The 144,179-nt window shown below is 40.7% G+C and overlaps 1 protein-coding gene and 2 long non-coding RNA genes across 3 annotated transcripts; 1 reads left to right on the forward strand and 2 right to left on the reverse strand.

Annotated features, from left to right (window-relative positions):
- Nucleotides 1–52,760: 52,760 nt before the first annotated feature.
- LOC140731700 (uncharacterized) lies at nucleotides 52,761–69,382 on the reverse strand. The gene is made up of 3 exons (XR_012099900.1): nucleotides 69,306–69,382; nucleotides 65,765–65,976; nucleotides 52,761–52,893 (listed from the first exon to the last, which is right to left on the reverse strand). It is a non-coding gene; the product is annotated as an uncharacterized lncRNA (long non-coding RNA).
- A 5,101-nt stretch (nucleotides 69,383–74,483) lies between these two features.
- On the reverse strand, nucleotides 74,484–82,388 carry LOC140731698 (uncharacterized). The gene is made up of 2 exons (XR_012099899.1): nucleotides 81,839–82,388; nucleotides 74,484–75,406 (listed from the first exon to the last, which is right to left on the reverse strand). It is a non-coding gene; the product is annotated as an uncharacterized lncRNA (long non-coding RNA).
- Nucleotides 82,377–117,501, forward strand: nufip2 (nuclear FMR1 interacting protein 2). Its single transcript, XM_073053381.1, has 4 exons — nucleotides 82,377–82,574; nucleotides 92,512–94,224; nucleotides 108,801–108,833; nucleotides 110,067–117,501. Exons 1-4 carry the CDS (start codon nucleotides 82,427–82,429, stop codon nucleotides 110,117–110,119), a joined length of 1,947 nt encoding a protein of 648 aa, XP_072909482.1. The 5' UTR covers nucleotides 82,377–82,426; the 3' UTR covers nucleotides 110,120–117,501.
- Nucleotides 117,502–144,179: the final 26,678 nt, after the last annotated feature.

Here is a 144,179-nt window from a genome sequence, read left to right on the forward strand (position 1 = left end):
GGCTTTCATTGACTCTATTATGGTTCTTGGATTTACTGAGTATGCCCGCAAGAAAAAGAATCTCAATGTTGTTTATAGTGACTGATATGCGCTTTGATAATAAATTTACTTTGGACTTTTGAACCTTGAAGTCGAAGACCATCTTTCTCATCACAGCACAATTACTTTGAATTCCACCACAGTATTCCCCATTATCATAGATAGTATTTGGAACTAGCTTCAGGAGTTTCTTCATATTGCGTTCGTTAAAATGTGATAAAAATCAGTCAAATATTCTGCTAAGTGCTGCTGCTTATTTTTAATGCTTGCTCACAACAAAAATAGGGTGGCCCGGTAGCATTATAGTTAGTACGACCCTTCACAGCAGCAGCGACCCGGGTTCAATGCTTGCCGCTGTCTGTAAGGAATTTGTGCATTCTCCCACAACAGCTTGGGTTTCCTCCCACAGTCCAACGACGTGTCGGTGGTAGTTTAATTGGTCATTGTAAACTGTCCCGCGATTAGGGTAGGATTAAATCGGGGGTTACTGAGTGGCATGGCTTGAAGGTGTTGTGGAAAGGCCTGTACTACACTGTATCTCAATAAATGATCAAAAATAAATAAAATGGAAAATGGACTAAGCCTTTTTAATCAACTTATTTCTATAAACATCTTGCCATGACGTTACAGTGCAACATCCTGTCATTTTTAAATGCTGTCAATGATTTTTTTTAATGTTCTATGTCTGAACAACTAGTTCATTATTAATGACATGGATCGTGTCTTCTGGAGATAACCTTGTATTCATCTCTGCAAGAACCCAGGGAGCACCTCCTGATATTTGCTGTTTTACTGCAGCTCACAGCAGTAATCGCCAAATGAGCAAATCGTAAGTACATTGTATGAAGACAAAAGGAAAAATGTAACCACTAATTAAAATTTGGAAGTTCTGTTAGTTTGAGGGTTTGGGTGTGCCTTAATTCATCACAATACAAAGCACCCACATGTCCTGCAGCTATCTCACTTGGAATGTGATTTTATTTTTTTTGGTTGCTTCCCATTTGGCTCCAGGGGTGTTCCTTCCGGACTCTGTCAGCGTTGTTGCAAGAGGCAGTGGAAATAGGGACAAGGTTTATGACTGTCTGCAAAAACTGACATTTATCCTTTTAATGGAGGGTGTCTTTCAGCATTCCTCCTATCGGTTACTTCAGAGTATTCCTCTTTTATTGTTTAAACTCGTTCACAAATTGGCAATAACTTGTCAAAGGAAAGTACATATCCAGACTCTCCAGAACGTTAGTGATTTTATCATAACCAATGTTTGCGTTATGAGCAGCAATTTGAATTAGTAATAATGAATGATCTGCTCAAAACTACATATGAAACTACAAGTCTAAAGTGATTGACACCCAGGAACATGCATTGAACATACTATTTGCACCCTTTTATCATGAGTCAGTTGTTATTTTGTGTAATTGGTGCTTGCACAAACAATGGAACTTCTCCAACTGAGTTTTAATTTACTTTTTGATCTTGGAGCAGATTTAATCCCAAATGCCAAACCTCAGTGTTGTGTTAATAATAACAGAGTGATTAAAGAGGAACATACTTTTGCCGAAATAGTGCCATTAAAATCATTCCTCTCACTGACTGTTCTGTTAATCCTAAATTTGTGTGTGTGTGTGTGTGTGTGTGTGTGTGTGTGTGTGTGTGTGTGTGCGTGTGTGTGCGTGTGTGTGTTTGTGTTTCTGTGCGTGCGTGTGCGTGTGTGTGTGTGTGTGTGTGTGTCTGTGCCCTTAAATATTATACTTCTTATGGAATTAAACAAGTCACTGCTTTTATTTAAAATGTATTTATAAATATGTTATTTCTTAGCAAATGCCATAAATCACCATTTTTATTTAAATTACATATAATTTTATCAAACGTATCATGACATACTCTTCACTCACTGTTTCAGCTTGCTTCTTGACTGAATGAACAGGAAGCTATTTTCCATCATTTCACTGGCGGCCCAATTAAAGACTTTATTGTCTGTCTTAGCAGCACTGGCTAGGTTGGGAGGGGCCTTCTGTTTGGTAGGGAATCCCAGGGTATTTGCTTTCTGCCTACAAGGTTCGGTCAGAGGCTCGGTAACAACTGTCTCGGCTACAAGGTAATCGTTGAGCCCCTCTTCAGCTGCAGTGGTTCAGCTTGGAAAATGCACACAGCACATTCAACATTTCTCTATGCGAGCACTGTTAGTTTTCTCTCATAGACTTATTAAACTCAACTATTAGTTCAAAGTTTATTATTGAAGTACATATACTGTAGTGCTATGCACACTGGCATCATCCTGTGGGCACTGGCATGGTTCCATAGGCATTAGAATATCTCTGTGGACTCTAGGATAGTTAAATATGCATTGGAATAGTTATATTATGCCCCCTTATATTAGCCATTTCCAATTTAGGAAATAAATGGTCCATAACCGCTTCTGGTATTTTCTCAGTATGTTTGGGAGTTTCACCTTCACTGAACAGTTAGTCTAGGCAGCGCCTCCGCTGCTGTCTGCCTGTCATTTTCACGTTCTTCCCAAGTTTGTGTGGATGTCCCCCGGGTACTCTGGTTTCCTCTCATATCCCAAGGCATGCATATTGTTTGTTATCTAGCCACTGTAAACTACTGCTAGTGCAAGTGTGGGAGTGAACTGGCTTGTGCACGGGAGAGCGTAGATTACAGGGAACCAGTGCAGGCACAAAGCAGCCAAAATATTCTCCTTACACAAGCAAGAGGGAATCTACAGATGCTGGAAACCCAAGCAACACTCACAGAGTACTGGAGGGACTCAGCAGGCCAGGCAGCATCTATGAAAATGAACAAACAGTCAAAGTTTTGGGCCGAGACCCATCTTCTGAAAAGAATAATGTGATTCTGTGTACAGCTGATCAGTTAAACCAGGGGTCCTCAACCTGGGTTCCATGGGCCCCTCAGTTCATGGCATAAGAAGGAACATAAGAACATAAGAAATAAGAGCAGGAGTAGGCCATTTGGCCCATTGAGCCTACCCCACCATTCAATAAGATCATGGCTGATCTGTCCGTAAACTCAGCTCCATCTACCTGCCTTTTCCCCATAACTCTTAATTCCTTTACTATGTAAAAACCTATCTAACTGTATCTTAAATATATTCAGTGAAGAAGCCTCAACTGCTTCCCTGGGCAGAGAATTCCACAGATTCACCACTCTCTGGGAAAAACAGTTTCTCCTCATTTCCGTCCTAAATCTTCTCCCCTAAATCTTGAGACAATGTCCCCTAGTTTTAGTCTCACCTACCAATGGAAACAACTTTCCTACTTCTATCTTATCTATCCCTTTCAAATTGCTGTATGTTTCTATAAGAACCTCTCTCATTCTTTTGAACTCCAGAGAGTATAGTCCCAGGCGACTCAATCTCTCCTCATAGGTTAACCTCTTCATCCCTGGAATCAACCTGGTGAACCTCCTCTGCACTGCCTCCAAAGCCAGTATATCCTTCCTCAAGTATGGAGACCAGAACTGCACACAGTACTCCAGGTGCGGCCTCACCAGTACCCTGTATAGTTGCAGCATGACCTCCCTGCTCTTGAATTCAATCCCTCTAGCAATGAAAGCCAACATTCTGTTTGCCTTCTTAATAACCTGCTGTACCTGCAAGCCAACTTTTTGCAATTCATGCACAAGCACCCCTAAGTCCCTCTGCAAAACAGCATGCTGCAATCTTTCACCATTTAAAATTCATAATCTGCTCTTCTATTATTCCTTCCAAAGTGAATGATCTCGCATTTACCAACATTGTATTCCATCTGCCAGACCTTGGCCCACTCACTTAGCCTATCTATATCCCTCTGCAGACTCTCCACATCCTCTGTACAATTTGCTTTTCCACTCAGTTTAGTGTCATCAGCAAATTTTGCTATGCTACACTCAGTCCCCTCTTCCAAATCATCAATGTAAATGGTAAACAGCTGCGGGCCCAGCACCAACCCCTGCGGCACCCCACTCACCACAGACTGCCAACTGGAGAAACACCCATTTATACCAACTCTCTGCTTTCTATTGGTTAACCAATCCACTATCCATGCCAATACACTTCCTCCAACTCCATGCATCGGTGTCTTATTTATAAGTCTCTTGTGCTGCACCTTATTGAACGCCTTCTGGAAATCCAAGTATACGACATCCACTGCACTCTTAATGTCCTCAAAGAGTTAAACAGAAATGCTGGGAGCTCCAATCATTTTAGCAACTTTAGTTTGAACTCTTTAAGAAGTTTGTGCTTTTTTTCATGGTTGCAACTAGACAAAAAGGAAACAAAATAAGAACAGATATATTAGCACACACTGCCTTATTACCCCAGTCACGATTCAAGATTGGAGATTATTTATCGTCATTCTTCAGTGCAGGAGTGTAAAGGAGAACAAAATGATTGTTACTCCAGATCCAATGCATCATAAAAAAAACACAATGAGCACAAAGAATACAATAAGAGCACATTAAATATAAGTACATAAAATTAGCTTAAACACATAGACTGATAGTATGTCCATAAAGTGTCAGGAGCGTCTGTACATAAAGAGTCTGACAGGAAATGATAAAGTAGTGGTGACTGGGGATGATCGGGTCGGTTAATGAGTCCCCCTCAGAAATACACCAACACCAATTTTCTAATTTGAAATCATAAGTATGAATAGAGCATAGAAATCTACAGCACATTACAGGCCATTCAGCCCACAACATTGTGCTGACCATGTATCCTACTCTAGAAATTGCCTAGAATTACCCTACTGCATAACCCTCTATTTTTCTAAGCTCCATGTACCTTTCTAAGAGTCTCTTAAAAGACCCTATTGTATCCGCCTCCACCACCACCGCTGGCAGTGCATTCCACACACCCACCACTCTCCGTGTGAAAAACTTACCCCTGACATCTCCTCTTTACCTACTTCCAAGCACCGTAAAACTATGCCCCTTCGTGTTAGCCATTTCAGCTCTGGCTTTATTTTCATGCAGAACAGATTCCCATGAAAAAAAAACTAATGCTCTCTCAAAGAGCTGGATGAATAAACAAGTTAGAGTGGAGCAAGGGGAATAAGGTGGAGGAAGTTAAGAAATATATATTAGTAATCAATAGCAACACACACAGAATGCTGGAGGGACAGCAGGTCAGGCAGCATCTATGGGGAAGAGTAAACATTTGACACTTCGGGACAAGACCCTTCATCAGGACTCTGAGGTGATCGTGGACAGGGCTCTGAAAGTTGCTGAAGGATTTCAAGCCCTTGAAACGTTTAATAGGATCATGTTTCCCTCAGTTCAAAGTTCAAAGTGAATTTCTTATCAAAGTTCATCCAGTATATATCACCATATACAACTCTGAGATTCGTTTTCTTGTTGCCATTCACAGTCTATTGAAAGAAACCCAACAGAACCAATGAAAAACCTCACACAACAGAGACGGACAAACAACTAAAGTGCAAAAAAACAACAAACTGTGGAAATACAAAAAGAAAATAAAGAATAATAATATAATAAACAGGCAATAAATATCAAGAAGATGTGTTGCTGAGTCCTTTAAAAGTGAGTCCATAGGTTGTGGAATCAAGTCAATGTTGGGATGAGTGGAGTTATCCCCTTTGGTTCAAGAGCCTGATGGCTGAGGGTTAATAACTGTTCCTGAACCTAATGGGGTGGGACTTGAGGCTCCTGTACCTCTCTACTGATGGCAGCAGCGAAAAGAGAACATTGCCTGGAAGGTGGGATCTTTGATGATGGACGCTGCTTTACTGTGACAGTGCTCCTTGTAAATGTGCTCCATGGTGGGGTGGTCCTTTGCTTAAGATGGACTGAGCTGTATCCACTATCTTTGCAGTTTTTTCTGATCAAAGGCATTGGTGTTCCCATACCAGGCTACGATGCAACCAGTCGGTATACTCTCCATCACACATCTATAGAAGTTTGTCAACGTTTTAGATGACATGCCGAATCTGTGTAAGCTGAGAAAGAATAGGCACTGCTATGTCTTCTTTGTACTGGCCCTTACATGCTGGACCCAGGACAGATCCTCTGAAATGATCCTCAAGAATTTAAAGTTGTTGACTCTCTCCACCTCTGATCTCCTGATGAGGACTGGTTCATCGACCTCTAACCTCCTGATGAGGACTGGTTCATCGACCTCTGATCTCCTGTTGAGGACTGGTTCGTCAACCTCTGATCTCCTGATGAGGAGTGGTTCATCGACCTCTAATCTCCTGATGAGGACTGGTTCGTCGACCTCTGATCTCCTGATGAGGACTGGTTCATCGACCTCTAATCTCCTGATGAGGACTGGTTCGTTGACCTCTGATTTCCTCCTCTTATGGTCAATAATCAGCTCTTTGGTTTTGCTGACATTTAGTGAGAGGTTACTGTGGTGGCACCACTCAATCAGATTTTCAATATCCTTCTTACTGTATCTGCTGTTTCATCACCACATTTGATTTGGCCCATGACAGTGATGTCGTAAGCAAACGTCAACATGGCATTGGAGCTGTACCTGGCCTCACCGTCATAAGTATAAAGCAAGGAGAGCAGATGCCTTGTGGTTCACCTGTGCTGAAGGTGGATGTGGAGGAGATATTAGTGCCAATCTGAAATAACCGGGATCTGCATGTGAGGAAATCAAGAATCCAGTTGTGCAAGGGGGTTTTCAAGTCTTGCAGCTTATTGATTAGTTTTGAGAGGATAATGGTATTGAGTGGAGAGCTGTAATCGATGAAGAGCATCCTGATGTATGCTTCTTCACTGTCCTGAGGTTCTAGGATTGAGGGAAGAGCCAACGAAATGGTATCTGATGTTGACCTGTTGTGATGGTAGGATAAATGGAGTGGATCCTCAGGCTGGAATTCATGTGCCTCATCACCAACCTCTCAAAACTCTTCATCACAATAGATGCAAGTGCTGTCGAGCAATAGTCACTGAGAAAGATACCACGATCTCCTTGGGCTACAGCCTGCTTGGAGCAAGTGAACACCTTCGACAGCTGAAACAGGAGGGTAAAGATGTCGGTGTACCCACCAGCCAGTCTTCAGTGCTCAGCCATTTACCCTGTTCGGGCTGGATACTCTTTGCAGGTTCACCCTCCTGAAGGATGCACTCACGTCAGACTCAGAGACGGAAATCACAGGGGCATCAGGGCTTTGGGAGTTTGTGAAGGTATCTCTATATTTAGGTGCTCAAAGTGAGCGTAAAAGTCATTAGGCTCATCTGGGAGAGAAACCTTATTGTCACATACAGTATGTGCTTGATTTACCTTTGTAGAAGGTGATAGCATTGAAGTCCTGTCACAGCTGTCGAGCAACCTTTAGCAATTCACAATTGATCTAGAATTACCACTTTATATGTGAGATAACTTTCAGGAGGTCATAGCTGGACCTCTTCTATTTTACTTTGTCACCAAACCTGAATGCCAGTGATCTGTCCCTCAGCAGATTGTAGATCTCTTGGTTTATCTAGGGCTTCTGGTTGGTGAAGACTTTGGATGATTTTATGGAGGCCCGCTCGTCAACGATCATTTTTATAAAGTCCATGACAACCATGGAGAATTTGTTCTGATCCTCTGTTGAGTCCTTGAACACAGCCCACTCCACTGACTCGAAGCAATCCTGTAGCTGCTCCTTTGACTCCCGTGGCCACTTCTAGAGCTTTGTTCTTTAGCCTCTGTCTGTATGCAGGTAGAAAGAGGCCAGTCAGATGATCAAATTTCCCAAAATGTGGTCTGGGGATTCAACAGAAGGCATTCCTAATCATAGAAGAGCAGTGCTCGAGTGTGTCGAGACCCCTGGTGCTGCAGGTGATATGCTGATGATAATTGAGCAGAGAAGTCCCTGGCAATTACTGACAAGGTTCCACACGGAAGGTTAGTTAGGAAGGCTCAATCGTTAGGTATTAATATTAAAGTAGTAAAACAGATTCAACAGTGGCTGGATGGGAGATGCCAGAGAGTAGTGGTGGATAACTGTTTGTCAGATTGGAGGTCGGTGACTAGTGGTGTGCCTTAGGGTTCTGTACTGGGTCCAATGTTGTTTGTCATATACATTAATGATCTGGATGATGGGGTGGTAAATTAGATTAGTAAGTATGCAGATGATACTAAGGTAGGTGGCATTGTGGATAATGAAGTAGGTTTTCAAAGCTTGCAGAGAGATTTAGGCCAGTTAGAAAGTGGGCTGAAAGATGGCAGATGGAGTTTAATGCTGTTAAGTGTGAGGTGCTATATTTTGGTAGGACTAATCAAAACAGGACACACATGGTAAATGGTAGGGCATTGAAGAATGCAGTAGAACAGAGTGATCTTGGAATAATGGTGCATAGTTCCCTGAAGGTGGAATCTCATGTGGATAGGATGGTGAAGAAAGCTTTTGGTATGCTGGCCTTTATAAATCAGAGCATTGAGTATAGGAGTTGGGATGTAATGTTAAAATTGTAACAGGCATTGGTAAGGCCAAATTTGGAGTATTGTGTACAGTTCTGGTCACTGAGTTATAGGAAAGATGTCAACAAAATAGATAGATAGATAGATAGATAGATAGATAGATAGATAGATAGATAGATACTTTATTCATCCCCATGGGGAAATTCAACTTTTTTCCAATGTCCCATACACTTGTTGTAGCAAAACTAATTACATACAATACTTAATACTTAAATAGAGAGAGTACAGAGATTTACTAGAATGTTACCTGGGTTTCAGCACCTAAGTTACAGAGAAAGGTTGAACAAGCTAGGTCTTTATTCTTTGGAGTGTAGAAGGTTGAGGGGAGACTTGATAGAGGTATTTAAAATTATGAGGGGGATAGATAGAGTTGATGTGAATAGGCTTTTTCCATTGAGAGCAGGGGAAATTCAAACAAGAGGATATGAGTTGAGAGTTAAAGGGCAAAAGTTTAGGGGTAACACGAGGGGGAACTTCTTTACTCAGAGAGTGGTAGCTGTGTGGAACGAGCTTCCAGTAGAAGTGGTAGAGGCAGATTCAGTATTGTCATTTAAAGTAAAATTGGATAGGTATATAGACAGGAAAGGAATGGAGGGTTATGTGCTGAGTGCAGGTCAGTGGGACTAGGTGAGAGTAAGCATTCGCACGGACTAGAAGGGCAGAGATGGCCTGTTTCCGTGCTGTAATTGTTATATCATTATATGATTTCAAAGGCGCTGGGGTAGGCCATTTTTTTGTGAATTGCGGCACTCAATGCATTGAATGCTTGCTTAACATTGGCCTTTGACAGTGTGTAAACTGCGGTCAGGATCATAGAGAACTCTGTCAGTAAGTAGAACACATGGCACTTAATCATTAGATGTTCCAGGTCAGGAGAACAAGAGTGTAACAAGACCGCCGGTACGACTACCATGGAGAGTTTATCATGAAGCACAAACCCCCACCTCTTGTCTTCCAAGAGTATTCTGCAGGTCAATCCATCAGGTAGATCGAGAACTCCTCAGACTGGACCACCATATCTATCATGTCTTGAATGAGCCATGTCTCCATGAAACACAGAATGCAGCAATCCTCATTTCCCTCCGATACAACAATCTTGCTCTTATGTCTTCAGTCTTGTTCTCCAGTGACTATACATTTGCTAACAAGATACTGGGTAGAGGAACATTTACACCCCACCATGTTAGTCTGGCTTAGGGTCCACCCTTCGTTCCTCTCTTCTGGCCATGGTGACCTTTCTGATGACCTTTCCTCTGGCCACCTTTGTCCACTTAAGGGTGCCACACCTGCATTCCTGAGAGTTAATTCCACTGAGTCCTTCAGAAGATCGTGAAATCACTAGTTTGTTTTTTTTTTCAGTTCAGAAGTATGTTACTTAAAGGGAAATTATAGGCTGCAAATCGCAGTGATAGAAATTCAGAAATATATTTAGAAGTTTTGTAAGCTGCCCGCAAAACCTCACTGTGTTTCACCACCGCCATCTTGGTCTCCATTTACCTTATATCTCTTGATTTCCTTATTATCCAAAACATTTCCAAGCACGGCCTTGAATATGCTCAGCCCCTGAGCCTCCACAGCCACTTTAAGGAGAAAATTCCAAAGGTTCGCTACACTCTTGGTGAAGAAATCTCATCTCTGTCATCTGTGTCTGGTTCCAGATACCCCACTCAAAGAAATGTTGTCCTTGTATCTCTCTTACCAATCCCTATAAGAATTGGACATAGTTCAGTGTGATAATCTCACATTCTTCTAAACTGAGGAGAGTGCAGTCTACTCTGCTTAATTTCTTTCCTAAGACAGAGAAAGGAGGATACATCCTTTTCTTCCTCTGCCCAATGAGTTCCCCATTCCTAGCTTATAGGATGGTTCGTTCTTAAGCATGCAGGCATTCCTGACTCTGCCTCAACAGTTTAAGTCAAAGAACAATGGCTATATATGAAGCAAAACACAGAAACAGGCCCTTCGGCCCACCTAGTGCATGTCATCCTCTTTCTCTACCATCTACCCACACCCAGATCATAGACCGCTATGCCCCTCTCCAGCATGTATCTATCTAAACATCTCTTAAATCTTGCAACTCAATCCAAGTCCAACTCTTCTACTGGTAGCCTATTCTACATTCGCTCCATCCTCAGAGTGAAGCAGTTCCCCTTCAGATTCCCCTTAAATATTTCATCTTTCACCCTAAACCTATTACATCTATTTTTGCTGAGGGTCTCAGCCCAAAACGTCGCCTGTACACTTTCCCATAGATGCTGTCTGGCCTGCTGAGTTCCTCCAGCATTTTGTCTGTGTTATCTCTATTTCTTGTAGGGTAAAATAAGGGCTGGAAACATATGCGCAGGAGGAACTTGGTGAGTCAGGCAACATCGATGGAGGAAGATGGATCGTCAACGTTTCTCATTGAGATCCTTCACCAGTCCATGTGTTGGACTGGGATTGCTTAGCCTGTTCACATGACATGAATATCCCATTGGAACCTGAGTTTCCACAAAACCACTCACTTGGTAATTGGCTTATTATTATCACATACACATTTGTTTGTATCAAGACTGCTTTGGCCAGTAATGACTGGGTAGGGTAATGTCAGAGCTGTAGGTGGTTAGTGACCATGGTAAAGCAGGCTTCACTTAGAAAAACTAGGCCCGATATTAACACTTCTGCTGATTTATTCATTTTCTGAGATCTGGGCATCACTGGCCACACCAGCATTTATTGCTCATCCCTAATTGCCCATGAGCTACCTCCTTAAACTGTTCCCCCATTGCTGGGGTGGGGGTGGATTCAGGGTTTGGTGTAAGCACTGATGATAGAATCTTGCCATCAGCTTGCCGTGCTGCTTCCCTTGACCTTCTCAGAGCGTCAAGGTTATGGAGAGAAATCAAGAGAATGGGGTGGAGAGGGAAAATAAATCAGACATGATGGAATGGCAGAGCAGACTTGATGGGCTGAATGGCCTAATTCTGCTCCTATGTCTTATGGTCTTATGACATAGATAGAGTGGACATCCAGTGTCTTTTTCCAGGGAGGCAATGGCTATTAGGAGTACACATACTTTTTAAGATGATGGGGAGAACATATAGGATGGATGTCAGAGGAAGGTAAGTGGTGGTGGAGGAGGCAGATACATCGGGGCATTTAAAAGACACTGGATAGGCATGTGGAAAGGAAAGAAGAGGGTTATATAGGAGGGAAGATTTAGATTGATCTTGGAGTAGGTTTAAAAGCCAGCACAGTGTTGTGGGCTGAAGGGCCTCCACTGTGCTGTATTCTTCAATATTCTATGTTCTGTGACAGAGACAGCAGGTGCTAGGTCACCTTCCAAACTCCAGAAACAAAGGACCCTATAACACTCCCCAAAGGCCAAAGAACAGGCAATTGGAGAGTGAAATCAGACATCATCGTTTCATTTTAAAGTTAGGAGAAGCTGGGAATTCTTCCTCCAAAAGGCTAAGATTTTTTGGCCGAGTGGAGTAGCCAAGGCTGAGGTAACTTTCTTCAAAAGTTAAACGAACAGGAGATATATCCAGTAAAAGGAAATGAGATACACATCAGCTGTGCCTGTCTGAATGGTGGAGCAGGGGTTGGGGACATCGGTGACTTATTTCAGCTCCCATGTTCCCTCCAGAATTACCATGATGATATACTGCTGAACTTACAGCCGTCATCTGAGATCTGTGCTGAGCTAAATACTCCTCCCAGTGGCTTGTTTCCAAATGACATTCATGGGTAAACTAGCAGGTGAGATAGTCGTCACCCTTACACCTCTCTGGGATTATAGCTTACGCTGTGGAGACATGTAAAAAAAAACGACATTACAATTGGAATAACATAAAGCTATGAGAGAAAAGCATTTACTTTTGGTGCCTAAAAGAACTCAGATAAATATGACAATAAGTGAATATGGCTTCACCTAGTGTTAGTGTAAATTAACTGAACATACCTCAAAATCTGCCTGAAGAAATTCAACATTACATCTTAAAACTGAGAAGATTTTGCACTCAGTTGATAGAGTCCTATGCAAAAGTCTTAGGCACATATATAGAGTTAGGGTGCCTGAGATTTTTGCACAGGACTGTAGTAATTTTATGTATTGCACTGTACTGCTGCTGCAAAAAAAACAAATTACATGACATACGTGAGTGACGGTAAACCTGATTCTGATATGGATCTCTATTGTGGACTGAGAGTGGGAAGGGGGCAGGGAGAGGGGATGCATGGTTGGGAAAAGGAGAGGGAGGAGGGAGGGAGCGGGAAGCATCAGAGGTTCATTCTGTAACGATCAATAAACCAATTACTTGGAATCAAATTACCTTGCCCGGTATCGCAGGACTGGGTGCGTCTACACCTGTGACAACCCACACCCCCGGCATTCCTCTGCTACCTGTCCCACATCCTTCCCATGGTGCTCCACCCTCACCATTACCCACGCCCTTTGCCCCCACCAGATTTACAGAGTCACTCTCCGCTCTGCGTCGACAAATTCAGCACTATGCAAAAGTCTCCGGCACACTAGCTATACACATGTGCCTAAGGCTTTTGCACAGTGCTTTACACCTGGACTAAATCTGTTCAAGTGGGAGCCGCGCTACGTGAGAACGACCTCGCCACAGTGTGGAAGGCCACACTTTTAGCCCTTAAGTCAAAAGGGTTGCCGGTCTCTCGATGGCAGGAGGTCCTCCCTGAGGCACTCCACTCCAACCGCTCCCTGTTATGTACGTCCACCAATGCCACCCCTCATGAGCGCCTATTTTCTTTTCCCAGGAAGTCTGCCACTGGGACCACCCTACCGGCTTGGCTGACATCCCCAGAGCCAGTGCTGCTCCGGAAACATGCGAGGAGCAATAAATACTCCCCGCTGGTCGAGAGGGTTCACCTACTACATGTGAACCCCCAGTATGCCTACGTGGTCTTACCTGGCGCCCGCAGGAGCAGCAGACCACTACCCTGAACACTCCACGGTAACTATGAACCCTGTACCCGAGGTGACACCGCGCACACCAAGCCCTACACAGACTCCTCACGACACTCCTATACCAGGCGCCTCGCACACGCATGAGGGATCACTGATGCCTAGTGGGCTGACACCTCCAGTTAGGCCGGAACCAGCACAACCACCGTCTCCGGTGCAATCACCACCGGCATCTGTGCAATCACAGCCGGTGCTACGTAGATCGCAGCGACAGATTCGACCACCTGATAGACTTAACCTGTAAATATACTTGTAAGAAACCTCGCCCCATAGGGACTCTCTTTTAAAACAAAGGGGGGGGTGAATGTGGTGAACTACATATACCTGTCTGGATACGCCCCCCCTGCTGACTGCTCCTGTGGCTCCTCCCACAGACCCTGGTATAAAGGTGATTGGAGACACAGCCCCGGCCTCAGTCTCCAGGATGTAGTGTGGTGGTCATTTGCTGCTTGTTCTTTCTTCCAGCCAATAAAAGCCTATATCTCGCCTCACGTCTCCGAGAGTTATTGATGGTACATCAGACCTCTGCTGTGCCGCAGAGAACAAGCAGCAAAAGGAGAGACTGAATAAGCAAAGGATCGAACCACCAATCACAGTCACTGCTTACCCTCATCCACACTGCGCTCAAACATGTGCATCCCTGATTGGCTTCCACAGCCACCTAAGTACCTACCGTTAGACAACCCCTCATACTCGACCCGAGTGATTGCACTACTGTGACTAACTGGGAATGAAATAAGAGACAAAAGGACGGTTATCATGATCGGTAAAGTGATGGGACTTGGTTCTCCCAAAGCAATAGTGTATAGAACGTCATTTCCAGCACTAACTTGGATTGAACTCATAACTTAAAGTTAAGGATGGCTGTGACATTCATGTCATGGTGAGGTTGTTTGAACTTCTTGGTGCAGCATGTGACTTTACTAAAGGTGGCTTTCTTTGCCAAAGCCTGTTATTCCTCTGTAAATCTCTAACCAAAAAAACACTAAAGGAATTTCCAAAGGAACCATATTCAGATTCATTTATTTATCACATGTACATTGAAGCATGCAGTGAAATGCACAGTTTGTGTTAGGCAAGGATGTGTTGGGGACAACCCACAAGTAGCACCACATGTTCTGGCGCCAACATGCATATCCGCTATTCTCGGCAGAACGACACAGAGCGCAACAACAGCAAAGCAGGTCTCTTTCCTCCCTCGCCACACGACAACATACAGCAATAGTCCTCCAACTGCCGGGTGAGGACCCCGAGCATCCATTCTCCAGGCTTCAACCATCGGGCTTCAACTTCCGGACCTCCAATCAACTTTCAGTATCAATCCCCAAACTAGCTAACGATAGGACCCCAAACTCGCAAGACTTGGTGCCTCCTGCTCGCATGGGGATCAGGTTCTAGGATCCATCGACCTGGGACGTGCTTCACTCTGACGTTGGAGGAGATGAATCAACTGCACTGGCGTATCTGTTTATTTATGCTTCACATACAGCTGAGATTAAATGGGGTGGATAGCATGGGTGAATAAAATAGATCAGAATCATGTTCAGGAACTTAGATTTGACCTCTTTTTAAATGATCACATTAAACACATGCACTCAGTGACACTTTATTAAGTACACCTGCTAATTAATGCAAATATCTAATCAGCCAATCACGTGGCAGCAACTCAGTGCATAAAAGCATGCAGGCATGGTCAAGAGGTTCAGCTGTCGTTTAGACTAAACATCAGAATGGGGAAGAAATGTGACTTAAGTCACTTTGACTGTGGAATGATTGTTGGTGCCAGACAGCGTGAAACATAGAAACATGAAAACCTACAGCACAATACAGGCCCTTCGGCCCACAAAGCTGTGCCGAACATGTCCTTACCTTAGAACTACCTAGGCTTACCCATTGCCCTCTATTCTTCTAAGCTCCATGTAGCCATCCAGGAGTCTCTTAAAAGACCCTATTGTATCCGCCTCCACCACCGCGCTGGCAGCCCGTTCCACACACTCACCACTCTCTGTGTAAAAAACTTATCCCTGACATCTCCTCTGTACATGGTTTGAGTATTTCAGAAACTGCTAATCTCCTAGGATTTTCACGCACAGCACTCTCTGGAGCTTACAGAGAATGACGTGAGAAACAAAGTAACATCCAGTGAGGGGCAGTTCTGAGGGCGAAATCACGTTGTTAATGAAAAAGGTCAGAGGAGAATGGCTAGACTGGTTCAAGCTGACAGGAGGGTGACAGTAACTCAGGTAACCACACGTTACAACTGTGATGTGCAGAAGAGCATCTCTGAACACACAACATGTTGAAGCTTGAGGTGGACGTGTTACAGTAGCAGTATACCACAAACATACAGAAATGCCTCCGGTACTTAATAAAGTGGCCACTGAGTACAGATATTATACATTCATACATACATCACAGACATGTAGTCCCTGCCTGCTTGAGTAACTGCCTTCACTCCTGGAGTGAATAGAGTGTTATTTCTATCTCCATTTTCAATAAATGTACCCACTGTCAAGCTGCAGAAAATACTGATGTTTGCCTGCTTGCAGAGAGGAAAATGATTGAACTATAAAAGGTGCAACATGAGAGCACTTTGCAGGGTCATAAGAACATAAGAAATAGGAGCAGGAGTCGGCTATCCGGCCCATGGAGCCTGCCCCGCCATTCAATAAGATCATGGCTGATCTGTCCGTAAACTCAGCTCCATCTACCTGCCTTTTCCCCATAACCCTTAATTCCCCTACTATGGAAAAACCTATCTAACTGTATCTTAAATATATTTAGTGAAGGAGCCTCAACTGCTTCCCTGGGCAGAGAATTCCACAGATTCACCACCCTCTGGGAAAAACAGTTTCTCCTCATGTCCGTCCTAAATCTTCTCCCCTGAATCTTGAGGCAATGTCCTCTAGTTCTAGTCTCACCTACCAATGGAAATGACTTTCCTACTTCTATCTTATCTATCTCTTAAATAAGGATGGACATGCCTCCTGGAAGTGAAGTAGAATCTCTGCCTCAATGAAGGGTCTCAGCCCGAAACGTTGACTGCTTATTCCCCTCCGTAGGTGCTGCCTGACCTGCTAATTTCCTCCAGCATTTTGTGTGTGTAGCTCTGGATTCCAGCATCTCTTCTGTGTATGCTCTGCTAACCCTAACTCGTTCTGTTTGGTGCAAGACATGTAGTTTGTTCAATAACTTCATAGCAAGTATCGGAAAGTAGTTAAGACACTTGCAATATCGCTTACCTACTGGGAAGGGATTAATGCTGTATCTTTGAAATATAGTTTACAAAGATTTTATTCTCAAACTATTTTTAAGAAACAAGAGCAGGTCAGGTCTCAAAGGAAAGGAAATCTATTTTCTTTTAAAATGTAATTTAGCTTTGTATGAATCAGCGGCAGAGAGGCTTTGATGGTGCGAAACACCAAAGAATATTGATTCATATTAATGGCAACTATATTTAATAAGGAGTCATTTTTCTTTCAATTAACAAATATCGAGTGTGATGGCCTCAATTCCATTTTTATGGCTAGATTTGGACTGAATTCTTAGAACAGGCATGGCGGGGACTGACATGAAAATTATAGGAATGTATTTTCCAAACAGTCCTTCAATGGAGCCTTAGTCAGACGGTCATCGATCTGACCTCATTGGCTAAGGCCTAAACGCAAGAACCATACCAGTGAGGTGAAGCAACACCTACAGCCCTTTACCTTTCCATTTATCACCTCTCAGCTTCAAACTTCATCTTCTCACCCCCTCCATCACCCACCACCTTCCCCCTCACCTGGCTTCACCTCTCACCTGCCAACTTGTACAACTTCCTCTCTCCTCACCTTCTTATTCTGGCACTTCCCCCTTCCTTTACAGTCCCAATGAAGGGTCTCAGCCCAAAACGCCGACTGCTTATTCCTTGCCACAGAGGCTGCCTGACCTGCTGAGTTCCTCCAGCGTTTTGTGTGTGTTGCTCTGGATTTCCAGCATCTGCAGAATCTCTTGTGTTTAACTTCTCCACTCGTTCCCAGCTTCACATCATGTCCCTCAGGCGATTTTAGTCCTCGAGGTCGCTCATCGGAAAGCAAAGGCACCGTTATGTGGATGCAGTAGGGACTGAAGGAACGGGGCCAGCATTCATTGGTGGACCCCATGAGGAGTGAGGTTAGAGAGGGCCTCATTGACCAGGTGAGTGATGAGAGAGGAGCAGCGGCAAATGAGTCTTAGAAGACCCAGAGAAGCACTGGTAGGCGATGTTACTATCACCTGACCTGCACCTCAGAAGAAACCAGGCTTCCACGTAACATTCCCTCTAGTATTCATGCTTGGGTTTAAGAAAGAAGGTAACCATGGCTGAGTGCCCATCTGTTAATGGGTAATGGTTAGCCAGCTTCTGTGGAGACTACAGTAATAGTCGCATTAATGTACTCCCGGTATCAGCACCTTCCTGTGTTAAAAGATGCCTTTGGATTGTAACAGTACAGTACTACAATCAAAGTGCTGTGCCCATTTGCAATTTTTATTTAATTTCCTAGGTTCAAAATGTCATATCAGTGAGCCAGAGAGACACTAAAAGCAAACAAATTGTTTACTTAATAGTTTATAACAAGCTTTATTAAATACATAACAACAAAATTTATGAATATGCAGAACCTTTCCTTGTTGACTGCAGTTTTAAATTAAATTTAAAGGATACTGTAAATGAAAATTGATTTCATGCAGAAGTAATTTTGCGCTGGGATGACTGCAGAACTTGTAGGAGGTAGTATGACAGCACAGGAACAGGCCCTACCGCCATATCAGTCAAAGGGGGTGTAGTATGCACGGTGAAGCATTGAGAGTCAGTGTAATAGACAATAGACCCCCTCTGCCGGTCAGTCTGTACCTGGCAGATTACAGATAACTCACACTTGAGATGGTTTGGCGCTCTGAAGCATTTCTGCTTATTAAGTGCTCTGTGCCGCTGTCTTATTCCTTCCAGCCGTTGCCCAGATAGAGGTGACGGTGGATATTGCTTCCCAGTGGAGGCTAGGCCTTTGCAATGGTGGTTGCTGGGTATCATATGAGGGATTGTGTAGAGACACAGAATCAGGCACATAATGATGGTAGTGACGGCTCGAGGGCAAGCTGTTATACGTCGGATCACTGACTGAAACAGAAGGTCTACAGAGATGGGGTTAGGGGTTTGCAGTGGAAAGGGCAAGCAGCTTCAGGTTCCTGGGTGTCAGCATCTCAAAGGATCCATCCTGGGCCCAACATATTGATGGAGTCATGACGAAAACATCTCAGCAGCTATACCTCATTAGGAGATTCGGTACGTCGCCAAAAGTTTTACCAAGTTTCTATGGATGTACAGTAGAAAGCCCTCTGACTGGTTACATCACCAGCTGGTATGAAGGCTCCAATGAACACGATCGAATAGGTCTGCTGAGGGATGTAGACTCAGCCAGTTCCATTGTGGCCACCATCCACCCCAGCTTCAAAAAGGCCAAGCTTCAGGAAGGCAGCATCCATCAATAAGGACCCTCACCATCTGGGACAGACCCTTCCTCATTGCTACCATCAGAGAGGAAGTACGGGAACCTGAGGACGTAAGCTCAACATTGTGAGGCTTTTATTTGCTAACTGTTAACCCTGCTGACCAATGCTCCCTCTGATTTGTAATGACCAGTGTGCACCAAAGTCGTGTGCTGTGCAGCGTTTTGCCCAGTGACAACAACGTGTGCGCACTGAATAATTTCTTCAATAAGAGCAGTATGAATAAGCCAGCTCTAAAATCTGCAGGCTAATCATCACAAACTCCACATTGTCAACATCGTTCACATCAGAAACTGGAAAAGGAAATGTGATTGCGTACGATTGTGAAATATACTTAACATGCTGACGAGATAGACGGTGACAATCTTTGGTGCGCAGTTTAAATTCCTTCGTGCACTAGTGGCATACGTGCACACCTTAGAGACAACATTGCTGCTGACTTTTATTTTGAAATTCAGATGGACCACAACAGGAGGACAGTCATTTTCGTTCTTAGTAGAGATTTTCAGTCAGACTGAAGCACATGTACACAATCCTGGATGATCTTTTTTTTTGTTTGTGCCATCGAAACCATCGCCTGTGAGTATTATTTTAGTTCATAAAGGAGAATGCTATCTGAGCAACATTTTGTGTTAAAATTATGTAAAAGTTTATTTTTGATTATCAGTACAGTGTTTGACCAGCCTTGGAACGTTTACATGATATTAACTTTCTTGCATACTTTAAAGCCATGTTTACTCACATTGTGTATAAGGTTTGGATATTTTACTTGTAAGTCTAATTTCTTATGAATGTGTGACTTTATCATCACAAGTTTAATGCACTAAGTACTTGCGGTATTTTCCTGTTTCTCTCTGTTTTACTCTTAAATAATTGTAGAGGTGAGTGCTGCCCAACAAAGCAACTGGAGCTTGGTCACTAAATCCTGAATTGGCCGAGCCCTACTCCTTCAGTGGCACTGGGGACGTGGCCATAATCGTCATGAGGAAACTTAGGGGAGGGATTGGGCACGTGATGAGAAGAGAGGCCAACTCCATCATCAAGATAGCATTTCATTGGACACCAGAAACCCTGGAGACCAAAGACAACTTGGCACTGTACCGTAGAGGCAGAAATGAGGACCCTGAACCAGACCCGGGGCATAATAGAGAAGATGGCCAAGGACAGGCAGAGATGGAGCTTAGATCATTGCTGCCCTAAGCACCAGCGGCAAAATGGGCAGTAAGTAAGTGTTCAATTGAGTGGAATTTGGCTTCGTGCTGAATTGTGTACTCCCTACTTCCCACACAAGGACAGCAGTATAAGCTTCTTCCCCTCTGCCAAAAGATTTCCCAATATGAACATTACCTCACGATTTTGCTCTCTTTTTGCATTATTTATTTATTTTTTATATTTCTTATTGTGATGTTTTAAATGTATTGCACTGTACTGCTGTTGCTAAACAGCAAACTTCACAACTTATGTCAGTGATAATAAACCTGATTCTAATTCATTTAATTGAAAAGAAATTATCATATATTGGAATTTATTCATACGTCATGGCCCCAAACATGTGGATTAGTTACAGCAATTTGAATGATCTGATTAGCTACTTCTAAGCATTTCTTATCTGATACAGACTGTGGAAACAAGGAGATTGTTACAGGAGCTGCTTTTTATAAACCCCATATATTCCAAATTTAACTCATGAAGCAAATTGTTAAGTGCAGTGATTTTTATGAAAAAGAGGAAACTTTTGAACAAACCTTTTTAAAACAAGATGAATAAGAAATTGATCTTTTATTTTTAAGGTTACTAAAAAATACATTGCAGAGAAAATCAATAGAATTCCTTGCTGTACATTTGCACGGGTGGTATAGGACATTTAACAATTTTGAAAAGGGTTCGGAGTGAGCTGTCTGCCCCTCCTGTAGCTGGGAACGGTGATAGGATGATCACAATCTAACATCGGTAACGTAAAACACGGAATGGGAAGTAATCCAGAATGCAGCAGGTATGAATGAGTACAGGCTGGATTTGTGATTCCCTGCGAGACTAGCCCAGTGTGGTCTACAGTGCTCGTCTCCTTTAGGAAGGCTGAAGTTTCTATATGTGTAATGGCAAGAGGCAGAGAACAATTCCACCCCCCCCCCCCATTAAACATTTCACTTTGTTAACTTACTAGCCTCCCTACCAATTACAGACCAAAAATGTGTGTGCCGTTCATGCAGTTTGTTGAGCTGCCAGAAGAGGGCGCAAAGCTGAAGAATCAAGAAGACAAATATGCATTCATTTTAATTGTGTATGGATATTATGTAACCAAGATTGAGTGCATTTATTGGAATTATTTAGTTTAAGAGCAGATCCCCTGTTTACTGCACTTTAGAGGACAAGTTAATGGCAGGATTCTTAGCAATGTGGAAGAACAGAAGGATTCTGAGGTCCACGTCCAAGTTGGTAGGATGATCAAGAAAGCATATGGCAAGGTAAACTAAATTAAACAGAACTAAACTAAACTAGTTTTGTTTAGTTTACCTTGTTTTTGATTTTTCAATTTGGGTTTTTTTCTTTTTTTTTATTATCTTTTTATTTCTTTATATCATGTTGATATTAAGAGCTTGGGAGGTCAACTATATTGGTGTTACCTATAGCTTATATCAACATGTGTTAATTACCAATAATGTAATCTCACTCCCTTTGTACTATTATAACTGCTATGTATACGTGTTTAAAACTTAATAAAAAGATTGAAAAAGAAGGCATATGGCACATTGGCCTTAGTCAGTCAGGGGGTTGAGTTCAGAGTTGTGAGGTAGTGTTGCAGCTCTAAGAAACTCTGGTTAGACCACACTTGGAATATTGTGTTCCATTCTGGTCACCTCATTAGAGGAAGAATGTGGAAGCTTTAGAGAGGATGCACGGGGAATTTTCCAGGTTGCTGTGTGAATTAGAGAGCATGGGAGATTGAACAGGCTAAGGCTTTTCCCCTTGGAGCAAAAGAGGGTGAGAGGTGACTTGATCAATGTATATACGGTAAAATGAGAAGAAGCATAGATGGAGTGAACAGACAGTGCCTTTTGTCTTAGGGCATTGATAGCTAATATGAGATGATTTACTTTTAAGTTGACTGGGGGATATTATAGAGGGAGGTCAGAGGTAGTTTTTTTTTTGCACAGAGAGAGGGATAAGTACATGGAATGGCCCGCCAGGGGTGGTGGATTAAGGCCATTTCAGACACTGTTAGATAGGCACATGGATGAATGAAAACTGGAGGATTCTGGACGAGAGTTAGATTGGTCATGGAATAGATTGAAAGGTCAGTGCAGCATCATGGACCGACTGTGCCGTACTGTTTAATGTTATGCCTGTACTCATTTCTTAGTTTCAATGTTAATTATCATGGGAATGTTTGAAAGACATACAGAGATCTTTCTTGGGGAAGCAGCTGACTTGCCTTCAAATGAGTTCCACAGAGAAAGACCCCAAAGTAGTTGCTTATTCGTGCTATTACATAAATGTACTTTCACAATAAATTCACTTCGAGCCTTGAACTTTGCTGCTGCACAAAATTGCTGGGATCCCCTTTACCAGTCAGTGACTACACTTTAAAATATTTCACAGTGGGGGAATCTTTTGGAGATTGAATAAGGTTCTATAAGTCCACAAAGAAAAACTTTATAAATATTAGTTTTTTTAGAAGCTGAGATGATGGAAAAGGGAAATGACACATACTTTAAACAAATATTTGCCATCTGACTAAGATCACATTGTTTCCACCTAATCACGTAAAGCTTTTATAAGTGATATATTATCACTTGGTAAATAATGGATTCCAAATTTTACCAGATAACTGACGTCAGCTTAATTGGCGTGTTAGTCCCTGTTTCCACTCCCAGTTCTTTCTTGAATACAGGTGTCACATCTGTACTTGTCCAACATTCTGGAGAGTTTTATGATCTTGGTAACTTTGGAATATTGCATCCAATGCATTCATTATCTCCAGAACCACCTCTCTTACAAACCCAGTCTAATTAGTCCAGGGGAGCCATAAGTCACACTAGTTTGCCAAATACGTTCCCTTTACTATTCATTAAGAATGAAAGATCAACTCTATTCGCCATATACACTTACATATATTAGGAATTTTCTGTGGTGTGTTGGTATGACATGCAACAAGGAATAAAGAATTATATACAAAATAAAGTTAGAAATGGAACAAGATATGCATCAATACATAAATACCAGCATGTATTTACAACGTAAGCAACAGTATAAAAAGTAGTTTGCAGAGTTTACAGTGCAGAGACTAAGGTAATAGATGGGGTGGGGGAGGACTAGAAAGGTTAATCAGATTAATTGCTTTGGGGAAGAAACTTTTAAGATGGCATGAAGTTTCTGTTTTAATAGTTCAAAGTTGAAAAGCCCTCTAAGGCTTTGCAGAACGGATATAATGTGCACAATAAACCTCATGTGGAACAGTTTTCCTGAATATTATGGTAAGCGTGTACATACATTGTACTGATAATTAATGAATTAGTAGCCTTAAATTACTCTAGTTAGGAAAATTTACTTCAGCAGAATAATTCAGCATCATAACAAATAAAAATATTCAGAAAGCATCATTGTCTGAAACATAGAAAACCTACAGCACAATACAGGCCCTTCGGCCCACAATGCTGTGCCGAACATGAACTTACTTTAGAAATTACTAGGGTTACCCATAGCCCTCTATTTTTCTAAGCTTCGTGTACCTATCCAGGAGTCTCTTAAAAGACCCTACCATATCTGCCTCCACCACCGTCACCGGCAGCCCATTCCACACACTCACCACTCTCTGCGTAAAAAACTTACCCCTGACATCTCCTCTGTACCTACTTCCAAGCACCTTAAAACTGTGCCCTCTCTTGCTAGCCATTTCAGCCCTGGGAAAAAGCCTCTGATTATCCACACAATCAATACCTTTTTCCATCTGATGTATGTAACAGATTTCACAGAGGCTCTATTGATTAGACATCATTCTTTTTAATCATTTATTTGATTTATTGATACAGCGCAGAACAGGTCAACCAGCTGCACTGCCCAGCAATCCAGCCATTTAACACTAGCCCAATCACCGGATAATTTGCAATGACCAATTAACCTACAATCCTATGTTTTGGGAATGTGGGAGGAAATCGGAGCAGGCAGAGGAAACCCACGCATTCACAGAGAGAACATACAAACTGCTTATGGACAGCGTCAGAACGGAATCCCAGGCTGAGCTGTAATGGTGTCACGCTAACTGTTACACTACCATGGCGCCTCCAATTTAAGTCAATTATAACTGAACACTGGGAGGGTATCTTACAATGTTTTTCTGTCTATAAAGATGAACGGTTCAGTTTTGGATCTATAGATAAAGGCCTGTGGACCATATTCCCATCATTTCAAGGAGACAGAATTGTTTATAAAACATGGTGGATTACAAGTTATATTATACAGGAGCTTTAATAAAACAAATCATTCAGGAGAGCCAGACTAGGGGTAGGGAGTGAGAGAATAAGAACGCACCTATCAAAACTCTATCCACAACTGCATTTTCTCTCTTCTCGCTGCTGCCATCAGGAAGGAGGTACAAGAGCCTTAGCTTCCACAACACCAGGTTTAGGAAGAGTTATTATCCTCCAACCATCAGGATCCTGAACCAGCGTGGATAACTTCACTCACCTCAACACTGAATTCCACAACGTATGGTCTCACTTTCAAAGACTCTACAAATTATTTTCTCCATATTATTTATCTATCCACCAACCAAACAACCACCCACCCATCCACACAATATGTCTTCTGTGGCTATTTCAGCCTGATCACAAAGTTCAAAGGAAATTTATTATTGATGTCACCAAGGTCCATCCTCATGCAGGCATTCCCAGTACATACATAGAAACACAACGAAAAGCTACACAAAGACGGACAAACAACCAATGCACAAACGAACAGCAAACCGAGCAAATACAAGAAGAAAAACAAAATAATAATATTGATAATAAATAACTCATAAATAATACCGAGAGCATTAGTTGAAGAGGGCTTGAAAGTGAGTCCATAGGTGTGGAAACAGTTCTGCGATGGGGTGAGTGAAGTTATCCATTCTGGTCCAGGAGTTTGAACTAGAATCAGTTGTGCATTGATAACATTTCCTCTTTTTCTGGTTTCTGGCATTGCAATTCTCCTTCACATCTCTTTATGAGTACACATATTTAATGGCTTCACTTGATTGTGTACCATTAACTTACCCTTATCTCTGGAGCATGTATACAACAAGGGCGACTGAACAAAGGAATGTGATTCTCGCTACAGGCAATTTACCATTAACGTGTTTTTACTGGCAGAGGCTTCAAATAAGGAAAAGACCATCCACAAAATATTTGCGTGTTTGGAAAACAGTACAATCAGTAGTGGGGGAAAGGGCAGTGTTTACCTAAGTGTATGTTTGCTACCCTTGCCCACTTGCTATGCCCCAGAGCAGCACACAAAACAACTCAGGTCAAATTTTCAGGGTTATAGTGCACGGTTTTGGGACTGACCTGCTGTTCTGTGTTAAAGGTACATATGGAGGAATGAATCAGTTTATACTTCACAGCATAATGACAATCAAAGCGCATTGAAGAGGAAGAGTTTAAAGATTCTTCAATTTAAACACTGTATTGATGCAGTTTTGGAGAAGTTTGAGGAGGAGGTAAAAGACGGGTGGATACAGAGTGCTGTATCGGCAAGCTGTGGCGCTGGAGGTTTATGGCAGGAAGAGTTTTTCTTCCTTCTACCGTCTGTGTGAGATGATGGGCTGTCAGGACTTTAACACTTTCTTTTAAACCGTGCCATGGACTGCTCTTTATCAGATTACGGTATTGCTTTGCACTGTTGAAACTATGTGTTATAATTATGTGGTCTTTGCCAGTTAGTCTTTTATCAATTATGGTATTGTCTGCACTGTTGAAACTATATGTAACTATGTGGTTTTGTGTAGGTCTTGTAGCTTTAGTTTTGTCTGATGGGTTTGGAGCTCCTTTCCGGGGAACGTGCTAAGACGGTGGCGCGATATCGATACGCAGCAGCCTCTCCGGACTCTGGACTGGGGATTACCAAACGTTATGTGGTTTTTCTTGTGTGGTCTGTTTTGTGCTTTTTCGTGATATCATTCCGGAGAATGTTGTCTCATCTTTTAACTGCATTGCATTTGTGGTTTATAAATGACAATGAACTGAATCTGAATCTGAGTTGCACTATTAATCAGGGACTGCACGCAGAGGAGATAATGGAGGGTTCAGACACTGAGCCCATTTGGGTGGAGCTCAGGAATGGGAAAGGGTGCAATCACACGAATAGGATTCTGCTACAAACCCTCTAATAACAACCAGGACACTGAGGAACAGATATGTAACCAGATTATGGAAATGTGTAAAAATAATAGGGTTATTATCATGGGGAATTTCAACTTCTCCAATATAAACTGGGCCAACCAGAAAATGATCCTTTTATTCCCACTCGCTGCCTCCTACCAATCAGCTAATTCTCTAACCTTGCCGGTAACTTTCCTGTAATGCCGTGGGCTCTTAGCTTGCTAAGCAGCTTCATGTGTGGCACCTTGTCAAAGGCCTTCTGAAAGTCCAAATATACAATATCCATTGCAACCCCTTTATCTATCCTACTTGTACTCTCCTCAAAGATTTCCAACAGGTTTGTCAGGCAAGATTTTCCCTTAAGGAAACCATGCTGCCTTTGTCCTCTCTTGACCTGTGTGACCAAGTACTCCACATACCTCAGACTTTACAATTGACTCCAACATCTTCCCAACCACTGAGGTCAGACTAACTGGTCCATAATTTCCTTTTTGCTGCCTTCATCCTTTCTTAAAGAGTGGAGTGACATTTGCAATTTTCCAGTCATCTGGCATCATGCCAGAGTCCAATGATTTTTGAAAGATCATTGCTAATGCCTCCACAATCTCCAACGCTGCCTCTTTCAGAACCCTAGGGTGCAGTTCATCTGGTCCAGGTGACTTATGTACCTTTAGGTCTTTCAACTTTTGGACACCTTCTCCCTTGTAATAGTAACTGCTCTCACTTCTCTTCCCTCACCCCCTTCAACACCTGGCACACTGTTCGTGTCTTCCACAGTGAAGACTGATGCAAAATACTCATTTAGTTCATCTGCCATCTCCTTGGCCCCCATTATTATTCCTCCAACCTCATTTTCTGACGGTCTCATCCCTCTTTTATTTTTTTACCTACTTGAAAAAGCTTTTACTATCCACTTTGATATTGGTTGCTAGTTTACTTTCATATTTAATCTTTTTCCTCCTAATGATTCTTTTACTTGCTCTCTCTAAGGTTTTAAAAACTTCCCAATCCTTTGTCTTCCCACTAATTTTTGCTTTGTTGGATGCCCTCTCTTTAGCTTTTACGTTAGCTTTGACTTCCCTTGTGGGTCACGGTTGTTCTATTTTGCCATCTGAGTATTTCATTGTATTTTGGAATACATCTATCCTGCACCTTCCTCATTTTTCTGAGAAACCCACGCTGTTCTACTGTCATTCCTGCCAGCATCTCCTTCCAATTTACTTTGGCCAACTCCTCTCTCTCATATCACTGCAATTTCCTTTGCTCCACTGAAATACTGCTATGCTGGACCTTACTTTCTCCCTATCAAACTTCAAGTTGAATTCAATCATATTGTGATCACTGCCTTCGAAGGGTTCTTTTACTTTAAGCTTCCTAATCGCCTCCAGTTGTGGATAGTGAAGAAGACTGGCAAAGAATACAGCATGATATAGATCAGATACAGATATGGGCTGAGAGATGGCAGATAGTGTTTAACCCAGATAAATATGAAGTGTTGTATCTCAGGGAAAATTCATGGAGACGGTACACTGCTAAGGACAAGGTCTTTAACAGTGTTGCTGAGCAGAGAGATCTTGGGATCTAAGTTCATAGCTCCTTGAGAGTAGCCACCCAGGTCAATGAGGTGGTTAAGAAGGCTTATGGATTTCTTGCTTTTATTAGCGAAGGCACTGAGTTCAAAAGTCAAGAGATTATGTTGCAACTTTATAACTTTATGGTTAGGCAACATTTGGAGTATTGAATACAGTTCTGGTTGCCCCACTATAGGAAGGATGTCAAGGCTTTGGAGAGGGTGCAGAAGAGGTTTACCAGGATGCTGCCTGGTTTAGAGGGCAGGTGCTGAGGGGAGATCCGATAGAGGTTTACAATATTACGATAGGCTTTGAGAGAGTGGACAGAGAGTATCTGTTTCCCAGGGCTGAAATGTCTAATACCAGAGGGCATGCATTGAAGCTGAGAGGGGTAGGTTCAAAGAGGATGTGAGGGGCAAGTTTTTTTTTTACTCAGGGAGACATGGTTGCCTGGAATACGCTGCCTGGTAAGGTGGTAGAGACAAGTGCAAGAGGAGCTTTTAAGAGATGCTTGGATAGGTACATGGATGTAAGGAAGATGTAGGGATATGGACATCGTGTAGGTAAGAGAGATTAGTACGGGTGTATTTGGTTTGCTTTTTAGCTGGGTTGGCACAACACTGTGGGCTGAATGGCCTGTTCCTGTGCTGTAGTCTTCTATAATCACAATGAAGGCATGACAGCGGCTATATTTCATTAGGAGTTTGAGGAGAATTGGTATGTCAACAGAGACACTTGCAAATTTCTACCAATGTACCGTGGAGAGCATTTTAACTGGTTGCATCACCATCTGGTATGGAGGGGCCACTGCACAGGATCGGAATAAGCTGCGGGGAGTTATAAACTCAGCCGGCTCCTTCATGCACACTGGACCCTCCCCCCCAGAATGGGGGTCACCCTCAAAAGGCAATGCTTAAAAAGGTGGCATCCATCATTAAAGACCCCCATCACCGAAGCTATGACCTCTTCTCCTTGCTACCATCAAGGAGGAGGTACAGGAGCCTGAAGAAACCCTCTCATTGTTCCAGAAACAGCTTCTTCCCCTCTTCCACCAGATTTCTGAATGGACAATGGACCATGAAAACTATCTCAGTATTTTTGCTCTCTCTTTTTGATCTACTTATTTTAATTTAATTTGCCTTTATTTATTTTTTATTTGTACACTCAATGGCCACTTTATTAGGTACAGAGGGCCACAGAGTGTATATTGATAGTCATGAATTCTTGGCCATCCCTTGCTCGATTATCAATTGACATCCAGGTATCTTCTTTCCTCTGCTATCGGGAAGAAAGTACAGGAGTCTTAAGGTCTTATACTGCCAGGTTCAGGAGCAGTTATTTCTCTTCAACCATCTGTTGCTAAACATGAGGCTGCTTAACAAGCTATGAGCCCCTGGTATTACAGGAATGATTCTAGCATGGATAAAGCAGTGGCTGATTGGCAGGAGGCAGAGTGGGAATAAAGGGAACCTTTTCTGGTTGGCTGCCAGTGACTAGTGGTGTTCCTTGGGGGTCTGTGTTGGGACCATTTCTTTTTACATTATATGTCAATGATTTGGATGATGGAATTGATGGTTTTATTGCAAAGTTTGCAGACAATATGAAGATAGGTGGAGGGGACAAGAAGTTTTGCAGAAGTAGAGAGGCTAAGGAAATATTTAGACCGATTAGGAGAATGGGCAAAGAAATGGCAGATGGACTACAGTGTCAGGAAGCATAGGGTCATACACTTTATTTGAAGAAATGACAGGGTTGACTATATTCTAAACGGAGAGAAAACATAAAAATCTGAGGTGCAAAGGGACTTGGGAGTCCTTGTGCAGGATTCCCTAAAGGTTAGTTTGCAGGTTGAGTCTGTGGTGAGGAAGGGAAAGGCAACGTTAGCATTCATTTCAACAGGACTGGAATATAAAAGCAAGGATGTAATGTTGAGACTTTATAAAACACTGGTGAGGCCTCATTTGGAGTGTTGTGAGCAGTTTTGGGTCTCTTATCTTAGAAAGGAAGTGTTGAAACTGGAGAGGGTTAATAGGAGGTTCATGAAAATTATTCCAGGATTGAATGTTTTCATATGAAGCTTTCCATCTGTGCTGGGTTGAACGTCGAGCTAGCAACATAAAAAAACCCAGACAAAATGCTAAAGGAATGGCAAGGTTGCTGCCTGACACACCACGAAGGCGTGGAGAGGAATAACCTACTAACATACATCCTTATGGGATGTCTGAAGAAACTGGAGAAGCCAAAGGGAGCCAACATGGTCACAAAAGGAATGGGCAAACAAGGATCTACTCACAAAGACAGCACTGGGGTGAGGATTGAGCTCGGGCCTCTGGCAATGAGAAGCACTACCCCGGAACATCCCGATTTTAATGGCTCATTTTCCCTACTACACAACAGACTACTCACTGAGCCCAGCGAGTGGGGAGGATGAACTTTGTGAAGACGTGTTAAGGCAAAAGTATAAAAGGGCACGTCACCAGAAGTTACAGAGCACTCCATTTTACTCACAATTGAAATCCTTTGACAGTCGTCGTTATTTACTTAGGCACAGCAGCCAAGTTGCAGACAACAAGATTGCACAAAGGACAAATCATTGAATGACTATTTATTTGGATCAGTTTGGAATGTTGGCCAATGCATGGAAAATGTTCCAGGATATTTAAAGTCCCACTGAACCAGGGAACAGGCAGATGTGGTTTGCTTAATGGCTTCTTGGAAAGCTGGCATGTGTGGAAAGAAATACTGAGGTTCTGGCGAACTCCAAGCCCCAAAACTGCGTTCAGTTTGGTTGATTAGAAAACATTTTCCTTAATGCAGAACATTTCAGGAAGTCTTGACATCAATTTGGCAACTTGGCTTGTACTGAGTTCCTGTGTTAAAATACTTTACACAGCACTTTTGGCTTCTGGCTAGAACAATTAAATAAATGAGTCATGATTCGAGAGAGACAAATAACTAATTTCACACCATTTTCAGAAACACTTTCTTCAAAGTAACGTCCATTCAAACAATTCTCAATTTCTAAAACGTATTTTTAAATAAATCAAATACTGCTGAATTTCAGTTGTAGAGAAACTTGGAAAAAATCCAGGTGCCTTTGCCTTGATGATTTGAGCAGTACTTCATTCAAAAGGTTTGGGAATAAGTCATATTGTAATGATGGATAGGAAAGACTCGAGTTTCAAGCACTGGTCCAAGAAAGTAAGAAAACTAGAAGACTGACTCTTTCCCTAATTGTATCTCTGTTGTTCCTTGGGTGGAATTATGTATACTTGTAAAAAACGAGTTAGCTACCACTTCACCAGCCTCCACATCCAGCAAGTAATTCTCCATAACTTCTGCCATCTCCAGCGGGATCCCAACATCAAGCACATCTTTCCCTTCCTCCGCTTTCTGCTTTCTGCAGGGATCACCCCCTACGTGACTCCCTTGTCCATTCGTTCCTCCCCACTGATCTCCCTCCTGGCACCTACTCTAGCAAGTAGAACAAGTGCTACACCTCTTCCCTCACTACCATTCAGGGCCCTAGACAGTCCTTCCAGGTAAGGCAGCACTTCACTGGTGAGTCTGCTGGGGTCATCTACTGTACCTGGTGCTCCTGGTGTGGTCCTCTGAATATTGGTGAGACCCCACACAGATTGAGAGACTGCTTCACCGAGCACTTACGTTTCATCCGCCAGAAAATGTGGGATCTCTCAGTGGCCACCCATTTTAATTTCACTTCCCATTCCCATTCCTACATGTCAGTCCATGGTCTCCTCTACTGTCGCAATGGGGCCACACTCAGGTTGGAAGAGAAACACCTTATATTCCATCTGGGTAGCCTCCAACCTGATGGCATGAACCTTGATTTCTCGAACTTCTGGCAATGGCCCCCTCCCATTCACCATTCCCTGATCCCCTTTTCCTTTCTCACCTTACCTGCTTATCACCTCCTTCTAGTGCTCCTCCCCCTTCTCTCTCTTCCACTGCCTTCTGTCCTCTCCTATCAGGTTCCCCCTTCTCCAGCCCTGTATCTCTTTCACCAATCAACTTCCCAGCACTTTACTTCATCCCTCCCCCACCTCCCAGTTTCACCTATCACCTTATGGTTCTTCCTCCTCTCCCCACACTTTCTTACTCTGACTCCACATCCTTTTTTCCAGTCCTGCTGAAGGGTCTCAGCCCAAAACGTCGACTGTACTCTTTTCTATAGATGCTGCCTGGCCTGCTGAGTTCCTCCTGCAGTTTGTGTTGTGTTAACTACTGTAGTCGTCTATTTTTCACCAGAAGTCATCTACTGGCTTTTTAACTCCTACAGGTGATGCACTTCACCACACTGCATCATGGGCAAGGAAGCTAGACTGCGACGGACAGGAAGGCTCCAAGATAGGTTGTCAAAATAACCCATCACATCATCGGCAACAGCCTACCCACCATCAAAGTGCCAGAAAAGGGCCAGTAACGTCATAAATGATCCCGCCCACCCTGCTCGTGGACTTTTTATCCCACTCACATCCGGGAGGGGGCTATGTAGCATCCATGCCAGGACCACCAGCCTCAAAAACAATTACTTTTCCCAAGCCGTCATGCTGGTCAACACCACTACCCACCAACCCCATCCCTCCACACCCCTCACCAGCACGATTTTATCATTTCCTGTCAGTCACCCTCTGTACATGTTCCATCAGGAAGAAGGTACAGGAGCCTCAGGACTCACACCACCAGGTTCAGGAACAGTTCTTATCCCTCAACCATCGGGCTTTTGAACCAACGGGGATAACTTCACTTGCCCCATCACTGAACTGTTCTCACGACCTATAGACTTACTTTCAAAGACTTTTCATCTCCATCGAGCGGGCTGCATGAATTCCCAAGGCCCCCCAGAAGTAAAAACCCCAGAGCCCAGGACATGCCCTCTTCTCATTGTTACCGTCAGGAAGGAAGTACAGAAGCCTGAAGTTACACACTCAGCGATTCAGGAACAGCTTCTTCCCCTCTACCATACTATTCCTAATAAAATGGACATTGAACCTGTGTACACTACCTCACCTTTTTCTTAATATATATTACTTCTGTTTTTGCATTATTTTATTCTATTCAATTTAATATATATGCTTACTGCAATCAATGTATTTTTTTAATTTTCTTTCTACTGTATATTATCACAAATTGCATTGAACTGCTGCTACTAAGTTAACAAATTTCACAACACATACCAGTGATAATAAACCTGATTCTGATTCATCTCATGTTTGCAACACTTTTTGCTTATTTATTTACTATTATTATTATTATTTTCTTTCTTTTTTATTTCCACAGTCATTGTCTGCCCTCTTGGGGCAGTCGAAGATTCAAAGCACATTTATTACCAAAGAATGTATCAAATTACACAATCTTGAGATTCATTTGCTTACAGGTAGCCACAAAGCCAGAAGCCCCAAAAGATCTCAGTTAAAGGAAAAATAAAAATAAAAGACCAACACCCAACATACAAGAGAGAGAAAAGAAAACTCAAATCACGCAAACAATTGAAGCGAACAACAACGTTCCGAATCAAATTTGAACCCAATCAGTCTTTCACTGATTCTATTATTGTTCTTGGATTTATTGAATATTCCTGCAAGAAAATGAATCTCAGGATTGTACATGGTGACATTTAAGCCCTTTGATAGTAAATTTACTTAGAGCTTTGAGCTTCCAACTCCTGTGCCTAGTGTTACTTTATGGGCATGCAATCAATCCATGTATATAAGCTATCTTAAGTATTTATATTTATCTTTATTATTGTATTCTTTATCTTATTGTGTTTTTTTTTGTGCTGCAAAGTAGTAATTATTTTGTTCTCCTTTACACTTGTGTACGGAAAATGACTTTAAACAATCTCGAATCTTGAAGCAGTTGAGGACGTGGCTGGATGACTCCCTCTAGGGACTTTCTTTGCTTTTGTTTCCATACTTGTGATTTACCAGTGTGCTTATTCAATGAGGAATCTGCTCTTCAAGTACAGAAAGGCATGCAAGTTCAGAAAAAAGCCACCAAAATCAAAATATTCCAGGTAATAGAGCCGTTGCCTCTCAACGCCAGAGAACTGAGTTCAATCCTAACCTCAGTGCTATCTGTGTGGATTTTGCCCGAATATAATGTAGCAGAAAACACAAGCAAAGGAGTAAATACTCATAATGTAAAAAAGATAAAAAGTAGAATTTCTTATGTGTGGGTGTAGAATGGGGGACCTCAGAGTGTCACAATCGTGACTATCTTCAAAAAAAGAGACACAGTGAATTGTGGTTCCTACAGAGGAGTCTCAGAGTCTGCCACAGGGCAAGTCATTACCAGCGTCCATCTGAGCTACTTTCTCCCAGTGGCCAAGGATGCACTGCCCAAGTTACAGCGTGGGTCTTTAGTGGCTATGATCTTCAGCATGTGGATATCATTTAGTAGATATGATCTTCAGCTTGCGACAATTCCAGAGGAAGAGGGAGCAGCTCCGACCACTATATAAGTCCTGACGGAGGGTCTCGGCCCGAAACGTTGACTGCTCGTTTCCATGGATGCTGCCCGACCTGCTGAGTTCCTCCGGCGTGTTGTATGTGCCACTATATAATTAGTCTGCTTCAGTCTCACTAAAGCTTTTTAGTGGGGCCAACCTGGTGAGAACATGGATCTCCCTCTCTTCAAATTAAACTACTGACAAGAATTTGTCTCCAACTTGAATTTCTTTCCTGGTGGCACTCAAACCATTGTATGTTAGGTTTAGCCAATCTCAGTGAGGACTAGAAGACCATAAAACCATAGGAGCAGAATTAGGCCATTTGGCCCATCAAGCTTGTTCCGTCATTCTATCGCAGATGATTTATTTTCCCTTACAACCCTATTCTCCTGCTTTCTCCCTGTAACCTTTGATATCCTAACTAATTAAGAACCTATCAACTTCTCCTTTAATCCAATGACTTGGCATCCATGGCCATCTGTAGCAATAAATTCCACAGATTCACCACTCTCTGGCTAAAGAAATTCTGGTATCTGAGAAAACTGGTGCCTAAGATACACGTTGTTAATGACACCCTTGATATGTGTGGTGATGCACCATCAATAACTCACGCTGAGATGTAGGAAGCGAGGTATCGGCTTTTATTGACTGGAAGAATGAACAACGCTACATCCTGGGGAATGAGGCAGGGCAACAGGTCACAGTCGCCTTTATACAGGGGTCTGTGGGAGGAGCCACAGGAGCAGTCAGCAGGGGTCTGTGGGAGGAGCCACAGGAGCAGTCAGCGGGGGTCTGTGGGAGGAGCCACAGGAGCAGTCAGCGGGGGGTCTGTGGGAGGAGCCACAGGGCAGTCAGCAGGGGTCTGTGGGAGGAGCCACAGGAGCAGTCAGCGGGGGTCTGTGGGAGGAGCCACAGGAGCAGTCAGCGGGGGTCTGTGGGAGGAGCCACAGGAGCAGTCAGCAGGGGGTCTGTGGGAGGAGCCACAGGAGCAGTCAGCGGGGGGTCTGTGGGAGGAGCCACAGGGCAGTCAGCAGGGGTCTGTGGGAGGAGCCACAGGAGCAGTCAGCGGGGGTCTGTGGGAGGAGCCACAGGAGCAGTCAGCCGGGGTCTGTGGGAGGAGTCACAGGAGCAGTCAGCGGGGGTCTGTGGGAGGAGCCACAGGGCAGTCAGCGGGGGTCTGTGGGAGGAGCCACAGGGCAGTCAGCGGGGGTCTGTGGGAGGAGTCACAGGAGCAGTCAGCGGGGGGGGAGGAGCCACAGGAGCAGTCAGCGGGGGTCTGTGGGAGGAGTCACAGGAGCAGTCAGCGGGGGGTCTGTGGGAGGAGCCACAGGAGCAGTCAGCAGGGGGTCTGTGGGAGGAGCCACAGGAGCAGTCAGCAGGGGTCTGTGGGAGGAGCCACAGGAGCAGTCAGCAGGGGGTCTGTGGGAGGAGCCACAGGAGCAGTCAGCAGGGGTCTGTGGGAGGAGCCACAGGAGCAGTCAGCAGGGGTCTGTGGGAGGAGCCACAGGAGCAGTCAGCGGGGGGTCTGTGGGAGGAGCCACAGGAGCAGTCAGCAGGGGTCTGTGGGAGGAGCCACAGGAGCAGTCAGCAGGGGGTCTGTGGGAGGAGCCACAGGAGCAGTCAGGGGGGGTCTGTGGGAGGAGCCACAGGAGCAGTCAGCAGGGGGTCTGTGGGAGGAGCCACAGGAGCAGTCAGCAGGGGGTCTGTGGGAGGAGCCACAGGAGCAGTCAGCAGGGGTCTGTGGGAGGAGCCACAGGAGCAGTCAGCAGGGGGTCTGTGGGAGGAGCCACAGGAGCAGTCAGCGGGGGGTCTGTGGGAGGAGCCACAGGAGCAGTCAGCAGGGGTCTGTGGGAGGAGCCACAGGAGCAGTCAGCAGGGGGTCTGTGGGAGGAGCCACAGGAGCAGTCAGCGGGGGGTCTGTGGGAGGAGCCACAGGAGCAGTCAGCAGGGGTCTGTGGGAGGAGCCACAGGAGCAGTCAGCAGGGGGTCTGTGGGAGGAGCCACAGGAGCAGTCAGCGGGGGGTCTGTGGGAGGAGCCACAGGAGCAGTCAGCGGGGGGTCTGTGGGAGGAGCCACAGGAGCAGTCAGCGGGGGTCTGTGGGAGGAGCCACAGGAGCAGTCAGCAGGGTCTGTGGGAGGAGCCACAGGAGCAGTCAGCGGGGGGTCAGTGGGAGGAGCCACAGGAGCAGTCAGCAGGGGGTCTGTGGGAGGAGCCACAGGAGCAGTCAGCGGGGGTCTGTGGGAGGAGCCACAGGAGCTGTCAGCAGGGGGTCAGTGGGAGGAGTGACAGGAGCAGTCAGCAGGGGGTCAGTGGGAGGAGCCACAGGAGCAGTCAGCAGGGGTCTGTGGGAGGAGCCACAGGAGCAGTCAGCAGGGGTCTGTGGGAGGAGCCACAGGAGCAGTCAGCAGGGGTCTGTGGGAGGAGCCACAGGAGCAGTCAGCGGGGGTCTGTGGGAGGAGCCACAGGAGCTGTCAGCAGGGGTCTGTGGGAGGAGCCACAGGAGCAGTCAGCAGGGGTCAGTGGGAGGAGCCACAGGAGCAGTCAGTGGGGGGTCTGTGGGAGGAGCCACAGGAGCAGTCAGCAGGGGTCTGTGGGAGGAGCCACAGGAGCAGTCAGCAGGGGTCAGTGGGAGGAGCCACAGGAGCAGTCAGTGGGGGGTCTGTGGGAGGAGCCACAGGAGCAGTCAGCGGGGGTCTGTGGGAGGAGCCACAGGAGCAGCCCAGACAGGCATATCTAGTTCACCACATGTGGTAAGGTTGTTTTCTTTCTCACTTCACTCTGCTGAGGATATTGCCTTCTACATGGACTGTATCAGGTTGCAATGACCTAGGTCTGAATTTCATGAGTTCCAAAGATCTACTTTTACTGTATTCTTCATGGCTTTTCTCAGGTGCATTTTCTCTGACCCATTCTTATTTGTGAGGCTGGACTGATGTCACGCACTATCCTGGAGCAGCACCTTGCTTCATCACAGCTTGGCTTTCACTTGAAATTGACGCTTCAGGCTCATGTATTCAGTGTACGTTCTGCTTTCTTTTCTTCACAACCAGTGGGTTTAGTTATAGACACTGCACCTGTCTTCACTGTGAAGCGACGTGCCATCACAGCCACTTCAGATTACACAGAAATGTTCCGCTACTTGTGATGAAAATGCTTCCAGAAAGCGGTCAGGAAATTTCCCGCCGTTTTCTTGCTGAACCGCAGAGGTAGATTACTGAAGGTTTCTATACTCGTCACATTGTTGGATGCATCAATATCAATTTCAACAGTTACAACTGTCCAAAGCTCAAAGCTCTGTCTAAAAACACATATGAAGGATTATCAAAACTGTTGTTGACCTTAGCACAGATTTCACCCCTGGCTACATGCTATGATGACTTCTGATATACGGGCTTTGCTGGATGCAGAATGGTTGTGTTTTGTCATAGGACTTACACCATAAGACTAAACATATAGGAGAAGATTTAGGCCATTCTACTGGCCTATCATGTCTACCATTCAATCAGGGCTCAACCCCATTCTCCTGCCTTCTCCCTGTAGCCTTTGAACCTATCAGCCTCCATTTTAAATATATCCACAGCTCGACAGATTCACCACCCTCTGGCTGAAGAAATCTGGCTAAAGCCTCCGTCCTCTGTTAGCTGTCCACGTGCTTAGATGCCTTCTGCTCTGACGGGATTCAAGTTGGTCAACACCATGCAGGATGAGAGACTGGATAGGTTGGGGCCATTCTCCCTGGAGCATTGGTGACTTAGTGGAAACCTTAGACATTTATAAAACAGCATAGATAAGGTAAATGGTCAGAGTCTTTTTTCCAGGGTAAGAGTCTGAAACTAGAAGGCTTAGAGGGTGCGTATTTAAAAGGGTCTTCAGGGGCAGCTTTTCACACACTGGGTGATTGGTGTATAGAATGGATCAAACAGTAGGGGCAGGTACAATTACAGTGTTCAAAAATCAGTCACACGGGTACGTATATGGATAAGAAATATTTAAAAGGATACATGCCAAGTGTTTGCAAATGCGATTGGCATAGACAGCATCTTAGTTGGCATCTTAGGGCCTTTTTCTATGCTGTATGAACTCTGAATCAATCACGAATACTATTTCCAGTGTTTCTATTACTCCATTCCTTTCTTCTCATAAAAGGTGTAATTGATACTGTTACACATACTAAATCGTGGAGAAACTCAGCAGGTCGGGCAGCATTATGGAGGGAAATAAAGAGTCCACATTTCAGACAGAGACCCTTCAACAGAAATTAACCTCAGGATACTATTGCACCAGGGGTCCCCAACCTGAGGTCCACAGACCCCTTACTTAATGGTATTGGTCCATGGCATAAAAAAGGTTGGGAACCCCTGTATTACACTCTTACTAGTTAATTGAAAAGTAAAGATCGCATCTTATGTTATTTAATGCTTTTCCTCGGACATGTCCTTACTTGAAGACAACCTGAGATGAAGTCAGTCTTTTCTAAACTCAAGGTTACATAATGCTTTCCACAGGATGTAAACTGGTTCATCACAATATTATCAGTCAAGTGATAAATGATATGTCTGAAGTCAAATGAAGTGCATGATGCCAGTTGTTAAAAGTACAACTTTCAGAATATCTGAGCTAATTTATTCTATGGAAGTAGTTCAGTTGTTCAAAGACTGGGTAAAATTTCTAAGGAACTCTGCTTCATATCACTTCAAAAAATTATTTTGGACGGCTGGAAGTACTGACAGTATTTGGTATATACTGAGGGTATTCCCTGTTTATAAAGACTGCAGAAAATTGTTTAGTTTAAAGTCGGTTGTAATTGCTGATGGCGCAGAATAATGCTAGAATCCGATTGAGGGGAATACAGCTCTGCATTGCTTAAGACAGACCTGATGTGCAGACACCAAAATGTTTCTAGGAACACTGATCTCATTAAACACTAATGGTATTAGATGAGACAGATTTACTGGCATTGCTAGGACATGTCTCCCTGCTCCTCTCTTGTCGTTCAACTGCTATCTGGTTCCGAGAAAAGTTGCTATTTCAAATCTAATAAATCAAATGGGATTAAGTGATTGAATGCAAGGAGAACAGACGAAATAATCTCAGATCAAATTCAAATTTACATATGTACTGTTTGAGTTCACTGACAATGTATAACAATAAGATGAGAGCATCTTATGCACCATTAAACTTTGCTTTACAACTACTACTATGTCGACTCACTTGGGGCTTTACAACCCCGATCCAATACTGAACATAGAACTTAGAGCACAGCACAGGCCCTTTAGCCTATGGTGCTCTGCCAAACTTTTAGCCTGCTTCTGACATTCTTCCCTATACTTTCCTCCAATAACCTTAAAATTATGCCTCCTTGCATTAACCATTTCTACCCTGAAAATGTTCGTTTTTTAAAATTACCCTACAAACTGTAAATTTTTAAAGAGATAAGACCATGGAACAAGCCTTCCAGCCAATCAACCGCACCACCCAGCAAACCATCTATTTAATCCTAGCCTAATCGCAGGACAATTTACAATGAACAATTAACCTACTAACTGGCACGTCTTCGGAATGTGGGAGGAAAGCGGAGCACCCGGAGGACACCTGCACATATTATCGGGGAGGACATACTAACTCCTTACAGAGACCACCAGGATTGTACTCCGACCTTTGATGCCTGAGTCGTAATAGCAGCATGCTAACCGCTACGCTACTTTAGTGCCCAAGTAAGTGGGAAAGAGAAAGGGTAATTATGCTAATTTATTATCTTATAGAGGTATATAAAGTCATGAGGGGTGTAGATGATCCACTGTTCTTTGTTTCCAGGGTACGGAAGTCTGCAACTTAGAGAATATAGATTTAAGATGAGAGGTGAAAGGTTTTAAAGGGACATTCTGGAGCAACGTTTTGCTTGCAGAATGTGGTGGGTATATAGAACAAGCTGTAGGTGTGGATACAATTACGATGTTTGGAAGATACGCACTTGGGCAAGTACATGGGTATAAAATATTTAGAGGGATATGCACCAAGCACGGGCAAATGAAACTAGCTCAGACAGACATCTTGACTGCATGGATACATTGTGCCAAGTGGCCTGTTTACATTCTGTATAACTCTATGATTCAGAACACTGTTGAAATTATGGGTGCAAACAGTTTAATTCTGCTTTCAGACCTGAGCCGTTTAAATAGATAAAACATAGTTTATGTTAGAAGGACAAAGTCTATTTTGACACTATATAATTCAGGAATCTGGAAAACTGTATGTACATGAGCTGGTATCTTTAATTCACCTGCAACGAAGAATAAGTTATCTCAATAAAATTTTAAACACCAGAATGTTAGAAATCCAGAATAATACACACAAAATGCTGGAGGAATTCCACAGGTCAGGCTATGGAGGGGAGTAAACAATCGATACCTTGGCTGAGACCTTTCATCAAGTCCATTTTGATGACACAGTTGTATTGTATTTTATTAAAGTTACCAACCTATAAAACCTATTCGGTTTTCTCTTTCCACAGGTGCTATATTTTTTATTTTGTTTTATAAAATGTTATAATTTTTTTACATAAAAATTACATTATGAGTGAAGATAAAGACGAGTCATGCTTTGTCCGCCCGTGAACCAGAAGCTAATGCCTGGTTTGAGTTCACATGATAACAATGCTGTTATACCTTTGCATGATTATGAACTAACTTCAGACAATACTGTGCTGACAAACTCCTGCCACACAGGAAGGGAAATAAGGTTAACTAAATGTGCAAGTTGGATGAAAAGGAGTGGGCTCCCAACACAAGGTAAAAAGGCCCAGATTTCCCCATCCACTAACCCTGACCCACCACCCCAGTTATCTCCCTTCACCAATTCTAGACCTGCTAACCTCGTTATGCACTCAAGGTTATCAGTATCCTCCATTCACTGCTCCACAACTCAATTCAAGGTTCAGTTTTGTCTCACATTGGCGTATCCCTGAACCATTTATCTGCATCCTGCCCTTATTTTTATGCTTTATATAATATACTCGCAGAAAGTTTTGAACAAAGAACTGAAGGTCCATTTTTTTTCCTAGGCCACATTTCCCCATTACATCATTATTGGCAGTAAGAGTGAATGACTCATATTCATATCATTCACTGGGTTGTTTCTTCTGTGTGTATTTCAGGATATAGCCAACTAAACAAAGTAAATAAGACTCATCACTTGTTTTTTTTTAAAATTATGCAATATGCTGAGTTTCAGAACTGCAGAACTTTCATCATAGCATACACAGAAAACATTTCTCCATTCTCCTCCAACTGCACAGTCTTGTAAGATCCATATCTTACATAGTGGGAATGCTTAAAGATCACCCTTTAGCAAAGGCTTCCATTAGTTGTACAGTTAACCATGTCATGTGATGTCATGCTAAAATAATTTTGGGGAAAAGAGTCCTGAAGAAGGGTCTTGGCCCAAAGCGTCGAATGTTTGTCCAATTCCATAGGTGCTGCCTGACCTGCTGAGTTCCTCCAGCATTTTGTGTGTGTTGTCTTGAATTGCCAGCCTCGGCAGAATTTCTTGTGTTTATGATTGGCTGCTTTGTGAGTATATTTCATTCTTTACTTATGACACCTTGAATATTTTTATGGCCTAGTTCTAGAGCTAGTTTAGGTGCATATACTGTGGTTTCTCTGGGGTGAACCTTTCTGGAGAAGTCCTCACACCTTGTTGCAATGTGAATATAAGCAATGACCCATGTACTAAGTGTGCTTCTTTGGTTGGCTCTGTCTCTTCAATGACTCCAGTGGAACCAGACTTCCAAAGCAGAGGGACTGTAGATACCATAAACCCGCTCCTTCAGCTCGGAAATCACCCGAGCCGTCTTCAGATTCGTCTGGAGATCCAAGATGGAGCAGGTCAGAGAGACCACCATGCACAAGTCCCTGGACAACAGGGGCAAAAACATCCCCAATGTCGCCCTCACCCTGATGGCCAGCTTCGTGTGTGGCTGCAGCAGGTTGTGTGTGGATCCCAGGTACGTGGGCTCCAAGTACCACTATGTGCCCAGATTCTACCTGTCGCCCTGTCTACGAAGGATGGGTCTGGCCCCCTTACTGCGCAACACCCCTGTCAGCTGGTCGTTGCCGCCATACCTGTCCTTTGTAGAGAAGTTCTTTCAGGTCAACGCCTTTGACCACAGGGCCATCAGGCAGTGGTCAGCACGTAAGGTCCTGCAGGCACTGCAGGAGAAGGACGTGATGGACACGGTGGGGTGGTTCCCTGAGCAGACCGTCCAGTTCATCTGGCAAAATGCCTCATCGCCAGACCTCACCAACAGGCACCAAGACCTCGCCTGGCTGGCAGTGAGAGGGGCCCTCCCAGTCCGATCCCTCCTGTATGCCCGGAATGTCGTCTCCTCACCCCTCTGCCCACGGGAGGACTGAAGTGAGGAGGAGTCGGTGACCCACCTCTTTGCACACTGTGTTCGCGGAGAAGGTGTGGAGGAGGATGGAAGGGGCTGTGTCGAGGTTCATCCCCAGCAGCTGCATAACAGTGGACTCTCTGATCTACGGGCTGTTCCCGGGGACGCACACGGAGACCAACATCCGGTGCTGCTGGCAGATCATCAACTCGGTGAAAGACGCTCTTTGGTCAGCCTGAAACTTGACGGTCTACCAGCACGCGGAGATGTCCGTGAGGGAATGCTGCCAACTGGCACGTTCTCGGCTGCAGGAGTACGTGCTGAGGGACACACTCAAACTCGGTGCAGCCACTGCAAGGGCCCGGTGGGGAAGGACCACGGTCTAGGGTTCTTCTCCCGTGGGAGTTGAGGGGTAGGGGGGACAGGGTGTATACCCCTCAACAAGTGTATGTAAGTATGAAGTAACAGAGTGCCACCTGGGTGGCAAAAGTGTGGGAATGTAAAGACTGTAATGGAAACATTTGTAAAGGACTGAGAGTCATTGAATGGTTTATTGTACATAATTTTATTTTTGAATAAAGTATGTTTTGTTTAATTTTTAAAAATCACATATTTAGTGCCAATATCCACTGACAAATTCCACTCCTTGTCCAAAGAACTGCCCAATCTCACTTCTTCACCTGAGGTGAAGCATGGTTTTCTCAACCTCCTGCTGACTGCCAATGGACAGGTCCAAGACCAGGGATCTTCCAAGCTTTTCTCAGCCCTAGTCTCCCTTTTGCCCAGTGATCTGGACTTAAATATGATATCTAAGTAACTTTGGTGACCAAAGTGGGGCCCATTTTTCAAGGGTAAGTTTGGCGGAGGCATTGTATGCCTGGAACTTAATCGAGGTCCCGACCACTTCCTTTCTCACCTCCAAAGGTCTCCATCACAATATCCATAAGTTCATTCATCTAAGGGTTGAGTAACTATCAGCTTACTGTTGGAATTAGCCAACGAAGGAATGAATTTTTATTCATGAATGCCGGTGACATCAGCAAATGATGTACATCTTTAATTAGCTTTGAACTGAGTGCCATGCTGAAGAGTCAACTACATTTCTGTGGGAAGGGAGTCCCATCTGGGATTCTCCAGGGAAGCACAGATAGAACTATAAATTTCCCTCTCTAAAGGGCATTAGGATATGGAAACCAAGTGTGCTTTTGGTAGCACCGTTATGGTACAAGTTTTTTTTTAAATTTCAGCTTTCCTAGGTTAAGTGAACTATTATACCCTGATGATCCCTGATGAAGATGGCAGAGTTTGTCATCGAAACGTTCATTATAATATATACCTGTACCCAGCCGGAAGCCCAAGAAGAGCTTATTCGTAATGTTCCGTCGCTGTGGTAATGGGATTTGAACTCGTGCTTCACAAACTCCCAACGTGCCCCGTGTCTCTGGATTACATGTCTAGCAACATTGACACTATATTACCGCTATCTCCAGGCACACAGGTGATGGCTGGCGGCATCCCACTGTTCAACACTGTCCAGATGCTCCTTATGGATGAGATCACTTTATTCTTTTCCATTTACCTCAGCCGAATGGGCCGAAGGAATTTCAAGAATGGAGTAGTTACCCAAGGCTACTGTTAAGAACCGCAGAATCTATTCATTACAAAAATAATTTCAGAGGAAGGGTGTTAGCAAAACAGAGGCACAAACATGATAATTGAAATCTTAAAATAGTATATAAATCTTATTTATTTCTCATCCACAGACACTGCTCTGACTCATTTTGAGCTATGGTCCTTTCTCATTTGGGTTCTCTTAACAATCTAGGGGCATTGTTTGTCATGTTTTTTCTGGATAAGTATGGTATTGGACATTTACCTGCTTGACTTTAAAAAGAGTGTTACTGTAATGGTAAGAACAATGAATGACAACACACTTCCCTTGACAGAAATCCAGGTTCATTCCACAGATTTTTTTATTCTTGTCCATACAATCTTTGTAGAAGACTAAACTCATCCATTGTAGGTGAATGGAGATGTCAAAACGCAAAGATTCCCTCCCACGATTAAAGCCCGTAAATTATTTGACTGCTCTTCTCCCACAGCTCATAGAAGAAGTCTTTCACTGTCCCCTAAATGCACATTATCGCTGTTCCCAGTTCAGGCGATCAAAGTTCAAAGTCAATTTATTATCAAAGAGCATTGTCATCATTTACGACCTGGAGATTCATTTTCTTGTGGGCATTCACAATAGAAGAAAGGAATACGATAGACTCAATGGGAACTTATGCACAAACAAGGCTAGAATGGGATTCCTATTACTACAGTCTTCTTGGTAATAGTACCAGTCAATGTCTTGCAGTCTAGTCTGCATACCTTACTCAGTCCCCCCCAGGACACAATGTCCAGGTTTTAGGAGGAATCATACCTTTATTTATGAGATTGATTAGCCATCTCTCATTAAGACAGGACCCTGAGGCAGCCTCCGAGCCCTTGCAGAAGGCAGAACTCAGTTAAGTGGAGACACAGTTGAGGCTGCAGATGCCGGAAATCTGGAGAAACACATTTTTGTGAGTGCGTTGCTAGGGAATTCCGTCATTTGCACAATTTCAGCACTTGGGGGATACACACACTCCATTTCCCTCATATTAGGAGGCGTAGAATCATTTCTGAGCTCTCTTCCAAAATTCAATATACCTTCATGTATTTGACGCATGTCAAATAAATGAGTTACTTATCGTCCAAAATCCTGTTCCCGCCCAGTTCTCCCAGATCTCTTTTAATATTGCTGTTTAACAGAGCCCTGGGCAATGGTCAAAAGTGGATTAAAGTGTTCTCCTGTAGCTTTTCTCTGCCTTCTCTATAGAAACGCAGCCAGCATCAAGAATATGCATACGGATCTACAAAATAGGAGCAGCATTCAGCGACTCAATCTTGCTCCCACATTCAATGAGGTAATGACTGTAACCTCAGTTCCACATGCCCAACAACCTCCAGTAACCCCCTGACATGTCAGGAATTTATCTACCTATGCCTGAAAATCTCTGCATGAGAAGTTACCCTTTCTAACAGTCCAACTGTACCGTCCGACACCACACATCACAAGATTACTACCTAGAACTTACAGGATGCATGATTAAAGAATCTGCCAGAAAATTCTGCCGTTATTATTTTAGAAGAGGTTACAAGGAATTAAACTTAGTTGTTTGATTACAACTCTTTTAACTAAATCTGATTTCTTTATCAGACTATTCTCTCTCCCAGTGATTGCAACATATTTATTTAGAAATACAGCACATTAACAGGCCCTTCGGCACAATGTCACCCAATTTTACCCATTGACCTATTAGCCTCATGAGCCATAGGCCTTTGGAATGTGGGAGGAAACAGGAACACCCAGCGGAAACCCACGCGGTCACCGGGAAAGCATTTAAACTCCTTACTGGCAAGGGTGGAATGGAATCTGGGTCTCTGGTGCTGTCAGTGTTACGCTAACTGTTTCGCTACCTATTTCGCTACCACACCACTCATGGAGAACTAGAGAGGTCCTGACATTGTTCACTAACTACATCTTGATAAACTTTAGACCTACACTTAACCCTCTAAACACTTCTAACTTTATTTCCATGGGCCTTTTCATGTTGTGGCACTGTTGTTAAGCTGTTCTTGGAAGTCTAATAGTGTCTATATTTCCCTTTATAAAGGGGAATTCTCATAGCCTACTACTGGAATAGTAATCTAGAAGCCTGAAATAATGATTGGACTGTTGTTCAAATGTTTGAACTCAACTTTTCAAATGTTCAAAGCAAGGATGTGATGCTGTGCCTTTATAAAGCATTGGTCAAACCACTCTCGGAGTATTGTGAGCAGATTTGTGTGAGAAGTTTGTATGTTCTCCTGGTGACTGAGTGGGTTTCCTCTGAGTGCTCCAGTTTCCTTCCACAGTCCAAAGTTAGTAGTTTAAATAGTTATTGTAACTTGTCCCGTGATTAGCCTAGCACTAAATAGTTGGGCTGTTGGGTGATGTGGTTCGTTGGGTTGGAAGGCCTTTTCTGCGCTCTATCTCTAAATAAATAAATAGATAGATAGATAAACAAGCAGACTTTCATGTTGATCACCTGCTGATTATTCATAGAATCATAGAAATTAATGACAGAAACCAAAATCTGTCCATTGGTGCAACCGTGGAGAACAGCAAAGATATTTAAATTCAGTGCGGAAATTAGATTGCACCCATTCTTTTGTGCACTAACTGTACCATCGACAGCACCATTTAACTAATCAAATCCCCATTCAAAAATTCGGAAATATTAAATGTACCTTCAAACTGGTGCAATGGTGTTTGATGCTGAGAATCATGCTGCAAAGGAGAATTAGAGAGGTTCCAGACGGAAACTGACTGTTTGATGCAGCCAGAAACACTTTGCAGTTAGGGAATGCTGCCAGTCACCGAAGGCACAATCGTCATGCCAGCAAGAAAGGTGCTTTTACCGCGGCTATCAGGGAGGATAGAGAATGCTTCAGGTTTCCCTCAAACCGACTTCAAAGTCATAACGGTCAAGATAAAAATACTCGGCTCTGGAGCGTCTGGACAGTAAAGCAATCTATTTTAGATTGTTGCTTATTGACAACATCTCTGCCTTCAGTGTTATAATTCCAAGTAAACTCATCTACAAACTCATCAACTTGGGATTCAACACCTCCCTTTTCAACTGGACCCTTGACTTCCTGACCGACAGACCACAATCAGTTAGAATAGGCAGCAACACCTCAGTCACGATTATCCTCAACACTGTGTTCCACAAGGCTGCATCCTCAGCCCCCGTGTATACTCATCACTGTGTGGCCTGAATCTGCTCTGCCTCCATCCACAGCTTTGCCGACGATATCACCATAGTGGGCTGTATCTCAGATAATCATCATTTGGAGTACAGGAAGGACGGAGGGAAGCTGGTGTCACGACAATCACCTTTCCCTCAATTTCAGCAAAATAAAGGAGTTTGTCTGTGACTTCAGCAGGGGTGAAGTCACAGGCCAACTCTTGACGTCAAGAGGGTTGAGAGCTTCAAGTTCCCGGGAGCAAACATCACCAAGATCCTGTACTAGTTCAACCTTGCTGGTGGCACAGCCAAGAAAGCTCACACGTGCTGCTACTGCCTCAGGAGGCTATAGAAATTTGGTATGTCCCCTCTGACCCTCACTAATTTTTATTGATGCACTGTAGAAATCATCTTTTCAGAATGCACCACTGTTTGGTATGGCAGCTGCTCTGCATGTGACTGCAGGCAATTGCAGAGAGGTGAGGACTCAGTTCAGTGCGTTATGGAAACTACCTTCCTTCCGTGGACTCCGCCTACATTTCTCGTGCTTTAGTAAAGCAGGCAGCATAATGAAAGATCCTACCCACCCAAGACATTTCTCTTCTCACCCCTCCCACTAGACAGAAAGTACATAGGTCTCAAAGCACATACCACCAAGCTCAAGGACAGCTTCTCACCTGCTGTTATAAGACAATTGAATGTTTTCCTGGTATGATAAGATGGACTCTTGACCTCACAATCTACCTAGCACTTTACTGTTTACAGTGCAAGCACTGCACTTTTTCTGTACTTTAACTCTAACTCCTGCACTCTGTTATTGTTTTATATTGTACTTCCTCAATGCACTGTTGTAATCAATTGATCTGTATGAATTGTTTGCAAGATAAGTTTATCACCTTAACTCAATACACATGACAATAATAAACCAATTTATCAGTTTATAATTTAGAGATCAGGGAAGCAATTCTGTAGATGGAGGGGACGGAGGGGGTACATAAGCTGCCAGGACTACCATTTGAAGACCATGGCAGCCTCCACCAGGAATTGAAATGTTGCAACAGTTCAGAATTATTAAAACATAAAATTAAAAATGTTCAAAAAACATAGTATTAGTGAGGGCAACTAGTTCTGTTGTTTCCACTAACTTTTGCCCAAAGTGCAGAATTTTAAGTGATCTATGGACAAGTAAATATTTCCTAGAGTTGCACATCATCGGTTTTATTCTTCCTGTTACTATTAAAGCTAATATAACAGTAGGAAAGGCCAACTCAAGTTTTGACTAATTTTAACACAAAATTTTAGAACATGGGACAGCACTGGACAGGCCATTTGGCCTCTGATATTGTGCCAAACTTGATGTCAATTTATACTAAATATCCTCTTCCTGTGTACTGTTGTCCGTCCATTCCCTTTAAAATTAAATTTATCCGAATCAGAAGAACACAATCTGTGTGGATTGATGATAATATATCCTCCTTGCTGACGATCAACACTGGTGCACCTCAGGGGTGTGTGTTTACCCCACTGCTCTACTCTGTACACACCTGACTGTGTGGCTAGGCATAGCTCAAATACCATCTACAAATTTGCTGACAATACAACCATTGTTGGCAGAATCTCAGGTGGTGACTAGAGGGCGTACAGGAGTGAGATATGCCAATTAGTGCAATGGTGCCACAGCAACAACCTGGCACTCGACGTCAGTAAGATGAAAGAGCTGATTGTGGACTTCCGGAAGGGTAAGATGAAGGAACACATACCAATCCTCATAGAGGGATCAGAAGTGGAGAGAGTGAGCAGTTTCAAGTTCCTGGGAGTCAAGATCTCTGAGGATCTAACCTGGTCCCAACATATCGATATAGCTTTAAAGAAGGCAAGACAGCAGCTATACTTCATTAGGAGTTTGAAGAGATTTGGCATGTCAACAAATACACTCAAAAACTTCTATAGTTGTACCATGGAGAGCATTCTGACAGCCTGCATCACTGTCTGGTGTGTGTGCCGGGGTGGGGGGGGGGGGGGGGGGTGGGGAAGGCTACTGCACAGGACTGAAATAAGCTGCAGAGGATCGTAAATCTAGTCAGCTCCATTTTGGGCACTGGCCTACAAAGTAGCCAGGACATCTTCGGGGAGTTGTGTCTCAGAAAGGCAGCGTCCATTATTAAGGACCTTCAGCACCCAGGGCATGCCCTTTTCTCACTGTTACCATCAGGTAGGAGGTACAGAACCCTGAAGGCACACACTCAGCGATTCAGGAACAGCTTCTTCCCCTCTTCCATCCGATTCCTAAATGGACATTGAACCCTTGGATACTACCTCACTTTTTTACTATACACTATTTCTGTTTTTGGCATGATTTTTTAATCTATTCAATATACATATACTGTAATTGATTTACTTATTTATTATTATTTTATTTATTATTTTTGTTCTCTTCTATATTATGTATTGCATTAAACTGCTGCTGCTAAGTTAACAAATTTCACGTCTTAAACCGGTGATAATAAACCTGATTCTGAATTAGAATCAGGTTTATTTTCACTGATACATGTCATGAAATTTGTTGTTTTGCAGGAGCAGTACAGTGTAATAGAGTACAAGTTACTACAAGTTACAATAAGAAATATCTTAAAAATTCAGAAATAGCAAAATAATGACATAGTGTTCATGGGTTCATGCACCATTCAGAAATCTGATGGCAGAGGGGAAGAAGGTGTTCCCAAAATGTTGAGCGAGCATCTTCAGGCTCCTGTACCTCCTCCCTGATTGTAGCAATGAGAAGAGTGCATGTCCTGGATGGTGCGTGTCTCCAACGATTCACGTGTTCATCTAAAAGCCATAAATGCCACCAAACTGCCTGCTGCCACTATTACCCCTGGTAGCCTATTCCACTATCAATATCAGAGGCCAAATGCGCGGCCCTATATTCTAAAATTTTGTGTTGAAATTAGTCAAAATTTGAGTTGGCCCTTTCCCTACTGTTATCTTACCTTTAAAATTAACAGGAAGAATGAAATTCTCTGTGTAAGAACTTATTCCCTGCACTACCTTTACATTTCCAACCTCTGACCTTAAAACCATGCCCTCTGGTATTTGCCATTTACACCCTCTCTATGCTTTGCATAATTTTGAAGACCACCCATCAGGTCACTCCCCCTCCCACTGCCTTAGATGTTGCAGGGAGAACAACCTGAATTTGCCCAACCTGCCCTCTAATCCAGGCAGCATTCTTGTGAAGCTCTTCTGCATCCTTTCACAGCATCTACACGCTTCCTACAGCAGGGTAACAAGAACTGCACATAAAACTCCAAGTGCAGTCCAACTGAAGTTTATACAGCTGCAACATGACGTATTCTAGTGAAGGCAAGCACATCAGATACCTCCTTTACCACCTTTTTCACTTGCATGGCCACTCTTAGTGAACTCTGGACCTGGACCCCAATATCCCTCTGTATATCAGTATGTACCTATTATGTGCCTATTATTAACTGTACACTTGCTTGCTTCATTTCACTTATCAAAGACTTTCTTCCTGGGGCAGAAATGGCTAATAAGAGGGACATAACTTAATGTATTTGAAAGAAAGTATGGGGGAGATGTCAGAGGTAAACTTTTTACACACAGAGTGGTGGTGCATGGAACATGTGGCCAGAGGTGCTGATAGAGGCAGATACATTTAGGGGCATTTAAGATGCTCATATATAGGTACATAGGGGTCTACGTGGGATGGAAAGGTCAGATTAACCTTAGGGTAGGTTAAGATATTAATATAACATCGTGGGCCAAAAAGGTTTGTACGATGCTGATGGTTCTGTGTTATTAAGCGTTACACCTCACACTTGCTTGGATTAAACTCCATCTACCACGTCTTTGACCATATCTGTCATCTACTGTGTTCTTTGATAGTGCTTTACACTGTCCACAACTCCGTCAATGTTGGTGTTATCCACATATTTCTAAATCTCACATCTACATTTTCGTCCAAGTCATTGATGTATATCACAAACAATAGAGGTCCCAGTATCAATCCTTGGGCACTACTGGTCACAGACCTCCAGCCAGACAAAGATATAACCTTCCATCCCTAGTTTCTATCTTCTATGATAAAGCCAGTTCTGAATCCAAAGTTGCAATTTACCCCAGATCTTTATCTTCTGAAGTAACCTACCATAGGGGGCTTTATCAAATGCCTTAGTAAAATCCACATAGATAAAGCATCTTACTCTCATCCAGCACCTTTGCCTCCTCTTCAAAAAAATTTAATCCTGGCTGTCCCTCAGTAGGCCATGCATTTCCAAATGCACATTAATCCAATCTTTAAATAACTTCTCCAATAGATTCCATATCAAGGAGTTTCAAGGTAGTTTATGGTGATATACATGTACTTTGATAATAAACTTACTGTAAAATTTGAACTTTGAACCACTGATGTGAAACTCACTGGCCCATGATTACCTGGACTATCTCTATTTCCCTTCTTGAACAAAGGCACATTTTGTTGCAAGTTTCAGATTTAATTGGAAAATAAAATTCATATGTGTGGTGAACTACATATACCTGTCTGGACACGCCCCCCCTGCTGACTGCTCCTGTGGCTCCTCCCACAGACCCCAGTATAAAGGTGATTGGGGCCTGAGCCCTGCCTCTCAGTCTCCAGGATGTAGCATGGTGGTCAATTGCTGCTTGTTCTTTCTTCCAGTCAATAAAAGCCAATATCTCGCCTCACGTCTCGGAGAGTTATTGATGGTGCATCAATATGCACCCCAATTTAGCTGATTATTGATCTCTTTGGATGAAAATGAATAGAAAAGAGCTGACATCAATTTACTGTTGAAACTTACTGTTGATTTTTTTTCTGTCTGATTAAATTTGATTCTTGAACTGTGTAAATTTAGGCCAGAGAGAGGAAAAAAAATTAAGATTTCCAGGTGTTTAGAATGAACTAACCAAATATTGAGGGTGTATCAAACTTCTTGTGTTTCAGTCCATAAGTCTTTTCTGTTTGTCACCGTTAGTGTCACCCAGTTCAGATATGGTGCGGAGTGAGAGACACTGAAGCAGGTCGATAGTTCACAGTCTTTAATGTGAACAGTGTAAAAGGGAAAAGAAAACAATAAAATGCTAGGCCAAACAGGGCCATTAACTAAAATACTCAGATGGAAAACGAGACCTACACTGCGGCTGAAAAGGACTACTAAGAATAAAACGAATACCACTCGTCTTCAGAGTCAGTTGACTCGGCAGTCCAATTTCTCAGGCAAGGCGGAATGCAAGCAGGCAGCGAAGTGTTGCTGTGTCCAAGTCTCGACAAATACTACGACGGAATGAATGGAGTTAAATACTATCACAATGAAATAATAATTAGCTGACACATGCATATTCACAAGTGCAATTGCCATATCTGCTGTGCTGCCTGATCCATATTTGTGACAGTTAGTTTAAGCTCAGGACAGTGCTGAGTACAATGCCTACAGCATAGTAAAAAGCATTGCCCTACAATTGTACAATCATAAGCAACATCTCCTGAATTTGCAACAACTTAATTTGAGAATTAGCAACTCATTTTAAATGATTTATAACATTAGAATGCCTACATTGGCATGGTAAATTAACAATGATGTCCTTGAGGATTCATTGTGTACAAGATGCCTAACTAGCTTTTATCGAACGGTTTCTAACCATAGGCACTTGCTTTAGGATGAACAATAGCAGCAAATCCAGGACAACTGAAAAATGTAAAATTATTTCATTGAGATTACTAACATTTTTCAATTTAATGAATATGTAACTTATTACAAAAATTCACCAGAGCAAAATGCACAAAGTTTATTGAAAATCTAATCCAAAAAATTACAAAATTTTAAAGGATATTTTAACTAATTATTATCTACATTCAATACAGGCAGTAATTAATGTTCGTGTCTCGGTTATGTTTTAAATCCTCCAGAAATTTTGGAGCAAAATACTGTTACTGTTGCGTCTGTGCAACAGATTCACAAGTAACACACTTTGTAGGTTTCTTTTACTGTAAATAACATGTGAAGAAACTATGATGGTATGACAATGTGAGAATACATTTCAAAGGAAAATCAACGGTTCAATCACCCACTCTCTCCAATTTCTCATCTTAACCTCTCACCTCAGGATACAAACAGGAAGGCATACCGTGTATTCAAAGTTAAGTAACATATGGTGATAAAACTGGCTAGGAATAATTTTTATCTGCTATTTTTAAATCAGGTAGAGTTTCTCATTAAAAATATGATTGACTTCTTGCTGGTAAATAATACATAATAAGTCAAAAGAACAGGCTCCCTAGAGATGGTGAACGCAGATTTTGTTGATTCATTCAACTGCAAATTGAGCAGATCACTTTTAGAAAAGCATATTTTAGTAAATAGTGTATGAGTAATTTGTGAAGTGACATGTGGTTAAGATATGATACTCAAGAGGAATAGGAGACTTTGGGTTAGTTTATTCACACAACTTAAAGCAATGTTGCTGTGCTGCTGAAAATCTGTAGAACTTGGAATGGAACCATAAGCCTGAGGCTAATCAGCCCATCCAGTCAGCTCTGCCATTCTATCATGGATGAGTTATTATTCCCCTCAACCCATTCTCCTGCCTTCTCCCCATAACCTTTGACACCCTTACTCCTGAAGAACCTATCAATCTCCACTTTAAAGATTCCCAGTGACTTTCCTCCACAGCCATCTGTAGCAAAGAATTCCACAGGTTCACTGCCCTCCAGCGAAAGAAATTCCTCCTCATTTTGAGTGTCATAGCACTTACTAGGAAACTAATCTCATTATTTGTTGGTGGGATTTTAATTCTTGCTAGCACTTTCTTTGCTGATATAAAATTCCACCAAACGTTGTCAGCAGTGGTGCCATATGCAACATTTGTACGCAGTGAGACAGACCATGGAACAGTATATCATGGGAACAGGCCTTTTGGCCCACAAAGTCCGAACTGAGCACAATGCTCTATTAAACCAATCTCTTCTGCCTGTTCATGTTCTATATCTCTCCACTCCCTACAGCTACAGTTTTGTTCAAAAATCATAGGTACATATATATGGCTAGGGTGCTTAAGACTTTTGCACTGTACCGTATGTGTCAGCGTGGAGGAGACTGATTTTGTAAACTGGGCGGGAGTAAAGGATGTTGGGAATGGCAAGGGCGGAGCGCTGTGGGTTGAGTGTGGGACAGGTGGTGGAGAAGAGTGCCGGGGCAGATGGGGGGGGGGGTGTGGTGGCACAGGTGGATTCACACCCAGCCCTGAGACACCAGGCAAGGTCGTTTGATTCCAGACAATTTATTTATTGATCATTACAGAGTATCTCTCTGGAGCTTCCTGCTCCCTTCCCCTTTTCCCAACCACTGTGCTGTCATTGGAGAGAGTCCACAAGAAGTTCACTAGGATGATTCCGGGAATGAAGGGGTTAACATACGAGAAGCGTTTGACAGCTTAGCGCCTGTACTCACAGGAACTTAGAAAGATGCAGGGGGACATTATTGAAACGTGCTAACTGTTGAAAGGACTAGATAGGGTGGATGTGGAGACGGTGTTTCCTGTGGTGGGGGTTTCCACAGCCTCAAAACTGAGGGGCGACCCTTTAGAACACAGGTGAGGAGGAGTTTTTTTAGCTAGAGAGTAGCAAGGCTGTGCAATGCTCTGCCACAGACTGCGGTAGAGGCCAAGTCTGTGCATATATTTAAGGCGGAAGTTGATTGCTCTCTGATCGGTCAGCGGATCAAAGGATATGGCGAGAAGGTAGGAGTATGGGTTTGAGCAGACTCAATGGGTTGAATGGCCCAATTCTCTTCCTGTGTCTTATGATTCCCCTCTCCCAGCCCCTTCCCACTCTCAGTCGACAATAGAGACACCTATCAAAATCAGGTTTGTCATCTCTCACGTAGGTCATGAAATTTGTTTCTTTTTTTGTCCGCTGTTCAGTGCAATAAAAAAATTTACTACAGTACTGTGCACCCTAGAACCATAGAACATTACAGCTCTGAAACAGGCCTTTTGGCCCTTCTTGGCTGTGCTGAACCATTTTTCTGCCTAGTCCCACTGACCTGCACCTGGACCATATCCCTCCATACACCTCTCATCCATGTACCTGTCCAAGTTTTTCTTAAATGTTAAAAGTGAGCCCGCATTTACCACTTCATCTGGCAGCTCATTCCACACTCCCACCACTCTTTGTGTGAAGAACCCGCCCCCCCCCCCTCCCCCCGCTAATGTTCCCTTTAAACTTTCCCCCATTCATCCTCTGGTTTTTTTGCTCCCCTAGCCTCAGTGGAAAAAGCCTGCTTGCATTCACTCTATCTATATCCATCATAATTTTATTAACTTGCCACTGCATTTTCCCTAATCTCTCCCCCTTTCATGTTAAATATATGTCCTCCAGTTTCTACCTTGGGAATAATATTCTGTCTGTCTATTCTGACCATACCTCTCATAATTTTATGAATTTCTATCAGATCTCCCCTCAGTCTCTGAGGTTCCAGACAAAACAAACCAAATTTATCCAACCTCTTCTTATAGCTCATTCGCTTTAATCCAGGCAGCATCGTAGTAAACCTCCTCTGTGGCCTTTCCAAAGCTTCCAAATGCATCTTGGAATAGGATCACCAGAACTGCTAACTTCAAGTGCAGCCTAACCGAAGTTCCATGTAACTTGAAGATTATGGTCACTTACTGCTTCTGTGCCTCAGGAGTCATTTCACAGTGCTGCAGCCATGTCCTACAATTTGCTGCATTGCCACATTAGAGAGGGTATCCAACCCCACTACAAAAAACAAGAAACCATTTACTTTTCCTTTAGACTACAGAACCGAGCAGAGAGAGGAAACCAGTACAGATGAACGTCCCAGTCCTGCCCACATTGCAGGGTTTTCCCAGGTTGGAGATGTTCGTGGACCTCACTCATGTCCACAAAGAGATTTCTTCAGCAATCTCCAATCAGCAACATCTGGCCACAGCATTAGAGGGTCTTTATCAAGGACCAAGGACCAACTTTACTCATCATATACATTAACATGTATTAACAATCTACAGTGGTGTGTTGGCACAATGTGTATCAAAAGCAACAACATTCTATAACTCTAAAGAATAATGGCTTATATAAAAACAAGTTAGATGTTAACAATGGATATGGAGTAAGATGTGCAAATTACATAAATCCAGCATGAATCCACAATGTAAACAATGTTATAAAAATGGTTTTAAAGTGTTTACAGTACAGTGACTGAGATAATAGATAGGGGGTGTGTAGTCAGGAGAGTTAAGTAGAATGGCTGATCAGATTAACTGCCTGGTGAAAGAAACTTTTAAGATGGCATGAAGATTTTGTTTTAATAGCCCTATAATGCTCCTTACACAAACAAAACGCCTCCTACAGGCAATATTTTTCACCAGCCTAAGTCCCTCAGGAGAATTTGCACCATCTCCTTCACAGAAGAATCCATTCACACGCAATACTTCCCTTTTACTGGAAGAGTGTTGCTTGTACTGTGTATGTCCCATTGAGAAATGACTGCGTTAGCTGGGCTACGAGGAAACATCGCAATGTAACTGACATTGTTGCCTTCAGCAAGGCATGACATGGGGAAACCCGACAACAGTGCTTTGTGGAATTCTTGGTCTATATGTAACTTTCACTAACAGTGTTAGAGTGAGCTTTTAAAATTAAAATGATTTGTATTGCAACATTTCTAGGTCTTAAGTTTCCCAAAGCCATTAATGAATGGAAGTTTATGTAGGTCTAGTGTACATTAATTGTTGCTATGATAGTCTAAAATACTCTGAGAGGAGCTTGTCTCTACCAGGATATCAAAGGCAGATCTCAGTGATAGTTTTGAAGTTGTAGGGCTTCTAATAAAAAGCAGAGGAGGAATTGAATCAGTTCCATTATCTCCTTCCAAGTCTGCTTTCACCATGTACGGATCTGATTTCATCATTCATTTCCACTTCCACCAGGACAATTCCAGCTTTTCCAATTGAACCTTGTAGTAAAGGCCAGCATCCTTGGAATAATTCCAGTAAATCTTCGCTGTACTCCTTCAATGCCTGTCACATCCTTTCTAATGAGCATTGAACAGAAGCGCAAGTTATACCATAGCTGTGGCTCAAGCAACTGGCATGTAAACTAGTTTATATAAGACCATAAGAAAGGCGAGCAGAATTAAGCCATCTGGCCTATGGAGTCTGCTTCACCATTCAATAAGATCGTGGCTGATGTGGCCATGGACTCAGCTCGAAATACCTGCCCTTTCCCCTTAACTCTTAATTACCCTGCTATGCAATAATCTAGGTAACTGTGCCTTAAATACATTTAATGAGGTAGCCTCTATTGGTTCTCTGGGCAGAGAATTCAGATTCACTAATTTCTATGAAAAGCAGTTTGAGACTATGTCCCCTAGTTTTATTTATGTTTTTTTTTATTGAGATCAGTGTGAAATAGGCCCATCCAGATCTTCGAGCCACACCACCCAGCAACCCCCAATTTAACCCGAGCCTAATCATGGGACACGTTACAATATCCAATTAACCTACCAACCGGTAGTCTTTGGACTGTGAGAGGAACCAGACTACCTGCAGGAAACCCACAAAGTCACGGGGAGACCGACAACTTTCTTGCTGCTATCTTATTAATTTATAATTTCATAATTTTATATGTTTCTGCAAAATCCCCTCTCATTCTTCTGAGTAACAGCGAATGTTGTCCCAAGCGGCACAAAGTCTCCTCATAGGCAAAAACCCTCATCCCTGGAATCAACCTAATGAGCCTCATCTGTGCCATCTCCAAAGACGGTATACCTTTTGTCAAGTAAGGAAACCAGAACTGCACACAGTACTCCAGGCGTGGCCTCTCCAGTACCCTGTAAAGTTGCAGCATAACCTCCCTGCTTACCCGGCCTGACTTGAGGTGCCAGCCCGTTAGGCATCAGTAATCCCTCATGCGTGTGCCTGGCACCCGGTATGGGAGTGTCGTGAGGAGTCTGCGTAGGGCTTGGTGTGCGCGTGGGCCTCGGCTGAGAGGGGAGTGTGTGCAGGGTCTCGTGGGTATATATATACATCAGTGGGTACGGGGTTCATAGTCACCGTGGAGTGTTCGGGGTAGGGGTCTGGTGCTCCTGCGGGCGGCAGATCGCGGACGGAGACCGTGTCCTCCCGCCCATCAGGTAAGACCACGTAGGCATACTGGGGGTTCGCATGAAGTAGGTGAACCCTCTCAACCATCGGGGAGTATTTATTGCTCCTCGCATGTTTCTGGAGCAGCACTGGCCCTGGGGACATCAGCCAAGCCGGTAGGGTGGTCCCAGTGGCAGACTTCCTGGGAAAAGAAAAGAGTCGCTCATGAGGGGTGGCATTGGTGGACGTGCATAACAGGGAGCGGATGGAGTGGAGTGCCTCTGGGAGGACCTCCTGCCAGCGAGAGACCAGCAGTCCCTTTGACCTAAGGTTCAATCCCACCAGCAATGAAGGCCAACATTCCGTTTGTCATCTTGATAACTTGTCATATAACTTATCTGTTTCTGTGCTCTGTAATGTAATGATATACATGGAGATACACAGTAGCTTTAAGAATTGATTGTTCCATGTGTTATGACTTTTAACAAACTTTTGGATCAAATTTATTAAGTATAAGAATTAATGCTCAGTTGATAATTTACCACTTCCCTTCTTAAGCAGCAACACAAAAGTAATTAACTGGTACAAATATCTCATTTTTATGAAGCACTAAGTTCAATATACACTCAGTGACTACTTTATGAGGTATACTTGTACACCTGCTCATTAATGCAAATATCTAATCAGCCAATCATGTGGCAGCAACTCAATTCATAAAAGCCTGCACGCACAGTCAAGAGATTCAGTTGTTCAGACTAAACGTTAGAAAGGGGAGAATAAGTCATCTAAGTGACTTTGACCATGCGATGATTGTTGTTGCCAATCGGGGGGGCTTGAATATCTCAGGAACTGTTGATCTCTTGGGATTTTCGGACACAACATCCTCTCGAGTTTACAGAGAATGGTGAAAATAACAAAACCAAACATCCAGCGAGTGGCAGTTCTCTGGGCATAAATGTCTTGTTAATGAGAGAGGTCAGAGGAGAATGACCAGACTGGTTCAAGCTGACAGGAAGGCTACAGCAACTCAAATGACTAAGTGTTACAACAGAGTTAAGCAGAAGAGCATCTCTGAACAAAGTGGATGGGCTACAACCACAGCAGACCCCACCAACGGGTATCAAATAAAGTAGCCACTAGGTGGACATTGACTGTACACCGTTTCTAATGCCTCTATAGCATTATTGATGATTGGATAAAATGAACAAAGATCACGATAGAATTTTATCAGCTGGATTGAAAGAAAATGATAACACTGAGTATTATTTCAAGATTCAAGACTGTTGATTGTCATTCTTCAGTTCGCAGCTGTAAAGGGAACAAAGTGATTGCTATCTCAGATCCAATTCAGCATAAAAAAATCACAATGAGCATAAAGAACACAATAAGAAACCAGACTAAATATAAATACATAAGATTACCTTTCTACATAGGCAGATTGAATGTACATAAATTGACACTAGGCACAGGAGTGTCTGTACATAAGGTGACTCTGACAAAAGTAGTGAGGTTGGGGGTGTGGAGGTGTTGATCAGCCTGACCGTTTGAGGAAATAACTTCTTCTGAGTCTGGTGATCCTGGTGTAGATGCTGTGTAGCCTCTTTCCTGAGAGGAGTGGGTCAGCAAAAGCAAGGGATTTGAGTGAACATAAGGCCTTTCATGTGGAAAACATTCAAGAAGCTTGTGAGGGAATGTTGAGTAACAAACATTAATGGACGAGATGAGAGAGAGAGAGAGAGAGAGAGAATGAGAGTGAAAGAGAGAGAGGGAGAAGAGCAGAAACATTGGTAATGAGTAAATTTCAAAGGAAGATTTTAGAGAGAATGTGAAGCAGAGTTCACTACATTGATCAATTTGCAGTAAAAGCCAAGGGCTGGACTGTGAGTGCAAAAGAGGTTTTAGAAGCAGTGAAAACTATGCACCAAAGGGCAAACGAGGATAAAAATCCAAAGCATCATTATTAAAGTATGTATTTAATTAGTCAGCCATGTGGAGTCATTAACATCAGCAGCAATAATGGCCATTAAGGGGACTTTATCATATTTATCTTGTGTAAACTGAAGTAAACATATTTTCTATTTTTGAATGGCAAAAGCTAGCAAATTCCATTGAGGTTTTTTTTCCTGTGTTCAGAATGCTTATGTCCAAGAAATTCCACGGTTTCAGTCACTGTTAATCCATCCAGCTGAGTGTGTTGATGTGAAAGTTTTTTTGAAATTGGCATTTGCAGTATAAAGCAAACTTGAGCCAGATTTGAAGGTTTGGCTCTCACTCCTTCTCACATCTGTACTAATAATAAAAAAAGAAAATAGAGCCAGACAATCATTTGGAACGCCAATAGTTCTCCATGTGATGAATTAGTAATCGCAATCCAGATTCATGTGGAGGAAATTGCTCCACCTCCTCCACTCCTCACTTCCCTCAGGGGGGTGTAGTGATATTTTTAAAAGAGCTTGCGCAACCGCCAAATCATACACACTTTGGCCATTAAGGAGACAGTAGTAGATTTAAATAAGGGGAGAGTGAGGAAAGGCTGTTTCAGAAAGAAAGTGAACTATGTCATAACAGCTGCGAGTACAAAAGGAATATCTTCACTGACTGCACGGCTTCTCTGAGGCATGTAAATAGCTGTGTCGACAAATCCAACGTGTTGTTCCTGCTCTTCTTTTACGCACCTCCTCACTAGTATAGTGGCTATTATTCCCGCCTGTCGCATGGGAGCCTAGGATTCAATTTCCTGATGGGGAGGTGGTTTAGTAGGGGTGTCATGGTTGCGTAACTGTTAGCATACTGCTATTACAGCACCAGTGATCCAGGTTCAATTCTTGCAGCTGTCTATAGGGGGTTTCTGCATTCTTCCCATAACTGCGTGGCTTTCCTCAGCTTCTCCCACATTCCAAAGACGTATGAGTCAGTAAATTAATTGGTCATCTGGGTGTACTTGGACAGGACAGGCTTGTTGGGCCAGAAGGGCCTGTTACTGTACTGTCTCTCTAAATAAATAAATAATATCCTTAACAATAAACATTTATCTTGATAATGTGGTAGCATGAGATTGTTGCAACAGGGGCAAAGATTTACTAGGACAGTCGACAAGTCTGTGCATATGGGTATCAAAGTCTGTTAGGCTAATGCCTTGCTTATAGGTTCTCAAAACTTTGCAAAGTTTTGTGCTTAACTTATGAAACTTAATTCCTGCCTATTGCATCTTTAGTCAATGACAAATCCATTCACTTCTCCGGAAAATAAAAGTTAAAAGTTCCAAATAAATTAATTTTTTTTTCTGTCTGTCTTTGCGTGTAGTTTTTCATTGATTCTATTGTATATATTTGTTCTGCTGTGAATGCCTACAAGAACATGAATCGCAGGGTCGTTTACGGTGACGTATATGTATTTGACAATGAATTTACTTTGAACTTGGTTATATCACCATATACTACCTTGAGATTAATTTTCTTGCAAATTATGCAAAAGAAGATAAACTGGGTAAATGAATAAATAAATGATACTGAGAAGATGAATTCTAGAGTTCTTGAAAGTAAGTCCAATGGTTGTAGAATCAGTTCAGAGTTGAGAAGAGAATAAAGGAATTGATGCAAACAAGTTTTACAGCAATGATATCTGAGCTTGCAATGTTATGAGAACCTATAAAAATTCACTACTTTGGAAAAGAGAAGGTTGAGGTGCAGACTTATGAAGATGACTTCATAATGTTAGGGTATCATGTATACTGTATATATTCATTACTAATCTGACTAAGAAGACAGGAGAAACAGCTTCATCCAGACAGTGGTGAAGAACGTGAAGAATTAGAATGTGGAATTGGAAGCAGTTGAGAGGAATAGCACTTAAGAGGAAGCTAAGTAAATAAATTAGGGAAAAAAAAGTAATACTTATAAAGTTAGGTAGAGTGAGAGGAGGCTTAAATGGAGCATAAACCTTAGCAGGAACTGTTTGGAATAATTCAAGTGTTCTTGTGCAATTCATTCAATGCAAATCTATTTTTAAAGGAAAGATTCTCAAGACAAAATGCTACAGACACACCATTGTTAGTGGAAGACAAATGGAGTTAAATAATGAGAAGTGAAGGTGACTTTTCATATTTTCTGTAGCTTTCTGGTTCAGAAAGCTAAGAGAGATGCATGGCTCAGTGTGATGTTGTAAGTCTTTGGCATTTCCACTCTAATCTACAATATTGCATCACCCAAATGAAAAAATGACTTTAATAAGTCTTCATGATTGCATGTTTCTAGAAATAATAACATTTATAAGTCTTTTATACTTTGTAGTTTACCTGTAAATCTACAAGAGAATGATAGTCTAGCTGATATAAAAGCATAAAATAGAAACTATTTGTGGTGAACTACATATACCTGTCTGGACACGCCCCTCTGCTGACTGCTCCTGTGGCTCCTCCCACAGACCCCTGTATAAAGACGATTGGAGGCACTGCTCCTCCCTCAGTCTCCAGGATGTTGTGTGGTGGTCTCTTGCTGCTAATCGTGGTCTCTTGCAGCTAATAAAAGCCTATCGTTCGCCTCCCATCTCCGAGAGTTATTGATGGTGCATCACTATTATTCAGTACAACTTTACAAGAGATTAGTTTGTGCCATTCTTAATGACAAGCTGTGAATCTGGAAAAAGTCCAGTTTCAGAGCTATGCTGTAAACATAATAGATTTGGCCTGAAACAAAATCTTAGATATTAGATGATGCCAAATGCTGTAAAACGAGAAAAGCATCCAGTTTGTACTCATATCTTCCTTCCAGCTTAGAATCCACACTAAACACAATTACTATTTGTGCAGCAGCTTTTTGGTAATGGTACTGCGAATGTTGGAAATAATACTGCAAATAATAGAGTTGTACGAAAGCAAAACTGAGGATGGCATGGTAGCTTTGTGGTTAGCACAATGCTTTAGACAACCAGTAACCTGGATTCAATTCCCACTGCTGCCTGTAAAGAGTTTGCACGTTCTCCCCGTGACGGTGTGGGGCGCACCAGTTTCTCCCCACAGTCCAAAGGTATACCAGTTGGTAGGTTGATTGATCATTGCAAATTGTCCCATGATTAGGCTAGGGTTAAATTGAGAGTTGCTAGGCAACACGGTTTGATGGGCCAGAAGAGCCTGTTCCGCATTGTATCTCAACAAATAGATAAATAATGTACTACTTTGTCCAATGTACGGCTTTATCTTGATGATAAAATGTGCTTTCGTCAAAGTGAATCATATTTAATTTGCAAAGCTGCCCCATTACAATAAGAAGAAATTTTCACTGAAACAAGTGTGAGTCATTGAGTTATGCTGCCCTTTGTAAAAAATATTCCCTGGAAACTCACTGCTGAGTGAGCAGTGCAAGAGGTTAAACAAAGAGTCTAACCTCTTACCCGGCACAAAAATAGAATCACTATCACTGAGACCATGAACAAAAATATCCTGAACAGTAACGTGGACAGTCATTATTGCCCAGAAACTCAACTGGACCTGTAATAAAAGTAGAGACAATTACATAAACATCTAAATTAGGAACAGAACAAGGACACTTGTCTCTCAAGCTTACTCTGCTATTCAAGGAAATCATATTTGACATTATCCAGACTTTTCCAAAACAAATCCCTTAAATAGAATGAGGATTATGAACATATGAATTAGCAGGAGTAGGCCTCTCATTTAATAAGATCTGCATTGATCCACTTGTAAGTTCATCTCAGCATTCTCAACTAGCTCAGTAATCTTTCACAACTAGGATCTGTCTATCTCTACCTTAAAAATATTTGAAGGGTCTGACTTCTTCATTCCAAAAGACCCCCAAATTCTCACAACACTCTGGGAACACAAAAAAACTATCTAGTTGTTTCCTGGTTTATGACGAATAAACTCTTCTCGGGCTTCTAGCCAGGTACAGGTATCGATTTTAACCGACGCTTCAATGTCAAACTGCCATTTTCATCAGGGATGATGCTTGGGTATGTGCAGTCTGGTGGTATATATACCTCCATCGTCCATCCCTCCTGATTGTTTAGTTCTCAACCAATCAGGTTTCCACTGTCCCACCTTGTTTACAATCGAATTCCCGTTCTTACTTAGAGCGAAAACTTCATTTTCATTAAAATTCTTATTCTCTAGTCTTATTTCAATGGCTTCCTTCACCAGTCGATCCCAAAGGCCATTAGCATGGCATAGTAGTTTTGTGTTATTGAAGTAGATCCTATGGCTATTACGAATGCAATGTTCCGCCTCAGCTGGGAACAAATTTGTTCTTATTTCTGTCTTAAATGAGCAATGATTAGTTCAAATAGTGACCCTTTGTTCTAGATTCTCTCACAAGAGGAAATATGCTCCACACATCCAAACTCGTTATTAACTTATATGCTTCAAATAAGTTCACTCTCAGTCTCTTAAACCTCCACCAAATACAAACCTGAACTATCCAACTATTCCTTATAAGACAATCTTCCTTATCCATGCATCAGTTACAAAGCATTCCTTAGAAAACTTCCAAGGCACTTACGTCCTTACTTAAATAAGAAGACCAATATGATTCAGAGTACTCCCAACATGGTCTCACCAATGCCAAATATAATTGACCAACATCCTTCCTACTTTTGTACTCAATTCCCCTAGCGATAAACCAGAACATTGTAGTTCAGTGCTTCAATTTAATCTCACAGAATGTATACGGTATACAAACTGAAATCCTTACTCTTTGCAGACATCCACGAAACAGAGAAAAAACAAAGAATGAATAACAGAAACATCAGAACCCCCAAAGCTCCCCTCCCCTCCCCCATGCTCCAACAGAAGCACAAACCCCCTCCCCCCACAATGCAAGCAATAGCAAAGCCCCCAAAGAGATCATGATCTCGAGTCCATCAAAAACTACAGTCAACCCCAACTCCTCACTACCTCAGGCACTTCGTCACTAGCAAGGGAGAGAGAGGTTGCTCCTGTAACCAATGAGAGAGGTAGATCAGCAGCTCACTGTTTCGATGTTACAATCTCCTGCGTCCCCCGACTCGAGGACCAACAGGGTCTCACTCACCTTCAAAAGAGAGAGAGAGAGGATCGGTCAAGTGCAGAGGTCTTCTTCCAACAGCAGTGCGCGCCTCTTGCTATCTCGATGGTTCAATCTCCCACAATGCTTCAGTCAGCGACATCGGCGAGGAATCGGGTCATCCACGGGGCCGCAGCCTGAAGGTGCATGTTTTCCAGGCCACACCCGGAGATACTGAAATGCCAGGACGCAAGGCAAGTCTGAGAATGACAAGACACCACCCTTAGAGAACTGTCATTCGATCTGCAGCTGGAGATCATGGATTCTGACAGCAGTTAGCCTCCAAATTGCTTGTTGCCCCTGTATTTTAGCTTTTGGCAAGTTATGCAATGGACAGCCAGATCCCTCTGTCCATCAGAGCTTTATAATCTCTCACCATGTAGATAATATGTTTTCTAATTTTATTTTTCTTGTCAGAATGGACAATATCACGTTTTTCCATATTCTTAGCCATCTGTCAGATCATCGCCCACTGATTTATTCTATTTATATTGCTTTACAGCCTCTTTATATCAATTTCAGAACTTACATTCCTATTCATTTTTCTGTCTTTGTCAAATTTAGCAACAATATATTTAATATTTTAATCCAAGTCATTTATATGTTGAAGTCTCAACATCAATCACTGTCATACATCACTCATTACAAGTTTGCAACTGGAAAAAGATCTATTATGCCTAGTACCTTTCTCTCTTGTCAGCTAATTAATCTTCCATCCATCCCAAACTGTTATGTGCCACACCATAAGCGTTTTAATTCTGCAATTATCTTCAACATAGCTCCTCATATGCTTTCTGGAAATTTAAGTATAGTATATTCATTAGTTCCCCTTTATCCACAGTGAGGAATACTTCTCCAAATAACTCCAGTAAGTTGGTCCAGCATGATCTATCTCTCACAAAACGGTGCTGAATTTGCTTGATTACCCTGCTTTTTTCTGTCAATGAGACCTTTACTAATGGTGTCTAACATTTTCCCCATGGTAGATGTTAAACTGACATGTCTGTAATTTCTTGCTTTCTATCTCCCTCTCTCTTTGACTATAGAACTTACAAAGGGAACATAATCAGGATATTTTTTTGAAAATTGAAAAAATGCTTCGGTCAGCTCACTGAATACTTCCATTAAGACTCTTGGATGATATCCATCAGGACTTATTTATTTATCTATCTATCTATCTATCTATCTATTTATTTATTTATTTATTTATTAATTGAGATGCAATGCATAATAGGCCCTTTGACCCCTGCTGCCCACCAACCCACCCAATTTAATCCCAGCCTGATCATTGGATAATTTACAATGATCAACTATCCTACCAACTGGTACATCTTTGGACCGTGGAAGGAAACCGGAGCACCCAGAGGAAACCCACGCGGTGACAGGGACAATGTACAAACTCCTTCTTGTCAATCCACAACTCAAACAAGTTGCACATTAACATGCCTCTGCAGATTTCTTATATTTTGTGGTATGGGGATCCTTGAAAAATCAATATTTAGTATTACCCATTCCTAACTATCCTTAAGAAAAAGGTGAAGAGCCATCCTTTTGACTCACAACATTACCTCTGATATAGATAATTCCACAGTATTGTTCTAAATTTTAACTCCAGTGACAGTATATTTCTAAGTCATGATGCGTACAACTTGGAGGGGAACTCGCAAAGGATGGTGACCCCACATGGCTGAACTATTGCCCTCCTTGATTGTAGATGTTATGGTCATGGACAGAGCTGTCAGAACAGCCTAGATAAGTATCGGCAAAGCGTTTTGTTGATGGTACACACTGTAGAGACTGAGCCCCAGGGCTGGTGGGAATGGATGGGGTTGCTTTTTCTTATTGAATTTGTTGTAGTTTGTTGAAATTGTTTTCATTCAACTGCCTTCACAAAATTCCACTACATACTGCAGTTGACATCATAAATCTCTGTAATTTCTCTGTTAGAGTCAAATAAGGGTACGTGGTGGCTTGTGGGTGGCTCAAGTATATATCACTAAGGTGTGAAAATTGGTCTACCTTGGAGTTGCTTTCATTATCAACTTTATGGAGCTCAAATGAATACTCACTCTCATTTAATTGGTCGCAACTAATGAGGATGCAACTAAATTGGCCCATACGATAGAAAGTATTTCTCAGTAGAGTAAATTATTTGGGAAAGTTTGGTGATATGCAATGCTGATATAGATACATAATGTGTTAGATGCAGTAGTGGAGAAATGCTCACCACCGTTCAAAGCTCAAAGTAGATTTTATTATCAAAGTATATATATATGTCACCACATACAGCCCTGAGATTCATTTTCCTGTGGGCGTACTCAGCAAATCTATAGAACAGTAACTATAAGAAACAATCAGTAAAAGATCAACCGGCGTGCAGCAGACAACAAACTGTGCAAATGCAATAAATAACACAAGTATCAGATAATGAGCTAAAGAGTTCTTAAAGTGAGATCATTGGTTATTGAAGACATCTCAATGCTGGGGCATTGTAGTTATCCCTTTTAATTCAAGAGCTTGATGGTTGAGGGATAGTAATTGCTGTTAAACCCAGAGCTGTGAGTTCTGAGGCCAATGCCTGTTTAAAAAAGTTACCTTGCTTTAGACATAAATTCAAAACCAGTCAGCTATGTGAGGTGTCATCATCAAATGATATAGAAATGGGCTCTTTCAGCTCTCCTCTGGGTGTTAATAATTTTCCCTCAGGCCCCTCTAACACTCTCATTCCTCAGCTTAAACCTAGAATCATATATCATAGGAACGTACAGCACAAAAACCTTGCCCATGGCGACCATAATGGCTAGCTACGCTGATTCCATTTGCCTATGTTAAGCAAATCCTTTCCTTTTCAGGAATGTGGTCAAATCTCTATTAAACATTGTACGTAATTGGATCTGCTTCTATCATCTCCCGTGGCAGCTGTGTGTGAGAAACATCCTGTCAGATGTTCTTTAAATTTCTCCCCTCTTACCTTAATCCTGAGTTAAAAATCATGCTCTGAGAATCTATTTTATCTATGCCCCTCATGATTTGGTATTCCTCAATAAAGTTACCCCTCATTATCCTAATTCTAATGAGAGTAAACCCAACTTATCCAATCTCTCCTTATAGCTACAGACTTCTGTTCCAGGGAACATCCTGGTGAGCCTCTTCTGCACTTTCCCTACTGTTACTACATCCCTCCTGCAGTGTGGCAACCAGTCTTAAACACATTATTCTCAGTCTAACTGATACTCAGTACAACTGCAATATTACAACCCAGCTCTGATACTCAGTACATCAGACTATGAAGACAACCATTCTAAATGCCTTCTTGATTATCTAGTCCACCTGCATCACCATTTTCTGGGAGTTTTGCCATGGAGAGCATTCTAACTGGATGCATCATCGTCTGGTATAACGAGAAGTTTGTAATATGTGGCTTACCACAAGCATTGTTGCTAGGAGCTCTGTTGTTTGTAATAAGTGCTTGAATTTGAATGCAGGCAATCTGATTAATAAGCTTGCTGGTGACACAAAAACCACTTACTTCAAACTTCTAGTCAGAAAAGCACCCATCCACCAATCTGTCCAATCACAAGTGTGTTTCGGATCCGGTGTATACTCAATTAAAACCCTGTTTCAATAAAATAAGAACGACTCATTCAGAATGTTGGCAATCTGATTCATGTTTGCAGCTGATATAAAGTTGAAGTCATTGATAATGAAGAAGGTTGCTAAGGACATAGTAGGTTACAAAACAGTTGGAAAGTTTGATGGAGCATGGCGGGTGGAATTTCTTCCAGACAAGTGTGAGGTAATGCACTTCAGAAAGTCAAATTCTGTTAGAATATGTCAAGTAAATGGCAGGGACCATGGCACTGTTGATGTAACAAGATACTTCAGCATGCAAGTTCATAAAATCAGAATCGGGTTTATTATCGCTGACATATGCTGCGAATGTTGTTTTTTTTCAGTAGCAGCACGGTACAATACATTAAAAATACTCTAAGTTAAAATAAGAAGTATATTTTTAAAATAAGTAGAGCAAAAAGAGAACAAAATAGCAAGGTAATGTTCATGAGTTCATGGACCATCAAGAAATCCGATGGTGGAGAGGAAGAAACAGGTCCTAAAATGTTGAGTGTGTGTCTTCACGCTCATGTACCTCCTCCTTGATGGTAGTAATGAGAAGAAGGCATGTCCCAGGTGGTGTGGGTCCTTGGGACATTGCCTTTTGAAGATAGCCTCGATGGCGAGGAGGCTAGTGCCCATGATTGAGATGGCTGAGTTTACAGCCCTCAGCTTTTTCTGATCCTGTGCAATGGAGCCTCCACACCAGATGGTGATGCATCCAGTTAGAATGCTGTCTGTCCGTGATATAGCTCCCTGAAAATGGTGGTAGAGGAGGACTGGATAACCAGGAAGAGATTTAGAATGATGGCCTTCATAGACTGGTGCATTCAATATAAGCGTTGGGTTGTTATAGCTGCAGTTATATCAGTTAGACTGAGAGTCAAGTGCTCAATATTGGTTGCCACACTACAAGAAGAAAGTAGTAGCAGAAGGTAGAGTGTAGAAGGGATTCACCAGGATGTTGCCTACAATGGAAGTCTTTAGTTATAAGGAGAAATTGGATGTTGGGTATATTCTCATTAGAATGTGGAATGAGGGTGAATTTATTGAGGCATATAAAACTATGAGAGACATAGATAAAATAGATCATCAGAGCTCCCCCCCCCCAGTATCTGTGGATTTTCTTGTATCTTTCTCCGGGTCAGGGCACAGGTTTAAGGTGAGAGGAGAAAAATGTTAAGGATATTTCACAGGATGTTTTTCATATGCAGGCTGATGATCTAACACATTATATCTCTCTATCAGCCATGCACGTCTCCAAACTATTACCAAATCATTTACTCTAATGAGAAATACTTTCTATCACATGGCCCAAATCAGTTGCAACATCATCGGTTGCAACCAGTTAGATGACAGTGAGTAATAATTTGAGCTACATGAAGTTGATAATGAAAGCAACTCCAAGACAGATCAACGATCACACTTTAATGATATATTCTTGAGCCACCCACAAGGAACCATATGCCCCTATTTGGCTCTACTAGAGCTTTAGGAATAGTATCCTTGGTCAAACCAAATGCAAATGATTAGATTACGCAACTACAGCCACACCCTGAGTTTCGTAACTTTTGATAGGTTCCTTACCCAATGTGTACATTGTATACAATGTATTCCTTACACAATATTCAATCAGTTGGTTTGACCAAAAGGATAGCATTCCTGCAAGCTTCTCCATCCTTGTCCCCTCCCTCACTCCATTTAAATCATGTTTTGCAATTTACAGCATTCTGATGGGTTGGGCATACAAAATTAATTGGCCAACTTTTCAACCATTCTCACCACCAGCAGGGATCTGTACACCGGTAAAACATCATAAAATCAGGTCTGTATAATGTACTTCAAGTACTTATTCTTCAACCTTAGAACATTGGGTTTTATAGGCTTGTTTGTATATCATAATTATGGAAAAGAATTTAGTTTTATGCCACATATCTTTCCAGAAAACTGACATAATATTTAGCACAATAATCAGTGCCATTGTTTCTTTTGTGCTTATTGCCCTCCTGGGTAATTTCAGAATGTCTTATGACTGAAGAATAATTAGTATGGCAGCTGACCAAAGAAGAAGCAGATTAGTTAAATATTGAACTTATTGAAGGAATTCCAAAGCTTACATTTTGAGAAACAATATTATTAGTTATAGTAGCTAATCTGCTATATGAAACCCATCTCCAAACTATCAAAGTATATTTAAAGAGTCACACATTGCAGAACAGGCTCTTCGACCCAACTCATCCATGCTTAGGTAATTTTTTCTTTTACTTTCGTTCATGGGCTTCACTGCATTTAATTTCTGTCCATTACTATTTCTGAACTGTGGAATTTGCTGGGCCACCATTTCATTTGTTAGTGTGTGTCAGACTGACAGAAATGGAAAACTTCCTACCTTGAAGGATTTGACTCAACCAGACACGCTTTATAACAAACATGACTAATACTAGATCACTATCTTGATTTATTTCACTAAGTTCTTTAAATTTCACGTTAAATTCTAACTTTGGATCGGTATTTCAAATTCTCTGAATATATACATTTGTCCAGTGCCCATGTTGTTGCATCCATTCAGTAAAATATACATCTGCAAAGATAAAAGTCTTCACTTTCGAACAGTTGGATACAGACTAAGTGATAGCCTATGTCACATTCTCTTCAATTAGTGAAACCTTATACGATTCTAAGCTTACTTGAATATGAGGTTTGCTTTTTTTAAAATGTGCTCAATGAAAATTAAATAAGAATTCCTGGTACGCAAAGATACATCAGTATAATTGAAGATTATCACAAAGAAGACAGAGAATCTGAATAAACCAGTCATCTCCAGGCTGGAGGGGTGTAATTTGTGTGGTGCCCAAAAGATCAGTTTCTGACCTTCATTATTTACTATGTATATTTCTGACTTGCACAAAGATATCCAAACATACTGATGAGATAAAAGTAGGTGGAAGGGCCTGTTGCAATGAGAGTATTTGGACTCTGCAATGGCATAGGGATAGGTTGAGTGAATGAGTGTCAAACTAGCAAAGGAAGTTGAATGGTAGAAACTATAAGACTCTCATAGTTTCTGTGAGCATGCCAATCAGAGGAATCTAAAGGCAGACTAGTATCTAAATGGGAAAAAGAATAAAGATCAATGAAGTTTCGAAGGAAGCAGATGTTCTTATTCATGAATCACAAAAAGTTGGCAAGAAATTAGGGAGGCAAATAGCATATTGACTTTCATTGCAGGAGTGCTGGGGTTTAAAAGTAGGGATGTACAGCATACAGTTACAATTGTGCAGGGTGCTGGTGAGGTTACACCAAGAGAACTGTGCACAGTTTTAGTCCCTGTTTTTATGAAAAGGTATGCTGGCACTAGAGGCTATCCAAAAGAGATGCATTAGGCCAATTCCTGGGTAAGAGAGATTTGCCTGAAAAAAATAAGATCTTTATCCTGTAGATTATGGTAGAATGAGGAGTGATCTTTTTTGACACATGTAGGATCCTGAGGGTAATGGTAGGATAGATGTTGAGAAGTGGGAATCAGATAGGAGAGGGTAGAAGTCCATGGAAGAAAGGGCAAGCAGAGGAGCACAGAGGGAGAACCTAAAATGAAGGGATTAGGAGATAAGAAGACAGTCACATAAAAGTGAGGTTCATACGGACTTCTCATAGAGAATGGTAAATCTTTACAATTCTCTAATCTAGATTAATCCACATTATTTAGAAGGAAGTAGATAAAGTTTTGAAAGATGTGGGAAATGTGAGTTAAGGGGAACAAGCATAGAAGAGAAGCTCAGATTTAATGATGAGATAGATTTGGGGTCCAAGTGGCCTAATTATTTTCCATTCTTATATTCTTCACTCTTTTATCGTTCAACTTTTCTACAGATGTTTTGAATTCACTGGAAAGTAGCCCAAGCTATACTTGGTCCATTTTCTCAGTGGTATGTTACAATTAATGCACGAATGAAGAGTCAATCAGGAAACATTTGAAATAGTACAAGTGAGGTCTCTGCTAATCTGTTAACGATGCACTTTAAGAAAATTAAATCAAGCCTACAAATTCCACTACATCAGCTGTGCTATACAGCTACTTTGGTATTTCTGGTTCTGCTTAACTTAGGCAAATAATGTAGGATACCTAGTGTACCCAGAAGTTCTTGGAACAGCTCCTGTCTGTAATATGAATCCATATACCTGAGCTCATAAAAAAGGTTTTTTTATATATATATATACATACATTTAAATGTTTGTGTGCAAGTAGAACAACTACCACACCTGCCCCCACACCTCTTCCCTCACTATCATTCAGGGGCCCAAACTGTCTTTCCAGGTGAGGTGACACTTCATCTGTGAGTCTGTTGGGGTCATCTACTGCATCCAGTGTGGCCTCCAGTATATTGGAGAGAATTGACAGAGATTGGGAGGCCACTGCGCTGAGCACCTATGCTCCGTCTGCCAGAATAAACAGGATCTCCCAGTGGCCACTCATTTCAATTCTACTCCCCATTCGCATTCCGACATGCCAGTCCATGGCCTCCTCTCCTGCTGCGATGAGGCCACAAACAGCTTGGAGGAGCAACACCTTATATTCTGTCTGGGTAGCCTCCAACCTGATGGCATTAACATTGACTTCTTGAACTTTGGTAATTGCCCTCATCCTTCACCATTCACCCATCCCTCTCTCACATTATCTCCTTACCTGCTCATCTCCTCCCTCTGTGCTCCTCTGCCTGCCCTTTCTTCCATGGTTTTCTACCCTCTCCTATCAGATTCTACCTTCTCCATCCCTTTACCTCTTTCACCAACTAACTTCCCAACTCTTCACTTTGCCCTTTTCCCTCTCCCACTTTCACCTATCATCTACAACTGTGTACTTCTTCCTCCACTCTCCCCACCTTCTTATACTGACTTCTCATCTTTTTTGCCAGTCCTGATGAAGGGCCTCGGCCTGAAACCTTGACTGTACTCTTTTCCATAGGTGCTGCCTGGCCTGCTGAGTTCCTCCAGCATTTTGTGTGTGTTGCTTGGATTTCCAGCATCCGCAGATTTTCTCACGTTCTTTAAATATATGTTGGAGTGATTTTCATTTGATGTAATAACATTCAAAAACTTCAAGTATTTACCATTTTTAATGTCGCAGAACACGTCATGGTGCTTTTTTGGAATGCAATCAAGCAATATCTTAGCCAGTCACAATTGACCAAAAGTTTGGTTCAAGTTATGTCTCAGCAAGCAGCATAAAAAAATGAGATAGTACAGAACAATTGGCAAGGCTGTCAACAATAAAACAACCTTAACTAGGCCAATACAAAAGAAGAGAATCAGATGAATTGAGCAGAAAGTGTGCCCCAACTGGATGTAGAGGGGAATTGACAATATTAAGGCATGTAACAAAACAGCATTGAATATGAGAGATCCGATATGAAAACAGTAAATCCTTGCAGCAAAATGTTCTTTATTTAAATTGTGACAATCAGAATTGATTCTACCTGTACAAGTAATTATTTTGCAAACCCATTTTGTATTGCCAAAGTATGTCATATGATACATACCATGCATCCTCAAAAACATAAATACTAATGCATGCTTGATATTATTTTTCATGAGAAACTGACAAAGCATGGACAATTATAGAACCATCAGCAGACATAGACATGGCACATGCTTACTTCATTAAAACTACTTTCTGTTGCAAATACAACTGTGCACAAGCATTTGCATTATATCTCTGATCTGAATGCCTCAATTATGCAGAAATTTATCAGCAATCACGACCAGACAATCACACTTTGAAAGTCTTAAGTTCAATGCCACCACGTGTAGTCCTGATTGTATTTCCATTCAGAAATATTATTCCTGTTGATTCTAGCATCCAATCATGCAATTAGTTGTGGATTTTCTTTCCTTCCTGAGATGCCAAACATCCACTTGCTGATGATATTGGATTTCATATTATGTATCGGAATTACTGTGATTTTTTTCCCTCAATTAACTGTTTTTTAAAATGTTTTCCTCTTCTAAGATTTTTTCTCCCTGCGTACGTGAAGAAAATGCACAGTATATCAAGAACAGTTGTTAGCTTCTACATTGGCATGTAAAAGAATTTCTTACTCATACATACGCTTTATGATTATCACAAAAGGCCTGACTTTGCTCTGTAAAAGGAATCGCAATTCTATCTATTCAAATGCGTCAGCAATCAAAAACATTCATTTTAAGTTTGCATCAACACGAGTGCTTTGTCAGAAGGAATTTCAATGCAGGTTTCAGCATTTTACAAAATAAAATTAAATTTTCATTAGAAATGGCGATCAGTTTCAACTAATCGGATCAGTTAGAAGGCAGAGTGGGAGATTTTTCCTAACAATTGGATTAATTACAATGGAGGACTAGAGATAGTGAGAACTATTCAATCAGCATAGCTTACATTCAGTGGCACTTTAATAGGTACACCTGCTCATTAATGCAAATATCTTATCAACCAATCATGTGGCAGCAACTCAATGCATAAAAGCATGCAGACTTTGTCTAATGGCTCATTTGTTGCTCAGACCAAACATCAGAATGGGGAAGAAATGTGATCTAAGTGACTTTGACTGTGGGATCGTTGTTGATGGCAGAAATGGTGGTTTGAAACGGCTGATCTCCTGGGATTTCGCACATAATCGTGCCTGGCGTTTACAGGAAATGGTGATAAAACAAAAATATCAGTGAGTGGCAGTTCTGTTTATGAAAGTGCCTTGTTAATTCATGAAGGTCATAAGAGGAGAATGGCCAGACTGGTTCAGGCTGATAGGAAGGTGGCAGTAACGCAGGTAACCATGTGTAACAAAAGTGGATGCAGAGCAGCGTCTCTGACTGCCCAATGTGTTGAACCTTGAAGTGGATAGGCTACAGCAGCAAAAGGCCCCGAACAAAATCAGTAGCAACTTTATTAGGTACTAGAGCTACCTTATAAAGAGGCCACTCAGTGCAAATCTGTTATGTACTCCACATATCCTTGACATAAAGAAGTTACAAATTCTCAGGGTTATGGATGAGTTTTAAAATTTTATTTAGTTTTAGAAATCAATACATCTTGAATAGTAACAGTGATGCTCATTGTGTTAAATCCCAAGGCATACTGCATGAACAAACATCCAAGTATTTGTTGTTTCCTATTCTTCGGTGACTTTATCATATGTTTCTGGGTCAAACCTGACCTACTGTCTTCAGTATTATTAAAATCCCTTGTATCTTTATTGTTTTTAGTTCTGTCGAATTGCAGTATTTCATGGGGGTTAATCATAGGATTGAAGGTATTCCTGTTAAGGGTTGAGTAAGGATTTTGTTCTTTGAAATGTTGATAACTATGGTTAACAGCCTTTCAAACTCAAAGATCCAGGTGGCCATTCTATTACTTTACAAATTGAGCTGAGAGTAAGATTAGATCAGCTATGACTTCTGGTATTTCAAGCATGCTTCTGATCCTTACTTGCATAAGGATTTACCTGTTCTGGATATAATTAGTCTGTTTAGGACTTAAATCTGGATCTATAATAATTTCAGTTGGAACATAATTGTTTTTGTAAATGACTAATTGGATAGTCACTTCTATTCATCTTTATTCCTATTTCAAGTCAATTTAGAGCTCATTGTTTTCTATCACCCCCTCCCCCACCTGTTTCTTGCTTTCTAAAAACCACTTGAAGTATATTTGTTGCCCTTGTATCTATCAAAGTGGAGTCTTTCCCTTTCCTTTCAACAGGATTTGCACAACTATTCATTTAAAATAATTTGGGGTTCCTTTTGGTTTTTCATTCATGACGGAATGGTGGAGCAAACTCAATAGGCCGAATGGCCTAATTCTGGTCCTATATCTTATAGACTTTTCTTAGAACAGTGTTTACTTTGCATGCTTTGTATTGTCTGTTTAAATACCTTCAATCTTTTCTCTACCCTAGTGAAGCTTAACAAAAAATTACCCATCCTTTTATTTTGTTTTATTCCCATATTTCATCAAATTAACCCTTACTTAAAAGTTGTTTTTAGACCTTGGATAGTTTGGAATGTCAGATCACAGTAACTTTATGCTTCAGTGGAGAGGCTCTCTACATCTGGGTTATTAACAAAAACTGCAGATTAAAATGAGTATTGCTGCTTAATTTTCATTAAGATAACCACTCGTTTTCCTTGGTCTTCTGAGGTTGCAAACAATGTGTTAAGCATACAGCTTGACACTTTATCTGCTAGCTCTCAATCTAAACCACTTCAGTTTTCCCAATATGCTTTAGATTCAAAATTGCATTCCTGTTCTTCCATCCCCTTGTAATCCATTTGCAGCAGTAACTGCTTATCTAATGTAATCTGCAGTATGTTTACAAAAAAGGGTTTGGCAGTCCAACCAAGAACAGTTGGCTTTGTAATATTCCACCTGGTATGGGATTTACTTCAGATTTTCTGTGACAAATCTGGCAGTACTATTTTGATAAATGCCCTTTTATTAACTCCACAATCTCTAGGAGATTGCTTTGTAATCTTTCAATAATTCAGAATTATTCCATAAATTTTTAGTTAAGATCAATGCAGATGTGCAGAAAAGCAATGTAAACAGTCAAGGAAATTAGAGACTCAAAATAAAACAAAATGAATTGGTATGACAGCTGCATTCAACTTGTGTTTCTTTAAAACACTTTTTCAAATGTGATGTGCAACTTCTGTTTGAAATAATTAGAATTTAATCACATGACTGGGTGATAGAACAACATGGTTCATGTGAAAATAGAAAATAGTTGAGAATCAGGTTTATTATCACCGGCATGTGACGTGAAGTTTGTTAACTTGGCAGCAACAGTTCAATGCAAAACATAATATAGAAGAAAAACAAAATAATAAATCAGTAGATCAGTTACAGTATATGTATATTGAATAGATTAAAAATCATGCAAAAAACAATGTAACTATTAATATTTCAATATTCTAATACTGAAGGTTTGAAAGAAATTGCCTTTTTAATGTCCTTCATAATCTCCAAATGTTCCTCGGTATTTCATAGCCAAATAATTTGAGCATGGTTACATGCGTTATATAAGCCGGCCGGCGGTGTAGAGGCATCACACTGGACTTCGAGGTGAGTGATCCTGGGTTTGAACTTGCATTCTTCCATCTATGCTGGGTTGAGTGTCTAGCTAACAACTTGGCCTCATAAAACGAAACAGACACATGCTAAAGAAAGAGCAAGGTTGCTGCCCAATGCAGGGAGAGGAACTTACAACTTGCCTTATAAGCATTAGAATGACTTGAGTAAGATCAAAATCTATTGCTACATTTTGCACATTGTATTTTTGTCTCTTATCCTGTATCTATCATCAATTGAAATTGAGGCATCTTAGTTTTCAGCATTGAATTATTGTGTCACTGTCATGGTTCCAGTCTATTAAGCTATTAAACTTTCCTTTGAAATCCTTGATTAACTAGATGTATTTTGATGTGACTGCATGAATGTTAATTGTATGCCTTGGGGAAATTATTATAGGCAGTCTTTAATGTTCTTGTCCATTATTTAACTTTTGTTGCGCAGTCACAACTAGAATGTTAAGTTTCCAGAAATATAAAAGATAACTAAATCTTTGTCATATTCCCATTCAAGGCTGTTTGCATATTGTATGTTAGCTCTAATTTATGTACAAGTTTTAAAAGGTCAATGATGAGATCTTTATTTGAAATGTTGCTGTTCCATTGTGATCACTTGTGTGTCACTAAGCCAGCCAATAAATATTAAATGAACCAATATAAACCTAGTTGTCCTGGACTATTGTGAATGTTCTAAGAACCCCAAGGAAATCGAGGGCATGTTTGTTTGCACACTTGCACAGGTTAATCCTCCACTAAAATGGCACCAGACAACGTGGATACACTTCCATCATGATCCACTATAATTCTGTGTCCTTTGTGGTTGACCACACAGTTCTCCAAACATAACCGGAAAATTCCAATTGAAGTATTCATTTCCCTGTCTCTCCTTCTCTAAATTCCTCCAACACGGCATTCCTCCAATTGTGGCCTCTTGAATTTTAATTACTTCCTTCATTTTACTGAGGAGAAAAACAGAGGGATTTCAGAACTTCCTTTTAAACACTGGAATACTTTTAACTGATCGTTACCTCCTTGAAGCTGAGGCAAGAGGTCCCATGTGCAGCATTTCTACCGGCATTAAATGATGGGGGTTAGAGAAGAGGTTCTTTCCACTTTCATGCTAAAAGTAATTTGTGAAATAGAGTTCCAAAATATGCTTAAAACCTTTATTCAATATTGTGAACAATCATCAATGTTTCCTCTTCCAGTATTGGCAGTTTTGGTCTGCTAACATAAAGCAAGACTATTAATTAATATTCAGCATACCAGGCAGTATTTGTAGAAAAAAAAATTGTGTAAAAGTTTTGAGTTGAAGATCCTTTCTCAGAACTGGTCAAATTGAGTTTTCAAAGACACAAGGTAGTCCTACATCCCTTGCCTGTTTCATAACTGGTTTGCGGCTGTCCATATCGCATAGTTCTCCCCCACATGCTGGTTTTGTAGGGTAATTGCTTAGAATTGTCAGAACTGGTTTGTTAATGAACTTTGTAACAGTTGACTGGTTAAGTGTTACATGAATGTATTCTTTTGATCAGAAGTTTGGGAGGGAATTAAATTAATTTTCAAATATATACTTAAATGTACTGAAATGTGCTTTTGCAATCATAATGGAGGGAGGCCATTTTGTCCATAATTCTAGCTGAAAATGAGAAATTAGTTTTTATTACAATTGTATTTCTTTTTAATGAGGCTTCATAATGCATCTAAGTACAGGTATGTAAATTCCAAGCCACTTAACATCTCCAAATACTTCTATTAGCTTTATATGTTACTCAAATTCATTCATATTGTGTGCAGTCCTGATTCAATTAAATTTATGCAGATATCAAAGTATTAATTGCATATTTTGGTATACTTTGTATAAGAGCCCAGAACACAACTTCTAGAGTATATGTAATGTTGAAGAGGAAATTATTCATAAATCATGCAGAAGTTATTATAGTTGAAAATCAAAAAATGCAGAACCTGTAAATCTTTAAATTAAATAAATTAAATAGCACAAAACATCATACTTGTTCATTTTTGATTTTAAAAAATCCAATATTACATGTATTTGTTGGAAAAAGTATGTGAACCTTTGATTTCAACTGGTGTGACACCCTTGTACAGCAATAACTTCAACCAAACACTTCCAGCAACCATTGATTAATCATGCACATTGGTTTGGAGGAATTCTAGGCCATCCGTTACAAAACTGCTTCTACTCTGCAATGTTGGTGGGCTTCCTTGCATAAGCTACATACTTCAGGTCCTTCCACAACACTTCCGTAGGATTAAGGTCAGGATTTTGACTTGGACATTCCAAAACAAATTTTCTTTTTAAACCATTCTGTTGTTGATTTACTCTTATCTTTTGGATCATTGTCTTGTTGCAATATCCGACTTCTATTAAGCTGTCCAGTCCCTGAGGTAGTAAAGCAGCCCCAAACCATGATGCTTCTTCCATCATGCTTCACAGTTGGGATGAGGTTTGGTGTTGGTGTGCAGTGTCAGTTTCCCTCCAAACATAGCTATATGCATTTCCACCAAAAAGTTAAACTTCTGTCTCATCTATTCACAGAACATTGTCTCAGAAGTGTTGTAGAACATACAGGTGGTATTTTACAAACTTGAGACATGCATCAATATTTTTTTGGGAGAGCAGTGGCTTCCTCTGTGGTGCTTTTCCGTGAACACCATTCTTGTTCAGTGTTTTTATGAACAGATTTAGCAAGTTCTAGAGATTTCTACAGGTCTTTTGCTGTTATCCTTAAAGTTATTTTTCACCTCCTTCAGCATTGCACATTGTGCTCTTGGTGTGATCTTTGCAAAATGCCCACTCCTAAGGAGAGTAGCAAAAATACTGAATTTTTTCCATTTGTAGATAATTTCTCTTACTGTGGACAGATGAACACTTGGGTCTTTAGAAATGTTTCTGTAGCCCTTCTTCTAAGCTCCTCTGAAAGTTGTTTTGAGGCATGGTGCACATAAACAAATCTTTCTGGAAGAGCTGGCTCTGTCAGGAACCTGTCTCTTTTTTTAGGGCAGGGCTCCTCTACAGCCACACCTCCAGTCTCATCTTATTGGAACACCCGACTCCAAATAGTTCTTTTAGAAGGCATTACCGTAGAGATTCAGATACTTTTTCCAACAAATACATGTAATATTGGATCATATTTCTCGAACAATAAATAAATAAATAAACAAACAAACAAGTATGTTTTGTTAATTTAATGCAGTTCTCTTTATCTAGTTTACGACTTGCTTGAATTTCTGATCATTTTGGTCATACTTAAGTAGAAACAGAAAATTCTACATGGTTCATAAGCTTGCTAGTACCTCTGTAAATACAGGCGGAAAAACCAAGGTTACCTGAGGTTGTAGAATTCAATATGGAGTCAAGAAGGAACAGCACCTCGGCTTCTCACCGGGTATGGTTGAAGGATCTTCGTCCTGAGACGTTAACTCTGCTTCTCTTCCCACCAGATGCGACCTGACATGCTGGGCATTTCGTTTCGCGTGGCAGTGCGCGATCCCTAGTCCACAAGGAAGAACTCAGCGGGTCAGGTGGCATCTGTGGAGGGGAATGAACAGTCGACGTTCCGGGCCGAGCCCCTTACCTAGGACTGTACAGAATAGGGAGGGAGGGGATGCAGAAACTGGAATTAAAACGACTCCGCCCCGGATCAAATCTGCGTAAGGGGGGGGGGGGGAAACTTTTTGGTTGTAATGGGGGGGTGAGAACCCGACTTCTGTGGTAAAATGGGGGCGGGGCAGAGTCAGGCTGTTGAATCTGCCGCTCGGAGTGGAGCGATAGCGGGAGGGGCGGCGGCGGCGCCCACGTCGAAGTGTTGAATCAGCGGCCAGCAGGGCTGTGAGTAAACGCATGACGCAGGCGCAGTGACAGCCGCCAGCCCCCCTCCCTCCCCCCGTCGGCCCGCCGTCTCTTCGCCGCGTTCAATGGACGAAAAGTGCAGCCGCGAACAGCTCTCAGCTCCCGCTCCTTTCGCCAATGGAGACGCCCAGCAGCAGCGAGGTGGCGGCGACCTAATCACCAAAGCGAGCGATGTCTCAGACGGTCAGAAAGCGAAGAAAAAGAAGAAAGCAGGTCGGCGATCTTTTATACACAAGTATAGGTGTAATTTTCTTTAAGCCCCCCCATCTCCCTGAGGGAAGGGGCTTGATGACCTTGGCTTCACCAGGCCTGGGGAAAGCGGGCCAGGATTTTTTCCCTCCACCAGCCATGTTTTTTTTTAATCTGTAACCGGCGCGGTTTGCCGGGTGGCTTGGAGCGGAGAGCGGCCGCCGGGCCGGCCGGCGTGGAGTAGCGGCTGGGCCCAGGCCCAGGCCCAGATGATGCCGGCTCACTGGAATGTTCTCTCGGCTATTTCCTGTCCGCCATGTTGCGGGAGCCCCGCTCGCTGGGTGCCAACACACGGCTGCTGGCCTCCCGTCGCCTCTTTCTGCTCCCTTTCCAGAGCCCGATGAGGGGGGAAAGACGCCAGCCCACACATATACTCACTCCACTCGCGGGCTGAAGGGATTTCTGTCAACTAACCAGCCCTTTCTCTCTCTTCCCCCTCCCCCGTCTGTTTTTTTTTGCCCACACCGTTATCAAATTTGTTCTATAGGGCTGCTCTAACCCATAGAGAGTTTTACTTTCCCAACGTGTCTTGGTTTTCACCCACTTTCGATCCCTGTTTTCGATCAGAAAAGGTTTAAGTGTTTTCCAGCCTCACTTCAATTTTTTTTTCTCGGCCTCCTTCTCCCCCTCCCCATTTACCGCGGCACCGTGCCTCTCCCCTTTTTTAAAAAAAAAATCCGATTACACAATATTGATTCAGACTACTTTTTGCAAAAAAAAATTAAGTTTGCTTTGGCCTTTTTTTGGTGGGGTTTCCAGTTTGGCAGGTGCAGTGTGTGTGGCACAGACTTCGGTCTGCAACGTGGGAAAGTCTCCGAGGGCGGGGAGGGTCTGGTCTTACTCGGGGATATCGAGCGCTTGTAAACTCGCTGAGCTATCAGAAATTGCAATGGTGGGTTAAAATGCAGATTATTTCGCTGTTATTAAGTATTCTTGAAAGCACATTTGTGGAGATGAACCGCCGTTTTAAAGGTCATACTAAGGCCTACTTAAACGCAGACGAAGAAGGCAGGGAAAAAGCGTCGAGCTCTCAAAATAGCCATTACTTGTTTTTGTAGCTCATAAATAGACAAGCAATTTGTTCTGAACGGTAGGGAATAATCTTTCCTGTTACCGACTATTTCGGTTCTTTTTATCTAATCACATATGGCCGTGCTTTCAAATTTTCAGCTGAATAATTAGCTTCCAACAACAGAGAAACACTTTAAAGAGAGTCTTCCCATAACAAATCTGCCCACTTATTAATCTGAAATTTAATAAAATTCAGAAAGTGGGTATATAAGATAGTATGCTTATGCATTAATTTTATTGTGCTCTAAGCTATTAATAATTCTAGTGGCAGGCCTCTGTTGAAGTTGGGGAGCAGCACTGCAGTAAATGTTCACTGTATTGGTGTTGCTCAGTGATACAGATTGGTACATTCTCTGTCATATTTGACTGGTCACTATTTTATTTTCTGAAGACGGGAAGAAATATCAAAACTTGTTTTTTTTTGGTGATATCTTCTTGTGAACTCTGACCCTAAAGCATTTTGCCTTTGTTTAAGTACTCTGATCATTCAGTGCTATTTACTATAATGTTTACATGGTTTTGCTTTGTTTATTATAGGGAACAAACAAATTCTAATGCTGAATCACAGGTACTTGCAGAGGGGCAGATTAGTCTTCAATCCAGTTGTTTATTGTAGACTTTTTAACTTTTATAGAGCTGTACTGAAAATTTAGGATTCCAGTTTTCCTCCTCCAAGTCTCCTGTTATCACCTCTCAAAATCGTGCATCTCTCCTTCCAAGCTTGTTTCCAGCCTCCATCGTCCTGTCAGACTGACGAACTTGTTTTAGACACTGAACTAGTAATCATCTTTTTTAATTTTCCTTAAAAGATCAGCCATGATTTGTGTCTTTTGTTGTCATACCAAAATAGCTAATAAACTATGTAATTTTGTAGTTGTATGATCAGTAATTTTCACTAAGCAGTGTCTATTGTCACTGCTATCTTCTATGTCTCCATGTATTTGTCTAGCTGATTGGTGCTGTTTTTAGTGAACCCAAGCTTTGGATTAATCTCCCAGTCCATCGCTGATACCTTGGAGTCAACAGGGACTTGTTCTGCTTCTGCATTTTGCTGATTAGCCACAGCACCTACACTACCCACTCACCAGATTTCTTAATCCAGTCAGCTAAATATTAGAAAGACCAGAGCCATTTAAAGACGTGGCTGCAAAGTTTGTGTGTCAGCCATTATTCTGCTCCTTGAAACTAAACCTGAATTTTCAAAGTTTAATGCCACATTTAAGCTGTGGGCTATGTATGATGGCCATTTGTACCTTTGCAGTATCACTTGAGTCTTTTTTTGCTGGCACCTTCAACCATTCCTGTGTTTCTTGAAATTTTATTCCTAGACTACATTCAAAACTGTTCCTATCATAACTCACTACATAACCAAACACCCTGCTTGCTTATACATTTCCTCTCAGAGCAAGACCTTGATTCTGTTTTATCTTTTGTTTTCAAGTCCTTTCATGATCTTTCTCTAATTTCCTCTACAACTTGCAGTTATTTGCATTCTTGTAGAGCTTGATCAGTCCTGAGTTTAATTGTTCTACCCATGGGCAGCTGTGCCCTCAGCTGTAGAGTCCCCATAATGTGAAATTCTGTCCAACTTTTCCTTTGCAGTTTTACTTATTTACCCTAATATTCCAGTGCTTGTTTGTTTTCAGGTCCTATAAATTTTACCTGTTGTGCTCCTAACATAGCAAGATGGTTGTATCAAAGTACAATTCATGTGCTGTAATAAGCACTTCAACCAGTGAATAGAAGCTTTTCAAACATGAAAAATGTCAGAAACATACAGTATGCCAGAGTATCTGTGAAAAGAAAACAGACATTTCAGGTCAATGTCCCTTGATGAGAATGACAGCTTTAGCCTTGTGCAGGAATATGTGTATTAGGTTCTTTAATAGCATCTATAACTTGAACAATTTTACGAGCAATTTCATTTCAAGCTGTCAAGTATGCTATTTGATAGCTTAACCCTGATAGTATGTGTCAATTGTATTTTGAGTTTGCTAATGTAACTAGGAGGGGAAAAAAACTTTTAATTTGATAGTGTAGCTCATTTTAAAGGGGATAGGTGGTGTAGAAAATATTGGAACTAAATAAATAAATGTTTGCATCCTCTAATTCAAAAGTTCAATCCAAAGTAAAATAGTCAACCATGTTGGCATTTAAGCAATGCTTTTGGTAACTTATCCAGATACTAGTAAATATAATTGCATTTCATTAAGAAATAGGAGTGTGAGTAGGCCACGTGGCCCCTTCAAGCCTGTTCTGCCATTTGATGAGATCATGGTATTTCCTTTACCTGAATTCTTTTTTTTCTGCCTAAACCACACATCTCTGGGATGCCAAAAACAATTCTTCACATTATGTGTGTGTATATATATTTAACAACTAAAAGACTAGGATTTCTGGGTAGATAATTTGAGAATTTTAGTTCCGTGAAGAAATCCTTAAATGACTTCTGTCCTAAATGATTACTTTTCTTCTATCTATTCTGGGTTCTGAGACTGTGACCCCAGTTTGTGATTTTTTTAGCTAATGAAGCCATCAATGTCCAATCGGTTGGGCTCCTTCAGAATGACTTTATTTTATCTTACAGATTTTGTTCCAGCACTGCCCTTCTGTTTGAATTGCACAAACCAATTCAGTATACCTTTTTATTGTCTCTAATACATATCCTTGTATAAAAACACCATATATGTATTCCAGATGTGATTGTGTTTCATGTGATTGTAGTAGGACTTGCTTTTGAACTTTTTGCAGAAGAGTTAGCATGCCATCTTTAACTTCGATGTTTACCGAACTTTGATTTGTATGTTCAATTGCATGAAATACCCTGAGTATTAACACTTTGATCTGTATTTTAGCTCTTCCTACCTCAGCCTGCCAACAATATACTGGCATCTTGCACACACATTCTCCTTCGTTTTCCTTCATCCCTCTTTGCATCATCTGCATGTTTCTTCCATCTTTTATTTTCTCAGTAAAGGAGATTGATTAACTATTTTGTGAAATTAGGTTGCTTTATACATGAATCAAATGTCTGCAAAGTTAACTTTGATCATGTAGACCAGGGGTGTCAAACTCATTTTAGGTCACGGGCCGGATTGAGCAAAATGCAGCTTCATGCGGGCCGGATCAGTCGGACGCGTGCGAACGCAGCTTTCGTTGCCTCCGTTTTTTCAGCCTGCTCTCATGTGTCTCAGTCTCTGCTATAACTACAAAGTGTTTCACTTTACAAATTCCATTTCTTATGAAGAAGACTGCCGAATAAACACTAAAAACCCTGAAAACCTGGTACCTGAATAAACTCAGCATTAGCCATATCATACGCCATAGGCGCTTCGATTACTGGGGCCAGCTTTAATAGTAATTAGATATTATCTCGCGGGCTGGATTTGGCCCGCGTGCCTTGAGTTTGACATATATGATGTAGACAAACCAGAATTTTCTAAGAGCTGAAGAGAAGTTTGACTGTTCAACAGTTTCAAAGGTTCATTTAATGTCAGAAATGTATACAATACACATCCTGAAATGCTTTTCCTTATTTTGGAAAATGGGTTTTTCAAATGGACACACATCCCATTTCCTCTTGTCAGTCTGGGGAAAATAACTGTGCCTAATGTGTTTTTTAACAGCAAAATTCTGATTGTTGTGCTGCTTGGGAATAGTGTAAAGCTAATTAACTGCTATTGTAAGTTGTACTTTAGAGCAGTTTGTTAGACTGATCCAAACTTGGGTAAGAGGCTTTGGCTTTTTAGTATAGCAGATCTGTCAAAACATTTTAAATTATTTTCAAGTATACCTGTTATTGAGAACTGTATTAATCTAGTTATTTTGACAATTATTTAAAACCCTACCAGCTTTAACTGAGAAAGTTGCCTTTGAATTTGAATTGTCCATACCACAGTAACATAATGGCTTTTGGCAAACTTGCAGTGGTTGAGCTGTTGAGTCAAGTTGCCAGACGTACTGCACTAAATGTATCTCACCACTTGAAAGTTTAAGGATTAAAGATGTGTTCCCTATTGGTCTCAATCTCATGAATTTGTTTTTTGGTTGCTTCTATTCAATATGGATTATAAGTATCACATTGTTGAAGTTCTGGATCATTTGTTATTTTTAAAAAGACTTGAGTTACCGTTAAAGGGTTGATTTGCCAAAATTTCCATTCTTTGTACTCGAGATCATCATTTGGTTTGATCTGTTATGGAAGAGGAAAACAGACTGACAGCTCTTAATGGAAGCAACCACTTTTATAAGTTACATATTTTTATTCACTATTTCAAAATGCATGCTTAATTACATAATGCCAGGCTAGTTTCTACCCCATCCTCACCACCCTCCACCTGTGGAAAGCTATTCCTGCTTTCTGAGGTAATGTGCACCCTTTGTTTTAAATGCTGTTGAGCATAAAATGAATTTTAAGGAATTAATGAAACAATATTCTGATCAAATCTTTGCAGCTGTATCTCCATCTTCTGTTGATTTTTAGTAGTTCTACATTATACAATCCAAATCCCTGGAAACTTTCCAGAACTCCCAACTCTACCTCAGAATCAGGCTCTTGTGTGAAATCTAGAGCTGAATCTTTTAGCCGTTGGGAAAATATTAAATGATCTGGATAATGATTTATTGTTTTGGCACTATCAGGAGTAAACAGTCACCATGAACATAAGCATTTTAATTTTATGCCCATTGTAAAGATGGAATATTTTGGATAAGTGTTAAGTTCTGACAGTTCTCTTTAATCACAGTATGAATAGAACATTTTAATACCAGCTTTTATTCTGTTCAAGGCTCTAGATTTGTGGAATGGAGCTTGCCATGATTGCTGGCAACTCTGGTCCAAATTTGTTTTTGCAGATTTTATAGCTAACACATACTTAGACTTGTGATTGATTCACTTACAGGTAAACATGTGCTAGTAGCCTGCACCATCCAGTGCATTCAAGTATTTCAAATTTCAGTGTTAGGGTGAATATTATTTGGACAACTAAATGATGAGTTGTATCAATATTAACACAGTATAATGTTTATCGTGTATATTAGTGTCCTTGAATGCTCTAAGGCTTTGTAGCCAATTATTTCTTGCTGAGTAGGTATAGTCTAATATGGCATGAAACTGTATTATCCACAGGCCCTTTGGCTCAACTAGTCCATACCAGACACAGCATCCTTCCTGCTAGTCCCAGTTCCTAACCCTCCAACACACCTTCATGTACCTATCCATATTCCTCTGAAATGTTGCAGTTGTACCCACCTTAGCCACTTCCTATAGCAGCTCATTCCATGTACTCACTACTCTGTAAAGAAGTTGCTTCTGGTAAATCTATCTCCTCTTATCTTAAAAGTTTCTGTGCATAGTGTTGCAAAATAGATCATTGACCAATTAGTAAGTGCTCATCAGTATTATGCTAAAGTATTAACTGGGAAAATTTGCTGAGTTTGAACCCTATTATTCTATTGACGATTTTAGTCTCCGAGTCAAATCAGTCTGGGTGTAAATCATTAATCTGAGGTAAGAAAAAAATAACATGGATCTATTAATGTTCTTTATTTTCAATAGAAAGAAAAATTCACTAACTTGATACAAATACAAAAGTTTAACTATCTTAAAGGATGTTAAGAAACATAGAAAACCTATAGCACAAAACAGACCCTTCGGCCCACAAAACTGTGCCGAACATGTCCTTACCTTAGAAATTACCTAGAGTTACCCATAGCCCTCTATTTTTCTAAGCTCCGTGTACCTATCCAGGAGTCCCTTAAAAGACCCTATCGTATCCGGCTCCACCACCATCACCGGCAGCCCATTCCACACACTCACCACTCTGTGTAAAGAAAAAAAAAATTAAAAATAAAATTATGCCTGACATCTCCTATGTACCTACTTCCAAGCACCTTAAAACTGTGCCCTCTCATGCTAGCCGTTTCAGCCCTGGGAAAAAGCCTCTGACTATCCACAAGATCAATACCTCTCATCCTTCGTCACTCCAGGGAGAAAAGGCCAGGTTCACTCAGCCTATTCTCATAAGGCATGCTCCCCAATGCAGGCAACATCCTTGTAAATCTCCTCTGCACTCTTTCTATGTTGTGTATCTTTATCAAAGTACTAACTTGAATTTCACTAATCTTGAAACAAATACTTAGATTTGAGTCAGGGTGCCACTTCGGTTGAAGGATCTGATACTTTGAATAAGAGGCTGGTCTTGAAAAAATCGTGACCTACATTTCTCCATGCTTAAGATATGAAGTGTTGCGTGTTCTTTTTAGATGGTCTGACATATTCAGATGTCATTTAAAAGGGAAATTTTCCATAACCTAGAAGTCCACTCTTGTCCAGACCAGACAATTCAGGAGAATAGTTATGTCTGTTATGTCTATTCTCCCTATACTCTCATCAATTTTGCCCCAATTCTATCACTCAGCAGCACACTAGATAATTTACAGTGACCAATTAATCTACTAATCTTCACTTTGTGGATATGTGGGAAGAAACCCATGCAGATTCCATAAGCAGTGCTTGATGTCGGGTCATTTTGATTGCTCTGAATCATGGATCCTCTTGAAGCATAGTTGATTTTTGTCCTTCTATTTCAAGATTCTGGATGCTTCTCTCAGCTAGGCAATCAGTCTGTCTCAGCCTATGATAATCTGCACTTTCCTATTCTATTGTCTTCGAAGCATCTAGATCATATATGTCAAACTCAAGGCCCGCAAATTATCTTTGGATTATCTTTGGCCCGCGAGATAATATCTAATTACTATTAAAGCTGGCCCCAGTAATTGAAGCGCCTATGACGTATGATATGGCTAATGATGAGTTTATTCAGGTACCAGGTTTTCAGGGTTTTTAGTGTTTATTCGGCAGTCTTGCTCGGCAGTCTTCTTCATAAGAAACGGAATTTGTAAAGTGAAACACTTTGTAGTTATAGCAGAGACTGAGACACATGAGAGCAGGCTGAAAAAACGGAGGCAACGAAAGCTGCGTTCGCACGCGTCCGACTGATCCGGCCCGCATGAAGCTGCATTTTGCTCAATCCGGCCCGTGACCTAAAATGAGTTTGACACCCCTGAATACTTGTCCATGATTGGTCAACCTGATTTCTAGGTTCTAGGTTTCTACCATCTGCAGTTTTTGATTTTTTTCATTGGCTGAATTTGCTACATGGAGTGGGTAGGGAGGGTGTTGGTGAGGAGTAGGGGATACTTTGTAGAAACAATTAGCATAGTACTGTGTAAGTTACACATTTGTTTCAAAAATTACATTAAGCTCTACCCAATTTTTTTATATCTGACTATTAAAAGTAATTTAGAATAAATTTAGTTATATATTGAACAACATGGGTTTTGAAGCAGTTTGGTGCTTTCAATGCATTTGCCTCTGTAAAGGATTTTTTTCATGAATTTTAGTTCTGCTTCCAATGGGGGAGGGTGGCTTAAACCAATATCAGAAAGGTGGTTATGCAGTTAACTTTATAATTTCTATCTGCCACTTGTTATTCAGTAAGCATAATTTTGGTGTTCTACTTCTTTCCTACACAAGATGCACTTTAATAAATACTAAAACTTTTGAGGACCCTTTCCCACTGCCTACTGCTTGTATTCTATTTGAGCATATTGCGATGTCTTATCTGCATTTCTTCTATCCCTACTTTATGTCCCTTGGTTCCTCTAGTAATGCTGTATATGAATTATATGTTGCTATCCTTTGGCCCGGATTCTTTTTTATACTCTGCTTTTGATCCTTGATTAGCCATTATGAACCTTCTGTATACACAATTGCTGAGTGAAGGGCTCTTTATAAATCTACATACTGGCACAAATAAACATTAGTATTTAAATGTTGACATTGAGAATCTGAATGTTGGTGTTCAATGGATATTTAAATTTTTTAATCTGGAAGTTGTGTGGATTATATTTGCTGACCAAGATTCATGAATCTGAAGCCTCTTTTGGTCAGGGTCGTCCATGGATGTTGTGTCCTAGCTGTCTAGATACACAAGCCAGGACAGTACAATATAGAGAGCAAGCTCCTCCCTCTCCACACATCTGATGAACCCAAAGGAGCGGCAGAAGCAGATAGTTTACCTCTAACGCCTTTGCAAGAGTTACCGGTCACTGTTGAACTCAACTGTTAGGGACTCCAGGTCCGGATATTTCCCTCGGAGTAACTCCTGAAGCCTTCCCCATGAGTAGGCATAGCTGCAAGGTAACAGATGTTTGAAGCCAGAGTTTTCCTTCCAGATGAGACACCAAGTCCCATCAGCCTGACACTGCTGTTTTTATGGTGCTAGTAAGGCTCTTGTCAGTAGAAATGGTTCTACTGAGCTTCATAGCCAAGCTATGCATGAAGGCCAGGAGTTGGTTGTCAGAGGCTATTTAATAGGTGGTGGGCTTTCCCCACCCCCAGCTAAAACAACCTTAAGGAAAGATTGATGAATCATTTTATTTTAAAACTACCTTTTATAGAGACATGTTCAGTCCACTTGCTGGAATCCAAATAGCCTTTCATCTATCGCCACTATTCTTAGCAAAGACTATTGGTAACCATTACAAATGTCACTGAAATCAATGCTAAACAAATAAACAGAAGTGCATGTTGTTTAGTACATATTATAATGTTGCTAATCTGAATAATGCTGACATTTTATATTAGCGGACAGTTGAGTAATGTTAATTTTCTTGGGTGTAATCCAAAATGATTAATTCAGAGGTTAACTTTGCTAATAGTCTGAATCCAAAACGTATGGCAGATAATCTTATAGTCTCTGCAGTTGAGAATATTGTTTTAAAAAAAATAGATCATAAGGGCCTAATTCTTGTCTCTTCCTCTTAGGTTTTGAAGAATTAAATGGTGATGCAGGATCAGAGGACGAACTTGAATCTACAGCAAGCCAGGAAACTGAAGAGTTAAACTTGATTTCTTCCAGCACAGTTAACGGCAGGAAGCAATTTGTAGACACTAATTTCAACCCCAGGCACACAACAAAAACTATTGTACACAACAGAGTGGTTAATAAAACAAAGAATTATAATCAAAAAAACAGTATGGACAAAAAAAATGATAAAGTCTTTGAGAATAAATCTAGGGACAACAGATCAATTGAGAAAAAGGAGGCTTTGTCGTTTCTCAATGGTGTTATATCTAGCAGCTCTGGGTGTATTACAAATGGATTTTCTGTCAAGAATTCAGCTGACAATGACGGTAGTGGGTCTGAGAGTGGTTACACTACTCCGAAGAAACGCAAGGGCAGGAGGAATAGTGACAAAGGTGTTGAGAACTTAAATTTGTTTCAAGACAAAATCATGCAGCACGAGGGGAATCCACTAACCCCAAAATTAGATCTTGAGAACACCAAACTTGAGTTACCTGAGCAGAAGGCAAGTCGTTTGGAAAATGCTAAACCTAGTGGTAGGTATGAACTGGCAACAGTTAATACAGCTGGAGCTCGTGGGAAGGTGGGAGTTGGTGAAACTCAACGAAAAAATTCAGATGGAAAACCTAGTGGAGGTAAGAAATATGAAGAGAAACCTAAATCAAAAGCAGCATCTGTAACTTCAAAGGAAGATTCCTGGACCCTCTTTAAGCCACCTCCAGTCTTCCCAGTGGATAACAGTAGTGCAAAAATTGTTCCGAAGATTAGTTATGCAAGTAAAGTTAAAGAGAACCTCAACAAGTCATCCTCTAATCAGTCACTGGCTCTGGACACTCAGACACAAGCTTCAGGTCGTTTGTCACAGGTTCCTATGTCTGCTGTGAAAACTGTCACCTCAACTAGCTTTTCCAATGGCTTGGCTTCAGTAGTGACTGATGGGCATATTGGTGTTTCAGGGGTCCAGACAGTTACTACTGCCAACACTGTAGTGCCTGCCTCATCTGGGAGTGAAACTTCTGTGTCCCCTGATGGCACAGACCCAGTGGCCACAGAACAAAGAAAGCAGGGTCTCTTTGTCTACCCTTCAAATATGCAATCGGTGCTTCCTGGCACAGCACAGGTGGAACTACCGTCACAAACAACTCAACAAAACCTGGGGGATATTTTCCAGAACCAGTGGGGGTTATCTTTTATAAATGAGCCAAGTGCTGGCCCTGAGCTAGCCACTGTAAAATCTGTGGACAACCCACCTCTGGATTTGACATTTCAAGCTGAATGTGCAGCCACTTTGGTTTCACAGGGCGCTGAACTATCTTCAGGATCTGAAATTCCTGTGTTTCCAAAGGCATATGAACTAGACAAACGGACTAGCCCTCAGGTTCTCAGCAATGTCATGAAGACTGCCACAGTGGCTGCTAGTGTTTCTGCTGAGAGCACGGCCCGGTCTGTGGAGCCACATGTTAGTGAACTGCAAAAGATGGCTGCTACGAGCCAAAGTGCAATAGGTTTTGCCCCGAAGGACTTTGGGAATGAAACACCACAACAGGCCTCTTCTACCAATGCTTTGGTGCCATCAGCCAAAGAACACCATCCAAGGTACCACAGAGGCTCTGACAGAAAAGACAGCTTTGGGTCATTTGACTTGAAATCCGCTGTTATGTATCACACTAAAGGTAATATTTTAATGGTGTTTTCACACAAATGGAATTACACTCAGTTCTGAGAAATTTAGAAACTTGGGTTACCTGTGTAGCTTTCTGCATCTTATTGCCTGTTTACATTGGAAATTAAAATATCAATTCAGGTAGCAGGTCCAAATCTTAGAAGCTTGCTCTATATCAACAAGGTGCCATTTGGGAGGAATATCAGCAAAACACAAGATAATTTGAATCTGGAGCAACATTATCTGCTAGAGGGACTCAGTAGGTCGAGTAGCATCTGAGAGAAAAATTGTTGATGTTTTAGGTCTAAACTGCACCAGTTCTGATGCTACTCAACTTATTGAGTTTCACCAGCTGATTGTTTATTGGGAGGAATATCATACCAGTATGCAAGTCAAGCTGGTATGATATTCCAGTTTGAAAAGGTCAGTACATGGTAACCCATCAAGAAATATTTATTGAACTGGCAGTAGCTCTTGTTGTTCTTGTACTATTGTCAAGTGTTGTCACTCTGCTCTGTCAATTGTTCCTGTAATGAATGCTTATTTCCAGCAGCAATTAAACCTAGATCCATACCTTGCACCACATCTCATTGAAACTCAACCTTATAAAATTCCTATAGGTTGCAAGGAGAATTTTTTTTCTGGTTAAGGGATCTAGAACCAGTTTACTCGGCGGTAGTGAGTCATTGAAGTTCTGTAGTCCTGAGGAACGTGGGGGCTCACCCAATTTGGATCCTTAGATTCAAATCATAAGTGGATGATATAGGTTGTTTTAGTGCTGCTGATGGTAGGATGAAACTTCATCTTGCGGCAATAATTGTTGATTACTGCAAATCAAGGATTCATCCAGCCCTCCTGTTAAACAGTATGAAATTTTATAGTGATTTTGTTTTGATGATTGCTATGTAATATAATTGAATGTCAGTCAGTTGGTTCTGTTATTCAGGAGTGTGCAGGTAAATGTTGACATTTTGACAATAATCAAAATGTCTTAATTAGGCAACTGGTTTATATTTGTGATTATTGGCAGATACCAAATTAAACTGCTAATTTTGGACAAGGACAATGTTTTGATTTGCTTATGCTACAAGAGTGGCTAATTTGGAAATGAAGAGGGGCTATGGCTTCCATAAGTGATAAGACAAAATCTCTTTGATTTGCTTTTGGTCACAAGCTGCTCTGACCAATGTATTTATTGTCCTGGACTTCAGTGTGAAGAGCAAAAAAAAAGGAATTTAATATCTTTTAATTGACATGGATTATATTGAGACTAGTAAGCTAGGAGAGGTAGCAGCTGTCTCATTAGTCATACAGTATTGTGCAAAAGTCCTAAGCACACTAGATTTTTTTAATATAAATTCTGTTTTCGATTTTTTTTGTCTATTGCATTAGTGTCAGTAGAAATGAGCAAATTTTGAATTTCCAAATGTTCATTTTTCCAAAAAAATAGATTTTTTTTATTTAGTTAAATCTTTCTTAATGTAACATATTAAGTAATAGATTTTTTTAACTAAATAAATTCTGTACTAGTTAGTTTTTCAAGTAAAAGTTTGGTTACTTTGTAGGTATTTAGCACAGTGTATGATTAAATGAAGGTAACTGTGCTGATGATCAATGACATAATGAGTTGAATGAACTAAACTGGTTAACTGAAGCAAACTAGCATAGGAGTCCAACTGGATAAAGGACAACCAAGCTAAAAGCTGAGGGTTTGGCACATGCGACAGTTTACTCCTTATAAATCATCAATTCTTACACCATGGCCAGAGTGAGCATAGCAACAAAACACACGGTCAGCATAAGCAAGGTCTCTCCCAAGCAGAAATTTTCCAGCAGACAAGAGTTTCAAGACGTGTTGTCCAATCTCTTCCTGGAAAAGGTACAAAGAAATGGGCATGGTGGGAGAACCAGAAACACAGTAGTTGGCTACAGAGACTAAGTGCAGCAGCCAAGAGATGCATCAAACTGATATTCCTTCTAAATTAGTCCATCTCTACTATCAGCTCTGAACTCAAAGAAACCACTGGAAACCAAGTATGTCCCTGTACAGCCCAGAGAAGTCTTGCTAGAAGTTAGTCTTCATGGAAGAGTTGCTACCAAAAAGCCATTCCTCAAACATGGGAACAAAGCTAAGAGATTCACTTAAGCACATAAACACAAGGATTGGGATGCTGAGCAGGAGGAAGTGTCTGCAGTCAACAGTGAAGCACGGTAGAGGTTCCCTCCAGGCTTGGATCTGCATTTCTGCAAAAGGAGTTGGTGATCTGGTCAGAATTAATGGAATCCTCAATGCTGAGAAGTATAAGCAGACTCTTGTCCATCAAGTAGTACATTTGCAAAGATGTCTGGTCAGTCCCAACTTCATTCTGCAGCAGGACAATGGCCCCAATCACACGGTCAAGGTCATAAAGGACTATCTTCAGTGAAAAGAAGAATAAGGAGTTCTCCTGTGAGCCCTGATCTCAACATCATCAAGGCTGTCCAAGATTACCTGGAGTGACAGAAGCAAGCAAGACGGCCAATGTCTGTAATAGAACTACAGCAAGTTCTCCGGGATGCTTGGAATAACCTACCAGCCAATTTTTCTTATAAAACTGCACTACAGTATACCTAAGAGAATTGATGCAATTTTAAAGGCAAAGGGTGATTACTCCAAATACTGATTTGTTTTAGTTCTTTTGTGACTGTTTACTGCTCTTTATAGTATTATTTTATATTTAGAAATTTAATTTTCATTATTTTTGAAAGCTTCTTTGCTATACAGATTTTCTTGCATGTGCCTAAGGCTTTTGCACAGAACTGAATGTACTAGCAAAAAAAGAGGGTGATAACAGATAGTTTGTTGAGAAGGACAAGCTAATTGTACCAAAATTCAGTGATAGCTAGACCAGGGGTAAGCTGTAATAGGTTTGTCTATGAACAGATTGTCCTTTAGACTTTGAAATGGTGAGGGGAATGAATTTGAATAATTGTAATCTGCTAGAAAAATCAGATTATTTTAGTTGTTTGTAATAGATAGATAGATACTTTATTCATCCCCATGGGGAAATTCAACATTTTTTCCAATGTCCCATACACTTATTGTAGCAAAACTAATTACATACAATACTTAACTCAGTAAAAATATGATATGCATCTAAAATCACACTCTCAAAAAGCATTAATAATAGCTTTTAAAAAGTTCTTAAGTAGTTTACTTAAATACATTGAGTCCTAACCCCGGCACTTTAACATATCTTATTCCTGGCGGTTGAATTGTAAAGCCAAATGGCATTGGGGAGTATTGATCTCTTCATCCTGTCTGAGGAGCATTGCATCGATAGCAACCTGTCGCTGAAACTGCTTCTCTGTCTCTGGATGGTGCTATGTAGAGGATGTTCAGGGTTTTCCATAATTGACCGTAGCCTACTCAGCGCCCTTCGCTCTGCTACCGATGTTATACTCTCCAGTACTTTGCCCACGACAGAGCCTGCCTTCCTTACCAGCTTATTAAGACGTGAGGCGTCCCTCTTCTTAATGCTGCCTCTCCAACACGCCACCACAAAGAAGAGGGCGCTCTCCACAACTGACCTATAGAACATCTTCAGCATCTCACTACAAACATTGAATGACGCCAACCTTCTAAGGAAGTACAGTCGACTCTGTGCCTTCCTGCACAAGGCATCTGTGTTGGCAGTCCAGTCTAGCTTCTCGTCTAACTGTACTCCCAGATACTTGTAGGTCTTAACCTGCTCCACACATTCTCCATTAATGATCACTGGCTCCATATGAGGCCTAGATCTCCTAAAGTCCACCACCATCTCCTTGGTCTTGGTGATATTGAGACGCAGGTAGTTTGAGTTGCACCATATCACAAAGTCCTGTATCAGTTTCCTATACTCTTCCTCCTGTCCATTCCTGACACACCCCACTATGGCCGTGTCATCAGCGAACTTCTGCACATGGCAGGACTCCGAGTTATATTGGAAGTCTGATGTGTACAGGGTGAACAGGACCGGAGAGAGCACGGTCCCCTGCGGCGCTCCTGTGCTGCTGACCACCGTGTCAGACCTACAGCCTCCCAACTGCACATACTGAGGTCTATCTGTCAAGTAGTCCACTATCCAATCCACCATGTGAGAGTCTACTCCCATCTCCGTTAGTTTGTGCCTTAAGATCTTGGGCTGGATGGTGTTAAAGGCACTAGAGAAGTCCAGGAATGTAATCCTCACAGCACCACTGACCCCATCCAGGTGAGAGAGGGATTTGTGCAGCAAATACGTGATAGCATCCTCCACTCCCACCTTCTCCTTATATGCAAACTGAACAGTATCCCGGGCGTGCCTGGTTTGTGGCCTCAGATTCTGTATTATCAGCCGCTCCATGGTCTTCATCACGTGCGACGTCAAGGCAACAGGTCTGAAGTCATTCAACTCCTTTGGTTGTGGTTTCTTCGGTACCGGGACAATACAGGATGTTTTCCACTGTCTGGGTACTCTTCTCTGCTCCAGGCTCATGTTGAAGATGCGCTGTAGTGGTTCTCCCAGCTCAGTCGCACAGGCCCTCAGTAATCGTGGGGAAACTCCATCCGGTCCAGCCGCCTTGCTGGTACAGATCTTGTTTTATTTTATCTCGGTTTGTGGGAGATGTTGAAATTAACTATTTTCTCCATGTTCCTTAGGATTCCATTTGGTTAACATTTAGTTCAGCAATTAATGGTAGACTTCCTTTACAGTCACCATTGTCAGTTGAAAGTTCAGAGATGGAAATGTCAATATTTTCCATTTATGCAAATATTTTGATCTAATAACTAAAATATAAATCCTGTTAGTCTCACTAACATCTGCTGAGAAACAGATGCAAAGTATTTGGTGTTAGACCAGAAACTCGGGTGACATAATGTCATTTGCTTTGGTAGAAAGAGTAAGGAAGCTAATGTTGGCTAATGGTGTAGCTGAGAGTGATAACTCAAGTCGTAGTGAGCATTTACAAAGATAAATAGTAATTTGGTCACAAACTGCAAGAAGGGAGAATTTCAATTGGCCTTTGTTGCCAGGAAGATGGGTGGTAAGAATATAAAAAGCAGATCTTTGAGACAAACCAATATAGATTCGGTAAACTGAATGCAAAGAAGAGGAACAAGTATATCGGATCGGCAAATATCAAATGAAGTTTAGAAGGACAAGATATTTTTGCGGAAGGTTCTGATTGGAATTGATGGTGCAGATAAGTTTTATTATGATTCTAATTCCATTAAGAACAGAACAAATATTAAATCTTGTTCACTTTTCGACCTATCCCACAACTGTATAAAAACTAGAATAGTTCACTTGGTTAATTTTTGGGATGAGCAGGCTGTGCCATTGAGAGTCTGAACAGATTGGGTCTAAATTCCTTGGCATTTAGAAAAATGTAGGGTGACTTATTCAAACATACAAGATCCCAGGGGACCGTGTTTTCAGTAGTAGAAAAGTCTTGAACAATAGGACATAGTTACAAGGGTCATTTAAAACCTAGAAGAGTGGAAAATGTCTTCACTTAGGTGGTGACTTTCTAGAATTTTCCACCGTAGAGAGTGGTGGAGATTAGATCATTGGATGTATTTAAGATGGAGATAAATGTTTGAAAGATTGTGGGCAGTAAGGAACTGGTACAGAGGTGGTGTTACGGCCAATGGTCATATTGGTTGAGTACGCTCAGAGCCTGATGGCTTACTTGTATTTAAAGGTTGATTATGTAGACCTAAGATCTTGTTACCTGATTTGGTGGGTATGAAACTCCACCCAGGAGAGTTTTGATTGCTTAGTTTTCAAGTGACTTCAAGAATGAACTTTTCTAGTTTATGGAGAATTGTGTGATAAGTAGGAAAGTGCATAAAATTTAAGATTAGGGTTAAATTTTAATCTTACTTTATTATTAATGGAATCATATTACAGCTGGAATCATGGTTAACCTACCACTGGAGACATATTCAGTCCATTGTGTCCTTGCCAGTAGAAAAGGCAAACAACCTAGCCTAATCCCACATTCTATCATTGGGTATCAGTTCTTCAAATACATATCCAAGTACTGTTTAAAGGTGACATGGGTTTCTACCTCTATGCTCTTTCCATGCAGTTTCAGACCACCATCTGCCTGTGGATAGGTTTTTTTCCCCTAATCTTGCCTCTGTTTGAGGGTAAGGAATCACATTAAATCCATTTACCCTTTTGAGGACTTTTCTACTTCGCAATCCAAGCCCATTGTGAACTAGTACATCAATGAAGTATTCTTTCTTTTCATTGGCAAGGCAAATGGTCCCAATCTTTGTTCAGATACTTTCAGAATCTGGTGTGGAACATGCATATGACTTGACTGTCCTCTAGAGCTGTGATTTAAAACATCATTTGCTGAGAATGTTGGCCTGGATCAAGGTTCTGACATTGTTTATCTTGCCAGTGGATTACAAAAGTTTTGACAAGAAAGTTGGTCTTGTGCAGCGCTTGCCATAGCATATTTTTGTCTCCAGAAGCAAATAATAGGACAGATAGGCCAAAAGTTTTGTTCCAGCTTTGAGATCCTGAACTTCAAATAGGCTTTTTCTCAGTTGGTGTGAGGTTGTAATGGCATACTGAAGTAGTGAATAATTTTTATCATTGATGTCTTATGTTTTCCCAAGAGGAGACTCCTGAGATATGGGAAGTGGCCTGTGTTTTTCCAAGATCATGTCCTGGGTATTTATTGTCAGAGGGTGTTGTGCAGACATTAGTTGAGGACCTTGCTCTTATGGGGTTGGTGGGAGGGGAGGGTAATTTTGATGTCTTCATACAGAAATTTACAAAGTTTGATTGGGATAAACTGTAGATAGTGGGACATCTGACAAGAAGGGTTTTTTTTTAAAGTGACACAAGGAGAGTCCAGGACCAGTACTCTCCAAAAGGCAAGTCTAGCAGGATTATAGAACTCTGAGGGATATTGAATTTCTGTTTAGGAAAAGGAGGCATTTCTTGGGTTTAGGCTGCTTGGATCAAGCAAATCTCTTGGTGTAGGAGTAGACTTGAGAGGGAAACTGGGAAGGTGAAAAGACATTGGTAGGTAAGGTAATGAAAATCCTAAAATTCTACCAAGTATATTAAGCAAAAACATAACTAGTTCCTCTTGAGGATCAATGTTATGTATGGTATTATGGGAGATTAACAAGGTCCTAAATATTTCTAAATGAATATACCATGGAGATGGCTTGAAACATTTGCACATTACAAAAGGGGGTACTGACAATCATAAAACACATAATGTTCTTGTATTTAATGGGGGCTGCAAAGACAAGCCAGGGAACTACATGCCAGTGAGCCTGATGTTAACAAGAAAGCTGCTTCAGGGTGTTTTGAGATAGTGCATGTCTCACAAAATTGAACTTTTTTTTTCTTTGAAGAGCTAACTAAGTGGATTGACAAGAGCATGGTAGTGGAGATTATATATGTGGACTTTAGCAAGGTGTTTGACAAAATCTTGACTACTAGGTTGACCCAGGGAGTTTGGATCGTATGGAATCCAGGGTGGGCTGGCCAGCTGCATGTATAATTAATGTCGTGTTAGGAGTACATGGTGGCAATGAAAGGTTGTTTTTCATTTAGAGGCCTGTGGTAACTGGTATGTCAGAAGGATCAGTGCTTGGCCCAATTATTTGGAAGCTAGTGCATTTGGCATTAAGTTTGTGGGTGACACCAAAATTGTGTTGTGTACAATGAAGGAGGTTATTTAAGATCACAACAGGATCCAAATTAACTGGGAAAGTGGGACAAGGAATGGCAGGTTACCAAAGGAAATGTTAGAGGTGGGTAAAATTAGAAAGTTTAAAATGCATTTTTTCAGACAGGTACATGGATATGAAAAGTTTAGAGGAATATGAGGCAAATATGGGCATTTTCTCTTCCCAACTGTTTAGTTAGCATGGACAAATTGGGCTAGAGGGATTGTTTCCATGATGTTGAGCTGACTACTGTATATACTTGTCTGTATACTGCTCAATGACTACCTAAAGGTGGAGGCAGTGGAAAAATTTTTCATTGGTGCCGTAGATATGCTTCAACTTCGATGTGGACAACTTGGTGGAAGTGAGTTTCAACACTGCAGTGAGATAGAATGGGAAGAGTAGTTTCCTCCTATTTCCAAAGGCTGTAAACTTCACATCAACTTTTACAGACTTGTGTAAACTTCACCCAGCTTCAAAGGACAACATCAAACCTGACTTGTTCGAGCTGAGGCAGAAAGTCTGCTAGCCATTTCATTGTGCTGTTCTATTCTGTTCTGCTTTGGTTAATACAGAAAAAGTTAGTTTGCTCTCTTCCCCCCCCCCCAAATTTCCAGCATACATAACATTTAATTATAATTAGATGCATTGATCATCTTGTGACTGTAATGATTCCTATCTTAAAGAGTAAAATCTGATGCTGGAGTGCATGGGTCTTGTTTATATGGAACAGAGTTTTAAAGGTACCAATTGCCTCTTTTTAATAGATCCAAATTTTACTGTTAAATTCTGTATTGTATTAGCAATTAGTTCAAAAGGCCCCATGGAAACTTTCCACATTGGGTATTTGTTACTATGCTTTGTTTTCATACAATGGGTAGTGGTGTTTAGGGGTAAGTGTAAAGGTTTGCAGCTAATTTAAACCAGATATAGTTCTTGCAAGTATTGAGAATTCTTACCCTTTTTGTATATTAGTCGTCGCCAACCTGTTGATCGCGATCGACTGGTTGATCTTTGAGACTTTCCCAGTAGATCCTGAAAAATAAATACACAAATACTGTTGAGAGATTGTTTCCGGGTTGCGGGGTTTTAGTTCCGTTCTTTCTGCCCAGTGTGCATGCCTGTAGCTCCCCCGCACTACACAGTGAACTTCAGTGGTCCCCAACCACCAGGCTGTGAGGAAACAATGTGAGTCCAGGAATTTGTTTCCCCGTATGAGAAGAGTTCAGAAACTTTCTATTATCCAAATATGCTTTTTGCATACTTCATGATGTAAAAGTGGAATTTTAGAAATTGCTGTATAGTATGCACCAGTGCATTTGACACTTTACTAGCCAGTTGCCACAGTTAGTTTTAGATGTGGGACTATGTTAATCTATGGTATTTACATAAATATCAGCAACACTTGAGTTTTAATTTAAAACAATGGGATTATTTCTGAAGTTGGGTATTTGCTTCTGTCCTGATAAAAGAAAAAAATCTTTTCTTCAGTGTAAATGGGCCACAAAATTTTAGTAAGTAAATCAATAGTGTTGTTGGAGTTTAAATGGAGATGAGAATTCTGAATATAATAAAATGTTAAGCAGTGTCAGCTAGCTGCTGGAGAATCTGAATTTGCTTGATAAATGTCTTAAAGTTATTTCTAAAATTAGTTCTGTATCTCAAATGAGTATTTATTCCAAATGATGTGCAGTGGACTCTGCTTAATTGGGACATGGAAGCCAGTACATTTTGGTCCAATTAGCTGGTGTCATGGGAATAGTTAAAATGGTAATAAAAAAGACAAACTACTGTTTAACTGGGTAACTAATTATTTATTTAAATAAAATACAGAATAAATTGGAACACTACTATTACCGCCGCTGCAGTACTAGAATAATTTTAGTTCCTAATACCAGTTGACAGAGGAATTCATCTGTGTCTAATTCTTGTGACTGTAAATGAACAAGTCAGCATAGACAGCTAGTGCAGATAATGGACTGTCTTCATACAATACTATCAATGATTGCATCCTCAAAATTTTCATTTTCATTGTAAAATTGAAGGTGATTGTCAATACCTTTGAATTCTTTGTAGTTTCTAACTTGTTGAAGTAGTGATCTTATTTCATTTTCAGTCCTGCCATTTTTTTCAACTCCATACTTGAGTGCTTGAAACCACAGTGAACAAAGCAGTTCAACAAGACTCGCTGGGGGAAAAAATGACTGCTATTTGAACATAAACACATACAATTGATAGTATTTTAAAATTGTTTGCTTGAAGTAGGTTATTGTCTAATGACCACACAAGCACACGTGACTGACATTAGTTCGGCAGCAGTTTCCTGTCCCAGTTAAGTGGCATGGTGCCTCAAATAAAGAAAGGGAATCCTAGCTAATTTCTCAGTTTTTGTTCTTTAAAAGTTGTCCCCGATAAGAAACTGCCCTGATTAACCGGAATCCACTTTTTCATATGAGTCACTTGACAGTCTAGGGGTTGGTTTGGTGGTCTTTTTCATTGGAAATATTACTTTGATTCTCCCTTCTCCCTTTAAGTACTAACTTACTGAGATTCTTGGGTCCATTTGTGCCCAACCAGGTAGCCCTTGTTCAATGATCCATGGTCCTTCTGAAGACCATTTCCATAGATGAATATTGAATCCATATGTTCACTATTAATCCTTAGTTAACATGTCAGAGTGTATCATTGTACTTTAACTTGGGACATTTGACAGAACACTTCATTCAGTCATTCAAACTCATTAAGTTGGTATCATCAAGACTTAGTTTTGATGCAGTTATTGGATGAAGAAGCTTGGCTATGAGCGTTCGTACAGATACCGTAGATTCCGTACTACAGAGCGCACCTGATTAAAAGCCGCAGGCTCTAATTTTAGAAAGAAAATCAATTTTGTACTTGTACAAGCCACACCGGATTTTAAGCCGCAGGTGTCCCACTTTGTAATATGAGATATTTACACAGAAAGATATTACACGTGAGGATTTTTTAACTTTTAATTAAATCCGTATGGTAACATAAACAAATACATATTGCAAATGCTTTTTTTCGAACCGTGCCTGTAACACAGCTACTTTTAAATGTACATACGTATCGGTAACACACAAATTACGTTGCGTATACTTTTTTACTGAACAGTGCACGAACAACATTCCAATATCTCCTAACGACTGGTAAAAAAATATATACTGCAGCCTACCAGGAAAAGTTATTGATTGCCTTTAACTTAAAAGCTGCATCATCGCGCGGGTCTAATGCGCTCGCTCCCTCCTTTCCGTTTATCGCAAACCGGTATTTTCCCCACAAGACACGGCGAAACCGGATGTGACGTCATAGCATCCCGGGATGTAGTACAGAAAACAAATATACTTAAAACACTTCTAACTTTAACTAGAAAATACTAACAAATGAATTACTAAGCGAAAATTTTATAAACTAAATAACTGCCATAAAGGCAGCACAATGCTTTTCTTCGAGTGTTTTCCATGTTGATGAGGGTGAGTACAAATGACTGATTTACAATAATTTAATTGTGAAAGTGCGCTTGATTTATCGTACAATTTCATTGGACCTCTGTGAACTACTCATCAATTTTATTGGTCTACTGTTACGAGGCAAAATGTTTTTGGCGGCATGAAAAAAAACCATGCATTAGCCGCACCGTAGTAAAGGCCGCAGTGTTCAAAGCTGTTCAAAGCGTGGGAAAAAAGTAGCGGCTTATAATCCGGAATCTACGGTATTTTGTTGCAATGTTTAAAACTATAGTTAAAAGAAATTGCATTCCGCGCTTCAAGAACTCTGAGGTCCTACGTTGAGCTAAAAGAATGCACACCTTTTAATATCATTCAGCACTTTTATTTATTGGTAAACTATATAGGGGAAGTGTAGAAATAAGTAACTTAATTGTAGATTATTGTGGTCTGTTTTCACTGACAGAGCACTGTCATAAAGTCTGTTTGGACAGTACAATGAGAGCAAAGTAATGCTTGGAAAAGAATGCAGTACATTTTTGGAAATGTGAGTTGGCATCAAAAATGACAATTATTACAGAATCTCTTGTGTGATTCAATATGTTTTTATATAAGCAAAGTTTTAGAGGCTTTAAATTTCAGCTAATCCGTTTAGTATAAATGTGCTCAGTACTGCTTTTGAATCTGAATCTGTCCTGATTGTAATGTTTATCTGAAAATTGTAGTATTGAACTTAAGCAATTCTAGTATTGAGCTTAAGAGGGGATAGGACACAAAGGTGATGCTACAATTGCACACCAGGTTACTGGGCGTTTGATGTCCAAGGTCAATACCTTTTTGGCAGAGCTGAACTCTTTCTCTCAATGCCTGACCTGTTCGGCATTTCCAACACATTTGATTTTAGATTTTCTGTATTTACATGAATTTCCCTTTGCGCTCTTATCAATATTAAAACAAATCTAATCCATGTGTCCTTGAATTCTTCAACACTTTGAAATTCAGTCTGATTCAGTTTGTCATCAGTGATGTGCCATTTTCTTAGCCTTACTTTACTCTTCCTCATCTACAGAATTCCAGACTTGGCTATACTCTCATTTTTGTTTGGATGTCTCTTAATTGTACCTGAACCTAAGAAACATCAGTAGCCATTTGAGCCTCTGTTTAATCAAATGATTGTTGATCCAGTCTTGACTTAAACAATGTTCTTGTCATTTTCTTAACACTTCCTCGAACTTCTGATTTCCATGTTAAATATATTCATGATTTCCTCTCAGGCTATCAAATAGTATAGGGAGAGGTTTGGGTTCAGTGATACTGGCTTTTTCTAATCTAAGGAATAGAGATATGTTTTGCTCAGTGAAATGTGAATCAGAGCCTTAAACAGCTCTAATCATGAGTATCTAATCATAAATTGAATATTGCTGACCCTAAAGTGTTTTCATTAGGGTTGTTTTTGAGAGCATAATAGGTACTCAAAGACAGGTCTGATGAAGAGTGACCTGATAATCTCAGGTGAATTCCATACTTTGGTGTCGGGGGCAGCGCAGGGTGCAGTGAAATTTCTGAAGTTTAGGTGCAAGATGTCTTTAAGGTTATTTACTTCGCTTTTGACAATTGATTCATTTTACTACAAAATGACTATGCACCACTGTAAGGTTAGGAGTAGGATGTCGTTCCCTTGACGATTTCACCTTTCTATTGGATTGTAATTGATCTTCATTTACTTTTTTTATCCTAGATCAATTGACCCCCACAGCTTCTAAGGAGGAATTTACTGAATTTGTACCAAATACAGAAATAGCAACAAAAATGCTGTTAATATTCAGCTCAATCAGTACTAGTGATCAAAGAAGCAATTAATCTGATTAAAGATCATGGACCTGAAATGAACTGCTCTCCACAAAATTACTTTATGACTTACAGAATAGAAAATAGTAAAGTATAAGATGGCATTGTACTGATCAGAGGGATTTCTTGCACAGTGGCATTTGCATCATTACTGTCAATTATAATTGTAACAACCTTAAGTTTTGTAACTTGTGAAACTTGTAGAACTTTAGATTAGTGTAATTTTTTTCCAAATCTACTGTAAAATTTGCCTTAATTGATATTTGCATATGCTGAACACTCAATGATCAGGATTGCACACATTAAGAGTGTACAGATTATAGTATTCCACTTTAAAGTTCATTTTATGATCTTTGAGGAGGTACAGAGGAGAACTTGGGTTAAAGGCATTGATTAGAATGAGGATCATAACTCAGAGCAGAAAGGAACTGATTTTATAATGGTATTTCAAAGTTATAAATGCTTATATTAAGGCTTGAGTTGGTTATCAAATAAATGGCATTGACCTAAACCAAATGACAGAATAACTTAAAGGAAATTTGGTAATTTTATGAGCAACATACATAAAATGTTGGAGGAACTCAGCAGGTCAGACAACATTTACAGCAGGGAATACAGTCAATGCTTTGGGCCGAGAACTCAATAGATACTGCCTGACTTGCCGAGTTCCTCCAGCATTTTGTATGTGTTGCTCAAGATTTCCAGCAACTTCAGAATCTTGGTGTCTTTGATAATTTTATGCAGTGTTGTGGTCTGAAATGCGTATTCTGAAAAGTTAATAGAAGTAGGTTAAATTGTTTCTATCTCACTTTGGTATGTAGTACATCTATGCAGGAATAGTACACCGGTGCATTTAAAGCAGGCATGATGTCTCAATCTTTGCTTTCTATATAGGGGTCAAAATATTGCAGCTTTTTTCTTTTTTTCACCCACCCTCCCCGAACATACAATGGCAGCTAATGTATTTACAATACAACACTTCACAAATACAAGTACGGACATTTCACAGCCATACTCCCACATTCCTTCAAGACGAAGGCCCACACACATCCACAACACGTCAGTCAGATGATCTAGAATACACTCATATTACAATGCATCAACCACCCTGTGAGGTAAATCGTATGCGTGTTAAAAGGGGGCAAATCCCTAAGTACAATCAAATGTCTTTTTTTTTTAAAAAGCAAAAAAAAATCCAGCATTTTGTAAAATTTGGGATATTATAGTCCTTGTTAACCAATGGCCCAATGTATTCAAGTCTTAGTTTTTTAAAACTCAAGCAAAATTATTTGGTTTTGCTACTTTTATCAGGCTTGTAAGCTTTCATGTTTTTTAAAGTTATGTTCTAAATGTTTAAACATTTCCATTGTTTGCTTTGCAACTTGTAATTGTTCTTCTTTCAAGTATATCTGCTAGCATTACCACAAGCTGTTTAAGTACTCACATTAATAAGTGCTCTTTAAAACTGTTATACGAAACTAATTCCACTACCTTGTACTTTCTCCAAAAGTTTTGTAAAAGTAAATTGTGCTTGGATTTGATTGTATATATCTTGTTTTTCAGAAATGGACTCTATATGGAACTTGCATAAACAAGGTAATCACAATTAAAACTTTGAGCATTAAACATTTTAAGATTTTTCAGATTGACACTACAATAGGTTGCTCAGTCCATTTTATGTTCTTAAGTTATAAATTTGATTTGTATTTTAAGTCATGTTTGCATCTTGTCTTGTAAATAAGCATAAAATGAATGGTCTGAGATCATTCGGTGGCACATGGTACCTGTCTCCTGCTGCCTTTGAATATTTCATTTTTCCCGCCTACGCTTATTGCATGAAGATAACACTTATTTCAATGGATGTCTTCTATTGGGCATTACATTTTAATGTGCAGTCCTGCTATTCAAAATAGTGTTTGGTCCAATTTTTCTCTTGTGATCCTCTCTTTTTAATCAAGGACATTGCAGGATGATGCTCTGGATCCAGGGCTAGACTAACTTGCATTATTCCTTTAGTATGAAGTTATTGCAGTCATGGATCAAACCTAGGAAATTAATCACACAAGATGCAGAAAGAACTCAGCAGGCCTGGAAGTATCTATGGAAAAGAGTAAACAGTTGAAGTTTCGGGCTGACCTGAGACCCTTCCTTTGGATTTCTGGCATCTGTAAATTTTCTCTTGTTTGGAATTTAATCATGCCATGTTACTCTTGACTACTTGCCTCCTATTTTTGGATTCCTATGAAGTAAATGGTTCTAGTACCATTCCTTGGAGACAAAATTTGCGTTTATTTTGAGGTTAAATAATTGCTTTAGTGCAGTATTTAATCTTTACATTTCTGTGCTTTATATGCTACTGTACAAAAGTAAGCATGCTAATAGTACTGAAGTGGTAGCGAAATCGCTAAGTTTTGGCATACGTGAGGTTGTGGAGGAGTCTGTATTTTTAACATACTGAAAATCTTAATTGCAGATTGAGGGTGTGTGTGAGTATACTGATACATTGAAGATTGATACCATAACTTGGTGTGCACTGATTTGCCTGAGTCTGCTTCGTTACTTTTTCATTAAAAGGACTGAAAATATCATCTACCTTTTTTCGGTTTGGAAGAGGTTTCCCATTTTGATGCTCAATTTGAATGGAGAATTGTGTGGAATTTGGCTACATTGTGTTCTTATGAATTAGATGTAGCCCATCTAGTCAAGTTAGAATGAGTGATTGTTAAATTGCCAATGAGGATGTGTTGTAATGGTGCTTTGGTTCTATTTTTGCATGTGCTTAAATAGAAGCATTTATGTCTACATAATGTTTATTTTCTTTTTTTGCAGATCCTTCAAGAGTAGTTACCTATGATGAATCTATGGACCGTCCTGGCCAATGAAGTCAGCTTAGTGAACTGCCTGTTTTCATTGTTGCTGCAAGCCACTGTCTGGAAGCGGTTATGCTCCTTTTTTTTAAAAATCATCTCTTAAGCAGTGGGCCAGTTCAGGAGAAACATTCAAAACAAAAAAAAACAAAAAATATTTTTTAAAAAACGCAAACTGAATTTGAGTGAGTGCAAAGAGTGTGTCGTACAGTTATTTCGATGGACTCTAATTGGGTATTTAATGACCTCTGGTACTGAACTTATCACAAAGCAAAACCTGAACGCAATGAATAGTGGACTTTTTACTTAAATCGGGTTCTTAAGGTCCTGCTGGTGTAATGTCAGGCTCCAGTGAACCACTGAAGGGGCTGTCCCACTTCACAAAGGCTGCATTTTGCTGTGAGTGCACCAAGATTCCACACGGGAAAACAGGAGGATTTGCAGAACTTTTTAAAAACCCCAAAAAAAAGTTATGCTGGAATAATGCCTTGAAGTACAGTGTGTGTTTTTCTTTTTCCTTGCTGCAACATTCTCAGATTTTGCTGGGATTAAGATGGTCTATTAGGCCTTGGGGAAAATTGTCTTAACTCATCACTGGGAAGAAATCGAAATCACAGACAACTGCAATATTAAATGATGCAGGTCTAATCGTTCACTGATCAGAAAGACCGTGCTCCACCTGCAGAAGGTCTATTATGTAAATCGTGGAGTAATTCAACTTGGGTATTTAATGTTGTACAATTCTTTCCCTTTTAATTTTGTTAAAAATTTGCCATTGTATGTGTTAGTAACATAAACTGCACTGCTTTTGCTATAGGGGCTTTACATTCGCTGTCCTTCTCTAGGCCATTAAAATATCTCATTCATTAGATTTCCTTGTTGCGTATCTGGCCTTAACTATTACTAAATGACATGTATTTGCTTACTATGCCCTCCTTTCCCTTTTTAATATCACCTTGCTTTTTAAGACTTGCATTTTCATGCACTATATACCAGAATCGTGCAACAAGAACATAATTTTTTTTAAAAAGAAAAAAAAAAGTAGATTTTAAAAAGTCAAATTAAAATTGGATCACTCTCCTACATTCTTTAGCCCTTTTACAGAACAGTTTCTGTCAAAATTGACTATTTGGTTATTGAATTCTAATGCATTCTGTGTAGTCCACAGCTTTATTGCTGCTTCTAAACTCTATTAAAGATATATTTTTAATATGAAAAATGTGCTTGGATTTTACAAATCGGCAAAGTGCTTTACGGCAATATTAGAAGTGAGTGAAGAGTGTGCAGGCATGGACTTCTGAATGTGCAACGGTAGTTATTAAACACTACAGCTTGTGCAGCATGTAAGACTAGACGCCAGAGTGGAGAGATTTGTTTTTAACGTTCCTGTGGCTTTATGCTGTCTTGCGAAGTAAATGTCCTCTATCTAATTTCTGCACTGTGGTTGTGGAAAATGTAATGTGCTCCACACAGCTCCTCCCCAGATGCTTGTGCTTCCTTTTCCGTTTGATTATCTTTCAAGCGCTAGACAAAACTTAACCCTCTAATTTGCTTAATAAACTAAAATCTTACAATGCCAAATATATTTCTTCTGATCTCATTGTGAAAATAGCCCGTTTCTGGGGAGAACATTTTCAAGCTAGCATACTTTTTTAGGGACAGAAGTGTGCTTGCATGATGGTAGCTGAGATTAACTTTGTTGCCCAAAGCATTTGGGTGCAGGATCTGACCAGCTACTATAATTTCTAGAAAAGCTTAAGTATGCCTTTACACAGCTATATGAAAAAGCAGGAAACCTCATCCTTTCAAAAATTTCCAATAGAATAGAAAGGTTTGACATTTTGCATTTTTGTTTTGTGTTGAGTCTATATTTTACCTTAAACACAAACCTAATATTTTAGTGCTTAACTAATTTCCAGTAATATACAGCAACACTTGTGAACAATTCAACATAAGCAGTATTGTTTCAGAATTTCAAGAGTTTCTTAGTCATACTCATTGTTAGAAAGATTCTTTTGGTCATACTTGGGAATTTTTACTTGCAGATGTCGAACTGAATAATATGCCTTTGGCAGATTAATTACACTTGACTATAAAGCAATCAATTACTAATTTCCAATGGCTACTAAAGCTAGTTTATAACAACTTTGTTGTCGATCCCTAAAATGAGCGGTCGAGCAGCCCAGTACATGTTTGGTACTGTACATATTCTGGTAAACTAGGGCCACATGACTACTGGGTTGTTCCACCCAGGTTTTGTTACGCTTACATGTTTTTTTTCTGTGATCTGTCACTGTCCTTGATTCTTCAATAAGCACTTAAATTTTCTTAACTTTTTAATCTCTTTATATTTTTTGAGTAGGCATGTAAGTTTTAAGTACAGTCCAATCATTTGTGACTAATTAATACAGTGAATGGTAATGTGTTACTGTTGTAGATATATTTTCCGCCTCAATTGTTAGTACTGTAGCATAAACCAAATACAGTGTAGACTGCGGTGCCCCTTCTATGAAGAGACTTAAATTTGGGAAGAGGGACTGAGTGAGTGTGTGAGTGAGAGCAAGTGTGTGTGAGTTCTATACAGTATCTGGTGCATACATTTATTAGTATTGAGAATAAGAGCATAATTTATTTTGTGCCATGTGTTGATTTCATCTTTTGAGTAACGATCATCAGAGGTCTAATTGCAGAATGGCACTAAGCAAGTCAGATAGCATAGGTTGTTTTAAATTCTTGTTGCTAGACAAGCTAATCAAGGTTGAAGTCTTTGATACCTGTGTTTTTTTTAAATCATGTTTTGTAATGCATTGTCAGTCCAGCTATAGGCCTTGCAGGTCAGCCTTTTTCATTCCAAGTCCCATTTTGTGTCCCCCTTCCCCAACACGAAGGCTGCCAAAACCTCAGGGAGTTGAGCTGTCGACATGCACGTGTGCTCCATGTTCCTCCCACATTTGTTTAAAGAAACTCACCAGTTTGTTCCCCCAAATAGCATTTTCTTAGTAATGCCATCAAAATTGATGGAATGCATGGTTACTAGGACCTATTAGTATTGGTTCATTAATGCATTTCTTGTCTGTGTCATCATAAAAGTAATGTATTTTTAAATGCTTGCTACTGTTACTAATTATGTTAACTTAAAAACAAAAAAAAATTAAGAGTGTAAATAACATGGGATTGAACAATTTGATCTGCAGAAACTTTGTCAAATCACATCTTGAAAAAGCTTTTAGCTCTTCAGATCTTGAAACCAGCGTTCAAGGATTTTCTTTCCCTTTTCAAAATGTCTGTTTACAGTAAAGGGTGATTGGGTTGTATGTAATTAACTAAAGCTGCTACATGGGGTTTCTGACCAGGCATGGAAATGATAGGGACAGCATGGAAATGTATAGTGAAATACATAAGCATAGAACATGAAGCTGAAACGCTGAAGTGCTAAGGAGCATGATATCTTTTTTGACATTATTATAGTACTTCATAATTGTTTGATTGCTCAGTGTATTTTTGCTACCAGAGTGAAATTGGTGACTGGAACGTGTTGCTGTGTTCAAATACAGTATTTCTTAACCATAACCAGTATTTGGCATTTGCATACATTGCTGGTTATGTATTTCCAAATGAAAAGACATAACTCAGTTAATAAATTTGAGTTTAAGAAATTTTGTTTGCTTAATGCAAAAGAATAAAACACTTTCCATTGCATTCTTTGGAAAAAGAATATCCATATATAAAGGCAATTGCAGTTAGCATTCTACTTGGCACTTGTGGTTGACAATTTGATGTTGGTTTCCCATGTATAATGACTGACCTAGTAAATATCAGTAAACTTCTGCCCTACAAACAAAATATTAAGACATCTGAAATGGGACGTGGATGAGGGATGCAAGAGAGAAAGGAGTGTTAGTAGCCTTTAGTAGAAATTCAGAAGTAAAACTATGTTTGTCACTGCGTGGTAAAGGGGGGAATTAGTTCTGGTATTGATATTTACATTATTCATCTAATACATAGCTGGAAGATCTTTCTCTTAACAACTTCAGGAGACTAGCAATTTATTTTTTAAGATTTAGTCTTATCTGTTTATTCCCAAGTGTTCTTAATGCTTGCAGTTTGCCCTTGTCTTTTGGTGAAAAGATGCATGGAGTATTTTGTTTCCGGTTTTTAATTTAAAAATTTTGATACACAACCAAGACACTTCGATTCACTTTAAGGACTTTAGTTCTCCTTTCTGAAAATTTGACAAGGAGGAGAAAGTTGTGCTTTAACTACATAGAATGGCCATAAGTTAATTGCAAGTGAAGACAAAAATTTCATGCCATTAAAGCTGAAAAGAGCAGCATAAATGTCAAATATGTAGGGCTGCATTATTACAGCAGTATTGGACTAGTATGTGTTAACGTGATTAGATTAGATGGCCTGAAGGGCCGTAAGTGGAACAAACTATTGTGCAATTATAATTTTTATTCTACAATGGGTGTGTTCAACGAACAGTAACTTCTGAAACTAGTTTTCATTTGGTTGTTAATTTAATGCCAGATACATCACAGGAGTAGTGGCAGTCTCTGCAAAATACACCTGTCAACCAAGCTTTTGTCTTGCTGCTGTATTGGTGACATGGAATAATTTTTCTAGCCAAAAAATTAACAGCATATTATACAAACAATTAACATTTTCTGGTATACTTTGAATTATGAAGTGAGAGAATTGGCCTCACTCTGGTTAGAAGTTGTGTGGCTACAGGTTTATAATTTTTTTTTAATTGTGAATCCTGAATGTGTTAAGCACCTTGCTTTAAAAAATAGTTGTCTGCTACTTTGTGCTGAGTAAAATACTGTAATTTCTTCCTCCCTCTTGTTCAAAAAAGAAAACATCTGCTAATTCTGCCTTATACAGAATCCCTCTATGTATCATTGTGTAAGATTTACTTCCTGGGCTGCTTGCATTACATTAGAAATGCATTTTGCACACTCAGGTTTTGCTGAAGCTCCAGTAATGTTTGCTTGAGCTGATGGTATTGAGCTATGCACGTTTTTGAGTTAATAGATTTCTTCCCATTCAATATGTTTATGTTTATGTTTGTGTGTGTGTGTGTGTATGTGTGTGTGTGCGCTGTACTTTGCAGTTTAATTTCCATGGTCAGGGTCAGATGAACATATCTTGATGGGCCAATGACCAGTTAGCAGTGTAGAATTCATCCTATCCCCTTTTACCCCTTGAAATAATACAAGCATCAATATGTTTGTGGATTGCATTGTAAATTCAGATTCTGCTTGCATTAAGCAGAAGTTCAATAAACAAAATGACCCAACTTTTTTTTCATGTATTTGTCACCTATTTGTATGTCTCATAATTGTTAAAACTATAATCTATATCACAAACGTTTTAAAAGTTCTTATTTCTAACATTTGTAAAGAACTGCATAATTTCTGATTAAACTGTTGCTATTTTCAATTAGTGTCAATTTTTGAATTTTGTTTCAAAAGCCATAGGAGAATTTATATAGAATGTTATCTTGTAAATGGATGTTAATATAAATAGGTGTACAGAGATGTATGGCTGATGGTTTGGCCAAAATGTATGTTTTTGATTACTTCTGACTGCCCAAATTTACAAAATGTTTTTTTTCCCAAGTCATTTGGTCTGCTAACCAAATGGAGGATTGTGAAATATCCAGTGCCTATTTGATCAAGACAAATTTAGCCACTTAAGGACAGGTTTATTTGTTTATATTTTTGCTTTTGTTCAGTGAATGCCTTTTTTCAAAATAATCTAAATACTGTCTGGAAATGTATAAATAACTTGGTCATTGGTTGATCAGTTACTGATTTCTGACCTATTGTAATTTAGATGAATGCATTGATACTTGTGATCAAAAACATACGTTTTAAAGTTAATTGCCAGACTTAATGTACAGTACCTTACGTGAGCTCCAGGAGTTAAATTTTATCTATCAGTTAAATCATTCCCTGTAAAATGGCCTTTATAATGTCTTTAATGGTTCCAATATTTCTTTTACACGATATTAGACTCCCTTGCCATGAGATTTGAAATACATGGAACAAGGCTTTTAAAAATCTTTGTTCTCCAAAGTCTACCTATTCAACACTAAATGACATCGTCTGAGCAGATAAAAACTTAAGAATCTATTCCTACAAAGTAAAATGTGTCGCATTTATCGTGTTTGTGGGAATAAATTATTTAGACTGGATCAGTGTAATTTAACTACTAAAACCGAATCTAAAAATAAATATGAAGGAACTCTATTCCTTGCTTTGTGCCAGTTATAATGTGTGTGTATGTATATATATATAAAAAAACTATTATCCAAATTGTAAACTATCATGATTTAGCTGGTATGAAAAGCACAGAAACTGATCCTGGATGCTTCCATGTGCATGAATTCCTGTGTTTAAAAAAAAAATAATAAATTGTAACAAGAACCCACAGAAGGCTTGATTCTTGGGAGTTGCCATGTTTTAGATAATTATGGTTTGCCCAAATTTCCCCTTATTCTAAGCCCTTCCTAAAATAATCATGCATGCCACACCACTGCTTCAAATGGTTTGAATTCTTTACCAAATGTGTTATAGCTATGATTTTTTAAATCTCACTATCCATATAATACTGAAATTGAAAGCATTAGATATGTAAAAAAGATATACATGGTCCCTTCTTCCCAGAGGAGGAGATTGTCTGGTGTTGTATTTGAATATACCTGTATATTGTCATTGTTAGCTATAAATCTGTAAATATGTCATGCTTTTTCATGTAGTGTCCCGGTAATTGAGTAACCAAGAAAATAACAATTTGTATTATCTCCTTCCTCTCCAAAACTCCAATTAGAAGGAAAAAACGTGATCTGGTTCGTTGCATTGTATTTAAAAATCAAAACTCAAATTCAGTTTGTGAATCTTGAGAGGAAAGATACTTTATGAAACCATAGTTTCTTAAATATTGTTGGAATCAAGCATGTGGATAATGAACCGTTCTTGTGCAACTGTATGTTATGAATTGACTGTACAAACTCTTGACCTGGGGCATGGGACTGTGGCCTTAATACATGGCAACTCCAAAGTAAATGATATCTGAAAAATTATTTTGTGATCAGTTTTATTATATATGAAATCTCTTTTGTCTAAAGTTTTTTTTTGGTCATTCTTAACCCTTGCAATTCCTTTCTGTATACCTTTCCACTTTGTAATAGGTTGTAGCTGTAAAAGTCAAATCCTGGCGGCATTAGCCATGCCATTGAGCTCCAGGAAGTGAATTAAATTTTGGTGCAGGCATTTCAGTTGTTTCCTTTTCAAGACTTAAGTCATGACTGTCTACTAAGTTCACTGACAATCATGGTACAAAAAAATGTTCAAATAAAACTCTTCTGCTGCTTTATTTTCTGCAATAAACCTATTTTGTTCCTTTTTTCCACATTAAATACCATCACTCATTATAGTTATGTTTAAGTCAACAATTGTCATTACTTGGTAGTAATTGTCATGTTGATGATCTAGCAAAATTTTAATCGAATATTATACTTGTATTTCCATTTCTAAAGCTTTTGCAGTCAGTTCTGACTTAATGTCTAATATCACACATGCAGCACAAAATGTTCGTTAAACAGGGATGTTGAATGTGTGAACTTGCAGCATTACATTGAGGGGAAGAGTTAAACCTCTGAATTAACACAACTGAAGGATTCCAGCTGAAGAAAAATTGCAAAATAGTCCCAAATTGACACTGGATTCCCACACTAAGGTAACCAAAACATTGAATTAAGGGAAAGTGCCAAAAACATTTCCATGTAAACATTAACCCTTTTCATGTTCTGTGCCAAAAGTTGATTGGTATTTATCAAATCTTTGATAAAAGAATCACACCTATTCTGGTTTAAATTTTTAAAAAGAATCCAAGTGCCTTCAAAGCCATGCTCTTCCTAATGCTGTAGGACCAGCTCATGCTTTCTATAATAGTTTCTACTCTCCAAATACATCAGCATAATGCTGTGGAGTTGTGCATACGTCAGTAAACAGTACAGCATCTCAACTTTGACAATTTAAGGAATGTAATGTTGCATTGTAACAGACATGTTTGTAAATGAAAATCTATCAAAAATCATTTAACCTTTCAAAACATAAGCTTAATGCAGTATCTAATGCCATTTGATATAATTAAAAGGAAATTTTATTCCCTCTTAATCATGCTTGGCTAATTTTAAAGTAGTCTGGAATTTGGCATTTAAGTTTGTCAAAGTAATATTTAGATATATGAACCATGATCCATCTTATTTATGCATATCACTTGTTAATCAGCTCATCTTTGCACTACCAAGTATCTTTTTCCTGGAGTATCTGAACACCACTTGTGAATGTGAAGACATTCATACGCAATTGTGTACAATCTACCAAGAAAAGAATATTGAAATTAGTGAGTTGAGAAACCACAGCAGAATTTGCATATCCTTTAATGTAGAAAATATTGTGCTTACTTGAATTTAGATTTTTACTATGTGTTACTATGCTTTGGTGAAAAGCTGACCAGGGTCCAAAAAAAGACAATCTGATAAAGCATAAGATGCTGTAAATGGGTTAGGCAGCATCTGGGAAGTGATAATCAATTAAGATTGAACTGAATTCACCCCTTTTCATTTCTATACTCAAAATTGTAGTAATACAATGCAGGAATGGAAGCTGATGGTTTAAGAAACTGTTCACTTAATAGTTACATATATTTGAGAAATTAGTTACATATATTTGAGAAATTAATGTATTTTAGCAGATCTTAAAGCAAAGCAAATGGGGTGTGAATGACTTCAAAAGAATTAGAGCATGGTGTCAGCAATAATGATCTGGCCAATGGACTTTAAATGGCATCAGATTTTCCTTATATAAATTAAAGAGTAATTGTGAAGTAGGATAGTTTGTCATGCAAGTAGAAACATTTGATAGGCGCAATGAATATATGGTGGTATTTTGCTACTTTCTGTTCTGGAGTTGTGGCCCAGGAGGAGGCTGTTACTCTTCTGTCCACTGCCCTATAACCCTGCAAGTTACTCAAGTGCTTGCTCCATTTCCTTTTGAAAACCTTGTTTATTTCTGTCACCCCTTCAAGCCAAAAATTTCCATTTTATAATTACTTGTAGGTTTATAGGTTAGAGGGTTGTTTTCTCATTTGCTATGACTAGCTTCACCCCCCACTGTAATTATCCAATGGGAATTGGTTTCCCAGCTCACCAGTAATAATTGCAGATTTGAAAGGTGCATAAATTAGTTTTTTGTCTAATGAGAATAACAATTTGGCTTTATGTGGAATCTCTTATCCATGTAATTATTCTTGCTAAACTTTTAGGATCCTATGGGGTTTTCATATTGTACTTGCAACACATAGAGAATCAAATCATCAGGTCCATATTGGCTTTCAGAGGAGCAATTTCACTCATCCCTGTATCCCTGCAACTTGTTCTCACATGGGATCAATTTCCCTTGTATTCTTTTTGCCATTAACTTCTACAAAGAGGTAATTTTACTGCAGCCAATTGAACTGGCCATGTGTTCTTGGGAAGTAAGTGGAAACCAGTGCTCAAATAAAGCTCCTGCGGTCACAGAGAACATGTCGTTTCCATGCCCAGCACCTGTGGTTTGGATTCAAGCCAGGCATGCCGCTCTAAAGTATAGCTAACAAACTTGAATCACATCCAGAGTTTGACTCTAATCAGTTCTATGCAGGTTCATTGAAACTTTACTACCCATACTCTGCTATTTATGAATCCCAGATTTCCATATACCTTTCCAACCGCTTTCTCAAAATAACCTGTCATATTGGAGATTTACTGTACACCAAATCTGTACTCTGCAAACACTTTAAAAACTACTATTTATTCCATATGGTCTTTCTGTTCTTTCAGGTAAGCTTTATTGCTCTACAATTTATCATTTTTTTCTGCCTAATCTGCAATGTTTGCTCTAGGCTAGAAATTACATCCATTTTGATTATCTTCCACTTTACCATGATTTCTGTAAAGTTGTGCAGTAAGATTTATCGAGCAAGCATTCCCAATATCAAAATATAACCATTTGGAATGGAAAGTGTTCATCCACTTCTATACTGAGGAAGGATTTGTTTCATCATTCATTTTGTTCTTTTCGTAAGGTGCTGTAAATGCCATTTGAAGAACAGTCCTGTCTTAAAACTGTTTTCTGCTGAGGAGCTGTGAGGGAAAGTGATGTCTACATCTTTGATAGTATTTTTCACCAAAATAATCTGCTTTGTGTTTACCTAAATTTGGCCAGCTTTGAATCTGGAATTCATCACTAAGCTCCAAGACCTGGGCCTCAGTTCCTCCCTGTGCAACGGGATCCTTGATTTCCTCACTGGCAGATCCCCATTAGTATGAATTGGCAACAACAGATAACTTCATTGTCATCATCAGAAAAGGTACCTCAAGGCTGTGTACTAAGCTCTCTGCTCTAGCTTTATATCTATGATTGTGTGGTTAAGTACAACTCCAATGTTGTATTTAAGTTTGCCGAGGACACCACTGTTGGCTGAATCAAACATGATAACCAATTGGCATATAAGAGGAAGAATGAAAATCTGGTTCAATGATGCCACAACAACCACTTCTCGATGTAAGCGAAACCAAAGAGCCGATTATCAATTTCTGGAGGAAGAAGCTGGAATTCTTTGAGCCAGCCTTCGTAAGGGGATCAGAGATGGTGATGATCAGTAGCTTTAAATTCTTTTGTGCTAACAAGTCAGAGAATTTGGCTTGGGACCAGCACTTAAGTGTCTTCACAAAGAAAGCATGATAGTGCCTCTACTTTGGAATAAAATACGCATAGCTTCTGAATGGCACCAAAAACTTAGATAAACTGCTCTAGATGCACAGTGGAGAGTGTTCTAAATGGTTGCATCGTGCTCTGATATGAAAATACCATTGCCAAGGAATGGAAAACTACAGAATGTAGTGGATAAAGCCCAGTCTGGAGGCAAAACCGTCCCTGCTATTGAGTACATTTACAAGGAGCACTGCTACAAGAAAGCAGCATCTATCATCAAAGCCCCCCCCCCCCCAAAACCATCCAGCCCATGCCCTTTACTTGCTACTACCATTGGGCAGGAGGTACAGGAGCCTTTAGGGCTCAAACCACCAGGCTCACAAAGTTAGTATTCTACAACAGATCAGGCTCTTGAACTTGTGTAGATAAATTCACTCACCTCAACTCTGAACTGATTCCACAACCTAATTTGAAGAACTCTGCAATTCATATTCTCAGAATTATTATTTGCATAGTCTGTCACCTTTTGTAAATCAGTTTGTCTCTTTATGGTTTTATATAGATTCTATTGAATTTCTTTTTCTCTGTAAATAGCAGGAAATGAATCTAAAGATAGTATATGGTAACTTAGAACAGCACAATACATAAGGCCCTTGGATGCAGGATTTTGTACCAACCATTTAATTTGTTCTAAAATTATTCTAATCTTTTCCTTTCCCCCTTAGGCCTCCATTTTTCTTTCATCCATGTGCTCATCTAGGAGTATCTTAAATATACAGTGCCTATAAAAAGTATTCACCCCCGGGAAGTTTTCATGTTTTATTGTTTTATAACATTGAATCACAGTGGATTTTTTGACACTGATCAACAGAAAAAGATTATTTTGAGTCACCACGAAAACAGATCTCTACAAAGTGATCTAAATTAATTACAAATATAAAACAAAATAATTAATTGCAAAAATATTACCCCCTTTAATATGACACACCAAGTCATCACCGGTGCAGCCAATTGGTTTTAGAAGTCACATACGGTAATTAGTTAAATAGAGATCAGTGTGTGCAGTCAAGGTGTTTCAATTGATTGTAGTAAAAATACACCTGTATCTGGAAGGTCCAGCTGTTGGTGAGTCAGTATCCTGGCAAAAACTACACCATGAAGGCAAAAGAACACCAAGAAATTCTAGAAAAAATGGTTATTGAAAAGCACAAGTCAAGAGATGGATACAAGAAAATTTCCAAGTCACTGAATACCCCTTGGAGTACAGTTAGGTCAATCATCAACAAATGGAAAGAATATGGCTCAGCTGTAAATCTGGCGAGAGCAGACCATCCTCAAAACCTGAGTGACTGTGCAAGAAGGGAACTAGTGAGGGAAGCCACCAAGACAACGCTGGAGGAGTTGCAAGCTCCACTGGCTAAGATGGGAGAGACGACACATACTGTAACTGTTGCCCCGGTGCTTCATCAGGTGCAGCTTTATGGGAGAGTGGCCAAGAGAAAGCCACTGTTGGGAAGAAAAACACATGAAATCTTGGCTAGAGTTTGCCAGAAGGCATCTGGGAGACTGAAGTCAGCTGGAAGAAGGTTCTATGGTCTGATGAAACCAAAATTAAGCTTTTTTTGCCCATCAGACTAAATGCTATGATTTAAGCCAAAAACCACATATCATCAAAAACACACCATCCCTACCGTGAAGCATGGTGGTGGCTGCATCATGCTTGTGGGGATGCTTCACTGCAGCAGGCCCTGGAAGGCTTGTGCAAGTGGAAAGTAAAATGAATGCAACAAAACACAGGAAAATCCTGGAGGAAAACCTGATGCAGTCTGCAAGAGAACTGCGACTTGGGAGAAGATTTGTTTTCCAGCAAGACAATGACCCCAAGCATAAAGCCAAAGCTATGCAGGAATGGCTTAAAAACAACAAAGTTAATGTCCTGGAGTGACCAAGCCAAGTCCAGACCTCAATCCAATTGAGAACTTGTGACTGGATTTGGAAAGGGCTGTTCACTCACAATCCCCGTGCAATCTGACAGAGCTTGAGCAGTTTTGTAATGAAAGGGGGAAAATTGCAATGTCTGGATGTGCAAAGCTGATAGAGACCTACCACACAGACTCAAGGCTGTAATTGATGCCAAGGGTGCATCCGCTAAGTACTGACTTGAAGGGGGTGGGGTGGAGGAGGAATACTTATGCAATCAATTATTTTTGTGGTTTATATTTGTAATTTATATAATTGGAGCGATCTGTTTTCTTTTTGATACGGAAGTCTTTTTCTGTTGATCAGTGTCAAAAAAGCCAATTTAACTCCACTGTATTTCAATGTTGTAAAACAATAAAACATGAAAATATCCAAGGCGGGGAGGTGGTGAATATTTTTTATAGGCACTATACCTAACGTATTTGCCTGTATCACCACCCGAGACAGTGTTCCACACACATATAACTCTATGTAAAAAGGAAAAAAGTACCTCTGACATACCCTTATACTTTCCTCCAATCACCTTAAAATTATGCCCCTTCTAATAGAAATTTCCACCCTGGGAAAAGGTCTCTGGCTATCCACCCATTCTATGTCTGTTATTAGTTTGCACACTTCTAACAAATCACCCCTCATCTTCCTTTGCTTCAAAGAGAAAAGTCCTAGCTCTCTCAACCTTTCCTCATGAGATGTGCTCTAATTTAGGCAGTATCCTGGTAAATCTTCTCTGCGCCCTCTCTAAAGCTTCCACATCCTTCCTATAATGAGGTAACCAGACCTGAAAACAATACTTTAAATGTGCTCCAACCAGAGTTTTATAGAGCTGCAACATTTCCTCACAGCTATTAGGTAGATGATCTATACCACAGTAAGATTGTCGGGTATGATGTGGGCATCACTGAGTTCTGTCTGAAAGAAGATTATAGTTGAGTACTGAACATCAGAAAGATAGGTAAGCAGAGGGCGGTAGGGCTCTGGTGGTTTAAAAAATGAAATCAAATTCCTAGAAGGAAGTGACGTCGGATTGGAAGATGTAGAATCCTTGTGGGTAGAGTTTAGAAACTGCAAGGGTAAAAAGATTATGATGGAAGTTATATAGAGGCCTTCAAACAGTAGCCAAGACGTGGACATCAAACTACACCAGGAGATAGAAAAGGCTATAAAAAGGGAAAAGTTATGATAGTCATGGGAGATTACAATATGCAGGTAGATCGGGAAAATCAGGTGGTTGCTGGATTCCAAGAGAGGGAATTTGTCTAATGCCTCCAAGATGGCTTTTTAGAACAGCTTGTTGAACCCACTAGGGGAATGATCCAGATCTGATTAGGGTGCTTAAGGAAAAGGAAAACTTAAGAGGCAGTGTTCATAAGATGATAGAATTCACCCTGCACTTTGACAAGAAACTAAAATCGGGTGTATGGAGTAAAGGAAATTATAGAGATGTGAGAAAGGAACTGACTAAAATAGATTGGAAGGGATGGCTGAAGAGCAATGGCTGGAGTTTATGGGAGCAATTCAGAAGATGCAGGAAAGATACAACCCAAAGATGAAGAAGTATTCTAAAGGGAGGATGAGGCAGCTTTGGCTGACAAAGGAACTCAGGGACAGCATAAAAGCAAAAATAGAGGGCATATAATGTATTAAAAATATGGGAAGGTAGAGAATTGAGAAGCTTTTAAAAACCAACAGAAGGCAACTTTTAAAAAGTCATAAAGTGAGAAAAAATGAAATAGGAAGGTGTGCTAGCCAGTAGTATAAAAGATGGTACAAAAATATTTTTCATATATAGAGAGCAAAGGAGACAAAAGTAGATATTGATCCACTGGAAAATGATGCTGGAGAAGTAATAATGGGGGACAAAGATATGATGGATGAACTTAAGTTGAGTCAGTGTTCACTGTGGAAGACTAATCAAAAGGAAAAAACACAGGAGAATGGATGCATGGGTATTTAGTTTCTCTTTAGTCATGACATGGTGGTGTGATGCCGTATGGCATTCACGTACTTATATACAACCCATAAACAAAGAGTGCTTAATCAAACAATATATCTACAATGTCACTCAACTATTACTGAAGTATTACATGCACTACAGAACACACCAGCAGAATGGCAGAAATGTGAGCATGTTAAGGGGCGTAAGTGAGTTTTGTTGCTATTACCAAGGAGTAGGTGCTTGGGAAGCTGAAAATTTGGAAGGTAGATAAGTCTTCTGGACCAAATGGACTACACCCCAGGGTTCAGAAAGAGGTAACTGAAGAGATTGTGGTGGCATTAGTTAAAATCACAAGATTCTGGAATGTTATCAGAGGACTAGAAAATTGCAGATCTCATTCCACTCTTTAAGAAGGGAGGGAGGGAGGCAGACAGGAAATTATAGGCCAGTTAGATTTACCAGTGGTTAGAAAGATGTTGGAGTCTATTAAGGATGAGATTTCAAAGTATTTGGAGGCATAAAATAAAGTAGATGAAAGTCAGCATGGTTTTCTTAAGCGGAAATCTTGCCTGACAAATCTGTTGGAGTTTTTTGAGGAAGTAACAGGCAGAATGGAGAAAGGAGAGTCAGAGGATGTTAAAAAAGCAAATACAAGGAAATCTGCAGATGCTGGAAATTCAAGCAACACACAAAATGCTGGTGGAACGCAGCAGGCCAGGCAGCATCTATAGGAAGTACGGTCGATGTTTCTGATGAAGGGTCTCGGCCCGAAATGTCGACTGTACTTCTTCCTATAGATGCTGCCTGGGCCTGCTGCGTTCCACCAGCATTTTGTGCCAGTGGATGTTAATTATTTTGATTTTCTGAAGTCCTTTGACAAGGTGCCGCATATGAGGTTGCTTAACAAGATGAGAGCCCATGGTGTTACAGGAACAATACTAGCATGGATTAAAAAAAGATGGCTGACTGGCAAGAGGCAAAGAGTGGGAATAAAGGGGATCTTTTCTGATTTGGATGACGGAATTGATGGCTTTTTAACCAAGTCTGCGAACAACACAAGGATGGGTAGAAGGGCGGGTAATGTTGATGAAGCAGCGCGTACACAGATTGACTTTGACAGATTTGGAGAATGGGCAAAGAAGTGGCAGGTGAAATGTGTGGGTCATGTGCTTTGGCAGAAGGAATAAAGGCGTGGACTAATTTCTAAATGGGGAGAAAATTTAAAAACAGAGGTGGAAAGAAACTTGCGAGTCCTCTTGCAGGATTCCCTGAAGTTTAACCCGCGGGTTGAATTAATGCTAAGAAAGGCAATGTTGACATTCATTCCGAGAAGACTAGCATACAAAAGCAAGACTGTAATGCTGAGGCTTTATTAGGCATTGGTCAGACTGCACTTGGAGGATTATGAGCAGTTTTGGACCCCACATCCAAGTACTGGCATTGGAGAGTGTCCAGAGAAGATCCATGAGATTAATGACAGGAATGAGGTTAACATATGAGGAGCATTTGATGCCTCTGGGCCGACACTTATTGGAGTTTATAAGAGTGAGGGGTGTTCCCATGTCAAATATTGAAAGGCCCAATAATAGCCGCTGAGTGTAAATACCAAATAAATCAGCCACTGATCGTATGTTTGTTGTCTTCTACTGCTGTAGCCCATCCACTTCAAGTGGTGTGCATTCAGAGATGCTCTCCTGCACACCACTGTTGTAACATGGGGTTATTTGAGTTACTGTCGCCTTCCTGTCAGCTTGAACCAGTCTGGCCATTCTCCTCTGACCTCTCTCATTAACAAGGTGTTTTCATCCACAGGACTGCTGTTCACTGGATGTTTTTTTTTCCATTTTTCAGACAATTCTCCATCACCAACAATCATTCCACAATCAAAGCCACTTCAATCACATTTTTGCCCCATTTTGATGTTTGGTCTGAACAACCATTGAACCACCTGGCCATATCTCCATGCTTTTATGTATTGAGCTGCTAGCACACGATTGGCTAATCATATATTTGCATTAACGGCCAGGTGTACAGGTGTAACTAATAAAGTGGCCACTGAGTATATGCCTGTAGTGGCTTTTGCAAAAAAAAGTGCTGTAATAAATCATCTTTTGTAGCTGTTGACTATTAAGTATCAATTTTTAATGGACTGATATCTTCCAGCATGGAAATTGAGGAGGCTGTTAGTGAATTGTAAATGAATGCACTGAAATATTGTGACCCACTCTAGTTCTATGCAGAGTTATAAACATATGAAATGCAAGAATCCAGATTAATCTGTTCATAGATAATCCTGCTGCTAAAAGCAGAGCAAATAAATTTCCACTGGAATTGTTATTGTGGAACTTTCTGTCAGCAATAAATTAGATTGATGATGTTGAATTCCCTCATTTGAAAGCTCAAAATTTCTGTCTTGGTGCACCACGTACAGAATTTACCTGGTACGAATGTAATCAGTGACTTTGTTCAGAACATTGAGAACGGGATTAACTCGCTGAACTTCTCCTATCAATTTTCTGTTCTTTCGCTATGCAGTTAAATGTATGCAGGTTTAAAACTCTAACTCATCAGACAAAAGAAGGACTTTTGCTCTAAAATCTGTTAACTCGAAAATGGTTGTTAATTATAAATTGTGATTAATGTATTTGTTTTCCCAATATAACAGGGATGTATGCACTAAGCCACAATCTCACTGTGGCAGAACAGATGCGAGTAGCAGACTCCTGAAGACGGGTCCAAGACATTTTCTATGCACTAAATTACTCGAGAAAACTGAGGTCTGTTGAACCTTCTGCTAGCATTTGTCTCTATGACCACTTTTAATCCATCATCTCTCAAACTGAGATTTCAAAAGGAGTTGTTTCGAGTCATACAGCACAGCCAATGGCTGCTCAGCCCATTGAGCCTATACTAGCCTTGGAGCAGGGGTCCCCAACCTGGGGTCCACAGATCCCCCAGTTAATGGTAGGGGTCCACAAATAAAAAAGGTTGGGAACACCTGCATTAGACCATCCACTTTTAGCAATCTCATCAATGTGCACCCAAAATTCTACCTTTGTGCAACTAAGGGATAATTTGTGCGATTTTAGAATATGGGAGGAAAGCAGAGCCCCCACTCCACCTCCATAGATGCTGTTTTATCTGCTGAGTTTCTCCCGCAGTTTTTTTTGCTCAGAGTCTGGCATCTAATAGTCTCTTGTATCTCCAGATGTGCCTGTTCTTTAAGTAACATTTTTCAACAATTGGTGTACAACTGCTAAATCAGTCACTGGTTTAACAGAAGAATGATTCAGAAGTAGGACTGTTAATTCCAATTTAGCATCTATCAAGTAAAGAAGAAGTCTGAAAAGGAAATAGACTTTGGGTGGCATCAAACACAAAATGCTGGAACTCCGCAGGCCAGGCAGCATCCGCAGAAAAGAGTACAGTCAACGTCTCGGGCCAAGACCCTTCGGCAGGACTGGAGTAAAAAAGATGAGGAGTAGATTGCATGTAGGTGGCATGGTAGTTTTCCAGTTACCATGGTGATATTCCCACTGCTGTCTGTAAGAAGTTTGTCCGTTCTCCCTGTGCTGCATGGGTTTCTTCTGGGTCCTCTGGTTTTCTCCCACATTCGAAAATCATATGAGCTGGTAGGCTAATTGGTCACATGGAGGTAATTGAGTAGCGTGGGCTCACTGGAGCGGAAGAACCTGCTGCTATGCTGTATCTATAAATTAAGAAGACAAGACGTACTTAACCAGGAAGAAATGTCTGTTGCATTTTCAGAACAGAGAAGTGTCTTTATTCATATGGAGTTGAAAGACAATCGGCCCACTGGCTTCCTGTTTTACCAATTTACTTCATACGTCTTCTAGGTGAAGATCCTTCCTCTCAGAGGAATGAAGGTCTTTGAAGCTTCTGTTGGCATTTCTGGAGCTCCATGTTTTTACAGGTGGGGTTGCTAGCCCCAAGCCTCACCCTCCCCCTCTTGCAGCCAGGCTCGGGACCATCCATGGCAGAGTTGACTATCAAGCATCTATTATTAATGTTTTTCTATCCTCATGTTCCTATCAACCCTGCTAGGTTTCTATCATTCAAACACGTATAGTGGTCCATTAACATAACAATCAGCATGTGTTCAGGGTGAGGAGAAAGCCAGGGCACCCAAAAAGAAACGCATGTAGTCACTGTGAGAACATGCAAACTCCACACGGACTGCACCCAATCGAATCTAATTTGCTGGAGTTGTAAAGCAGCTGCACCATCCCTGAAAGAAATGAACTTGAATTAAAATGAATACTTTGTACTTCCTTGTGTTATTTGCAACCTATGCTGTCCCTGTCAGATTCCTTCTTCTTCAGCCCTTTCCCTTTTCCACCTACCCCCTCCCAGCTTCTCACTTCATCCCCCCCTTCTTCCCCCTCACTTATCACCTGCCAGCTTACCCTCCTGGCTTCTGCCCCCTTCACTTCCAGTCCTCATGAAGGGTCTCAGCTGGAAACGTCGACTGTTTATTCCCCTCCATGGATGCTGCCTGACCTGCTGAGTTCCTCCAGCACTTTGTGCCTGTTACTGAGAAACACAAAATGCAGATAGTCTTACAGCATCTTGCTCTGAGCTTGATTTAGCTATTATCTATTGTGGAAGCACCCAGGACTAGGATTGGAGCCTATTAGAGTTTTTTTTTAACAAAGACCTGTTCACTGCTGCATAAATAAACAATGGACAGAATGTCCTGCCAGATTGTGGTGAACTACATATACCTGTCTGGACACGCCCCCCCCCCCCCCCCCACTGACTGCTCCTGTGGCTCCTCCCACAGACCCCGGTATAAAGGCGATTGGAGGCACTGCTCCTCCCTCAGTCTCCAGGATGTTGTGTGGTGGTCTCTTGCTGCTAATCGTGGTCTCTTGCAGCTAATAAAAGCCTATCGTTCGCCTCCCATCTCCGAGAGTTATTGATGGTGCATCACAGACATATTAAGAATTTCTCACTGATTTGTTTCCTTTGAAAATATGTTCCATTCATTCACACTAGAGAACAACCCTTCTGAGAAAGCGAATGGTGATTTGCTTTCCAACAACAATGGAGTGTTTTCAGCTTTGTCTCTGTAAAGGTGACGGCTGACAGAGTCTGATTTATGGTTGCAAACATCCACAAAATGTATGAACGAGGTTGAACATACAGAAAGCAATGTATCCAGATCTGCTGCTGTGGCATTAGATTATATGGGTAATTGGATAAAGTAAGCAAGGAAAATTGTGTCAGATCAGTTTCAGCGCAGGCAATTGTGAGTTCATCTAACTGAGACCTAAAAGGGACAGAATAGAATCTGCTGTAAATGGTGAAGAGTCAGGAGCAGGTAAGGTCTGAGAAGCATGTTGCTGCCGATGGCGTGTGAGTTTATAAACATCAGTAAAACCTCAGGGACAAATGCAGACAAAATCAAAACCTGATGAAATATTACATTTCAAGTTTGGAGGAATGGAATCAAATAGGATGGATGTTATGGGAGAGAAAGGAAGGCTCCTCAGAGGCTCCCGTGTGGAAAGGCTTGTCATCAGAGCAGACATCCTCATCACCAGACATTTTCTCTTGGCCTTACGCATTCGATCCCCAATGTCCTCTGCGCCCTGAAAGTAACTTGCTTGCCCTCTTTCCCAGCTCTGATAACGGGTCTTCAATCTGAAAGGTTAACTGCGTCTCCCTTTCCATAGATCCATGAGTGAGCGCATACGCAAACCATTTGGCTGAACTCTCAAGTCCAGTGCACGTCAACCCTTTAGAGAAAGAAGCAGAATAACAGGAACAAGAAGAGAAAGGAATAAAAAATAATAATCCGCTCTAAGCTAGCGCCACGCAGCAAAGGCGTGGAAAGGAACAGCTGAAGTCTGGAGAGGAAGGAAAAAATATTGAACATCACTGATGGATCCCATTAACTGGAGTATTTCGGGAGCGGTCAATGTAAACTCAGCACTTACGGAATGTGTAAAATGTTGGTCCTGAACCAGTAACTCAGCACAATAATGCATTACAAGACAAATGTGAGAATTAACGTTTCAGAGGAGGTGGAGGGCTTTTCTTTGCAACCTGTTGTGTATTTTCCGTTCAGATAATTGCAGGAAACAAAGGGCAGAAAACTAATATAAATAAAATGCATAAATAGGAAACAGCTTTTAACTCCAACACAAGGTCGCACCTTCAGTCAACTATGACCAGATACTTGGTGGCAAATACTTCTACTTTTATAATCTTAAACTCTCCCTCTATTTTCACTGCAAAGTCCAGTGATTGAAATTGCAAAAGCGTGAGCTTTTAAAAATTGTACCCTTTTCTAGCAGCTCTTTACAAAACCATCACTGCACATTTCTAACAATAATTAATCCTGTCGCTGGTTTTTGCACAAGACCTTGACTGTTCTTTTTTTGTTTTTACCCTTATAGCATCTATGGATTATACCAGCAAACAAATTACTGCCTAATTTAAAGCAGCTTCATCTGAAGATTAATAGACAGACAACATATATTATAAAGTTGCGCATGTAACATTATTTATTATGATGTAATTTCTCTGTTCCATAGAAGTTGCTTTCCTTTGATGTATTACAGTACTGTTGAGACAACTGTAGCGTCATACTTCTGGGACCTTACCTGTTTCTGACTCTTCACCAATTACAACAGATTCTATTTAAAGAAAGTAACTGTTTCTTTAAATAAAGAACATTGTTTGGGACACTTGGCTCTGTTTTTCTACATGCTGTCAGACCGTTCCCATGTTGATCATTATTAAGTTTACCCATCAGTAGGCACAACTCCATTTCTACTTGAATGTAAGGCCTCAATATAACCTTCTGTTTGACCTCATAATCTGGTAACCAACATAGCAATAGCTGGAAATACTTAACTACAACAGTCAAATAACATTATTGTACTCTGTATTCCAGATGGATTGTGTAATATGAGCAACCTTTTCAAACTATTCCCTTATACAGTAAAATGACAAGAATATGCGGAGTTTTATTAATCTGATAATGGATGTCAACATCGTATTTTCTGAAGTTACATTTGGTTCAGATACTTGTTTATGAAAGGGATTTCCTTAGGCTTGCAGCAGAATTGGTAACTGTTTTCTAAAGAATAGCTTGTGATTCTTGTGCGCAGAAATTTCTTTTTGGATGTAATTTCTTAACTGTTCCATTGTGCATTTAGTCACCATTCATTGTGTTGTCGATTTGCTTGCAGTGCAGCTACACAAGTTGCTAATGTTCATTTGTCTTGGGTGCCAAAGCATTTTTTCATTCACTATTTTATATTTTCTAGACACTCACTCTATGCCAGGAGTTCCCAAACTGGAGTCCATAGGCCCTGGGTTAATGTAGGTGTACATGGCATAAAAAAGGTTGGTCTATTGAATGAGTGGCCTTAGAAGTGCTATTATGCAATTTAAGGCTGCTACACTTATTGTAAACATATTTCCAGCATATAATTAATTGTATTGTTATGAACTATTTACTTACTTACTTGGGTCCTTAGCTCAGAGTGAAGAATAGACCATCGATGATCTCTATTGTCCTCTGAAGTATGGTTGGAATCCATTAACACTTCTGCAATACATTGCATCCACTGTACAGGGGATTTACCTACACAGCTTCACCAGAGCCCCGTTGCCCATTTCCACCTCTCACGACAGGGACGTAGGGTTAGACTTTAAGAGGCTCTTATGAGTTACAAGATGACCAAAAGACAGGATTAGTGAGTGTGGTGAACTACATATACCTGTCTGGACATGCCCCTCTGCTGACTGCTCCTGTGGCTCCTCCCACAGACCCCTGTATAAAGGCAATTGGAGGCACTGCTCCCCCCTCAGTCTCCAGGATGTTGTGTGGTGGTCTCTTGCTGCTAATCGTGGTCTCTTGCAGCTAATAAAAGCCTGTCGTTCGCCTCCCGTCTCCGAGAGTTATTGATGGTGCATCAGTGAGGAATGACATTTCTTCTAAGATAAGGAGATGCCTGCAGCCATTCCTGATCAGTTGTTTCTGTGGATAGTTTGTTTCTCTTCAGATGAATGGTCGGTAACTCTTCTCTTTTTTTAGTATTCTGACTTGACTTTAGGAGTTTGGGATAAATATTTGTAGTTACAAGTGACTAGGTTCTAACAAACTTTGGCAAGCCATTTATTTTAAGTATGCAATGTTGAAGTTCACTAAGTAAAAACATTCCAACACATTAACAGATTGGAGTACAATTTTCCATTAGACATTTCAATAATTTAACCATATTTCTTAGCATATAAAATTAAATACTAATCTAATCCCCAAAGAACTGAGTACAATTTACAAGCATTTTGTTCAGATTGGTCATGGCAAAAAATACATTCACAAAAATGCCCGCAGACAAATAGTTTATGAATCAGAATCAGATTTAATATCACTAACATATGTAATGAAATTAGTTCATTTGTGAAACAATGCATAATAAAATTCGCTATAAGTTACAATAACAAAGACAGCGGATTCTGGTTAATTGGGACAAATCAAAAGCAGTACATTTTGGCCCAATTATCCAAATTTTTATGAAAATAGTTCAAAAGGTATAAAAAAGACAAACCGAGTAACAATGTATTTACATTAAATACTTATTGATGGAGGAATACCATCATGTCATGTTCTTGTAACTGTAAATGAACAAAATCAGTGCAGACACCTAGTGCTGGTAATGGACTGCCTTCATACAGTTCCTCCAAATCTTCATTTTCATTGTAACATTCAAGACGGTTGCCAACACCTTTGAACTTTCAATAGTTTCTAACTTGTTGAAGTAGTGAAATTGTTTCATTTTCACTCCTGGCTGTTTCTGGCATCTCCAAGCTTGAACGCTTGAAACTGCATTGAGCAAAACAGTTTTGAATTGTCCTACTTCTTATCTCTCACCAACTACCAGTGATAAAGAAATGCTCCTCTCTGAACACAAACACACACAACTGATGCTATTTCAAAAGTGTTTGCTCAAAACAAGGTATTGTGTCTCACAGCCGCACAAGCGCACATGACTGATGCTTGTTAGAAACTGTTCGGCAACAGTCTCATGCCCCAGTTAAGCGGCATAGTGTGTCAAATAAATGAAGGAGAGCCCGGCTATTTTCTTGATTAGTTTTTGTTCTTTAAGAGTTGTCCCAAATGTAAAACAGGGTCGGGAGAGGTGGGCCGGGGGAGAAAGGGCATTAACTAATGGCTCAATTAACCAGAATCTCTTGTATAATAAAAATTAAATGAAATAACTTGTGCAAAAATAGTGAGATATCGTTCATGGCTTAGTTCATGTCCATTTAGAAATCTGATGATGAAGGGGAAGAGGCTGTTCCTAAAATGTTGAGTGTGTGTCTTCAGAGTCCTGTACCTCCTCCCTGATGGTACCAACTCTGCATATGGTAACTAGTTGTGCATTTGTATGGGAATTCAAATCAGTAGTTTAGCATTTTGCAAAATTGACTTGGACTTTATTTCTTATTTCTTACATCCTTCACATACATGAGGAGTAAAAATCTTTACGTTACGTCTCCGTCTAAGTGTGCAATGTGTAATCATAGTAATTTATAATAAACAGAATAGTCAATGTAACATAGAAATACACTCAGATCAGCGTGAGTTAATCAATCTGATGGCCTGGTGGAAGAAGCTGTCCCTGCTGGTCCTGGCTTTTATGCTGTGGTACCATTTCCCAGATGGTAGCAGCTGGAATAGATTGTGGTTGGGGTGACTCGGGTCCCCAATGATCCTTCGGACCCTTTTATCACACCTGTCTTTGTAAATATCCTGAATCATGGGAAGGTCACAACTACAGATGTGCTGGGCTATCCGCACCACCCTCTGCAGAATCCTGTGATTAAAGGAGGTACCCTTCCCATTCCAGGCAGTGATGGGGCCAGTCAGGATGCTCTCAGTTGTTCCCCTGTAGAAAGTTCCTAGGATTTGGTATGGGGCCCATACCAAACTTCCTCAACCATCTGAGGTGAAAGAGGCGCTGTTGTGCCTTTTTCACCACACAGCTGGTGTGTACAGACCTCGTGAGGTCCTCGGTGATGTGAATACCGAGGAACTTAAAGCTGTTTACCCTCTCAAACCCCCTAAAAAATTAAGATGTTTCACACTTGGTTTACAAATTGATCTCAACCCATACAAACATAAAGATGTTGTCCAGTTGTTGTCAACCGTCTACCACAGCAGTTAATCTTGAGTTTAAAAAGGGTAATAATGCTATCACAATAAATCAGCGAACTTGCTTGCTGATTTCACACACACACACACACACACACACACACACACACACACACACACACACACACACACACACACACACACACACACACACACACACACACACACACACACACACACACACACACATCCATAAGTAATATAAAACATAAAACACATTCTATCTGGATGCATGATGGCTTGCTATGGAAACCGCTCTGCATGTGACTACAAGAAACTGAAGAGAGCAGGAACCAGCCTCCCCAATGGACTCTGCTCTTTTCGCTGCCTCAGTAGGGCAGGCAGCATCATCAATGACCCCACCCATCCCGTAAATTCCCTTTCCTTGCCTGTCATATTGGGCAGCGGGTACGAAAACTTGAGATTTCTATCCCACTTTATCAGACCCTTGAACAGACCTGTCGTACGAGAAGATGGGCTCATTAGCTCACAGTCCACCTCGTTATGATCTTGTCCTTTACCATTTACCTGCACTGCACCTTTTCAGTGGCTTTTTAACATGTTATTCTGCATTGTGGCTGGTTTAGCTCACTGCACTGTGTGATGATTTGATACGTATGAGCAGAACGCAAGGCAAAGCTTTTCCCTGTTTTTTGGTACACGTGACAACAATAAACCAATACCAACTGAAGAGGATCGAGGCGCACTGATAACTCATTTCAGTCAGAAGGTTGCAACGTGCCCGGACAGAAGATGAGGTTCTGCTGCTGAACCGTATATTACACTTAAGGGTAATGTAAATCACAGAAAGGTCGGTGTGCAAGGGGGATGAAGAATTAAAGTCGCAGGGAACAGGAAGCTGAAGGTCACCCCAGCGCTCTGAACATGGAATCTCTGCAAAGAGGGCCTCTCATGATGTGGTCTTGCCAGAACAAAGGAGACCACACCACGCGAACCAAATGCAGCAACAGACAGGAAGAAGTGCAAGTCAGTTGCTAAATGACTAATTCATTTGTTCACTTTGTCAAGTTCAACTATGCAACATCCAGTGCTATGAAAGCCAAAAATCTTTTTTTTTTAAACGAGGTTGAAATGTGATAGCTCCCATCTCTGCATTCTCAGCCTGCTGCATCTGAAAGCTCGCATTGTGGTTTTGGGGAACTAGACAGCAGTAAAGTATAAATGGAAAACAAAAGTCTGTCTCCACTTCTAAACTCCACTGACTACTTTAGACCTACAACCATTTCATTTGCCATTCATTGAGAGAAAACAAGTTCCAGTCATTCATGGTAACATGGCATTCAAACATCCAAGGTAACAAATAGTGCATTAATTTCCCTCAAAAAGGTGGCAACCATCTTTAAGGACCCCCATCACCTAGGACAAGTAGTTACCTTCTGTGTTTAAAGCTTGCTTATTGGTTCTGACGAGTATAAAAGGTGAAATGTTTTGGATCCTTTCTCCTCTCCTGCATCCAAGAAATATCAATTCCTGGGCAGAGGGCAGAGGAAAAGGAAACAAGTTACACCAGAGGTTCGTTCACTGCATAGATCTGTACTTACTGTGCTCCATTCAAGGTGATAGGGGCTGTGGGTAAATGCAGTGAGATGTTAGTACTGAGAGCACTTTGGAGTTGTGCCAATGTTGTGAATCCAAAGGTGAACCACGCTAATGTTTTCATGAAATCATTTTAATGGTTAGAGCTCTGAATGAGGCAGTTCAGCCCACTATGTCCACATAATTCTTGGCCAGAACATCTCAAATGTTCCACTCACCCCCAGCATTTCCTCCATCGTCTTCCAAATTATACTCCACAATGTTAATGCTTCTTGAAGTCCACCTTGGAACCTGCCTCCACCACTTCTGCAGGTAGTTCACTCGAGATTCCAACAAAGAAATTCCTCAAGTCACTCTTAATTCTCTTCATCTTTATTTAATTGTAATTTTATTTTATTGAGATGCAGCTCGGAGTAGGCCCTTCCAGTCACACTGCCCAGAAATCCCCCAATTTAATGCTAGCTTAATCACAGAACAAGTTACAATGACCAATTAACTTACCAGCCAGTATATCTTTGGACTGTGGGAGGAAACCAGAGCACCTGGAGGAAACCCACACAGCCGTGGGGAGAGCATACAAACTCCTTGCAGGCAGTGAGGGGGATTGAACCCACGTCACCTGTATTATAAAGTGTTGTGCTAAGCATTACGCTACCATGCCACCCCTCTGATCTCTAGTATGTTAGCCCTCTACCAAAGAGAATAGTCCCCCTCCATTCACACTGTCCAAATCCTCTTTCTATTTCTACCCATCCATCCAGAAAAGTTTCCTTCAGCTCTGCCTGCTGAGCCTCTTGGCTCCAGAGATCCAAGTTCAAGGCTGCATGGTGTTTACGGGTGATCATGTAGATTTCCTCTGAGGGCTCCAGCCCCCACCTCCTTCCCAGATCCCTAAAGCATTCAGGTCGATGGGTCACAAACAAGAGAAATTCTACAGATGCTGGAAATCAAAGTAATACACACAAAATGCTGGAGGAAATGAGCAGGCCAGGCAGCATCTATGGAAAAGAGTACAGCTGACATCTCAGGCCATCTGGATGAAGGGTCTGTGGCCCAAAGTGTCAACTGTTAATTCTTTTCCAGAATAACTCAGCCTGGCCTGCTGACTTCCTCCAGCATTTTGTGTGCATTAGCTTGATGAGTTAATTGGCCTTTGTAAATCACCCTTAGTGCAAGTGAGTGGTAGAATCTGAAGGGAATTGAGGAGAACATAGGGAGAATAAAATTGATCAAGATAGGATTAAATGTAATGAAAAGACTACCTAATGGCCAGCGCAGACACAATGTGCCAATGAATCTGTTCCCATGATGTGTCTCTCTGTCACTCTTCATCTCTCAATTCCTTTTTCTGTACTTGCAACTGTAATCTTTTCAATACTCTCTCTGAAGTCTTCACATCTTGCCTATAACATGATAACTGGAAATACTGAGGCCAAATCGATGTTTCATAGAGATCCTCCAATCTGTCGGTTGATACAGCCCAGCATTGTGCATGCCTTATTAAATATTTCTCAATCTGCCCTTCCACTTTTAATGACGGGGACACATACCCCCGGGTCGCTCTTCTTTTCTGCCTCTTTTGGAATTGTGTGGATTATTCTTTATTGCCTCTCCTTATTCTTCCATTCAAAATGCATCACCTCACATTTCGCAGCCAATATTCTACTGAAGCCTGTCACAGTTCCCAATACTGCCAAGTTTTGTGTCCTCTGCAAATTTAGAAATTGTCACTTGAGGCTCATTTACATCAGTAATTGAGATCACACCAACCAATACTGATTCCTGGGAAATGCTGATCTTAATTTACTGATCTTCCTTCAGCCCAGAAAACCATTCATCACAACCCATCGCGTGGAGACAATGTTTCCTATAGTAGGGGAGTCTAGGAGCAGAAGGTACAGCCTTAGAATAGAAGGGCATACCTTTTCAACAGAGATGAGGAAAAAGTTCTTTAGTCAGGGTGGTGAATCTGTGGAATTCATTGCCGCAGACTAATGTATATTTAAAGCAGAGGTTGATAAGTTCTTGATTAGAAAGAGCATCAAAGGTTACAGGCAGAAGGAAAGAGTATGCAGTTGAGAGGGGTAACAAATCAACCTTGATAGAATGGTGGAGCAGACTAGATGGGCCAAATAGCCTAATTCTGCTCCTATGTCTTATGCTCTGCAAGTTAACTACTTCCATAATGTCATCGTCCCTTTTAAGGCAAGTGCCATAGGAGGAGTTTGGCTGATAAACTATTATGTGGCATCTGTCCAAGCTGTTCTGTGTCGTATACACCTCATTGACTGCATTATCCTCTTCATCTGTGTTAGGCATCTAGATTAAACATGATTTGCACTTTACAGATACATGCTACCGTTCATCCAGATGAATAATAACCAAAGTTCTTAAAAGACTTACCATCTCTGAAGTGAAGTGGAATGACCCTTGGTTGCTGAACTTGTCCAAATGGTGAACACTGATTTAGCCTCTACAGTCTGGTGTCTGGTGTCTGGTCACCATGGTCAAGATGTGAAGATCTGGAGAGGGTACAGAAAAAGTGACAGTTAAAGGAACAGAAAAGAGTGGTAGAGAGATATAATATAGGAACAGACTTACTGGCCTAATGTGTCTGAACTGACCATTAAGTAGTCTTTTCATTACATTAATCCTACCCTGATCAATTGTCACTCATTTGCCATTCTCCGATCCTCTGGAAACACTGAAGAAGGTGGATAAGAAGTTACAGGTGAGAAAGATCCTGTCATTGATGCTTCTTTAGTCATTCTTCCCCCAATAAGATTCTTGTTATCTGCAGTGCTCCTTCTAAACCAGCCATGGGCATTGTTCGTACCACAAACACAAGAAAATCTGCAGATGCTGGAAATCCAAAGCAACACGTGCAAAATGCTAAAGGAACTCGTGAGTCCTAATGAAGGGTCTCGGCCCAAAACATTGACTGTTCATTCTTCTTCATGGATGTTTCCTGGCCTGCTGAGATCCTCCAGAGTTTTGTGTGTGAGAGATTGCTAGTACCTCTTAGCAGTCAGTTAAAAAGTATTCCCGAAACTTTCCCATCATGAGTTAATGAAGAAATCGCCATTCGAGCCTCTTACCTTTGCAGCTCAAACAAAAGAAAAATATTCAACAGCACAAAGCTCTGCCAGACAGGTATTGTTCACGTTTCCTCACCATTGCCTGATTTCATATGAGAGAGGGACCTCAGGAGTGGGAAAAGCATATCGCAGGCCTGCTGTTCACAATGAAGTGGTAAGCCTGTTACCAAATTTAAAAACTGCATTTATACACTCAGTGGCCACTTTATTAGGTACCTCTTGACCCCAATAAAGTGGCCACTGAGTATCTTTCTGGTCAACTGCTGCTGTAGCCCATCCAATTGAAGGTTCGACACGTTGTGCATTCAGAGATGCTCTTCTGCACACCACTGTTGTAACGTGTGGTTATTTGAGTTTCTGTCACCTTCCTGTCAGCTGGAACCAGTCTGGCCATCTCCTCTGACCTCTCTCATTAACAAGGTGTTTTCACCCACAGAACTGCCACTCTTTCTTTTTCTTTTTGTTTTTTGTACCATCCTCTATAAACTCTGGAGACTGTTGTGCATGAAAATCCCAGGAGATCAGTAGTTTCTTTCTTTTAATTTGATTTTTATTTGGATAAGGTATTCATAAGTATTACATAAACGTTTTTACATATAAAGCCTTTTCCATTTTTTATATATGTGTAAATCTATATATATTTATACATTCACAAGTACACACTGAGATGGTATTAAAAGAAAAATAATTAGGCACTAAAATAGATATTTAAGTGCAATTGTAATTCCACACTAGTAAACTAAATAATGATTATTGTTAAAAAATTAGTAATAATAATTTCCGTGTATCTCTTCTTGTCCATTTCTTTCTTGTCCAAAATAATGTGTGTAACCCTATGTAAATTCCATCATAGGTGTTTGTATCTTAACACATTCATGTTTGCTCCTATCCATAAACATAATGATCCAATTCCTGTGTACTTATTTACCTCAAATTACCTTTTTTTTCCCCAAATCTTTTCCTCCACTTGTGTTAATTCCACATTTGAGATCAGTACTTTCTAAGATACTCAAACCACTCCATCTGGCACAATCAATCCACGGTCAAAGTCACTTAGATCACATTTCTTCCCCATTCTGATGTTTGATCTGATTAACATCTGAACCTCTTGACCACGTCTGCGTGCTTTTATTCATTGAGTTGCTGCCACATGATTAACTGATTAGATATTTACGTTAATGTGCAGGTGCACCTAATAAAGTGCCTGACCTGCTGAGTTTCTCCAGCATTTTGTGTGTTTTGCTTTATGCGGGGCTTTTGTCTGCTCCTGGTTCACGGTTTGGACGCTGAATGTTGCTTCTCCTGTTTGAGTGTTTATGGACCAAAGATTTCTCTGACTAAGTGGTGATGTTGCATGGGTTCAAGCAGTTTTCGATCATTTGATCTTCTCTGCCATCTGTGGGTAACCTCTTCCCATGACGTAGCTCAGAATAACATCTGTTCCAGAGCCTAGTGTCAGTCATAGAGCATATAAACAGTCCCTTTGTCCCATCTAGTCTGCACTGATCTATTATTCTGCCTAGACCCAGTGACCCACACCTAGACCATAGCCCTCCATATCCCTCCCATCCGTGTACTTACCCAAACTTCTCTTAAATGTTGAAATCAAACCCCATTCACCACTTCCACTGGCAGCTCATTCCACACTCTCACCACCCTCTGAGTGAAGAAGTTCTCCCTCAAATATTTCACCTTTAACCTATGACTTCTCATTCTAGTCTGACCCATCCTCAGTGGAAAAGAAACCTGTCTGCACTTACCCTATCTATATCCTTCATAATTTTGTATACTTCTATCAAATCTCCCCTCATAATCCTACACACCAGGGAATAAAGTCCTAACCTTTTTAACCTTCCCTATATCTGAGGTCCTCAAGTCTTCACGATATCCTTGTACATTTTCTCTGTACTCTTTCAATTTTATTGATGTCTTTCCTGCAGGTGGGTGACCAGAACTGCACACAATATTCAAATCAAGTTGAAGCTTTGAGTATCTTCAAATACTCTATTCTTTCAGTTGGCCAAAGGTTGTGTTGACCCATTGAAGGTGATGGTGACTCTTTTTATATCATTGATGCCTGCTTTTGATGAGACTTGGTTATTAAAGTGGGGGGCATGGCCCATGGTTTCCAGGGTCTTCGTTGTTGGAAGGAGCAGCCTGGTAGATTTTTCGACAATAATTCTGAGGCTCAGTCTCTCATAGTAAGTCATGTTCCAGTTTAATTGTCATGCAGCCATACACAAACAGCCAAACAGAACAGCGTTCCTCCGGGGCCAAGGTGCAAAACACAGTACCAACAGTCACTCACAGCACAAGGCACACATTACGCATCTAATTACGATAGCAGAAAAATATATAGGCACGCAGAAAATATATAGCCAAGTCCCTGACTGTCATGGCCTGTAGATTGATGGTGCATGGAATGTTGCCCTGGAGCCACACTTCGGCAGAAATCCTTATCATGCGCTCGTGCAGCTGGACACTGGCACTGGGGAGAGCAGCGGACATCGGAGAGCAGCACCGATGGGGGGAGGGGGGCAGCCAATGAGAGCTTGAAACTAAATTCACAGCTAAACCACCAAGGCAGGAGTGACCTGGGCATCGATGTAGCTTTGTTCCATGTCTGTATTGAGAGCCGTTGGTTAGGATCGTGGCTTGCATGCTGTCATGAAGAAAACACAATTTACCAGCTATTCTCACTTCCTTGACTTTCTTCTAATGTTGCTTAGCATTTGAAAAGATAGAAAATAGAATATGGAACATGACAGCACAGTGCAGGCCATTTGACCCACAATATTGTGCCAACCTCTTAACCTACACTAAGATCAGGGTGCCATGATAGCATAGCAGTTAGGGTGACTTTATTGTAGCTCAGTGCATTCCAGAGTTCAGAGGTCAATGCCAGTGCCGTCTGTAAGGAATCCGTACCTCCTCCCCAGATGCTCTGGTTTCCTCCCACAGTCCAAAGGCATACCAGCTAGGTTTAATGGTCATTGTAAATTGTCCCATGATTAGGTGAGGGTTATTTGAGATTGTCGGGGTTCACCAGGATTGTCAAGGGTTGTTGGGCGGCATAGCTCAAAGGGCCGGAAGGGCTGACTCCGCACTGAATTACTAAATAAATAAATAGATAGGTAGATAAATACCCTTCCCTCCTACGTAACTCTCCACTTGTCTATCATTCATGTGGCTATCTAAGAGTTTCTTAATTGTCCCTAACATATCTGACTCTAGCAGGGCATTCCACACACTCCGTATGAAAAAACTTCCTTCTGAAAACCCTCTTCTACTTTCCTCCAATCATCTTAAAGTTATGCTGCCTCATTTCTGTCCACTTGATTTATGCCTCATTACTTTGAAGACCTCTATCAAATCATCGTTCATCCTCCTTTGCTCAAAAGAGAAAAGCTCTAGTTCACTCACCCTATTCTCATAAGACATGCCCCCTAGTCCAGGCAACATCTTGGTAAATCTCCTCTGCACCCTCTCTAAAGATTCCACACCCTTCTTATAGTAAGGCGACGAGAACTGGACACTTTGTGATTTTTATAAATGACGTGGATGAGGAGGTGGAGGGGTAGATTTTAAGTTTGGAGATGACACAAAGGGTCGTCAGTCCTATTGCCAGCAAGGACGCAATAATCATTGCCAAAGGAGGAGCCACCTTTCCCTTTGTGTTCCATAGTAACTTATGTATATCCCATCTTACCTATCTCTGTCCTGATGAAGGACCTCAGCTCAAAACATCAACTGTTCGTTTATTTTCATAGACGCTGCCAGGCCTGCTGAGTTCCTCTAGCGTGTTGTGTGTGTTGCTTTGTGTTTCCAGTAACTGCAGAATCTCTTGTACTTATCTGTCTTAATACATTTCAAAAGTTCACATTTTTATGTGGTTTTTGTTGTGAGTGATCCCCAGGCTAGATTGTGTACTAAATACTAACTTATCAGCTCATTGCAGCCCATCACTAACAAGATTAAAGGCATCAAAGTTCAAAGTGGATTATTATCGCCATATACTACCCTAGGATGCACAGTAGTGTGTGAGAGGCTGCTTGCTTTATCTGTCAGAATCTGAGTACATTTTCCAGTACTTAAGTGACTAAAACTTACTTTCTCTACCAGCACAACGGACAATATTTTGCAATTCAATTTGTTTCAAGAAAGCTGCTTGAAAATCACTTTCCCAGTAGTGCTGACGCAGGTTATCTGCCTTAAACCGGGTCTCCCTTATCCAGACTTCTCATCTGACTGCTGATAAAGGAGTGTATCAGAGCAGTAGGTTTCCCGAAAGCTTAGCCAGAGAGCTCACAACCCTGCTCCAGTATGTTGGCTGGAAACGGACTAGTTTCAACAAGCGAACATTTCATGGAGTTGAAGGAGTTTTGGCAGAAGCTGAGATGCCTTTGGCAGGATGAGGCGAATGTCCTGATGAAAGGTCTCAGCACAAAAGTTTAACTCGTACCTATTTCCATTGATGCTGCCTGACCTGCTAAGTTCCTCCAGCATTTTGTGTGTGTTGCAAATGAATACACTATTGGCAGTA

Source organism: Hemitrygon akajei, chromosome 8 (assembly GCF_048418815.1).
Source record: "Hemitrygon akajei chromosome 8, sHemAka1.3, whole genome shotgun sequence".
Taxonomy (NCBI): domain Eukaryota; kingdom Metazoa; phylum Chordata; class Chondrichthyes; order Myliobatiformes; family Dasyatidae; genus Hemitrygon; species Hemitrygon akajei.

Coding starts and splice junctions, on each gene's coding strand:
- nufip2 (XM_073053381.1), top strand. CDS start 82,427: ATGGACGAAAAGTGCAGCCGCGAACAGCTCTCAGCTCCCGCTCCTTTC. Junction 82,575..92,511: donor GAAGAAAAAGAAGAAAGCAG/GTCGGCGATCTT, acceptor TCTTCCTCTTAG/GTTTTGAAGAATTAAATGGT. Junction 108,834..110,066: donor ATGGAACTTGCATAAACAAG/GTAATCACAATT, acceptor CTTTTTTTGCAG/ATCCTTCAAGAGTAGTTACC.